Genomic DNA, 144179 nt, shown 5'->3' with positions numbered 1-144179 from the left:
ATGATTGATGGCAGGACAGATTCAGGGACAAACCAGTGAGCAAGATTGGTCAGGAGAGGAGAGGGCTGTGTCCTAGGAGGAGGGACTGAGCTCTCTGTCTCCTCTTCCCTACCCCTGCAGTAGTCTCTCTCTGCACAGAGCATGACTGCTTGACAGCTGTTGGGTGGGTGGTCTAAACCCCTGTCCTCTTTCCACCCAGCGTTGGAGAGGACAAGTTGGGCACTGAACACTCTGCTTCCTAGCCTGCACCATCTCCCGGGACCTCACCTCTCTTCTCCCTCCCAGGAGAGGGCCACATCCTGTAGCCAGGAGGAGGGGCTTTCCATACAGACACTACCCCATGAGACAGGAAACGCCAGGCACTTTCCCTCTCCCTACAGACCTTGTGTGAGCTCATTCTGGTAAAAGTTTAATGCCTAAAAGTCAATTACACTTAAGAATGCTCTCATGAGCCCAACAGCAGCCTTTTCTCAGAGCCACTGGGGCCTGAAGCTACCTTCCTGCTCCCTCCCCTCAGTGCTGAGAAAACCTCCCTGCCTTCCTCACAGTCCCTGCTTTCCCACCAACTTGCTATGTGACCCTCCCCAAGACCCATCCCCTCTCTAGGCCCGATTTTGATATTAATAAAACGGAAGGGCTGACTCAAATGCTCTCTGAGGTGTGTGCTCTGCTTGTTCATCCTCAAGAGCCCTTACCTCTGGGTGAGCAGAGCAAGAAGAGGGGACACGCACCGGGTTGGAGGTCTGTAAAGGAATGGCCAAGGGCAGAAATGCCAAAAACCAGAGGTGTTGGAAAAGACAGAGAAATACTTGACGGGTTTATGCTCATTTAGACAGTAAACATGTTACAATCAATGTGCAAATAATTATGCAAAAGTACAGGACAAGTTATAGTGACCTGGCCTCCTTTCCTTTATGGCATCCAACTCCACCTGCCATCACAGACTTTTCATCAGCCGGCCCAGATGTGCCACGGCTGGCCTCGGGCATAGGATAAATGGCTCAGGCAGCCCCCAGGGAGAGAAAGAATGAGGCCACTTGTGTCTTCTTTTGCAGGCCATGATGGACATTTTCCCTCTAATCCACCGAACTCATTACTTCCCATTCAGGCTCTGCCAGTCCCCAGGCTGTTCTTTGCATAATCCCTGTGTTTCCTGCCTCCACATCCTCCTCACAACAATCCCCTCCACTGGAATGTCCTCTGCTTCTCGTTTCCTTCTCATTGAATCCCAGTGCAGCTCTGGACTCAATCTGGGGAAGCTTCTCTGCCTAACTTCATTCCAAGCTAAGTACCACTCCTGTCATCCCTCAAGTTCTCCATAGCCTTTTGCTATGCAGAGAACAGCTTTCAGACAAAGGTGTGGGGCACGTTCTGTCTGGGAACATGGGCTTAGTGTGCTGATCTGTCCCCTGCCCCCCACCCCACCACTGGAACCCAACAAAGCATGCCAAACCACAGATTAAATGCTGGTGGTGCTGAGAGATTTGTTCCGAATCCAAAATGGCAGCTCTTTTTTAGCCAGGGGAACCCTTCCCCGTGGGATATAGAGCCTGTTTCTGCGCTGGTTCAGGCTGCTTTAGTGTGTGAAACATGGGTTCTCCCTATTTCAAGACCGAACTCCCTCATTTGACTCTCATTGGGCCATCCTTCTCTGCTTTAGTTAAAATTATTTCCTTTGCTCTCTGTTTTAGCCAGAGGTGATATTTAAAAATATTTAATCTCTGGTGAGGCTTGGGCACTGACCAAACAGAATGGAATGTCACTGAGTGCTGGAGAGGGTCCTTGGAGATTGGCCAAAAGGAAGGCAGTGGATGGCTGGATTAGAGATGTAGCTGGGTGTCGCCCTTTAGAGGTTGGATCCCAGGACATTTTGGGGGTGAGGGTATAGGGAACAGTTAGGGGTGCTGGTTAGAATCCATTTACCCACACTCCCACCTCAGATCCATTATCTGTTTTTCTCTTCCTTGACCTGTATCCAGAGAGACAGATCCTTTCAGGCTGCATCAGCTGGACTTCCTTGCTGACTGACTTCCAGTTGGGTTAAGTCAATGGGAGGCACCAGCAAGAGATAGAAGGGAAGGAAGAGAAGCAGTCAGGGTTTTTCTTCCCTGCTTCCTCCCTGCTCCAGGCTGTGTTTCTAGCAGTGGCTATATTCCTCCAGTGCTACAAATCCTGTCCTGCACTCCTTTTCCATTGTTCCAGCTTTCCTGGGCTCTAGCAAGGCTATCTTCCTTTTCCCCTTCCAGTCTAAGGATGGAAATGGTTTCCTGCTATTGCTAGTCTCTGAGTGCCTAACATCCTTAACTCCTGGATAGCCAGCCTTTGGGATGGCCCCTGCTGGTCTTTGCCTCCTGCTATTTATCCCTTTGAATAGTCTCTCCCACATCATCCCTGGTTTGTTTTGTATGCCTTGGTTTGAGGCAGACAGCAGTAGTAATGGGGGTGTCAGACTGAGACTTCTGTCTTGACTGCCCTCTGGCTTGCTTTCTCTTGGATCATTCACTCTGGGGAAGGCAGGCCACCAGGTTGCGAGTAGCCCTATGGAGAGGCCCCCATGGCAAAAAAAAAAAAAAAAAAAAAAAAAAATGAAGCCTAACTAATAGCCAGCAAGGAACTGCAATTTGTTAACAATTCCGAGCTTGGAAACAGCTCCTGCAGCCCCCGGGCAAGTCTTGAGATGAAGAGATGACTGTAGCCCCTGCAGACAGCTTGACGACAACCTTGTGAGGGAGACCCTGTGCCAGAACCACCCAGCTAAGTCACTCTCAAATTCTCACTTCTTGGAAACTGTGAGAGATAATAAATATTTGTTGCTTTAAGCTGCAATGTATTGGGGTGATTTGTTACATAGCATAGATAATTAATGTAACTCCATCTATACTTCTGGAAATAGTCACTTTACTAAAGTTTCTTGAACCATCTGAGACAGATTCTGCTTTCTGATTAACACTGAGGCTCACTGTGGCTGCCACTTAACCAGTGCTATGGAAAAAGTTCTATATTTTAACAATGCTGTGGTTGCACTGGTATGTTCCCTCTGAATATCTTCTGACCCATCACTTGGAGATCAGGGAAGTCCAGGGTGGAGCCCCCAAGCTCAATGAGATCTTGGATGGGGCAGAGCCCAGGGATTGAGGAGGGAATAGGAAAAAAGGATTACAGGAGAAAAGGAAGAAGGGAAGTACAAGGGAGGCAGATAGGGAGCTAGATGGCAGAATAAAAGATTCGGGCCTGAGTTAGTCCACAAGAAATTAGGAGAGGTATCTTCCAGAACTCCACCTGCTCTGCAATAAACCCTACCCAACTTGTCCAGTGGGATGGAGATGAGAGCTAGAGAGAGTCCAATACAGGTAATAGTCCTTAGACTGATAGTTCTGTGTGGGTAATTTAGCATTATTTCTAGATGAGTTTTCCTTGAGGCATCAAATCCTGACTCTCCTCGGCTCTCAGCCTCACGTGTTGTTCATCTCTACAAGCCAGCATGCCAGCAGTCCCTGGGGCCCCACTGAGAAGCCCCTGCCTAGAGGAGATGGACAGCATCCTCCATCGTGGGCAGGACACTTTCCTCTCTGCAGTTGGCCGGGGCCAGCAGCCAGGCATTACTGCGCAGGGGGCCCCTTTGTATGGCTGTGCGGCCTCAGAGTGCCCTCTGTGAGTCATTTCCTGTTATTCTCATGGAAGAAGTCCTGCCATTCTTTAGAGCAAAATTTGACACTTTTACAGGACTTACTTCTGCGGCCTTTTGGTCAAGAGAAAAAGGCAGGGATCCTTTCATTTATATTTACAAAGCCATTAATTGGCTTCTTTATAAAATTAGACTCCATTATAAGCTCAATTGGAGTGGGAGCATAGCTTTATTTAGTCCAAAACATCAAACAGTTTTAAAGGATTCTTTTTTAACAACCAAGTGTTCAATGGCAAGTCGACTGGAGAAGTAAGCTCCACTTCCTTCTGCTGCTGAAAATGCAGGTTTTATATATATATATATATATTTTTAAATTATACTTCAAGTTCTAGGGTACATATGCACAACGTGCAGGTTTGTTACATATGTATACATATGCCATGTTGGTGTGCTGCACCCATTAACTCGTCATTTACATCAGGTATATCTCCTAATGCTATCCCTCCCCCTCCCCCCACCCCACGACAGGCCCTGGTGTGTGATGTTCCCCTTCCTGTGTCCAAGTGTTCTCATTGTTCAATTCCCACCTATGAGTGAGAACATGTGGTGTTTGGTTTTTTTGTCCTTGCAATAGTTTGCTGAGAATGATGGTTTCCAGCTTCATCCATGTCCCTACAAAGGACATGAAATCATCCTTTTTTATGGCTGCATAGTATTCCATGGTGTATATGTGCCGCGTTTTCTTAATCCAGTCTATCATTGATGGACATTTGGGTTGGTTCCAAGTCTTCGCTACTGTGAATAGTGCCGCAATAAACATACGTGTGCATGTGTTTTTATAGCAGCATGATTTATAATCCTTTGGGTATATACCCAGCAATAGGATGGCTGGGTCAAATGGTATTTCTAGTTCTAGATCCTTGAGGAATTGCCACACTGTCTTCCACAATGGTTGAACTAGTTTACAGTCCCACCAATGGTGTAAAAGTGTTCCTATTTCTCCACATCCTCTCCAGCACCTGTTGTTTCCTGACTTTTTAATGATCGCCATTCTAACTGGTATGAGATGATATCTCATTATGGTTTTGATTTGCATTTCTCTGATGGCCAGTGATGATGAGTATTTTTTCTTGTGTCTATTGGCTGAAAAATGCAGGTGATATTGACTCTGGTGTGTCCACTGCTCATGGATGAACCTCAGGTGTGCCCACCCACCCTGGAGAGAGAGAAGGGAAGATGGAAGGCACGATCGAGAGCCATCCCCAGGGCCCTGCCTGCAGCTCCTGCTTCTGTCTAAAGGTACCCATCTAGCTCCAGAAAAGTGCCAGAGGAGGAATCTCCCAAGCCTGATCCCCACTCCAGACCAAGCCCAGGCATGGACAGTACCAGCGGTGTGGCTCACCACACTCGCTGCTCCCTGACCCTGTGGTCGGCCAGGCACTGAGCCTTCACAGAGAGTTTATCTCCACTCAACCTATGTCATGAAGCTGCAAGAATCAGTCATTTCCCATCACCCACATCATAGTCTGGGAACTTGGAACCAGTCGCCTAACTTACTTTGATTTCTGTCACTCCAGGGCACACAGAGCACTGAAGGCAGGATTTTTCACGTTTTAATATATAGATGCATCACCAGGGAGCCTGCAAAAATGCAGACTCTTACTCAGTCACTCTGGGGTGGGGCCTGAGTGCATTTCTAACAAGGTGATGCTGATGCTGCTGGTCCAACACCATAATTTATGGAGCAGGACTCTAAGTCAGACCCCTCATGTTACAGGTGGGAAGACTGAGCCGAGAGCAGGAGAATGGCTTTCTCGTGATACTTAAATCAGGCTGGAGGAAGTGTTTCAGGTAGTCTCACCTACCTTCTGTCACCTCCCTCATGATACAGACCCCCAGCTCTTTAGGGAAGTGCTTCTCAAACTTTAATGTGCACACGAATTACCCAGGATCTTGTGAAAACACAGATCTGATTCAGTAGATCTGTGGTGAGCCCAGAATCTTAATTTTGTCACAGCTCTCAGGTGGTGCCAGTGCTGTTGGTACATGGATCTCATTTGAGTAATAAGGTCCCGGACAATGGCAGTGCTATGGTTTGAATGTTTGTCCCCTCCAAAGCTTGTGTTGAAATTTAGTTGCTATTGTAACCGTTTTAAAAGGCATACTTTTGAGAGGTGGTTAGGCCCTGAGGGCTCTGCCCTCATAGGTGGGATTAATGCCCTTACAAAAGGGTGAATTCAGCCCCCTTTTGCCTTTCTCTGTCTTTGCCTTCTCACCATGTGATGATACAGAAAGAAAGCCCTCACCAGATGACAACATTTTAATCTTGGATTTCCCAGCCTCCAGAGCTGTGGTGAAATAAATTTGTTCTTTATAAAGTACTCACTCTTGGGTATTCTGTTATAGCAGCACAAAACAAAGATAGGCAGTAAGAGCATTGACTTGGTGACATCAGGAAGCATCAGTAGTTTATGACTGGCTGTTACATGCATTCACTTCCCTGAGGCTCACAGCTGCCATGGGGCACAGCCAAGCCAAAGGTGTTGATTTCCCCCATACCTAGTTGGTTTCCTAACTGAGGTCAGCCCAGAGAGGAGCTGTGCTCTTAAGGCTGCTGTTGAAAAGAGAAAAAAGTTTAGAATAGTGACAGACTTCAAGATTTCTGATAGTGGAAGTCACGTACAGCTTAGTTTCTGTGGAAATGCTTTCCAGGGTTGTCTTTAGCTACAGAGACCAAAGCTAGAGCAAGGCAAAGTAAAGCTGTGGCAAAGATGGGGGTGAGTGTGCTTAATATACATTCCCCCCTTTTTCTTATTAAAAGAAATCTGAGTTTACTGGAGGCATCAAAGTACCCAGCTTTTAAAAACTGCCATTTCTATTCTCCCTTGAAGCTAAGAATAGACTTTCACTAAGTTCTGGCCAATTAATTATAAGTGGACATTGCTGGATGAGGCTTCCAGAAAAGATCCTCAAAAGAGGAAGAAAAATCACTTGGTATATGCCTTTTTATCCTTCACCATCTCTTCCTTCTTGCTGCCTGGAATGCAGATATGAAGGTGGGGCTCCAATAGCCATCTTGTGTCTATGAGGCACTCTGAAGAACAGAAGCTATATCTTAAAGATGGCAGAGTCAAAAGATGGAAACAACATGAGTACAGATGGAATCATGGATCTGCTGCATTAACCCTGAACCACCTACTTCTGCATATCACATTATGTTACAGTAAAAGAGACCCACATATTCTTTAAGCCACTCTTCTGTGAGTCTCTGTTTCAAGCAGTTGTGGGGAACTTCTAATTGATTCTGTCATTCATCCTGAAAAGTGATGCAACAATACATTTATGTATTCCATTCCTAGAATGAAATAATGGAATTGAAATTGGATTTAAAATGACCAAAAGTGGACAAATTTGTGTGGAATGAGCTAGAGAGAGTGCCACTGTATCTATGAGTGGGTGTGTGCAGCCTGCTTCCAGGCCTACAACATCCTCATTGCAAGGACTCTTTATTGCCCCCTTTGTGTGTAAACTATGGCAAACAGAGGCAGCTTGGGTCTCACATCCATTCTACCAAATAGCAGCAGGGTGACCATGGACCCAGTTGTCAATCCCTCTTAGGCTCTAGTTATCTAAAAAAATGGAGAGGCTAGGTGCGGTGGCTCACACCTGTAATCCCAGCACTTTGGGAAGCTGAGGCAGACAGATCACAAGGTCAGGAGATTGAGATCATCCTAGCCAACATGGTGAAACCCCGTCTCTACTAAAAATACAAAAAATTAGCAGGACATGATGGCGGGCATCTGTAATCCCAGATACTAGGGAGGCTGAGGCAGGAGAATTGCTTGAACCTAGGAGGTGGAGGTTGCAGTGAGCTGAGATCGTGCCACTGCACTCTGGCCTGGTGACAGAGCAAGACTCCATCTCAAAAAAAAAAAAAAAGAAAGAAAGAAAGAAAGAAAAGAAAAAGAAAAAGAAAAGGAGACTGTAATGAAAATGCTTATTTCTTAGGGTTGCTGTGATCCTTAAATGAGACACAGCTCAATTAGCATTGATTACTATTACTATTTATTAAATATTTATTGTACGTATATTTACTAAATTTTGAAGAGCCGAGATGGGGACACAAAGATGACAAAAGAGTGGCCCTATTCCCTCAAGGACCTCCCAATTTCATTCCTTGAAGAGAGTTCTTCCATGCCTTTGTCAGGAAGACATTTAGATGCTGCCAAAGAAACAACCCGGAAGGTGAGGCTCTATCCTAGGACTCAGCCTCTGCAAGCCTGTAGGTGGACATTCTACCAGGAGTAAGTTCTAAATGGATTTCTCCAGGACACCCAACAGTGTGCAGAGAACTGGCTGCCTCAGCATCTTGCTTGATCTTTCTCTTGAAAAGTGTGTCTCTAACGCAATTTTCTCAGCATTAAAATATGAAAGAAAAAGCCACTTATCTCCCAGGGCTTCAGGGAGAACTCAGTGAGGGCTTGCAGGTCAAGGGGCTAGGTGTGCTGCCAGCCGTTGAGTCCATGACTGTCCCTCCCTCATGGGGTTCACCTGCTGGTCCCGTCCTCATTCAGATCCCTTCTCTACACTGCTATGCTGAGGGGTCCAGCTGCCAGACCCATGCGCTGCTTTGCAGAGGACTGCTCATGTGGGACGGGAGTATCCTTCTTGGTGCTGGGTGTGGAGTTGTGGGAGGAGGAGGAGTCCCATGGGTAATTACAGCAAACCTCCACTTATCCAAATAAATGAGTCAGGACTCTGCAAGGCAGGGAGGGCAGCAGCTCCCTCCGAGGTCTTCCTGTATGAGGCCTGTCTGTGCTCAGCCCAGGACTTGCCTCAGAGAAAGAACTGGAGGAAGTGAGCCTTTCTTTCCCTCTCTCTTTTGAGAGCTGACTGGTCTGCCCTCAATTCCTGGTAGCTGCCCCTCTGCCACCAGCCTGGATCAGAAAGGTGGGGAGGGGAGAATGTGGCTTAGGGGCCAGAGTCAGGCAGGAAAGGGGTCCTGACAACAGACTCCTTCTCACTCTCCTTCTCCTCTCACTTCAGAGCTGTGGCCCACAGGACACAGGCATACTTGCTTTTTACCAGACGACTGGCTCCCAGCTGATGGGGTAAGTGTTCATGGATAAGTTCAGGGGAAGGCCTGGAACTCATTTAGAAAATTTTGTCAGAGGAACCTGGGAGCCACCATTGCCCCTCCCTACCACTGAGCCACCCATTGATCTTTGGGTGAACACTGTCAATCCCAGCCCCCCACATGCCATACATTGAGCCCCTCCTCTGCACCCCCAGCCCAGCCATCCTCATTCTGGGAATTAATAAGATAATCCCGTAAGGCTCTTTATGAATGACAAGAACCAGTGTCAGCTGGTATCATTCGTAGCATTAGTGTGATTCTCCCTGGCTCTCATCATCCTTTGTGGCCTCACCCTTCCTCCATAGCCCAGAACGGCTTACTGCAGAAGGCCATTGCTGATGAAGGAACTCAGCGCCACATCCAGATGCCCTGCCCGCTCTTCCTGTGCTGCGGCATGCCCGGGTCAGGATGCACAGCTCCTGTGTCTCAGAGAAATGCACTAAGTGCCTTTCCTAATGGTTCATGGACTCTCCCCAGAGCATAGTAGGTTTACTGCTGCTGACGTAGTCTCTGGATCTTCTCCCTCCACTCTGTGGTCTGCCAGCATTCCCTCTGTGGACACCCATTACCATTCCAAGCTTGGTGGGAGAATGCTTAGGCTGGGAGGTGAGAAAGCTGCTTCCCCAAGATGCATGCCAGAGCTCCAAGTTGTGTTTTTTTTCCTCTATGTCCTGGAAGAATATGCCTCACAATGTTAGCAGCAGTTACCTTGGAGTGGTTTTGGTAGTGGTGTGTGTGTGTGTGTGTGTGTGTGTGTGTGTGTGTTTTCCTAGGGTTTCTAGATGTTCCAGATGTAATGTTAGTTTTCTGATATCTGATAATTTTTAAGGTTAACGAAACCAAATAAATTACAAGATTTGGTTAAAGCAGAGGAACCAGACCACGCCAGATGAGAATGAGAGGAGCAGCGCCAGAATGGGAGACCTGGGTCTCAGAATCCATTCCTACCCTGGCGTGGACTTACTGTGTGACCTTAGGCAAGTCCTTTCCCCTTTCTGACCCTCTGATTCTTGTCTGTGAAACAAGAAAGCCAATGAGATGAGCTCTGTGGTCTCTCCCAGTGCTGACATTCTTTGATCTACTCACCCTGTGGAGACACTCTAGATCTCTTTTGGCCTTGTTACTTTGCAGATGGTTAAGAAATATGCCCACTAGCTCTTTCCTGCCTTCCAGGGCTGAGTGATGCCACATACCACACACTGAATCCCTAAGACCAAAACACTGCAAGGAATTTGGTGAGGGTAAACCATTAAATTCCACAGGGCAGTGGTCCGAAACTTCAGTAGGCATCAAAACACCCAGCTTTAGTACTCTGTTCTTCCCCAAGCCCATCCCCAGGGAGGGACAATATTGCTCCATCACAGGCCTACTGGACACAGACTGTGTGGATACTACCAGAGCAGGAAGGTGTGGAGTTGGACTCTCTTGGACCAAGGATGAAGTGGACATTGCCTGGAAGAAGAGAGGGGACCTTCTTGATTGGCAGAGACCTCAATATTTTGTGCATCCTGTTAAATCTGGCTGGGGAGAAATGCTGAGTTAGGCATAGTGGGAAAGTTTAAGGAAAATTGCAGAACCAGAGGAACATGGCCTCTTGATATAAAAGGGAAGCTGGGTTGCAGGCCCCAGGTGTCCCAGCCAGAAAAAAAAAAGATGTCTTGCCAAGCAGAGTGCCAAGCAGTAACCTACTGCCTTCAAGAAACCATGCAGGCTTGGACAATGGGCATGTCCACTGTGACTGGGATACCAGAGCACCTTCCCCAAGTGTTTCAGAACTAGTAAGGCAGACCTGGAAAGCTTTGTTTGCTTCTGAGAGGAGGTGGAGAGAGGAAGAGCTCCAGGGATGACTGAGATGTTCTCATCCCCTGGAGGAATGAGGGCTCAGAGAGACATTTAGTTTAATTTTATAAAAATAAAGTAACGTAGCATTTCTAGCACCAGAGCATTGTGGTGAAGTAAAATCCCTACTTTCTACACACAGATCTTCAGATGATCTGAGGCAGGCTGGCAGCATGGTATCCAGTCATCTCCTTGCACAAGATCCTTCACCAGGGTTTTGGTCCCCGTCACTGAACATCCCCTACCACCCTCAGCCAGGTGTGCAGGTCCCACTCTCCTAAAGGAGTGGTACCACTAAGGACTGAATTGTGTCCTGCCAAAATTCATAGATGGAAGCCTAAACCCCAGTGTAACAGGACTTGGAAATGAGGCCTTCAGGAGGTAGTTAAGGTTAAATGAGGCCTTAAGGTTGAGGCCCTAATCTGATAGGATTGGTTATCTTAGAAGAGGAAGAGAGATCTCTCTTCTATGCAGTCTGTGGTATTTTGTTTGGGCAGTACACAAGCTGCAATGCTTGACCCTCTATATCAGAATTACCCAGAGTACTTGTAAAAAATGTAGAATCTTGGAATCAACTTCAAACTTTCCAAAAAAGCAAAAAGGAAAAAAAAAAACAATAAGATCTTAGGAATGGGACTCCGGAATATGCATTTTAGGATCACCCCAGGCAATTTCTGAAGTTTGACAGGCACTCATTTCTAGGTCTCCCTATCTCCCCTCCCCACCCTCCATACCCCAAGGAGTCCAGACAAAACTCTGCCCCTTCCAGGAAAGTTCCAGCCCACCCTGGTCCCCTCCAGGAAGATCCCTGGATGGATGTTCTGCTCTGAGTGCCAGGAAGTGCACCTAGGGAGAGCAGAGATGTTTGCTGTGTGCAGTCATCTCTGACAGTGACAGGGGTTGTGGGCAGGTGCACACTTCCATGCCACCACAGTGGTTTCTCAAAAGACACCTTTCCCACATAGCTGCCATCTCCCCTCCAGCACTCTGTCCTTTATTGGCCACAGTCACAGACAGATTGTTCTGGACTTACAGGTGTCAAGTGCATGAGCCTTCCTAGCCAAACTATGAGCTCTTTGAGGGGGAGGCCATCTGACTGCCCTCTCCCGGAATGCCAGCTCCACATATAACTTCTATTACTGAGAAACACAGTCCCAGCCAGTTCACTGCCCTAGCCTTATGGCCAGCACCTGCCTTCATCTCTCAAGTGGTTGATTCATGAGTCAGGAGAGTACCATCTCTGGCCTGGGGGAACAGGCACCTCAGGGCTCCCCTCAGAAAACTCTCCTCCAAGAGAACAGACTCCTAACCAGTCCCCCCACCCAGTTTTTCATCTTATTTTACTTATCAAAGTAATGTCTTCCACTGTAGAAAACCTGGAAAGTACAGGAAATTAACTGCATTATTAAAAGTACATTTTTGAAACTCTCCTCTGCCAATTTCAACTTCATTTGTTCATTCATTCAATCATTCATCCAGCAAATATTTGAGCTAACAGTTCTCTACCCAAATAAGCATTAGAGAGGGAGAAAATACAGGTCGCAGAGCAATTTTCACCGTGTGTGGAAATGCTAACATCATTTTTGATTTAAGATATGTAGTTCATTTCAATTAAATATATATTATATTGAAATGCTCCTCGGACTCGTATTTCATCTTGAATTGAAATATCCATTAACATCCATTCCGTATTTCCTCTGTCCATTTAGATTAATTCCAAGCTCCTGATTCTCTTGGGCATGGCATAGCTCTTAGAACACACCCCACTTCTTTCAGCCCATCTGTCAGTTTTTCCTCCAGCTGAGGGCTAAGAGGTTAGAGATCTCAAATGTTTTCTCTTCTTCTAAAAACCTTTCTGTCCAGCTTGTGCTGATCCACATCAGGCAAGACATTTTACTTTGAACATCTCTCTGTAAAATGAAATGCTATTGTCTAAGAATGGTGCCTACAGATTTCACTGCCATTGCTGATTTAAGCGTCTTTTCTTCTACCTATTTTTTTCTTACTTTGAAATTACGAAAACAGATATCAATTATGACTGTAAAACAATTGTCATTTTAATGAATGTGAATCCATTTGGAAGATAATGTGAGCAACACTGCATCTCTCACAGCAGCACAACCCCCATCCAATCCTATTAGAACTAGGAGCCTTTGGTACAAAACAAAATAAAATCACAACTCTTTTAGTATTCAGATCAGTATGACTTCAAGCTCTGTTCTGTTCATTGTGAGGGTGTCCCTCTTCTCCAGAGCTACCTGCTCTACAGAGTTCACGAATCTTGATGATTCACTGAACTTGGTCCATCCATGTGATGGTAATTTGGAACCCCAGGGGTCAAGGTATCAATTTGCTGTGTTATTACTCTGTTAAACCCTTTCCTCCCAAATGACTTCATGACCCCTATACAGAGTGTCCCTCTTTCATTCCAGAAACCTTCCTGTCTCAGGGGTTTGGGGTGGGAGGTGGTTCAATGAATCTCATGCCTACAGAACCCCAGGCCTTCCAAACAAATATCATATTATACTTTCTTCCAGAACAATGGTTGTTCAAGATCCTGAAGGGTCTCAGGACCCTTTGCAACTGTGCCTCCAATGAGTGCCCCTTTGCAACTATGCCTCTTCCCCCTTAAATCAGACCTCTGACAGCATCCGTGGAGACCTTTCTAAATCATGAATCCAGCCCCACTGCTGCCTTCCCTGCATAGAATGACCCCCTCTTTCCCTATGGATACAACCCCAGCTTCACAATTTCCACAGTTTGGATCTCCTGCCCATCCCCCAGCCATGCTTCCCCCTTCCTCCCTTTTTACTTCACCTCATACTCTGTGACTTCACAGAGGATGTTCTTTCCTCCAGTGTTTGCAGGAGCCCCTTCCTCTGCGTGCAGTGAAGCTCCCTCCTATTCTGAAACTTCCCCAGAGTTGATGGATCCCTCCTCTTGTTTCTTGCTCTGAGTTCCACTGTTGCCAGGCCATACTGTGTTGTAATTTTCAGCTCTATGGCCTGTCTTTCTCGCCTCTCCCTAAGGATGGTGACTGCACTTCAGCCATCTTGGTGTCTCTAGGCTCTGGCACAGAGGGAATGCTCCAGTCATGAAACAGAAAGCCCCATAGTCCCAAGTTCTCAAATCGACCTTTGGTTGGGGCGGGGAAGGTTTGAGAGGCTAGTGCACCCAAAACTCAGTCTTTCTTCCAAAGGCCCTGAGCCCAGGAGGAGCTACCAGAACTACGGAGCAGTTTTAATTCGGGTATCTGACCACAGGCAGCATGTGCCCACAGCCGTCCCCATGGGAACCGTGTCAGGCGAAGCTCCGACTCCGAGTGAGCAGCCTGCCTCAGCCCTGCACTCCCTCCTGCCTACTGCAGTCCCAGGGCCCAGCAGGACACCCACAGCCCCCACCTCAGGGGCCCACAGGGGCTGCAGCTGCAGGGATCTGGGTGGGCAGGTTGCCATGGAAACCAAGCTGCTCATCTCTCCCTGGTGTCTGGAGTTCTGACAGGAAGGCCAGGCTCCACCAACGCATCCTCACTCCTGGGCTCCTTCTCGACCTCTCAGCCCGTGTCCAGGGCACATCATGAACACAGAGATGGATTAAGAGTCTGAGAGGTGCAGGGAAAGCAGAGGAACCAAGAAACTGGCCATGATTCTCTCCCTGCCACCTCATCAGGCCACTGCCACAGTTCCCGGTGCAGGTTACCACCTGAAAGGAGTTGACTTACCCAACGGGTAGTAACCAAAGAAGGCCAGAGTCACATTTGGGAAATTTTGGTATCAGGAGCCTTGGACCAGGAGATCTTATTCTGACCTCATTCTGATATTTCATAGCCTGACGTCAACGGTGAAGCCTCTCAACCTCTCTAAGCCCAGTTTCTCCACGTATAAAGTAAGGACCGTTTTATCCACCAGATTTTCACTGGGTTTTATTACTCAAAGATAAATTGCAAGCTACAAAGACTGTGTGTGTATAAGGGATTGTTATTATCCAGGTTAAAACATAACCTGTATTCAAAAGAATTCGATCAATGCACATGTGACAAAAGCTGATGAATTATTAAAAGGAGCAATTCCTGGATTCCTCTCCTAAGTCTTAGCTCAGAACCTCTCTACCTAGCTAGGCCTGGTGCTAAGGGCTGGAGATCTAGAAACAAGGCATGGGCCCTGCTCTGGAGGAACTCCTGGCCTCACAGAATTGTTGTTTGTTGACCTACTGTGTGCCTAGCACTGTGAAGCATGCCAGAATAGACATGGTCACACTTTTCTTAAGGAGCCCAAATAAAACTTTTCAGAGAGAGGAACACAAGACATACACCTATGAAACAGAGAAGGAAGATTGTAACTTATCTGGGAAGAAGGCTCTAATGCATGTCTCCAGTAGGTACAGGAAGATTCCTGTACTATAGCATGGAAAGAGGAGATTGAGTCAAAGGGGCGAACACTAGTCGGCATTATAAAAGTCTCTGGTTGGCTAGAGAAGAAAAAATTTTTGCAAAATGTGTTGCCTTCTGAGGAATAATTATTGTCTTTTAATATGCATTTGTTAATTCATCTAATTGCATATTTTGTCTCTCCCTCCCTTCAGAATGTAAGCTCCATGAGTGCAGAACTTCATCTTTTCAGTTTCATATCTTCAGCCATGAGCATAGATTTTCATTAAGCAGATTTTCATTAAGCACTGCCTAAATAATTACATAGTAGGGACAATAGGCATTCAAAAAGCTGCTTGAAGAAGTACTTTCTATCCACAGTGACATAAGTACTTCTTCTTTTATTTTTCCCCCAAAACTCCTATTGCAGTTGGTAGCACAGTAAAATCCTGCCATGATGCCCTATGTGGGGCCCAAAAAGTTCATTTGCGGAGAGTATGTGTTGCATTGTCATGAGGTCCATGAAGTGACTAGGCTGTGCCAACCACCAAGGATGAGAGCCAATTACCAACTGCTATCTGTGTGAGTTTGTGTTATTCTAGGAAATGTCACTGCAAGAGGCATTAACGTGGTCATTTTCAGAATTAGTTGTTCAGTCTTTGTTTCCCTACTAGACTGTGAGCTCCTCACACATGGGCTGTGCTCAATAAATAAGTATTGAGTGAATGAATAAATGAATTCATAGGAGAGTAGAACATGAGTATTCCACCTTGGTTTGGAGGGTCAGGGAATGTTTAGTTTGAGGAGAGAAGGATGACTCAAAATTGGTAAGTGAAGGGAAGGGAATAAATGGGATGTGAGAAAACAAGCAAGAACATTTACAAAGACTCTGAATTGGAAGAGTGTGGTGTGTTCAAGCATCTGAGAGCAGCCCAATATCACTGGGGTGTGAAAGAATGGGTAAGGTGGGGCATTGTTAAAGAGAGATCATGGAGAACTCATAAACTACTTCTGGGATTGGGGACTTCATTGTAACAGCAGTGGGCAGGCACTTGAAGGTTCTCAGTAGAGGTGTCTTCTGACAAGATGTTCATTTTCATAAAGAGCATGTCTGGAGAATGTGCTGCAGAGTAGTGAAATGATAGAGGGAAACCTGCTAGGCGCTCACCAATGTCATCTAGGAGAGAAGATAGTGATGTATCGTGTTGGTGGCCAGGGAGGTAGAATCAGGGAGTTTCTAGGAGTTCAAGTTAAAGGACTTGGTAGGGAATGGAGGTAGGGGTGAGGAATAGGAGGGACTCATGCATAACCTCTAGACTTCTGGCTTGAGTGTCCAGGTAGATGGTGACTGAGGAGGAGCTCTGAAGGAGAATCATTTTGGAGTGGGGCATGAGAACAGAAATATCTAGCTCAGTTTTAAACATACTCAACCGGAGATGCCTATGAGATACCCATAAATGGAGATTTGAGACTCTGCTACATTCACGGATATATGAGTCCAGAATGTAGGGGAGAGATTTGTATTGGAGATAAGGGCTTAGATGCCATTTAGGTATGAGGTAATTGAAGCTATAGGAGAGAATGAAATCACCAAAAAGAGGGCCTAGGACAATACCTTAAGCAATGTCATGATTCAATAGTCAGATGATGGAGAACCAGCTATGGAGGCTGAAGAGGATCCTCTGCCAATAAAAGCCAAGGGAAGGGCTTGCTTCTGCAAGGTGAATGTGGCCAATTATGCTGAACACCAATGATAAGGGTCAACTGAGAAGATTCATGAGTCTACAGGGAAAAAATGGAAATCCCTCAGGATTATGGGGGGGGGGTCTTATCTTGGTCCCCCATGAAAACTTCTTCCTTCCTTGGATATACCCATTCCTCTCCCTCTTCCAGCTTGCTCCCTCTGGATAGGAATTCAAGAGTCAGACTATTTCCCCCTTTAACTGGAGTTTGGAGGGGGTGAGAGGAGTAAGTAGCTGGTGTCACTACAAGGTCCCTTGAAATAATTTTCATCATGATACATTATCACTGCTATAGACACTTCCTGTTGTTTCCTAAAACAGGAAGCTGGGCCCTTCAGAAATGGGCCTCCTTCCACCTCTGACAGGCTCACTAAAGTGGACCAAATACCCCCCAGCCTAGATATCATCAGAATGTTAAACACCCACCTCCTTTGCTCTTTTGTACCTTAAACGAACCGCTTCTGGATAGCTTAAAGAGATTCATCATTTAAGATTTGGCCTCCTATCCAGCAGTAGGTCATTGGGAAAGAAGGTTTAATTAGGGCTGCCTATGACATTTTACATACACAGCCTTGGAACCTACGACAGAACACTAGGTATCACCATGAATAACTGGCACTAAAGGAATTAGGCCACTTGCATGGGTGCTCGATGAATCCAGAGCTTCCCTACCCTCCCTGTATGCCACCACTCTTCCATCTGCTATCATGCTTACTTTAATATCTTTAAAAATATATAACATTTTAGGCTGGGGACTGTGGCTCACGCCTATAATCCCAGTACTTTGGGAGGCCGAGGCAAGCGGGTCACCTGAGGTCAGGAATTCGAGACCAGCCTGGCCAACATGGCAAAACCCCATTTCTACTAAAAATAAAAAAATTAGCCGGGCATGGTGGTGCGTGCCTGTAATCCCGGCTACTCAGGAGGCTGAGGCACAAGAATCACTTGAACCCTGAAGGCAGATGTTGCAGTGAGCCGAGATCGCACCACTGCACTCCAGCCTAGGCGACAGAGTGATACTCCATCTCTAAATAAATAAATATAAAAAATATATAACATTTCATTTTGAAATAGTTTGAAAGGCTTTTGAAAGACTCTCAAAATGTTGCAAAAATAGTATTGTTTCCATGTACTGTTTACCCACCTTTCCCCAATTATAATATCTTCTATAATCATAGCACGTTGTATAAACCAGTATACAATGATATGTATACTGCCATAAATTGATATGGCTACATATTTTTTAACTCAATATTTTTAACTCAGGTATAAGCTTTATTTAGAGTGCACCAGCTTTACATGTACTTTCTTTTTATTAGTCTTATTCTTATTTTGGAGGGTCTAGAGTTCCGTGTAATTTTAATACAGTTTTTTTTTTGTAATTAAGATGTAAGTCCCACACCACAAAATTTATCATTTTAAGGTGTACAGTTCAGTGGTTTTTAATATATTCACAAAGTAGTGCAACCATCACCACTATCTAATTCCAGACATTTTTATCGCTGTAAAAAGAAACCCCATACCCCTTAGCACTCACTTCTTTTCCTCCCCTTCCTTGGCAACCACTAGTCTATTTTCTGTCTATGAAAGGACATTTCATATAAATGGAATCATAAAATATGAGGCCTTTTGTGTTTGACTTCTTTTACTTAATGTACTATTTTTAAAATTTTATTTATTTATTTTATTATGCTTTAAGTTCTAGGGTACATGTGCACAATGTGCAGGTTTGCTACATATGTATACATGTGCCATACTTAACATACTATTTTTAAGCTTTGTCCAGGTTGTAGCACTTATCAGTACTTTCTCTCTCTTTTTTTTTTTTAGACAAAGTCTTGCTCTGTCACCCAGGTTGAAGTGCAATGGCCCAATCTTGGCTCACTGCAACCTCCACCTCCCGGGTTCAAGCAATTCTCTTGGCTTAGCCTCCCGAGTAGCTGGGACTACAGGGGCACGGCACCATGCCCAGCTAATTTTTTGTATTTTAGTAGAAAGCGGGTTTCACCGTGTTGCCTAGGCTGATCTCGAACTCCTGACCTCAGGAAATCCGCCCGCCTTGGCCTCGCAAATTGCTAGGATTACAGGCATGAGCCACGGCCCCTGGCCAGTAGTTTATTTCTTTTTATGGCTGAACAATATTCTAGCAATGTATTTTTGAATGAGTATCCAGTGCAGAGCTGAGAGAGTTTCTTCCAGTGAGACATCTAAAGTTCCCTGGAATGGCTCTTTTTACTCTGTCAGATGCACCCCCCCCGACTCTAATCAGCATCCATAAGTGGTCCAAGAATAAGGAGGGGAGTTGTGGGGGTTGAAATGAAGTTCCAGTAGGTGACTTTCCCCATGTGCCTTCCCTCTCTGTGCCCTCAGCTTCCACTCTGCCTCAGATGGTGAAGGCATTTGGCACAGATCTTGCACACCAAAGAGCAAAAGTATTTCCATCCAAAGGGAACCACCATAAAAACAGCCATATTGCAGTGGCTCACACTTGTAATTCCAACACTTTGGGAGACAGGTGAGACGACTGCTTGAAGCCAGGATTTCAAGTCCAGCCTGGGCAACAAATCGAGACCTCCATCTCTACAAAAAAAAAAAAAACTTAAGAAATTAGCTGGGCATGGTGGTGCACGCCTATAGTCCCAGCTGCTTAGGAGACTGAGGAGGGGTATCACTTAAGCCCAAGGATTCGAGACTTCAGTGAGCTATGATAATGCCACTGCCCTCCAGCCTGGGAGACAGAGCAAAACCCCAACAACAACAACAACAACAAAAACACCAACAACAATATTGGCAGCTTCTCCTGAACCATCAATCTGCAAGTATATTGAGATGAACCCTGAATGTGGTAATTAGTTGCAGGAGGGAAAAGATCACATCATACCAATAGTGTGGTAAGACTTCTGAACATCCGCAAGGAAAGAGATGGTTAATGATTTTTATGACATTTCTAAGTTCAAACCCAACTACAAAACCAGAAGGCAGCTAAGAGGTCTCCTTGAACAATGTGTTTATTCGCAGGTGGAGAAAATGAGATCCAGAGAAATTAAGACACAAAACTTACCAGTGGCAGCACTGACCCTCCATGACAAACTCCACAGCTGTTTCCCCTAACAATGCCCCGTCTGAGAACTCTGAAGTCCTAGTTCTAGGATGGGAGGAAGAGAGATAGCAAGTGGAAAGGGTGGTTCCAAAAACCAGAGAGAAGCCCTTTTCTAGCTGTGCAGATTCATTTGAGGGAAGATGACAGGGCTTAATGTATGTCCAGGGGCACTCAGGGGATACCCTCTGAAGGAAGGATTCCCTTCTCCCAGTCAACACTCCCAGCAATTGCTCCTTCTTACTCGCCAGACCAAGGGGGGCAGAAATCCTGACAGAGCCCTCACCATGCTCTTTAAATTTTCTGAAATTGCCAAGTTTAATATGGAGAGAAGTTTAAAAAAAAGGGAGAAGAAAAAAAAATTAAAATTGCCCATAATTCTACTACACACATACAAACACTCAAACTTTGAGTGTCTTTCCTTCCAGACAGTATTCTCTGCATGTAGGTAGAATTTTGTTTTCGTAAAGTTAGAATCAACAAACTGTCACAATTCAGTTTTCATGTAACAGCCCAGTGTTAATGCCTTTGCATGAGCATCACAATTTAAAAACACTTTGTTACAGAAATTTTCAAGAATATACCGAAGTAGAAAAAAATATAATAAATTATTACCTACTCCAATTCTACAATTATCTACTCAGAGCCAATAAATCATTTTGGAGCAAATTCCAGACCTCAAGTCATTCCACCCATAAATATTTCAGAACCATCATCTTTCGAGGCAGTTCAGTTTTCATTGTGTGGATAGACCGACAGCAGAAGCACCTTAAAAAGCTTGCCTGGGTTGGGGAAGCATCCTCCTCCTCCTCCTCTCTACCTTCCATGGAGCTCTCTCCCATACCCTCTGACCTCTACCCTTTCTGCTGAGCTGTGCCTTGGAGCAGGGATGTGGCTGTCCTTGGCTTGTCCCCTCACAAATTGCAGTCCCTTCAGGAAAAGGCCAAGGCTTCACAAGAATGGAACCCTGACCCAGAGAAGCTGTTTTTTGCTTGACTTGAGAGGTTTTGAGTAAACAGAGTTGTAATGTAATAAAGCACCAAGCCAGTTTCCTCCTCTATTAACTGGCATTGAGAGACAAGATGAATCAAGCAGCTGCAGGGGAGCTGGCTTGGCCTGGGACCCCTTGCAGCACCTCCTCCACCTACCCCTCCCTTTTGGTCCTATGGCCCTGTGGACAGGTTATTTTCTCCTGCTCTTTGTTTTGTTTAATCTCATCGGAGGTTTCAGATCTCTTTTTTTTTTTGTAATTTCATTTCAAACTATTATTTTATAAGACCTGGCCTATTACTGAGTATGCAGGCAGAATATGAAAATTACTCCAAAACTTTTTTAAATGAAATTTTCAAGATGCAAAAAGTGAAACTTTAAAATTTCAGTGGAAGAAGGGGAACAAAAACATTTTAATAAATGAGAGTGTTTATTCCAGAATGGCAATATAGAGACAAGGAAGGTACCATGTGAATGGGTGTACCTCGCTCTCTTGGGTCAATGATAGGAAACAGCCTGTCCCACAGTCAAGGCAGCCTTGCCCAGGCTATGAGTCTATTGTGGATGCTGGAGCATTGTTATCTAAGTGCAGCCTCTTTGCTTCCTCAGGTTTCAACATTTCCCATGAGATCATTTAAAATCACATTTGCTATTTTACCATCTAATCACACATAAGCCTCTCCCCACACTCCTCCCGCCCTGTTTCCATCCAAGGAGTGCACTTTCTGGAGCACCAGCAACCAGGGTGGAACTCGTGACGGGAAATGGGAATGGCACCCAAGAAAACATGATTTCCGTAGTTTCGTGAATGACAGCAAGGCTCCCATCAGACAAGCTGAGCCACTGTCACTGAGGAGGACAAACGAGTGCAAGTCTTTGCAAAGCTTGGCATCTCAGACTTGCTTTTCCTTCCTTGCTTCACACACTAGCCTCTTGGCTAGAGAACAGACATCAGATGGAGTTTCTTCTGGCTATGCCTGAATGTTAAGCTGAACGTATGTTCCAGGAGCTCATGGTCTCCAGTAGAGGCAATCTGGGATAGAAGAGAAGATATTTCTTACGTAGAAGACAAGCAAGATTGAGCAGCAAAGGTTTGGCTGTGCGACTTTGTTAGTCTGTGGCTAACAGTGTAAAGATATGTGCTTGGGTATTTTGAGGGGGATTACAGATTTTATTCATAAACCAAAAACAAAGCATGTTTTGTGGGATGTTTTAATATATGACCTTCCTCAAACACCCATAGTTCTTGGAAAAATACTATTAATCTATATGCATAGAAGACTCCCACTGCATCTCTTCCTCTGAAGGATAAGGGTGAAAATATAGCTAAATCCAAAAGCTATCAATTTCTACATGCTACATCAACGTCAAGTTTATACTCTTCAAAGAGTTGTGTTGATATAAAAAGATGTTTTATTAGCAGATGTGATTTCAGACATTTAACAAAAACTGTGATAACAGAGGTCAAATGTCCTGGTAGTATTGATGAAGTTGTTAAAACTAAACAAAAAGGGGCACAGAAAGCAAAGAATGCATGGTCTCCGGGTCAGTGGTGATACACAGCTTCAGCAAGATGTTTTGTCCTAAACTCAAGGCAACAAGTTATCTTGTTAGAGAAGTAAGGATCAGGATCAGAGCAGTGGTTTTCATTCTTAGTCACACATCAGAATAAAGTGGAGAACTTTTTAGAAACACGGACTCTTGGACCCCACTCCAGGCCTATTGACTCTGAATGTCAAGGGGGTGAGAGTCAGAAATCTGTATTTTTCCAATGCTCTCCAGAAAATTCAGATGGACAACAAGGTTGAGAAACTTTTGTTTTCAGATATTGTGATGAAAAAAGACAAGCCCAGGTATCCAAGGGTATTATTCAACCTTCAGTGTAGCATTTATACACGTTCGGAGAGGTGACAACAGGCAAGACCAAAGCCACCTAATCTTTGTTTTTAACCCCAAATCTGTAATCCAGAATGCCTCATTCAGAAATTTCTGTGGTTCTGGCTTTGTTTGGCTTTTTTCCCCCATAGCTCTAGCACACTTAGTGTAAATTTGATTCTTGATCATGATTTTGATCTTTGAGATTACCTGATTAGATTTGTGCCGGGAGATTTGTACAGGGAGAAGCAACCACGTGTATATATTTTAAGTAACAGAAGCCAAAGTTTGGGCTTTCTAGCCACATGTTGTGGAAGGAAGTTTGACACAGATAAATGAATTGCTTTTAAACTGGTGGAAATTTTTGGTTTGAAATGGCATAAAGTTGGTTTGAAATGTTAGGAAGGTTTTAGAGTGGCCTTAAAAAGTAATTTCCTAGTTCCCTGTCCAATTAGTCAAATAATGGTAGTGATAATAGTAATAATAAACGAGCATATAAATTGAAACATCAGCATGTTTTTGCCCCAAGCATATGAAAGAGCACATACCTACAAGGATGATTTTTGAGATAACAATCATCAGAAGGAAATGAAAAAGAAACCTGAGAATGGTCTGTAGTGGTAAATGGTAGTAAAGGGTCTTTCACAAATAAATATTGCCAAGAAAATGTTAATCCAGGAGGAGAAACCCACTAATTACTGACTCTGGGCATGTGCAGTCATGTATTCCCTTCTGTCAGCACCCAATCAAGTCAAGAAGGCTCTTAAGACCTTCAGCTTTTTTTGTGAGTGTCAGCCCCAAGATTCCCCTTAGCTCCCCCTCTCTCAGAATACAGACCAGCCCTATGGTCCCCAGATACAAAGTGATACTGTGAGCTTAGTGTCCCCAACTCCTGAGCCCATGAGTGAAACACTGTCCCTGCCCCCTCTTAAATTGCTGTATTCTTTCTCATTCAGTTTGCATCCACCAGGCTCTCCCTTTCTGCACAATCACTTTCTGCCCAAATCTTACCTGCCTTTCCAACTCCTGGATAGATCTCATTCTCTCACAAGGCATAGTGCCTTCCCTCTCTTCCTCTGCTCCCACCTCACTTCTTAATTTGTGTTTATTTACATGGTGCATGTCTCATTTTAGAGTGCTGCTTGTATGTGTCTCTCTCCCCACCACAGTGTGAGTTTATGAGGGTCTCCCTCTCCTTGACTTCTATACCCCATCAAAACTTTGCACATATTAGCAGCCCAGTAAGTGCTTACTGAATAAAAATCATGGCTTGGTGTCATGGATCATATGGGAATAAGATTCGAATGTGACAGCACTTTCTCTCACCCTTCTCACTAAGCAAATACGTTCTGTCCCTTGCCTGCCAGCATTAATTCTGAGAGGCTTAGAACTATTAATATTTGTCCTTAGAATGTCACTTTGGTCCGTCTTGCTCATTAGATCCCATGGTCACTCTTCTTACCTTGGTATTTATATATTGTGCTTTTCTCTGTTCTCCAAAGATATCTAGAGCCATGTTTTATGAACTAGTTCATGAGGGTAGGAAGGAGTCAGAGTGGCCATGGCCAGTTATAGAGTACAGTATAGAGTATAGAGTACAGCATAGGCCTTGTGAACTCAGCTGGACCTTGGTTAGGGTCCGTTTCATCAATTGTGACATGGCCGTAATAATACCTATGTCACAAGACGACTGTAAATATTAAACAGAGGATGCACAAAAAGGTTAGCCTAGTCTATTATCTCCTATTCCTATTATCATTTAGTCTGATACACTCATTTTATATATAAAGAAACTGAGACGCGGAGTTTCAGTTTTAGTGATTTATTCAAGGCCATGTAGCTGGTTACTGGCACAAGGAACAGGAACCCCACTCCCCTGCCCACAATGTGAGGTGACAAGAGGGAGTCCTATTGGAGACACTTTGTTCATACCCTGTAGGGAGGAGCCGAGGTACTCAAAGCCTAGCATGAATTCATCAGCAGGTGTGAGCTTGACTTGCATTAGGCACAATCCTTTGGGAGATAAGGTGGAATAGTAATTATTATTACGATTATTTTAAGGTGCTCACAGAGCTGACCAGCAGCAAAAATCAGAGGATGCTTCAGAAAAATGGGAATTGAGGGAGGTTGTGAATAACAGGTAGACTTATTTATTTATTTATTTATTTATTTGAGACAGGGTCTCACTCCAACACCCAGGCTGGAGTGCAGTGGCACAATCTCAGCTCACTGCGGCCTTGACCTCCAGGGCTCAGGTGATCCTCCTACCTCAGCTCCTGAGTAGCTGGGATTACAGGTGGCCTCCACCACACTTGGAAAATTTTTGTGGTTTTCGTAGAGACAGGGTCTCACCATGTTGCCCAGGCTGGTCTCGAACTCCTTGGCTCAAGTGGTCCTCCTACTGCAGCCTCCCAAAATGATGGGATTACAGGTGTGAGCTACCATACCCAGCCATGGGTAGACTTTAGATAGATGGAAGAGAGGGGAGGTTTCTGTGCCCAGAGTGCAGTGACAGGAAGAGAATCAGAAACATCTAGCAAGTGCTGACTCTGACAACAGAAAACGAACAGTAGTTCCCTCCAGGCAGGAGAGGGGTAGCCACTGGGAAGGGGCATGGGAGAGTCTTCTCGTTTTCTACATCTTTGTCTTGGGGGTAGTTACACAGGTGTTTGCATATGTTTTTTAAAAAGCATCAAACTGTAAACTTAAGATGAATGAACTTGGTGTACTTTGTGTATGTATATTCCTCAATTAAAAAAAAATCACCAGTACTACCACTCCCCAAGAATGATGTATTAATATTTTTATTCATTACCTACTGAGCAGAAGAGATAAGAACATTGCCTTAGGTCTCCAATAGGCTATGACCTTCACTAAGTTAGCCTCAAGGCTTTAGTGGCTTCTCTGCAGAAATGGGTTAATTATAGGATATGCTCCTATGATTGTGTGAGGATAAAATGACAGTGTTCATAAAATACTTAGCACTATGCCCAAAATATAGAAAGCAAGCAAGAAGATACTTTTATTAGTAAGACAATCATCTTTTTTGTTCCATTTTTAAACACATAAAGCTGTGATCACATTTTTTAAAAGCACTGGCTGCCTTGGTGGATGGTCATAGGCCAAGCATGGGACAGCAGCACTCAGGCTGCCAGCTGCCCTGGAGCTTATTGGCAGTCACCATGGATCAAGGTGCTCAGGAAGTATTGATTGGTTGCCTGGCTCATTGCCCCACCATAAACCAAGTGAGCGGCAGGGGGCTCAGGACATCCTGGTTGGCCCGCTGGTTCAGTGGCTGGCCAGGGACTGGTCAGACACCTCACTGTTTCCCCTGCTCCAGTATATTCCAGTTCTAGCTTTGTGGGAAATCAGTATGAGAGGAGGAAAAGGGAATCCTGGGGAAATTGATAGCCTTGGCCCTGGACAGTAGAAAGTCCTGGAAAATCTGGGTTGTTGTCCAGCTCTGCCTCTTATTAGCTGGAGTCCCAGGCAAGATCCATTACCTAGTCTCAGATTCTGCAACTGTTGGTTGGAAGAGTTGCACATTAGGAAGACTGTATGTTTTGATGCGAAATCAGACAAAGCGGGTAGCATTTCTGAGTCAACTACTTAATTATATTACTTTGGGAGATAATAGTATTAATAGCAAGATTAATTTATTGCTTCCTTTGTTCTTGAGCACTATATATCTTTTTTACACTCATTTAATTTAATTTTCATGACTACTTCATAGTTCTATTTTTTTTTTTTTTGAGATGGAGTCTCACTCTGTAGCCCAGGCTGGAGTGCAGTGGTACAATATCGGCTCACTGCAACCTCCACCTTCCAGGTTCAAGCAATTCTCCTGCCTCAGCCTCCTGAGTAGCTGGGATTACAGGTTCAAGCCACCATGCCTGGCTAATTTTTGTATCTTTATTAGAAATGGGGTTTCATCATGTTGGCTAGGCTGGTCTTGAACTTCTGACCTCAAGTGAGCCAGCTGCCTTGGCCTCCCAAAGTGCTGGGATTACAGGTGTGAGCCACTGTGCCTGGACCGTAGTTCTATTATTACAATTATTTTGTAGATGAGAAAACTAAGGCACACAGAAGTTAAGTAATCTTCTAATAGTCCCACAACTGGTAATTTGTAGAGTGGGGATTTAAGCATGGAAAGTATGGCTCCAGTATCCAAGATTATAATCACTACCCTATCCTCTTGAAACATAAGTTTCTTAACCAATGGAAAATATTTTGCTCTGTTGGAGAAAAGATGTGATAAGTGTAAAAATGTGTAGAAAAAAAATTGAGAGGACTCAAACTTTAGATGCAATCAAATGCATTTTGAAAAATCTGAAACAGTAAGCATATGCTACAATGTTTGCAAAATGCGACTATTTCACTGAGATCTCATTTTTACCTAATGAGACTATTTCACGAAAACATTCAACAAACCTGCTTGGGGTATGTGCTATGTGCTGTTTGCTGCCAGGCACCAGGGGCACAGAGCTATAGACAGAATGATTTTCATGTCTGCCCTCATAGAACTTATAGAACTTACAGTCTAGTGGGGCAGACAGATATTAAACAAATACACAAATAAATATAATTTTAAACTGTGATAAGTGCCAGGAAAGAAATAAACTAGATTCTTTGGGAGATCTCGGGGCCACCTAATTTAGACAGACAAGACCAAGAAAGGCCTCCCCGATGAAGTGACATTTAAGCTTTAGCCTAAAAGGAGATACACTATTTTTGTCCAAATTTGCCATTTAGAAGCAGAATTTGAGGACCAAATCAGAATGTGACTTGTGAACAAAAGACAGATTCCTTCAGTGTCAGAACTGCATAGCAACACTGAATTTCCTGCGTATCCTTTGCTTCCCTGGAATAAACTGAAGGGCTGCGTTATACTGGTTGGCATTTACATAATGTTCACAGTGCTCTTGCTTAGAACCTTGCCCAAAACCCATTTCTACCTGTCAATTTTTATTATAATTTGCATATTTTTTCTTTAGAAACTTAGAGAAAAAGGTGGATTATTGTTCATGATAAACACTTTGGCTCTGAAATAATTAATGTTTAAGAAGATTAACAACCATACAGTTGCTTTATGAGCAGGGGCTCATGCTTTTGGTAGGCGTTCAACCAAGTGCCCAGTGGGGGCCTTCAGTCTGGGCATGTATTTGTGTATTTTTCAGTGTCCCAAAGCCCAGAGTGCAATGTGTATGTGGCATTCATATTGTGACAAACACAGTCATAAAAACACTCTACCTACAGCTTCCTAGGAAGCCTTCACTAGCTTCTGTAATCTAGATTGATCCATCCCTTCTTTAATACCTTGAGTCACTTATCTTTATTACTTAAAATTCCATGGTCGGAACCATATAATATAGCCCTTATTTATTTTTCTTATGATTTCCTTGTTACTAGGGCTTCTTTTCTCCCTGAGTAGACTCAGAGGCCTCGAAAATAAGGAACACGGCTTCTTGTCAAGATAGAAGGGCCTCATTATACACCTAGACCAATCCTCTCATTGTACAAATGAGAAAACTAAGATCCAGAGGAGAAGATGCCCAAAGACTGAACATGGGGTTTATTACAGACCTGTGTCTGGGACTCAAGTCTACTAACCGCTAACCCATTGCTTTTCCCACTACACCACATCATCTTCCACAGCACCTAATTGTGATAAATACACAGTAGGCTATTGGCAACTACTGATAATGAAAGCGTTTTAAAATATTCAACAGAATGAGAAAGAGCTGTCTTGCCATCTAACCCCATAACCTCCTGCAGCTCAGCTGGCACTTTCAGGCTATGACAGTTTCAAGAGAGAAGCCCCTGAATCTTAAAAACTCAAGGCCATGTGCACATTTGATTGAAGTCAAGAACACACAGATCTGTTGTTTCTCATTTTCTAGGAAGTCAAGAACAAAGTGTCTATGAAGAGTAGTCTTCTAATTCCTCCAAAAGTTGCATTCAGAAAGCAACTAAACAGACCAATCACATTTGGGAGAAATACTTCTGCCAGGTGTGTGATCCAACCCAGTCCTGATGTTTGCTACTGCAAAGTCAGCCTGTCTGCATGGAACCTGCCTGGCCTCTAATATGACAAAGTCTTAGTTTCCTCACAAGATCATAATCAGAATGAATCAGAGCCATAACATTATTTCCAGGTTCATAAAGCACCAGAGTTTGCAGAGGTCACCTCAGAGCACTTCTTCATCTTCCTGTGTAGTAACTGCCTCTCAAAGACAAAAACAACAACAACAAAAACACGTCCAACATCAGAAAGCAAGTTGGCAGAACATCCAGGGCTACCTAACCCCAGAACCCCTCATTTACAAATCATAGTTCTTTTCACAGCATTCCAATGACTCCTTCTTAATAAATGTCACTGAGTTTCCCTTCAGTCATTGCCCCATTTTAGTTTTCTTGCCTTAATATTTCAGCATCAAGCTCCTCTTTCTTCACAAGAGAAGGCCAGTCATGCTCAGCGTCTTTGGGGCATGGGAACAATCTCTTTAATTCTAAGGTCAAACTAGGCACACTGACAGCAGAAATTCTAAACTTATCAGTCACAGTGCACATTCATGATAATTCTCTAAAGTAGTCTGTCTCTGAGAAAGCCATCATCATTCATTCATTTGTTCTTTCACTCCACAAATATTTATCAAACACTTACATGTGTCGCATTGTTTTAGATGCTGAGGATACAGCAGAGGAAGATATGAACATGGTCTGTGGCTCAGGAAGCTTACTTTTTAACATAGGAACAGAGACATTGAACAGATAATTATCAAAATGAATGGCCTCCAGGAAATACTGGCTGCTATGCAAATGAATAACACAGAAAACATGTCTAGTTCAGACAGTCAGGAATGGTTGTTCTGAAAAACTGACACTTAACTAAACTGAAAGAAGAAAGAAGTCACCCAGGGGAAAGGAGGACAAAAGCATTGCTGAGAGAGAGGGAAAAGCATGTGTGAAAAGACCAAAGCAGAAAGCAAGCTGGTGGGTTTTAGTAAGTGAAAGAAGACCAGGGTAACTACCAGGGGGGAAACAAGGAAAAGGGTGATGTACAAGGAGGTGATGGGCAGGGACCAGATCATGCCAGGACTTATGTGCCATGTGAATGAATTCAGACGTTCACACGGGGTGAATGTGAATGTCTAAACCCAAAGAGGTTGAGAAGCCTTTGAAAGGTATCATCAGAGAAGTGATATGATCAGATTTGCAGTTTTAAAAGATTATGTTGGTTGCTATGAAAGTAGGAAAAAAGAATATGGGGAGAGACCAGTTAATAAGCAAGTCTTTGGTAAGAGACCAGATAAAAAATGGTTGTGACTTGGTGGTTGGCACACATGTGAAGAGGTGGGGAGAGGGAGAGTCTACATGTTTATGATGTGAGCAGCTGGGTGCTTGATGGTGCTGTTTAACTAAATAGGGAATATAAAAGAACCAACCAATTTATAGGGGAGAGATACCCAAAAAGAACAGGTGGATAGTCAGGTCTGGGACAGAAAAGAGGTTTGACTGGGAGTTAAAACCATGAGAGGAGATTATACTCTGATGCAAGGGGATATAAAAGAGGACTAGGACAGAATCCCAAGAAGCTCTGATATTTAATGACCTCCAGTATGTAGAAGCCTTCAGTGAAGCCTCATATGGAACAGAGAGAGGATTTCAAGAAAAATAGAGCGGCCAGTCATGTCAAATCCTGCTGGGACGTCAAGTCAGTAGAAGTATAAAAGTTTATCTGGAATTGTCAGCCTGGAGGTCATTTGCATCTTAGCAAAAGCTTTGGTAAAGAAAACTGGGAGAGACATATTACAGTGCTTTGAAGTGCAAAAACATGCATTGATGTATTTTTCATGTATGACCTTTGTGATATTACATCACCTAATTAAACCTGTGACCTCAGCATCCCTAGAAAACCTTACTCAGTTATTAGGTTGATTACCCAAATTCTACTGTCCACCAAAACTTTATAAATGGCAAATAATTATCTACATTAGCGACTTTAGTATTCTTCCTGAATCAAAACTATACTTCATCCTTAAAAATATTTGGCTTACTTAAATATAACTGGTAATATTAAGCCACAGCTTTAAAAACTGTAAGAACTCACACTGTTTTCCAGGCCTCTTCCTCCAAGAATTCGAAAGGAATCCTATGATATCTGTTAAGGATATAATAGGATGAAAATTTTGGGTAAAGGGGAAATTCGAAATAGGAGAAAGGAACACAGCTTCTTGTCAAGATAGAAGGGATTATACACCCAGACCAATCCCCTCATTGTACAAATGAGAAAACTTTTATTTGGGGCAGCTGAACCATATTCAAAAGTATTTACAAACTAAATAAAGTGGAACATTGTAAATTCTTTATATTTAATTTAATTGCAAATGATCTCACATGTTTGTTTTGTTTATACACTGAGAGCTAGTGGTGTGGAATGGAAATAGGCTAAGTGGCTATTGGCTATTAAATCACATATGTAATGGAAATATTAAGGTCTATGTTATGCATTTGTCTATAATTTACCTTACACAATGCTTCCATATATATTATTTGATTTTCCTACAGTGTCAGATAAGTAGGGCCGAGGTAATCATCTCCAGTTTACAAATTACAGAAATGAGGGTCAAAGAATTCAAAAGACCCAGATAGCATCAGAACTCATGCTTCCTGTCTTCGAGTCCAGTGGCTATTTCAACAAAACCACACTATCTCTCTGGTTTTTTTAAATTATTATAACTCAAGGTTTCTATAGCTGACTCAATCCACCATCCTGAGTTTTTTGGTTCACAACACTTTCAGATCATGTGATAAGGAACTTCTTTTCTTCCTTTGACACAAAAATTTATTCCTTCTTTCTGATCCCATTCTCAATGGGTTGGAAGAGATGATACAGAGGTAAAGACTCATGAGAAGTTAAGATTTATCCTCCTCAACTTCGTTTGGATCTCCATTCTGGTGGGCAGAGCTGTTTTAAGTGCCTTATTAGGCACTTTCTTCTCCAAACTCCAGCTTTCTTTCTTGAATTACGCTCTTCTTCCCTTTTAGCACCAATATAAATGCACCTATTCTCAGCATTTCAGCCTGACACACTCATTCAGCACTACAAACAGATCAATCATTCACCAAGCCCCACAGAAAGCCAGTCCCATTCAGCTCTCACCCATTCCTTCCTCTCTTGTTCAGTACCACGGTCAGCTCAAATCCAGACTAGGCGCTCAGTAGCTATTTCAGAACCATGGATAGCGCACGCACTTTCCTCCGTCCTGTAAATTACTTTGGTCCTGCTCCAACAACAGATTACCTAGCTATTATCTCTGAGATCATTCATAGGTGATTCAGTTAAGCAAGGATTTCCCTAACCCCATTGTTTGGTATCAGAGGCAACTCAGGATTATTCAACTTCAAAGGTAGCTAAGTGCTATTTTTCCAGTGTCACAGATTGCTGAGACTAGGTCTCGAACGACTGGGCAGGATCATGTAGAGTGAAGTCTGGTCTCACTTTCGTCACCACAAACAGCTTATCACACTTTCTCAGTGGCTTATCTATTTCAAATGCTATCTCTTTCCTAGACAGCTTACTCATATGTCCGGTGTCCTGTTGCTCCCATCAGATGTCTAAAGATTAAAATTTTTGAGGCAATGGACTGCTTAGCTTGACACATATCAGTATCACTGGCTGTATGAAACGCTTACATCTTGGAGACAATCTTCTTAAAGTCTTGACCAGTCTGGTCACATCTGCAAAACCAGGGACATTTAATCTCATGCTCACGTTGCCATGGAGAGCCCAGCAATATCTTCAGTGCTAAAGCTAGCTTGGTTATTTGTTCCATGTATTAGAGAACCTAATCACACTCTCAGCACCATGCATAACACAATTTCACTCAGACATAACAATAGTTCAGTTAGTATTTCTCAGCACCAGCTCAGTCACACTTTCACCCAGTGCTATGAAAGGTCCCACTACATTCTCAGTCCTAGTAACATCCTTACAACATGCTCCTTATTCCACCAAGCAGCTAAGTCATACCAGGCAGATAATGAACCTGAAACAGTTCATTATCATGGCCTGTTCTTTTGGTATCTCTTATAATTAGCTTAGTCATGTTTGCAGTCACACCAATATCCCAAACACCCTCTTCCAGCAATTGAGAAATCTAGTCACATCCTCTCCACTCCACGGTACTTATTCACACTCCCTCTGAGTCTACATGACTAAAATCATTCCCACAACTAGAACAAGACTCAGCAGTTCTTGAAACTTTTCTTTCTGCTGTTTCTATGACACTGACATATCCTTTTTCTTCTCCTTCATTTTTGGCTACTGCATCTTTGTAATATTCAGTGCCATTCCACCCCCACAACCCTCCTGGTTTCAGCCTTTATTGTTCCCCTCTCACTTTGGAGAACGACTTTTATCCAGATCTTGGTGGATTTTAGTAAGTTGTTATTGAACATAAGGCACTTGTCTTTTCAGTAACCTGGATTATGGTCAGTTTCTATCCACCCCGGACTCACAATTCAGCTACATGTGCTTCCTCTTCCCTGTGTTCCCTAAACTCAATTTCGGTGTCAGGTGAAAAGCTCTTTTTATAAATATCTGATACATACCCATCCAGATTTCTTGAATATTTATTTATTCAACAAATATCTGTTGATTACCTAAAATGTACTAAACATTATTCTCAGTGTTTGGGGTTCAACAGCTAAGCAAATAGACAAAATCTATGCTTTCATGGGGAAAACATTCTAGCTGAAGGAGATAAATAATGAACAAAAATGTAAACTATTAGGTCGTAAAACTGTTATGAAGAAAAATGAAGAGAGAGTTAAAGGAGTACAAAGTGGCCAGGGGCTGCTGTTTGGGAAAGGATGGTCGGGGAGTCTTCTTTAGCAAGGTAATAGTTGAATGAGCTATGTAATTATAAACATGAAGAGAATATGAGCAGAGAAAAGAACAAGTTGAAAAACAGAGGCAATATTGTGCTTGGTGTGTTCAAGAAACAGCCAGGGAAGTCTGTGAGACTCGGTTCCAATGAACAAGCAAGAGAATTATATGAAGTGAGTTCAGAGATGAAGTTATGGGAACACACTACAGGGTATATTTCAAAAGTGCCATTCTGGTTGCTACAGAAACTATAGGCTTCAAGTGGTTGAGAGAATGCTAGCAGTGAGATAAGTTAAGAAGATATAATAGCAGTCCAATCAAGAGCTGATGGTGGATTGGACTGTGGCAGCAGCAATGCAAGTGGGTGATAGTGGCTTGGGCTACATGGTTAGCAGTGGCTGTGATGAGAATTAGACAGCTATACTTCAGAATCAGAGTTTTCTGAGAGACTGGATGTGAGATTTGAGGGAGAGAAGTAATGGGTAATTTAAAAGGTTTTGTTTTTTTTATATACTTTAAGTTCTAGGGTACATGCGCACAATGTGCAGGTTTGTTACATATGTATACATGCGTCATGTTGGTGGGCTGCACCTATTAACTCGTCATTTACATTAGGTATATCTCCTAATGCTATCCCTCCCCCCTCCCCCCACCTCGCGACAGGCCCAGTGTGTGATGTTCCCCTTCCTGTGTCCATGTGTTCTCATTGTTCAATTCCCACCTATGAGTGAGAACATGTGGTGTTTGGTTTTTTGTCCTTGCGATAGTTTGCTGAGAATGATGGTTTCCAGCTTCATCCATGTCCCTACAAAGGACATGAAATCATCCTTTTTTATGGCTGCATAGTATTCCGTGGTGTATATGTGCCACATTTTCTTAATCCAGTCTATCATTGTTGAACATTTGGGTTGGTTCCAAGTCTTTGCTATTGTGAACAGTGCTGCAATAAACATATGTGTGCATGTGTCTTTATAGCAGCATGATTTATAATCCTTTGGGTATATACCCAGTAATGGGATGGCTGGGTCAAATGGTATTTCTAGTTTTAGATTCTTGAGGAATTGCCACACTGTCTTCCACAATGGTTGAACTAGTTTACAGTCCCACCAACAGTGTAAAATTTTTCCTATTTCTCCACATCCTCTCCAGCACCTGTTGTTTCCTGACTTTTTAATGATTGGCATTCTAACTGGTATGAGATGATATCTCATTGTGGTTTTGATTTGCATTTCTCTGATGGCCAGTGATGATGAGCATTTTTTCATGTGCCTGTTGGCTGCATAAATGTCTTCTTTTGAGAAGTGTCTGTTCATAGCCTTTGCCCACTTTTTGATGGGGTTGTTTGTTTTTTTCTTGTAAATTTGTTGGAGTTCTTTGTAGATTCTGGATATTAGCCCTTTGTCAGATGAGTAGATTGCAAAAACTTTCTCCCATTCTGTAGGTTGCCTGTTCACTCTGATGGTAGTTTCTTTTGTTGTGCAGAAGCTCTTTAGTTTAATTAGATCCCATTTGTCAATTTTGGCTTTTGTTGCCATTGCTTTTGGTGTTTTAGACATGAAGTCCTTGCCCATGCCTATGTCCTGAATGGTATTGCCTAGGTTCTCTTCTAGGGTTTTTATGGTTTTAGGTCTAAAATTTAAGTATTTAATCCATCTAGAATTAATTTTTGTATAAGGTGTAAGGAAGGGATCCAGTTTCAGCTTTCTACACATGGCTAGCCAGTTTTCCCAGCAACATTTATTAAATAGAGACTCCTTTCAGTAATGGGTAATTAAAAAGTGTTAAGGCTTGGGACCTAAGTTACTAGAATAATGAAGTTACAATGTGTTAAAATGGGAGAAGGCTAAGGAAACAGTATATTGGGAGTTAAATATTATAATTTCACTTTATACTTCTGTCAGACATCTGGGTGGAAGATGATGAATAGACGGCTGAATACAAGAATTTGGAATGCAAGTGAAAGACTTGGGCTAGGGATATAAATTTAATGTTTAAAATGTGGCCACAGACTACTTAGGTTGTCTTCATAACTTCAGCCCTTTTCTCCTCTGAAAAGTAAGGGTCTGGGAAGCTGGCCAGATTAGTTGACTGAGGCCCAGAGCTACATTTAAGCTCCCAAAGGTTATGGACCTATAGTTCGTGTACTGCTATATCCCCAGAGTGTAAAAAAGTGTCTGGCACAAGGGAGAAAGATTTGAGGAAGCATAAAAGAAGACTCCTAAGTTTCTATCTTGGAAAAATGGCTATGAAGTTTGTAGAGATAGGGAACACAGAGGGGAGAGAAGCTTGATTTTGGTGGAGGAAGATGATGAGATCATGGAAGACAATGATTTTGAGGTGTTTATGGAGAATTAAAGGGGATATGTCCAAAGACAGTGGGTTAGCATGACTAGAACTCAGAAGAAAGGTCTAGATTTTGGAGTCACCTACATGAAAATGCTAACCGTAGTTGTATATAAGTAGATAAGAGCAACCACGGGAAGTATGAGAAGGTACAATCCTACACAGGTAAAATCTTACACTTTTGCTTACTAATTAAGTTCTGGAAAAACTATAATTACCTGTTTATCCACATCATATCTACTATACAGAGTCAAATGCTACATTAGTAGGGAAAGACCTCTATTGGGTTCTTAAGACCTCAGTGAGTTACAGGACAAAAAGGCTGTTCTCAGAGGCCCCTTGAAATCTCACCAAATCTGAACACATTCAGATCAGTTGCTGCCTCTCTCAAGTCCCAGAACTCTCCAATGGTGCCCCAATCAGTAGCATTCCAGACCTGCTGTAGTCAGCCAGACCTGCCCCAGAGATTGTAAAGCTCTGAATCTGGAATCAAAAGACTCAGAGATAAGCTTGTTCAGTCCAATTAACATCTTTATATCACAGTAAGCACAGAGCTTCATTGGTTCTTAGTTTTCTCTTATTTAAGAGAATACCTTTGACCTACTGTACAGGATTTCTGTAGAGACAAAAAGGGATAATTATGCAGAAGCACTTTGTAAACTCACTGTACATAATGAGGTGCTGTTGTTACTGTTGTGAATCGAGGATTTGAGTAATTCACCTCATGAGGCTTAGTCATTTCTGTGATCAGACTCAATTAGCACACACTCAGGAGATAGGGAGTTTATGATTGTTGTGTAATCAGAGAAACATCCTGCTAAGATCTACAAAATCTGGTCGGAAGAACCCTCTGTCTTGCCTTGCCCACTGTAATCTCAGGGAGACCCTCACTGTCACCCTTATTCGCACCAGCCTCTACCAAGCAGCTCTGAGTCAGCTGGTTCTCCCAGACCATAGGTCTTAATCAAAGACCAACCATAGCTATTTCCATCACTATCGAAATGGCAAATGTGAAACACCTGTTATCTGTTCAATCACATTTAGTCTTCTTCTTAGAAACTGCTCACTCATCAGATCTCAGAAATTCAAGTCAAGGTGCTACTACAGCCTATGAAGAAGAGACCCAGTGGGTCCTCTTGTAGCCCAGAAATCTCAAAAACAGGGTAAATATCTACAGAAACTTGATCCTCAGAAATAACCAAATTCCACTCTGTTCTCATTCCCTGGGTGTAAGCTTCCTGAAGTTCCTGGCCAGGAGTTGCCCTGATTCTGACAACAGAAGGCAGGAAGTCCTAAGGACTGCCTCAACAAAACCTCTGGGGAGTCAGAGTTTCCTAGAACGAATAAGAATATCTGCCACTTGGTGCCAGGGCTCTTTTTCCAAAACTCCCTAATACTGGCTTCTGACCTCCAAAATCCAGAAAGATTTTCATCCAGGCCCTAAGACTGTGGGAGTAGATCATGGCTTCACCAGATTCTATAACCTTGTCCTGTTTCACCTCACAGTTGCAGAGAATTTCAGTGCTTCTCAAAGGGACAACACCTTTGGAAGCTTCAGTTATGAGGCTGTTAAAAATGGGGCTCCCTGGGCCTCACCTCAGACCTACTGACTGAGAATCTTTTCAGGTGGAGTCCAGGAATCTGCATCTTAGTCCACTTCCCCCCTGTGATGGTGACACAGCTAGCTCAGCACCAGACTGTGGACTGGCATGTGAAGTTCACTGTACTAGAGAAGCTGGAAGAGCTGTTATCCACAAAGCCAGTGGTTACTGCAGAGAACTAAGAACGTCAATGTCTGTTGTAGGAGATTTGATTCTAGCTTCTCTAAAGCAAGCAGAAAAAAATCCACATAGATACTGCTTTACCCATCTATGATGGCAAACCATCCTGTTTACCTCCAGAATAGCCCTAGGGCTGACAAGCTTTCTGAGAATATTGTAACCCATAAAGAACTTAGAAAGTCAATGGACTGCCTTTTAGGGGTTGCCTGGACCATGATGGACCAGGGATCCCAGAGACCCTTTCTGGAAGCGTTAGAGAACATATCTTAGGACAAGATTTTGCAAGCTTACAGGACCAGCGAACAATTTTAAAATCATCATGCACTGTTAAGTCATCAGTTGGCCCTCAGGAGATGCAAGACACACTTGAAGTAAAGTAACACAGCAAACATGGTTCCATGAATAAATCACCTGAAAAAATTATCAAAACCTTAATCATATGATTTTTTTAAAGAAAAACTTTATATGAGAAGCAAAATTAACCAATTAGGGAAATTAAATAATTTGTTTTATTAAGAATAAAAACTGCAATTATGCTGCCAAACTGTAGAGCATCAGGCAGAAGCACGTTCTCAATTAGCAAGTACAGCCATGTATTCAAGGAGCTGGGCCTTCTCCTCTATCTCCCTGCCACGTTCAAGATTGGCTGTCACTTCTTAAAAGCATACCATTACATAATAAAAAGAACAATAAAACACGTTAGTGTCTTCTATACTTTTCAACAAATGCATTACAAAGGGGAAAATTTTACCTACATTGTTTTTCCCAGAGGACACTTGTTTACAAATTCTGCAGAACACATTGGGGAAAATGCAAGGTTAGACAGTCCTCTCTGAAGGCTCTGAGCCAATACCCCTATAACTGATCAGTCAATGTGAGTGATGGGGGACTGCCTGTGAGAGGAATTTCTGTAGGCCTGGGTCTGGCCCTCAGGATCTGGGGCCAGAGAGGGTCACCACTGCATAAAGGAAAGCATCGGCCCTATAGCTAATCTGTTCTGCCACCACTCAGGTTAGTATTCAGAGATCCTACAGGTTCTGGGAGACCTGGGATCTTTAGAGAAGAACAACAGAGAAAGAACCTCTCCCACCTGATATTAAGAAGGCAAAAGGGGCTGGGCACAGTGGCTCATGCCAGAATCCTAGCACTTTGGGAGGCTGAGGTGGGAAGATTGCTTGAGCCCAGGAGTTTGAGACCAGCCTGGGGAACATGGAAAAACCCTGTCAAAAATACAAAAATTAGCCAGGCGTGGTGGCACATACCTGTAGTTCCACTACTTGGGAGGCTGAGGTGGGAGGATCACTTGAACATGGGAGGTCAAGGCTGCAATGAGCTGTGATTGTGCCACTGCACTCCAGCCTGGACAACAGAGTGAGAACTTGTCTCAAAAAAAAAAAAAAAAAAAAAAAGGAGGCAAGGGGAACCAAATATCACTGTTGGTTCATCTTGGGAGGGCTGAATGCCCACCGAATAGAGAGGCTTGCTTAGCAGGAACAGCTATTAAACTTAAGGGAATATACCTGCAAAAACTCATGCAGACTGTTTGAAAGCCAGGGCCGAGCTTGGAGCTAAACTAGAATAGATATTTCTTGGATTGTCTCCTCCTCAGCCATTAATCCAAGAAGTGAGTATCAGGCCCAGACTAATCCTATAACACATACATTTGATATGGCTACCTCACAAAGGATGTGCTTTCCCCACTACATTCAACTAGACTCTAAAATAGGGATTCCCAATTAAGGTTGCAAGGACTATAGCCGTCACTATCTGCACCTTGCTCATTCCCCAGGGATCTAGACCAGAGGTCACCAGCAGACACTTCCTACATGTGACTTCCTGCCTCTGTCTGCCCAGGGCTTTCTCTGGCCACTGAAGTAAATTCTGTAGAGTTAAGATCCCAGGACAACCGTCAACCAATAAGGGACAGGACTGGTAGATAAAACCCTAGTATCCTTACCCCTCAGTGAAACAATTCTGAGCCCAGTTTGCCCATAAGAGTAAATGGCTCATAAAAATACTGCTTTCTTCTTCTTATATTACTTTTCCTCTCTTCTATGACATTCCTAGAAATAGCTCTCAGATAAACTACTTGCACCCCAATAGTTTTCTCAGAATGTCATGTAAAGACACTGGGTAATAGATGGGAATATAGAGAACCACTTCAATCAAGGGATCCCAAGTCCAGAGCTATCACTTCTGATGGGAAAGTCTTAAAAGAAGGACTGGTCCCTGATACCTACATCACATCACTACAAATTCCCACCCCAATGTTGAAAACAATTTTGTCCTTAGCCAGAGGGATTTATGGTAGCCCAGAATAATTATGGTCATTTGGCATGAAGTCAGTCTCATAGCTGAGTCTGCTTCGACCTCAAGCTCCAGCTCCAGGACCTGGAATTCTGGCTTAGTCCTATTCTCAATCCTCAACATTGCATTCCAGTGTCACTGAGAGAATTCTTGCACTGTTACTAAACAACTGAGTCCTGGGATTCAAATTTGGTTCCAAACTATAAGTATCCCTTCTCCCCTAGACAAGGAAGAGAAAGTTAACTTAATCTTTGTTTCTCAGAAGGGAAGAATTAAAGACACTGAAGTCAACAGTGTTTGAATGGTCATTGCATAAATACACCATGTTAATCAGAATTTGGGCACACAACACATAGAACTTCTAAGTTAGAAGAAAATAGAAGACAGATGTTCAATTATGTAATGTAGGTTGACTTTGAAAAGTTCCATAAGAAACAGATCAACTACAAATAGGCAGGAGGAGAGGAAGATGGTGAGGGAAAGCTCTCAGAAGAAAGTAATGGAGGACATTAAGGAAGAGGAATGGTGTCAGAGCAGTGAGAGCTCCTCCCAGGACTTCAATGCATGGAAGGACTGGTGACAACCAGCGGAGCCTCCTACATATGGGTATTGGGTACCAGAGCTGCCTCTAGGGCTGGTGACAATAAGCAGTGTCTATATCACAGAAGTATTGGATTCAAGAAATACCTCTAGGTATGGTGGGAGCAAGCAGGATCTCCATCATAGGGGTATTTGATTTAAGCACTGCCTCTGCCACCATCTGCTTGACTTTGGGGTGTGTGAGCTTTAAAATGTCAATAGACTCAATAATCTCTTTGGTTCCTTATATTCCTATTATTGGATCTGTGATTTTTGCTGCATTTTTCTGAACAAAATGTTCTTTAGTTTTTCAGCTATTAAGTTTCGCCGTTACCTCTATTCATGCAACAACTATCTATTCTGTATCTAGTTAGTGCCAGGCACTGTACTAGGTTCTGGAAAATCAATGCTGAACAAAATAGATGTGAGTCCAGCTCTCACTGAGCTTACAATTTGGTAGAAACAATAGAAAGGCAAACAGAAATTACAAATCAGATGTTTATAGAGAAAGTGCAGAGAGTTATGGAAGCATGAAACAGGAATCCTAACATAGACTTCATATAGGTCAGAAATGGAAGAAATTGTCTCAAAGCCAAGAGTACAAGAATAAGAGAGGATTAGCCAGACAAAATAAAGTGGAAAGATAATTTTAGGCAAAGGAAGTGGAATATGGGAAAGCCTTAACATAAAAAAGAATGGGTCAAATTCAAGGATAAACTTATAAAAGTAGTGTGGCTGGGGACTACCATGCTGGAGAGGTCAGTGCACAGTTTGGGTTATCTTGAGTGCTATGGAGAGCTTTAGAATGATTTTAAATAAATATATCACATAACCAGATTTTCATTTTAGAAATATCATTTGGCCACTGTTGGAGAATAGGTTAGAAAGGACTAAAGGGGAATCAAAATGACACATACGAGGCCAGTGAGATGACAGTGATTGGACCAGCAGTATGATGGAGAGGTTAGAGAGATATGAAGAGAAGATATTAAGGAGGCAGAAGCAACAGCACTAGATGTTTGATTGTATGTGGAATGAAATAGAAAGAGCATAATTATGGTACCCAGGTTGTGGACAGACACAGAAACAGGCTATTTGGGGCTAATGGCAGTAAAAAGACATAGAAGAGAGGCAGGTATTAGAAAGAAGTGAGGAGATAATTATGAGTTTAGTTTGGGGCATGCTGAGTTTGAGGTGCTCATGAGACACTGAAGTGGAGAGATCAAATGAAGATCTGAGCCCCATGGACTTCTGAGGGCTACAGATAAAGACTCAGTTATCTGCATATAAATGAGAAGTGAAGATATGGGAATGATGAGATGTTCCCAAGAGATTGTGGCAAACATACCTGAGTTTAAGTGCCATTCTGCCACTCATTAGTAATGTGATCTTGGAAATTTTAACTTTGCTGCTCTGGTATCTTATTTATATATTAGAGATAATACTTCACAGGTACAGTGATAGTTAATGTAATAATGCATGAAAATTGCTTAATCCAGAGTCTGAAATACAGTGGAATCTCGGTAAATGCTAGCGCTGTTGAAGGTGTTACTATTGTTATTATTCTGAAAACAAAAGATAGAGTGCCAATATTCACAATCATGTATGGGAGAAGCTGAGAAAGGAGAGACTGAGAAGGAGAAGACAGAAAGTTAGGAAAACCAAGAGAGTGTCATGGTAGCCAAAATATACAGTATTTTAAGGAGGAAATTGTCAAAACAGCCAATAGGACCATCAAGATAAGAACTGAGATAGGCCTGGACAATATAGTGGTACACTGTCAACAAAAAAATTTTTTCAAAACTAGCCGAGTGTGGTGGCATGTGCCTATAGCCCAGCTATTCGGGAGGCTGAGGTGGGAGAATTGCTTGAGCCCAGGAGACAGAGGTTGCAGTGAGCAGAGATTGCACCACTGCACTCTAGTCTGGGTGACAGTGATACCCTGTCTCAAAAAAAAAAAAAAGAAAGAAAAAGAAAAAAACAAAAAAGACAAGAACTGAGAAGGGCCCCCTGACTTTAGCCACAAGGCAATCTCTTGTATCCCTGCAAGGAAGCATTTTAGTGAGATAGGAGGGCAAAATCCAAGCTTCAAAGACTGAAAAGTGACTGGAAACAGTGAGTAGAAGTAAGTCCTTTATTAAAAGCCAGCAGAGAACAGGAGGAGAGAGGAGGGAAGACCTGGATGGGCTCTGCATCAAGGGAGAGTTTTTAAAGTTGGAGGAAAGTTAAGCATCTTTAAATGCTGATAGGAAAGAGCTGGCAGACAAGGAGAGAGAGAAAAATGAGGTAGCTATGAGATAAGATCCTAAGCAGAGGGAAAGGAATGGTCCTTAGAATGTAGGATGATACCTCTCATGTTGTAAGAGAAGGGAAGGAGGAAAGAAGGCTGCAGACACAGGTGAGTTGGAGGTTTGATGGTATGAAGTTGGCAGAGTTCTGTTTTTCTCCATGAACTAGGAAATATGGTCATTGGCTTACTGCAAGGGAAGACAGGGAATAGTGAGAAAAGAGTGTATTTGAAACCTCAGACTAGAAGAAACTGCTGACTAGGGATACCGTGTGATTCCCAGGCAATACTGAGGTTCCCCATAACCCCTCAGCAGTTCAGGGGAACAGTTCTAGATTGACTTAGCCTTGGGATTTAGGATAAGGGTGAGGGAGTGGCTAAAATTGTGGACCACAAGTCTAATCTGGTTATGGAGAAAAGTGTTCAGCCACAGACTGAACCTGGAGGTCCCAGCGAAATTGGAGGTCCCAATGAAATTCTCCAATAATCTGGAGTTCTCCAGTAACTTGGAGGTCCGAATGAAATTCAAACAGGTGGAGAAATGTTGACAATGTCAATAAATAAAAGACTGTGATAAGAAAGTAGCATGAGACTTAAGATAAAGTAGACTATAAACCAAAGTCTTTGATGAATATGGGAGAGTGCCTGGAACTCAGTGGTCCTGGAAATGAGGAGAGAGGGCAGCATGGCTAAATCTGGTGGTGATGGTAGGATGGTACAAAGTGGTGAAGAAGCAATGACATAGAAGCACATGGGGAGCAAAGACATAACCCTGAGGCACCTGGAGGAGGGTGGAATAAACAGCCTCCCCTGAATGCCTTGCAGGGGAATGGGTTCCTGGGAGGAGCCAAGTGTGAGTTCAGGGAGGGGCCAGATACGAGGGTGGGAGAGGGGCTGTTTTGACTATCAAGATGGGACAGATGAGAGGGACAGGGCCAGTGGGCAAGCTGTCACCTCTCTGTGGTTATGTCCACTCTTATAAGAGTATAAATACTTCCTGAAGAAGAATGAGAAGATGGAATTCACCATTGGATCCCTCGAAACTAACAACTTCCGTCGCTTTACTCCGGAGTCACTGGTGGAGATAGAGAAGCAAATTGCTGCCAAGCAGGGAACAAAGAAAGCCAGAGAGAAGCATAGGGAGCAGAAGGACCAAGAAGAGAAGCCTCGGCCCCAGCTAGACTTGAAAGCCTGCAATCAGCTGCCCAAGTTCTATGGTGAGCTCCCAGCAGAACTGATCGGGGAGCCCCTGGAGGATCTAGACCCATTCTACAGCACACACCGGGTAAGAGCTACCAGTAGGAATGTCTGCTCTCAGCTCTTGGAGAGGAAGTCTAGGTCCCACCCAGCCCAGGAAGTCCTCCTTGGCCCTGGGTGATGTGGCAGTCTGCTAAAGATTCCGTTAACAACCAAAAAAAAAAAAAAATCTAACTTATTTGATGATCTCTTTGAATTTTTATGACATTTATGATAGAAACTAACTAAACCCTATGATAGAAACTAACTAAACCCACATCTTCAAAAGCAGATAACTGCTGCAGAGCTTTCAGGGAAAGTTGGCTGTTCCCTTGGATGAGCTCTGGCCTGGGGCCTCCAGAGGAGTTGGGTCTCTTTGCAGGTGGAGAGCAGACATCTTGAGGTTGGGGGAAGAGCATGGCGGTGAGGACAGAAAGCAGGATGATTTAAGCCAGTGGTCCTCAACTATGATCTTGGAACGCCTGGTGTCCCCAAAACTGTTTTAGTGGGTTTATAAAAGGAAAACTATTTTATAACAATACTTGGATGTAATTTGTCTTTTTCACACACTTTCTCTTATGATCATACATTGGTGAATATAGAGGCTATTGATGGGGGATGATATCATCACTCTAACAGCTACTGGAATGTGTGCCTGTATATTCCCGTGTTTTAAAATTTCCTGAGTTTTAAATTTCTAATATGAGATATATATACACACACATATGATGTATATATGTGTGTACACATCTTTACACTATATATATACATACAACTATGTATATACATACAACTAGACCATGTAGCTAGTTATGTATATATGTATATAAGCATATATATATATTAATTTCTAATATGATATACATATATATGGCATAAACAAAAAGGTATCAACATAAACAAAAGTTATTTGGGGTCCTCAATAAGGTTTGAGAGTAATAATCCCTGAAATCAAAAAGTTTGAGAATCAGTAGTTTAAACAAGAGCTTCTTCATGACAATTATCTCACCTGTGTTGTATTTTAGATGTTCTACAGAGCCAAAAAATGGTGAATGCATTTTCGGGAGTTAGGAGGACAGGAATCAGCCATCTCAAATATGGCTAGCAAAGTAAATAAAAAGACACTGAATATCTTTCTTCCTCCTCTCCCATGCCAAGAGTTCATATCCTCCTAAATGCTCAGAGGGAGAAAACAGGAGAGGGTTTAAGAGACAGAGACGTAGAAGGTGGAGACAGAAGAAACATTACAGAACAAGGATGGTTCTCTTGTCAGAAGAGAAATTAAATGCAACCATAACTTCACCATCCTGTTGCCAGAGTCCTCCCCTGGGCATAACACATCTTACCAGCCTGAGGATTGGCTGTCTGTCCATTAAAGTACCCTCAGTGGGCTCATCTTGGTGCACTGTCAGTCCCAGAGACGAGGATCTTGCTGAGAGGGTGAGGATATGGCTTTTAGTCCTTGATCCTCTCTACCTCTCTGTACCTGCATTTGACTCTCATTGACCTGTAGTTCCCAGAGCCCTTCTTGCTCATAAGCCTGAGATAATGCCTCTCATGTTTAAAAACATGGTTGTATAAGGAATCTTGTTTCTCATTGGAGGTCCACTTTCTGTTTTGTTTTGTTTTAGACATTTATGGTGCTGAACAAAGGGAGGACCATTTCCCGGTTTAGTGCCACTCGGGCCCTGTGGCTATTCAGTCCTTTCAACCTGATCAGAAGAACGGCCATCAAAGTGTCTGTCCACTCATATCCTTTGCACGATTGCCTCTTCCACGTGTTACAATTAGACCTTGCCCACTGTGTCCAGTACCTTCTTTAGAGGTTAGCAACAGAGCCCTTATCCAATTGAATCCCAAAAGTACGATGAGGTCATTAGATTGAAAAAATGGCTTGGGCCTTTAATGTGTCCCACACCCCAAAGCAGTCCCAAGACACAGAAGAAGTGTTTATGCAACACACAGGTGGTTTGGATTCACCTCAGACTAATCTAGACACACCTGTGGATGCACAACTTGAAAAACATCCTCTTTATGAGGGGAGGTTTGCTGATGCCCCCAGACACATTCTCACCACGGTGTGTGGTCCGCTTTCCCCACAACACAACAGGCAGTAAGAGGGCCCAAGCCTTCTTTGGGCAGATGAGATAGGCATGAGTTGTTGCTCTGTGCCATAGCCATGCTGAGAAGTGGCTGCTTACTGGGCAAAAGAGCAGCACCTCCCAGAGGGCAAGGAAAACAGACCATGATGGGAAGAGTACACATAGTCTCAATGGGACCTCATTGGTCATGGGGCACTGTTAACATCACAAATTACTCAAAAACTACTAGCAGGTTTAAAATGTCAATAATCTGATGTTCATGCCATACAAGACTGTAATGATTAGAGACACATTGGTCAAATGTCTACTATATGAATTGTTTTAGGTAATGTCAGAAGCTGCCTTCAGGGGATTTTGCAAGGCAAGCCAAACTAGTAGAAAAAAGATACTTTGGTTTGGTTTCCTAAGATCTTCCTGGGTGGTCCTAATGGAAAGATCCTAATGACCTAAGATCCTTGGTCATCGGAAGGATTGGAAGTTCTTTATGACAAATTTAGCCCTGGCTTGCAGGAGGTTGATGTACAAGAATACACCTGCCTCAGTTGCCTGACAAATGGTAACCAGCCTTTTCTTAGAAGGCTTCAGTAAAAAAGAGTTCTACCCTGCTCCCTAACTCTGAGGCAGATTGTTGGATTTCTGGACAGTTGTCATTGAGCTGGTAACCTTGGCACAGTCATCTATCTGCACACTCAACATGAAGCTGCACAGCTTGATGAAGTTGCATTACGTTTTCTCTTTTTACATTTTTTTCTTTCTGGCTAGCCAGCAAGAATTACGTTTTCTGAGCTGAATCTTGAATTTTCAGATTCTACAGAAGGATATTTAATGACAATACAGTCTCCCACTTGCTAAATACTTCCTAAGTGTCAATACCATCATCAGTTCAAAAGCCTCTGAAGTAGAGATTACCATCCCCATTTTACAGATAATGAAACTGACACACAGAGGCATTAAGTAAATTATCCAAGACCATGTAGCTAGTTAAGAAGTCCAGCCTGCATCCTGCGTAGAGCAGTAACTACAGTGAGGAAGTAGGGTGGAAAGTAATCAGGGTAATTATTCTCTCAATGTGTCGTCTCTGCTTGGGTAGTTGTTGCTTTTTCAAAATATATACAATTACATGGAAATTACAAATAAAGAGAAATCACAAACATACAAATTCCTCTTTATGGATTCTGGTTGAATTACATCTGGATAAGTAAGAAACAGCTAATTAGAAATAAAATCCCCTAAAAAGAACCAAGTGACCAGTGAATATTCTCTTCATCTTGAGATTTGATGAGTAAATAATTGCTTGGTAGAGTCACAGCTGGACAGAAAAGCTGTTGAGGGCATCTCTTCCTCACAAAAGTCTGCATTTAAATCTCATAAATTTGGTAACTCCAGCCCCAAAAGATGCTAGAATTCTCAGGGCCCTATTATTAATATTTCACCAAAAATATAATTCTAATCACATTTGCTATGAATGTTTTCATAACTAATATTATACATAAGATATATTACTTTTAAATATTTGTACAATTGGAGACACGATTTTAGTTTAATCCTTGGATTAACATTTCCCCCCATGTGAGCATATTTCTTAATTTAATTGTAACTCAGCAGGAAAATGCGGTTTAATTAATAGAATTTTCCTTTTCAAAATAGATGTGTTCCTAAGTAACTGTAAAACTAGACACATCAAGGCATTTACAGAAAACTAAAATACATTTAAATACTTCTGCTCAAATTGAAAAATGAGTGTTGTACTCTGTCTGTAGGTCAAGCTTATCTTCAAGCTTTGTTTTTCCTTAGGAAGCACTGTTAGGAGCCCAGCTATTCCTAAGAAAAATGTCCAAGTGGGAACAATTTACCTTTAGATTCTCCCCACCAACATTTCTTCCCTTCTATTTTCCCCTTCCACCCACCTTCCTTTCAATGTCTCCCTCCCCTTTTGATAATCCCTTTGCCCATAGTCTGCTGTCAATATTCTCCACTCTGGCTATTCAGAGTTCTCCACCCCAGCCTAATCCTACTTGGGGTTTTCTTCCTGAGCCAGTATTTCTCTTCCCTGTGCCTGCCTCCACCGTTCCTACCCAGAAGACCATTTCCTCGGTGGAACTGATCTCAACTAAGTTACGCAAACAATCTGATGAAAGTAATTCCCGTGAAAGTTTGTACCTCTTCACTTATCTCCAAGTTTCTAACTTTTCTTTGTCTTTTAGAGTAAAAAAGACATTTGCCAGATGAAATTTCAGGCCATTTTGTATACTGAAATGAAGGCTTCGGGGCAGAAGGAAGTTTTGGAAAAGGGAGCCTGTTTCCTTCTATCTTGCTCAGAGTTTGTTATCAGACAGATAAGAGTTCACATCTCTGCAGCATGGTTGACTAGCTGCATGACCTGAGAAAAGTTATTTAACTTTTATTTTTTGTCAGCCTGTTTCTCAGCTTCAAAATGTAGATATTTATACCCACCTGTAGATCAGTTGTATTAGAAGTAACATGGACAAAGTACTCAGCCTAGCCTAGGCACTCAGTAAAGGTTAGTGGTTATTATGTGACAAGATCATAAAGCTAATATTAGCTAAGATTTATGAATGTAATCATTCAGCATCAAGGTGATCCTAGATGACATCACAGAGACTTGTTGATCTCAGCTTTTCCTTAACACAGGCCTTTCAGGTGGTTCAGTTTATTTATTACGGTCACTATTTTGGTTAATTGTGTGTGCATGACCCGAACTGACCTTCCAGAGAAAATTGAGTGAGTAGATTTGCTATCATTATTGTACCATCTCTTTTTGCTTTCTTTTCTTCCTTCACTTGGCAGTCTTTGTCTTTTATTTATCCTGCCATGCCTCATGTGGGCAATGCTGAATCTCATTGTCTATGTGTCTTTGTAATAACCAGATCTCTCCTTCTGTGAGCTTTGTTTCATAAACATACATAATTTTCAGTTTCAAGGAGATACAGATTAGTGGTTCTCAACTTTGGCTGCATATTGCAATTTTTGGGGAGATTTTTTAAATGCCTGAGTCCCAGCCCCAGAAAGTCTAAGGTGGCCTGGGAAGATGAGTCTCCTCGCCCCCACCCCCCGCCACACACACACACACTCACTCACCTGCTAGATGCACACACAAATGTATGCCTTAGAGAAGGTATGCTTTTGAGAAGGCCTACTATGAAAGAGAGACAGGAGCAAAACTGAGACAGAACTAAGAACAAATGGCTCTGGAGTATATTTAGAAAATAATTCATAAATGAAGCTGTTTAAGTTATCATGCTTCATATGCCTCAAAGTAATCTTAGTATTCCTGAGGTTATTCTATTTCCCTAGGTTAGTGGGTGAAACCCCTATAGTTTCAGAATCTGGGAGTTTTCCAAAAACATTCCATATCCACACATCTGGGAGGGATGCTTCCACTCCAGCCTGAACCTAACATACTTTTGGGCATAATAACAGGTGCTTTGCAGAGCTTTCTTTTTTTTTTTTTTTTTTTTTTTGCTAATCATAACATTAACGCATGCCACAACAGAAAATATGTTATATTTTTATTAATAGATTAAAGGAAAAGAATCACATAGTCTTCTTAATTGATGCTAAAATCATTTGATAAAGTTTAATTTCCATTTATAACTTTAAATTCTTAGAAAAGTTGAAATAGAAGGGAATAAATGTGGCACATATACACCATGGAATGCTATGCAGTCATAAAAAAGGATGAGTTCATGTCCTTTGCAGGGACATGGATGAAGCTGGAAACCATCATTCTCAGCAAACTAACACAAGAACAGAAAACCAAACACCGCATGTTCTCACTCATAAGTGGGAGTTGAACAATGAGAACACATGGACACAGGGAGGGGAACACACTGGGGCCTGTTGAGGGGTGGGGGGCTAGGGGAGGGATAGCATTAGGAGAAATACCTAATGTAGATGACGGGTTGAAGGGTGCAGCAAACCACCATGGCACGTGTACACCTATGTAACAAACCTGCACGTTCTGCACATGTACCACAGAACTTAAAGTATAATAATTTAAAAAGGGGGATTGCATCACTCTGATAAAGGGTATTCATTGTTTTAAAGTATCAAGCGTCATACTCAATTGTGAACATGGAAAGCTTTGAGATCAAAAGAAAAAAAAACCAAAGATGTCTGTTCTTCTCAGTTCCACTTTGTAAAGGAGGTCTCAGCCAGCATAGTAAAGCAAAGAAAAAAAAAGTGCAAGAAGAAAAAAGTACCGAAGATGTAATTTACAGATAATAAGATTGTATACATAAAATATCCAACATAACCTAGAGATAAACAGTAAGAATTAATAAAAGAGTATAGTAAGGTAGCTGGGTACAAATTAACATACATAAATCAATTGTGTATATACACTAGCAACAAACAGAAAATAGTTTTTAAAAATACCATTTACACTGGCATTTTAAAATGTCAAGTATCTAGGAATAAGACTATCAAAGTATAAGTAAGGTCTCTATAAGGAAAATTATAATAAGTATTGTGTAAAATTTTTAAAGAAAACCAAATCAGTGGGGAGACATGTTCTCAGATTCAAAGTCTCAATATTGTAAAGACTCCCCAAAATGATTAATAAATTTAATATGATCCTCAAATCAATATTTCAACAGGCTTCTTTTGGTATTACTTGACAAACTTTAAACTTTAAATTTTCTTCCTCAAAAGTTTACATGAAATTTTAAAGAGCAAATTATAGCCAAGAAACTTTTGAGGAAGAAATACAAAGTGGGAGAACTCATTCTACTGGATGTCGAGATTTACTATAAAGCTCTAATTGAAGCAGTGTGCCATTGGTGTAAGATTGGTCAGAATAATGTAACAGCATAGACAGTCCATAAACAGACCAACACATATGTAAGCAGCTAATGTGAAAAGGTGGCACCCCAGAACAGTAGGGAAAAGGTGGTATTCAAAAAATGATGCTGAAGAATTAGGAATCCCACTGGAAAAACTACATTAAACATCCAACTTTGCACCACACACAAGAATCAATTCTAGGTGGATCAACACTTCACTTTCTTTGCGAAATGTAAATATATAAAGCCCTTTTTTAAATTTTACTTTAAGTTCTGGGGTACATGTGCAGAAAGTGCAGGTTTGTTACATAGGTATACACATGTCATGGTGGTTTGCTGCACCCATCAACCCATCATCTACATTAGGTGTTTCTCCTAATGCTATCCCTCCCCTAGCCCCCAACCCCTCAACAGGCCCTGGTGTGTGATGTCCCCCTCCCTGTATCCACGTGCTCTCATTGTTCGTCTCCCACCTATGAGTGAGAATATGCGGTGTTTGGTTTTCTGTTCTTATGTCAGTTTGCTGAGAATGATGGTTTCCAGCTTCATCCATGTCCCTGCAAAGAACATGAACTCACCCTTTTTTATGGTTGCATAGTATTCCATGGTGTATATGTGCCATATTTTCTTTATCCAGTCTATCACTGATGGGCGTTTGGGTTGGTTCCAAGTCTTTGCTATTGTGAATAGTGCCACAATAAACATATGCATGCTTGTATCTTTATAGTAGAATAATTTATAATCCTTTGGGTATATACTCAGTAATGGAATTGCTGGGTCAAATGGTATTTCTGGTTCTAGATCCTTGAGGAATCACCACACTGTCTTCCACAATGGTTGAACTAATTTACACTCCCACCAACAGTGTAAAAGCATTCCTATCTCTCCACATCCTCTCCAGCATCTGTTGTTTCCTGACTTTTTAATGATCTCCATTCTAACTGGTATGAGACGCCATCTCATTGTGGTTTTGACCGGCATTTCTCTAATGACCAGTGATGACGAGCTTTTTATCATATGTTTATTGGCTGCATAAATGTCTTCTTTTGAGAAGTGTCTGTTCATATCCTTTGCCCACTTTTTGATGGAGTTGTTTTTTCTTGTAAATTTGTTTAAGTTTTTTGTAGATTCTGGATATTAGCCCTTTGTCAAATTGATAGATTGCAAAAATTTTCTCCCATTCTGTAGGTTACCTATTCACTCTGATGATAGTTTCTTTTGCTGTGCAGAAGCTCTTTAGTTTAATTGGATTCCATTTGTCAATTTTGGCTTTTGTCGCCATTGCTTTTGGTGGGTTAGTCATAAAGCCTTTGCCCATGCCTATGTCCTGAAGGGTATTGCCTAGGTTTTCTTCTAGGGTTTTTATGGTTTTAGGTCTTATGTTTAAGTCTTTAATCTATCTTGAGTTAATTTTTGTGTAAGGTATAAGGAAGGGGTCTAGTTTCAATTTTCTGCATAAGGCTAGCCAGTTTTCCCCACACCAGTTATTAAATAGGGAATCCTTTCCCCATTGCTTGCCAAGTTTATCAAAGATCAGATGGTTGTAGATATGTGGTGTTATTTCTGAGGCCTCTGTTCTGTTCCATTGGTCTAGATATCTGTTTTGGTACCAGTACCACGCTGTTTTGGTTACTGTAGCTTTGTAGTATAGCTTGAAGTCGGGTAGCGTGATGCCTCCAACTTTCTTCTTTTTGCTTAGAATTGTCTTGGCTATGCGGGCTCTTTTTTGGTTCCACATGAAATTTAAAGTAGATTTTTCTAATTCTGTGAAGAAAGTCAGTGGTAGCTTGATGGGGATAACATTGAATCTATAAATTACTTTGGGCAGTATGGCCATTTTCACAATATTGATTTTTCCTATCCATGAGCATGGAATGTTTTTCCATTTATTTGTGTCCTCTCTTATTTCCTTGAGCAGTGATTTTTAGTTCTCCTTGAAGAGGTCCTTCACATCTCTTGTAAGTTGTATTTCTAGATATTTTATTCTCTTTGTAGCAATTGTGAATGGGAGTTCACTCATGATTTGGCTCTCGGTTTGTCTGTTATTGGTGTATAGGAATGCTTGTGATTTTTGCACATTGATTTTGTATCCTAAGACTTTGCTGAAGTTGCTTATAAGCTTAAGGAGATTTTGGGCTGAGATGATGGGGTTTTCTAAATATACAGTCATGTCATCTGCAAACAGAGACAATTTGACTTCCTCTTTTCCTATTTGAATACCCCTTATTTCTTTCTCTTGCCTGATTGCCCTGGCCAGAACTTCCAATACTATGTTGAATAAGAGTGGTGAGATAGGGCATTCTTGTCTTGTGCTGGTTTTCAAAGGAAATGCTTCCAGTTTTTGCCCATTCAGTATGATATTGGCTGGGGGCTTGTCATAAATAGTTCTTATTATTTTGAGATACATTCCATCAATACCTAGTTTATTGAGAGTTTTTAGCATGAATGGATGTTGAATTTTGTCGAAGACCTTTTCTGCATCTATTGAGATAATCACGTGGTTTTTGTCATTGGTTCTGTTTGTGTGATGGATTACGTTTATTGACTTGCGTATGTTGAACCAGCTTTGATCCCAGGTATGAAGCAGACTTGATCGTGGTGGATAAGCTTTTTGAAAGGAAAAAACAAAGAGGGATATCTTTATGACCTCAGACTAAGAAAAACTTTATTACATATGACACAAGAAGCACTAACTATACAGGAGAAAACTGATACATTTTAGTATACTATAATTAAGAATGTTCATCAGAAGACAACTTTAAGAGCATGAAAAAGCAAGTGCTTATATTCAGAGTAATGAACTCTACAAATCAATTAGAAAAATGTCAGAACAACCACTTGTAAAATAGCACAAAATTTGAATAGGCACTTTACAAAAGTGGAAATCCAAATGGCCATAAACATATGAAAGTATTCTTAACCTTTTTTTAAATCAAAGAGTTGCAAATTAAAATCACACTGAGATTTTATTACATGTTCATCATAGAAGGGAAATTTTTTAAAGTGTCACAATACCAAGTATTGGGAATGACATGGAGCAACAGAAACTCACACACTGCTGGTGGGAGTGTAAATTTGGACAACGTCTTTGGAAAGCAAGGGGTATTATCTAGTAAAGGTGTAAGCATACATATGCTGTATTCTTCTATTACACTCTTAGGTACCTATGTTTAACAGAAATATGTACTTGTGGACACCAGATTACAGCTACAAGAAAGTTTATGAATATTTGCCCATAAAAACCCCAAACCGGAAACCACTCAAATGTCCATAAACTTTGAGTACATTAACTATTTCTGTTATATTCTAAAATGAGAAAACGTACAGCAATAAAAATGAATAAACTTTAGTGCTGCACAACAATAAGGATGAGTCTTAAGAACGTAATGTTGAACAAAAAAAGCCAAATGCAAAGGATTACATAAACATGGTTCATTTATATAAAGTTTGAAATCAAGCAAAACTAAACTATTTTGTTTAGGAATGCATACTTATGAAGTAAAAAGCATCAATAAAGTAAGGCAAGAAAAAGTACCAAACATTAGGAGAATAGTGGCCTCCAGGGCAGAAGAGGGAGGATATAATCGGGAAGGAGCTGGTGAAGTGCTGGTCACGTTCCATTTTATGGCATGGGTAGCTGTCACACAAGCTGCTATGGAGTGAATTGTGTCCCCTCAAAATTCAAATGTTGAAACAAACCCCCCATGTTGCTATGTTGGAGATTGGGCCTTTAAGGAGGTGATTGGGTTAAATGAAGTCACAAGAGTAGAGCCCTTAAGTGGTAGAACTGGTGTCCTTATAAGAGTAAGAGACAGCTTTCTCCCCTTTGTGTGAGAACACAAGGACAAGGTAGACATCTATAAGCTAGAAAGAGAGTCTTTCCCAGACCCAACTATGCTGACATCCCAATCTCAGGCTTCAACCTCCAGATTTGTGAGAAAATAAATTTCTGTTGCATAAGCCACCCAGTCTATGGTATTTTGTTAAGGCAACAAAGGCTGACTAATACACAAACATTTGTTTTAAAACAATTAATTTATGTTTTATGTACATTTTTATTATGCATGTTACATATCATAATAAAAACCCAATAATTTTTTAAAATAAATGACCATTGCAAAAAATGCAGAACACTGAAAATATAAATCAGAAGATGGTTACTAAGTAGAGAAATCACAAAATCATGAAATTATATTTAATATTGTTGAGATCATATAGCATGTAAAATGTCTATGCTTCTTTTGGAGTTTTAATGTAAAACTTTTTTTGCAAAATGAGTTATTTGGGAGTTATTTGGAGATTGTGGTTAAATATGGAAGATAGAATGCATATGTTTTACCCCACCCTCTCAAAATGCCAATAGAATGACAGCACGGGGAAAAGAACAGTATAAATATACAAGAACAAAGAGAAAGAGAATGGAAAACACAGAGGACAAATGATGTCAAAACAATTGGAAGACCAAAAGTGGGTGGAGAAGTGGTAAATCACTTAGCAGATCAGGGTTTGTTAAACCACGGTGCCTCCAGAGGGGGATAAAAATGAGACTAAAGGCATTTTAACGCCCCCCCTGCCCAACAAGCCCCAGAGGCCCTGCAAGTGTTGACATGATACAAATAGCAAGAAATGGAAGCAGAAAGAGGAAAGAACATGGGAGCAGAGTATGTTCACTTACTGCTGCTTCTATAATAACAAGAAGTTAAAGAGTATTATTTAAAGTTGACAAATAAAGAAATGGACAAAATAATTACACTTGACAGTACAAAGGTAAGCACAAAAAGATATTATTAAATACAGTCAGATGATGGATAAAACAGAGAGGAAAGGAATCACCAAATGGAAATGACAGATTTTGATTAAAGAAATAATACACTAAGGACAATGTATTACATGGTTTTAATTATAATTATAAATTTATAATAAGTTTTTACTTATAAAGACAACCACTAGGATAAAGATACAAACTCTTTAGTAATCTATATATTTGTAACAAATAATATGACAAACTCTAAATACTGGAAGAATTGTACATCAAAAAATAAAAAGCAAATAAGACATGCCAAATAATGAAAAGGTGCAAAAGTAATTGGGGTTTCAGACCATAAATATTAAATCCTTATAACTAGGCTCAAACACATCTTTATTAAGTAGGAACCATTACAATCAACACATTTTTGCCAATGAGAAATGAGTTTGTTTATTCCTGTAGCATAAAAATCCATGCTTTGGGATTCAATGAACTCTTGGAAGGCATTTTCTGCATCCCGCTGGTTATGGAAGTGTTTCACCTGCAAAAAGTTGTTCAGATGCTTGAAGAAGTGGTAGTTGGTTGGTGAGAGGTAAGGTGAATATGGTGGATGAGGCAAAACTTCATAGCCCAATTCATTCAACTTTTGAAGTAACTGTTGGTTGTGTGACATGCAGTCGGTTGTTGTGGAGAAGAATTGGGCCCTTTCTGTTGACCAATGCCAGCTGCAGGCCTTGCAGTTTTCTGTGCATCTCATCAATTTGCTGAGCATACTTCTCAGATGTAATGGCTTTGCTGGGATTCAGAAAGCTGTAGTAGATCAGACCGGCAGCAGACCACCAAGCAGTGACCACGACTTTTTTTGGTGCAAGTTGGGTTTTGGGAAGTGCTTTGGAGCTTCTTCTCAGTCCAGCCACCAAGCTGGTCATTGCCAGTTGTCAAGTAAAATTCACTTTTTATCGCACATCACAATCTGATTAAGAAATAGTTCATTTTTGTTGCATAGAATAAGAGACGACAACACTTCAAAATGACGATTTTTTAAACATTTTTCCTTAGCTTATGAGGCACCCATTTATGGAGCTGTTTCACCTTTCCAATTTGCTTCAACTGCCGAATGACCGTAGAATGGTCAACGCTTGAGTTCTTCCGCAGCTTCTTGTGCAGTTGTAAGAGGATCAACTTCGATGATTGCTCTCAATTGGTCATTGTCAACTTCCAATGGCCAGCCACTACTCTCCTCATCTTCAAGGTTCTCATCTCCTTTGCAAAACTTCTTGAACCACCACTGCACTGTACCTTTGTTAGCAATCCCTGGGCCAAATGCGTTGTTGATGTTGAGTTGTCTCTGCTGCTTTACAACCCATTTTGAACTCAAATAAGAAAATCACTCGAATTTGCTTTTTGTATAACATAATTTCCATAGTCTAAAATAAATATAAAATAAACAGCAAGTAATAAGTCATTAGCAAAAAAAAGTGAGAAATGCACATTAAAATGATGTATAACATGGTCACATTTATTTAAGAATGTATTCCAATATCAAACGGCAAATTTCAACAATGCAAAAACCACAATTACTTTTGTACCAACCTAATATTTTAAAAACTAAATACGTCATATGAAATAATATAAACAAGCTAAGACTAAGCAAATCTGTCATGTCAATAAATATAAATGGATTTGACTCACCTATTTTTAAAAATGCCTATTACACTACAAAGCAATACCCAACTCTATGTTGAATAAAAAAAATACTCCTCACGGTGATACAGAAAAGCTAAAATTATAGAATTCAAAAGACATAAGCAAAGGCAAACAAAGAAAGCAGGATCCGTGATTTTAATATCAGAGAAAGTGGAATCTCGGTCAAAAAGCATGAAATAGGACAAAAATTGCGCAGACATATTAATATTAAAGACAATAGTAATCTATATCTTTGCAACAAATAAGATGGCAACAATATTTATAAATCAGAAATTATTAGAGTAGGAGGATAAATAAAAACATTGTAGGAATAGAAATTTTCAATTAATTTTAGCCAATAACAGATCAAATGTATTAAAAAGTATGCAAAGTTATAGATGACCTAGTAATATAATTAATATAATGTATCTGATTAATATATAGCAAACTACCTTCCCTAACAATAGAAAATGCACCTCCTTTTCAAAAAACCAAACATATCAAACCAAATATTAAGCCACGACCAAAACCTCAATAAGCTCCAGAAAGTGGAAATAATATAGAAAACATTCTCTGATCATAATAAAATAGAGTTAAAAAATAATAACCAAATTTAATAAAATGAGAGGACTTTCCACTTGATAATTTTTAAAAATCTCTCTTAAAGAACTCTTGGACGAAAGACAAACTATAAACTAAAATTATATAATTTCGAGGGAAGAAAAGATAAAAAACAGTTTAATCAGAACCTAGAGAGTGCAGTTAAAGACATACACATTCAGGGAATAAGTCACAGCATGGAAGCATAGAATATTTATACCAGTAAAAGCTGAAAAGAAATTATTTAAAGACCTAACAAAACTAGAAAAAGGATAACAAATGAAAGAAAGAAGTTAATAATTATAAAAAGCAATAAATTACAAAATAGAAAAACAGTAGATCTAATAAATCCAAATGCTGTTGTAAAAATATGCACAAGACCTTTATACTAAAAAATAATACAGCATTATTGAGAGAAATTTTAAAGTACCTAAATGAATTAAAGGATGTCTCATGTGACTGGATTAGAAGATTCATAATTGTTAGAATGTCAGTGCTGCCCAAATTAGTCTATAAATTCAATGACATCCCCAAAAAAATCCCAGCAGCAGCTGTTTTGTAGAAATTAGCTGAACAGATTTCATTTGCATGGATGAAGCGAAGTTTATTTAACTATTTTCCTATTGATAGACATTCACGTTTATCATAATTAACATAATCCTCATATTTTGCCACCACATATTAATTTTTTGGTGAGTATCCTTACACATGCATCTTTGTACACATAATATGAGTAAAATTAAGGGATGAATTTCTAGAAGTAGAATTGCCAGGTCAAAGGGGTGTACATTTTAATTTTTGAGATATTGCCAAATCGTCTTCCAAAGTTGGATCCTTTCCATTCCCAGTAATTATCAAATCCATTCTTTAGGAGATTTTGTATTAACTGAACTGTTGACATAATTCCCTTTATATGCACACTATGAAAAGTATAACATATACAAATCTACCTATATGGTCACAATCCTGGGAATTTATGTGGCAGGTATTGGATGATGTTCAGCATCCTTGGCCTCGTGGAAATAATCAGACTAGATTTTCTTTTTGAACGCAAATTGATAATAGCCATTCGTTGTTTCCCATGTTGCTGAGAACCCAGAGGAAGATAATAAATGTCCTTGGGATAGACTGGGGCTCCAAAGATCATGCTGTATACTTTTGAAAAAGCATTAAATTGTAGCCAGTGAGGAATCAGAAACCAACCTTATTGCCATGTTCTTAACACAATCTTTTTCCTTATCTTCCCTCCCTTCCATTATTCCTTGCTGAAACATTAGCTTTGCACAATTACCTGCTGATAATGGTAGCTCTATGTCTTTCTGTGTGCCTGCCTATCTGTCTGCTTGTGGAAAGATAAAGATAGATATTCCATTTTCTAATCCCCTCTTTTGCTTGGGAAGAAACTAGAGGTTCTTCCTCAGATTGGGCACCAGAAGGTAAAGAGAGCAGGGGGTCAAAAATTGTAAAGAAGGGCAAGACTAGAACTTTCCTACTGTCCCCATGCCCTGGTTTCAGAGAATCATTGAAGGGGCTCTTTGATGGCCCTAGGACACTCACCTCTAACCATAACAATATTCTGGAAAACCTTTGACAAATTATAGCAATTTGGTTGTAGAGAAGATAAATGTTTTCTCACCTGGCAAAGAACATGTGAAATGAAGCTGAATCTACTGCAAACGGGGTGGGTGTTTAACACTGCATGCATAAAGTATTGATTTGTATCTTTTCAAATTTATGGAACTGTTATCATTTTATATGTGTGCTTTATCTGATGTTTTAAAATTATGTTTTTGAGATTTGCCCAAATGGATACATGAAGACCTAATTCATTCATTTTTTATTGCCATATAGTATTCCATAAAGATATTATCCTGTGTTTTCTCCTCAAAGTTACAGTTTTCCTTTCTACATTTAGGTATTTCAATCTCCTAGAATTTATTTTTGTATGTGTGTGGTATGAGATAGGCTTCCAATATTTTTCCATATGGATTATTCCAACATTATTTTCAATACATCATTTCCCAAGTGGTTCCTACCACTCCTTCTGCCATGCACCAGATTCCCATGTCTACTGAATCTGTTTCTCCCAGTAATCTCATTGTCACATCCTGAGTCAACACCACGTGTATTTAAATGCTCTATAGTAAGACTTAACCTGGTCGATTCACATGCCCCTCCTTATTTGTCTTCTTGAAAATTATTTTGGTTCTTGTTTCTTTACTTTTCCATATCAGTTTAAGGGTCATATTTTCCAGCTGTTTTCTTACAACTCTGTGGAAACTTTGTTTGGTAATGCACTGAATTTATTTATCACCACAGGAAGAATCACAACATTTACAATACGAAGCCTTCCCACACATCAGTATGGCAGATCTCTTAATTTATACAGGTCTTCTTTAATATTTTTCTACAACATTTTATAATGTCTTTTTCCTAGGTACATTGCAATTTTGGTTGCCCTGTTGAATACTTATTATTGCTAAACTGTCTTAATATTATTAATTTCTATATAGTGATTTTGCATCCAGCAACCCTGCTGAGCTCCTTAAAGTTAAATTTTTCTGTAGATTCCCTTGGACGTCCTATTTAGACAATTATATTATCTGCAAATAATGACAAACTTGTTTCTTCCTTTATGATTCTTATACCACTTGTTTATTTTTCCTGTCTTATTGAATTGGCCGGGACCTTCAACATGATGGTAATTCAAAGCTATGACAGTGAGCATATTTATTTTGCTCTTGATTTTAAAGTGTGTGCTTCTAATGTTTCACTATTATGATGTTTATGAGAGTCTCATAATTACTTTTTATATCAATTTTTTCCATTTCTTGTTTGTTGAGACTTTCATCATGAATGGGTGTTGGCTTCTATCAGTATTTTTATATTTATCGAGGTTACCATATAGTCTTTCATCTGTTAATATAGTAAATCCGTAAACTAACAGGTTTGCTAGTCTATTTTTAATGGTTCCAGCTGATCATTTTGCTGGATTCAATTAGGTGTATTTCATTTTATCTATTTTGCTAAATGAGGCTGGCCTGTAATCTTCTTTCATAAACTGTCCCTTTGGGATGTTCCAACTCTCTCCTGAATAGTCCCTGGGAACTCCAACTTATTCTTACTTTGTTTAGCAGAGCAATTCATCTCTCTCCATCTCCTACAATGTTTCTCAACAAGTGATCTAAGGATCTCTCTGCACATATAATTTTAAAATCTAACATGTAAGATTAATTATTATATTCATAGAATTTCTAACTTTTTTTGTTTTCAAAAACAGTGTATGTGCTTCAAAAACTGATTTCATTCATAATGGTTAACATGGAGTTAATCATAGGCAGTTTATCTTGACTAATGTATTTTATTGTCACCTGACAGTTATTTACACTTGTCAGACTTGCATTTGCCATTATTACTGTCGCTTTGCATAATATCACAATTCAAAAAAAAGAGTCATCACTTCGAAAGCGGTTTTCTGAAGCATAACAATAATGATAAAAATAGAAATATAAATCCTACAATGTGAAATAAAGTCACAATGTAAGTAATGAATGGCCTCCATTGTAAAAATACAAAGCATGAATCTGTTTGTCATGAGACAAGTGGACAATGGATGTGGATAATCTCCCAAAAACAGACAAAAATATATAAGAAAATGGGAGCCATGACAATGAATAATGATAATTGAATTTTATTGGACCAATGATCCTTTTGTCCTGGTACCCAGTTTATTATCTGCTAACGTTTTTGTCAAGTAATGATATAAAGCTATCAAAACTTCCATATTATTTTCCAATAAAGCTTATCAACCCCACTTTTAAACCAATTGAATATCTCTACTACAAGCACAAAATAAGGCTTTCCCAGTATAAAATTGTGAAAATTTTATGTTAAATGTTGAGAAGACAACAAAACTATAGAGTCATCATTCATCCTCATATCAAAAATAAGCGCAATTGCACTCCTGCTGGTAAGATACAAAACCAGTTTCCAAATCAATTACAAATATTGTGGTTGGAGAAGAAACAAGAAAAACAATTGGTATAATTCCTTAATTAGAAGTATTGCATTCCTTATAATGTGACTGGCATTTAAAGTCAATGACTGTTAGGTATACGAGCAGACATTTTATTTTATAGTTAAACAAAACTATGAATAAGTAAGTTGTCAGCATATCTTCACTATATATATGGGAAAGACTCAGTGACTTTTTGTTCTATTTATCATGAAGCTAATTTTAAAAGAAGAGCTCTCTGGTTTAATTAAAAATTAGTTTGAACCTATGAAACAGACTTTAAAAGGTATGTTGGCTTATGCACTAATGTTTGTAGCAGCGTTATTCACAATAGCCAAATATGTCCATCAACAGATGAATGGATAAAAAATGTAGTATATATGTAAACAATTGAATATCATTCAGTTTTAAAAATGAAAGATTCTGATACATGCCACAACATTGACGAAGCATTGTGCTAAGTAAAATAACTTAAACGCAAAAGAACAAACGTTGCATGACTCCACCTTTAGTAGGTACCTAGAACAGGCAAATTCATGGAGACAGAAAGTAGAATGGAAGTTGCCAGAGATGGGGAATGGGGAGTTATTATTTAATGGGTACATTTCTGTTCGGGATTATAAAAAAGTTTGGAAACAGATAGTGGTGATAGTTCCACAACACTGAATGTACTTAATGCCACTAAATTGTGTACTTAAAAATGGTGAAAGTGGTAAATTTTATGTTATGTATATTATGCATATTTTACCAAAACTTTTTTTTAAAAGAGGAAAGGTGTTAAATTGCCATTGAAGAAACTCCAGCCACATGGTCAGCAAGGAAAGGTATCACTATCCAGATAGAAGATGCTACTCCCAGATCCCAATGCTAGTGAATACCTTATTCACGGAACGCAGCTGGGGGTCTGTAATATGCCTCCAGATTCCGATTTGCTGTTGAGGTACACAGTGGAAATTGTGAATACAAACTGATTGTGGTCACTTAGTGTACATGTGTTTGGCCTACTGGGCTGAAATGAAAAGTGAGTAAGAGAGGCTGCTCTCCCACACTGAATTGCTTTGGCTGGCAAATAGGAAAGGCTTACACAGAGTTTTAAAAATAAGGAATGAAATTTTTAAAATTACCATTTTTATGAGTACAAGTTGGATATCTCAGTGATCCATTCAGAATTTGAATATTATGAATCTTTGCTTTCAGAGCCTGAATATCGGGATTTGTAACAATCAGACATCAGTGGTGCAAGTGGCTCAACGGCTGAGAGCTTGACTTTTTCCCAATACCCAATGATTTTCTTCATTCACCAGAAAAAGCACTTAGGAAATAACACATTGGGCTTATTAAAAATTACATCTGAATGCTGCAACCGAACGTCAAGAAATACCTTGCAGAGCCAAATACCACCAAAGAGAGGATGCAACTCCATTAGCTGCTGTTGAGCTGGGGCACTTGCCTTCTGGTGAAGCACTGAAAATAGTCTTTAGAGAGCACTCTCTCCATAATTTCTGGGTCTGTGTTTGATTTGACAAACCAGAAATATCCATCAAAGCTTCCCAACAACCTATAATTCTGAGTTAAGATTTTCTAATTTAGAAAACATAAAGAGTGTGGGGGGAAAACCAACAAGATATGGAAGCTGACAGCTCAAGCATCTATGCAACCAGATATAGATTCCTTCATGATTTCAAACACAATTTCTCCTCTCACAGATGTGAAAAAAAATTATTCACTTTTTAACTTGACTTTTACTTTTATTTAAGACATATATGTTCATGATTTAAAAGGTCACAGAGTTTTATAAAGATTCTGACAAAAAAACAGCAATTTCATTTTTCTCATCTCTTCTTTCCAGAGGCCACCACTTTTAGCTTTTTTTACCTGTGTCTTCTGATACCTCCCTATCTCCAATAATATACTCATAATACTAATTTTTAATTTTTCAATTTCTGATGTTATTTATTGGCTTCCTATTATGAGAAAAAACTTAAGGCCACATCCACAAACTCATTTCCTCTCACCCTCGTCTTCCTGTTACAGTTATATTGTAATCTTCAGTTAGATCATCAGATAATATATCCATTGTATGACTACATATATAATTACATTACATTGCTAAGTAAACACTGTTTACAGCTGTGTCATGCAGTGTACTTTGACTATATTTCCTTTTTGCACAATGTTTTTGCTTTCCCTGGAGTTAATAAGGATTTTATTTTTTTGTTTGCTCAGTTTTCTGTTTATCCCTAATTTGTTCCCAAACTCTTCTCCAGATGTTTAATTGTTGCTTCAATTTATTTGCACACATCAGGTGCATGTGTATCATTTTTTTTCCTATGGAAATCACTGCTAGAGTACTTCATCTTCTGCCTCATTCTGACCTAGATGTTTTCTAGGCCTGATGCACAGCTGTTTTCTAGAGATTTTTTCTTCTTCGTCCTTTTTTTGGATTCCTTTTGCCTCTTCCCTGGATCGCATATATGTTTCTTGTTTGAATGGAGCATATCCTCTAGTAACATTTTTTTTAAGACAAAGTCTCTCTATGCTGCCCAGGCTGTTGGCCTCAAACTCCTGGGTTCAAGTGATCCTCCTGCCTCAACCTCCCAAGTAGTTAGGACTACAGGTACATACCACCATGCCCAGCTTCTAGTAACTTTATTAGAAGGGTAACTAAGAAGTACATTTCCCAAGACTTCATATATTCTACCTTCTTTGACAGTTTGGCTAGGGAAAGACTTCTGTATTAGAAATTATTTTCCTCTTAATTTTGAAGGCCTTGCTCATTGTCTTCTAATTTCTTTCTAGACCTCCTATTAGTCAAACAATATACCTCCTAGTCTGATTCTTTAATTTTCAAACTTTTTATCACTTCCTATCCATTTCTGCTTTTTTGTTCCACTTCCTGTGAGATTTCCAAAACTTTATTTACAAGTCTGCCTATTAGTGTTTTACTTTTGCTATCATATTTTTGTTTTCAAAATTCCATTTTGTCTTTGAAGGTACTTTTTACAGCCTTCTGCTCTTGTTCTATACGTAGAGCCTCTTCTCACCTCTTAACTCTCTAAAACTATTAGTACAGGTTTTTTTTTTTGTTTTTTTTTTTTTGTTGTTGTTGTTGTTGTTGCTGTTGTTGTTGTTGTTTTGGAGACGAAGTCTTGCTCTGTCACCCAGACTGGAGTGCAGTGACGCGATCTAGGCTCACTGCAAGCTCCGCCTCCCGGGTTCACGCCATTCTCCCGCCTCAGCCTCTGGAGTAGCTGGGACTACAGGTGCCCGCCACGGCGCCCGGCTAATTTTTTGTATTTTTAGTAGAGATAGGGTTTCACCGCGTTAGCCAGGATGGTCTCAATCTCCTGACCTCGTGCTCGAGGCCCGCCTCGGCCTCCCAAAGTGCTGCGATTACAGGCGTGAGCCACAGCGCCTGGCCAATACAGTTTTATTTCTCTAACTTTTCTTCTGCCCTCTTTATTGTCTCTTTTTCTTTTCTTTTCTTTTCTTTCAGTTGTTTGGTTGCTTTGGTTTCTGGTTTTAGAAGCATCCTTCAAATTCCTGATGCTCCTTGGCTGGCTGTTCATGTTAAAAGTGCAGCATCTTCATGGGCTCTAAACCAGATTATCTTCTGGAAACTTAACGAAGAGCAGAAGTGAATAGGGAGGGGAGTTGTTTGCCTTTCAGTAGGTAAACTTTTCTTTATATGCATTTTTCAGTATGCAACTCTTTCCCTCTTCTTCAACTCTTAAGAAAATGAGCATCCAATCCATTTCTGGAGCAGAAACAGTTTCTCATTGAATGGATGGCATAAAGCAGCATCTAGAAAGCTCAACTGGTTCTTGTAAAAAACTTTCAAACAATTCTTTCAGCCCTACTTATCACCCTCCCCCAAATCTTGCTTTCAAAGATACTTAGCATCTCTAAGTTCCAAGCAGTTCTGGGGCTCTGCAGCATAGCTTGGCTTGCTTCTGGGTATTCCCTGCTTCAGCCAGTTTTCAGCTTTCTTAGGTCTGCTCTGTCAGTTACCACTCATCAGTCTGCACTCCAGTTTCTAAAAACTGGGAGTTTTTAGATGAGCCTCCAGCTTCTTGCAGGATAGGGAGGCCCTGGCAGACATAAACAGGAGAATCCTTGCTCTTCACCCACTACTGCCCTCTGCCTAACCCCAGAACAGCAGAAGCTGCTGGCTGTCCAAGCCACACACATCCCTCCCCACTCCATCTATTTGTGCGGCCCTTCTTTTTCCCTCAGTCTGTGTCTTGTTTCCTCGCCTTACCTTCTTCCCCCTCATCACCTTGGTGATGTTCTTTGCATGTTTTTTCTTGGAGCAGTCAGAGCAGCTCATCCCTCCCTCCTGGAAGCAGAAGGAACCCCCTGAGTACTCTCCATGGCACAGTTGACACTCCTTTTCTACCCTCCTTCCCAGATATGTCTTCACTGTCATTTACACCTTTGAAGCCTTGATAAAGATACTGGCAAGAGGATTTTGTCTAAATGAGTTCACGTACCTGAGAGATCCTTGGAACTGGCTGGATTTTAGCGTCATTACCCTGGCGTGAGTATATCTCTATGCAGATCTGCATGTGTGATAGGAGAGGGGACAAAATGGTGGGTAGGAGACAGGGCTAACATGCAGGTCCCACTTGGACAGAGTGTGGAGACTCACACCATGAACGTTTGCTCCAAGAACCACTGCAGGAATATACCAGGAGAACTGAAAGAATTCATAGATCCTTTTAAATAAGTGGCACACTGCTGGAAATTCTGCAAGACAGGTGAAAAACTGTGAGCTCCCAAAGTATGAGGGGGGGAAACCTGCCTCCAAACATACATCCCGACTGGGTAATCTGAAAATCCAGATCACAGGAGAAGAATTTACCGTTACCTGGAATGTAAATACATTTAGGAAGCCACACAAAATATAAAAGTAGAAACAGCAAAGGGAAGTGCCTTGTAGGCACTCCCAGTCTCCAGCTTGAGACCAGGGAATCCATCCCTGACTATGTCTCACAGGGACCCTTGGGGAAGGCAGCCAGTGGAATCAGGGAGGGGTCACAGGGTGAAAGAAGTTTCAACTAAAATTAGTAATAATTTCAACTGGGCACAAATTTTCTTGAGCAGAATCCAGGGGGCAAATGGGAACTGCAAGCAGACAGTGAGGGATGCGGTCCAAAAGTTATGCTTTCTTTCTCAGTGGGGAAGCTCACAGCCTGGGGCAAGGTCTAAGTAGGGCACTGCAGGAGCAAGACCAGCCTCACCAACTACATGAGAGCTAGGTGAGGCCTCTCACTAGCAGCTATCCCCCACTTCCCTGGAGAACTCTATGGCACAGCAGAGGCCGCCAAAATTCCCTCTGGAACACAACCCCACTGGCCTGAGAACCAACCCCCATCCACCACAGTGGCCACAGCAATCCCTACCCAAGAAGGGTCTGAGTCCAGACTCACCTACCCCTGCCCCCACCTGATGGTATTTCCCTACCTGCCTTGGTAGCTGAACACAAAACACAGAAACTCTCGGAAGCTTTATGGCCCTGCTCATCACGTGAGAAACTAAAATATTTACCCTGGCCAACTTAGGGTGAGCTTAGATCCCCCTTCTACTAATGCGCTAGTGCTCTCTTGAAAGCATCACCTACCGGCTGGAGGTCAAACAGCTCAGGCCATTAAAGCAACTCATGACAGAATAACTTTGATCCCAGGAAGAAGAAAACAACAACCAATTGCACTGCCTGCAACATCCTGGCTAACCAGACGTCCTGAGTCTGTCCATATGACAACTTAACTGCTAACATAACTAGCATTCAAGAAAGCCAGCACACTAAATCTATCTACAGCCGAGGACTCTCACAGACTCTACTTCATTCCTCTGCCACCTTCCCCAGAACAGATGCTGATATCCATGGCTGGGAGACTTCAAGATCAATCACATCACAGGACTCTTGTAGGCATTTCCCAGTACTACCCCAGAGCCTGGTAGCCCCTCTGTGTGGCTAGGCCCAGAAGAACAATAACGATCACTGCAGTCCAGCTCTCAGGAAGCCCCATCCCCAGGGGATTGGGGAGAGCACCACATCAAGAGATCACCCATGAGACAAAAGAATCTGCACAACAGCCATTCAGTTCCAGATCTTTTCTCTGAAATAGTCTACTCAAATGAGAAGGAACCAGAAAAGCAATTCTAGTAATATGACAAAAGAGGGTTCAATAACACCCCTCAAAAGATCAAACTAGCTCCCCAACAATGGATCCAAACCAAGAAGAAATCTCTGAATTGCCAGATAAAGAATTCAGGGCTGGGCACAGTAGCTCACGCCTGTAATCTCAGCACTTTGGGAGGCCGAGGTGGGCAGATCACCTGAGGTCAGGAGTTCAAGACCAGCCTGAAGCCAACATGGAGAAACCCCGTCTCTACTAAAAAATACAAAATTAGCTAGATGTGGTGGTGCATGCCTGTAATCCCAGCTACTCAGGAGACTGAGGCAGGAGAATTGCTTGAACCTGGGAGGCAGAGGTTGCAGTGAGCTGAGATCACGCCATTGCACTCCAGCCTGGGCAACAAGAGTGAAAATCCATCTCAAAAAAAAAAAAAAAAAGAATTCATAAGGCTGATTATTAAGTGATTCAAGGAGACACCAGAGAAAGATAAAAACCAACTTAAAGAAATTTTTAAAACAACCAGATATGGATGGAAAATTCTCCAGAGAAACAGATATAAAGAAAAAACAATCACAACTTCTGGAAATGGAAGACACACTTAGAGAAATACAAAATGCAGTGGAAAGTTTCAACAATAGACTAGAACAAGTAGAAGAAAGAACTTCAGAGCTTGAAGACAAAGCTTTTAAATTGACCCAAACTAAGACACACAAAAAGAAAGAATTTTTTAAAAAATGACAAATCGGCCAAGAAATTTGGAATCATGTGAAACAACCAAACCTAAGAATAATGGGTGTTCCCAAGGAAGAATAGAAATCTAAAAGTTTGGAAAACTTATTTGAGGGAATAATTGAGGAAAACTTCCCTGGCCTTGTTAGAAATATAGACATCCAAATACAAGAAGCTCAAAGAATACCTCTGAAATGTGTCACAAAAAAGATCATCACCTAGGCAAATAGACATCAGGTTATCTGAAGTCAAGACAAAGAAAAGAATCTTAAGAGCTGTGAGACAAAAGCCTCAGATAACCTATAAAGGAAACGTTATCTGATTAACATAAGATTAACAGCAGATTTCTCAACCGAAACCTTGCAAGCCAGAAGGGATTAGGGTCCCATCTTCAGCCTCCTGAAACAAAATAATTGCCAGCCAAGAATATTGTATGAAGTGAAACTAAGCTTCATAAGTGAAGACAAGATAAAGTTTTTTTCAGGCAAACAAATGGTGAGAGAATTTGCCACTACCAAGCCAGCACTACAAGAAATGCTAAAAGGATTTCTAGATCTTGAAATAAAACCTTAAAATACACCAAAATAGAACCTCCTTAAAGCATAAATATCACAGGACCTATAAAACAATAACACAATAAAAAAAGGAATTAAGGCAATAACTAGCATAATGGATAGAAGAGTACCTCACATCTCAATACTAATGTTGAGTGTAAATGCCCTAAATGATCCACTTAAAATATACAGAAGGGCAGAAAGGAAAAAAAAAAAATCCGCCAGCCAAGTATCTGCTGTCTTCAAGAGACTCACCTAACACATAAGGAGCCACATAAACTTAAGGCAAAGAGATGGGAAAAGATATTCCATGCAAATGGAAACCAAAAGCAAGCAGGAGTAGCTATTCTTATATCAGAGAAAACAGACCTTAAAGCAACAACAGTTAAAAGAAGACAAAGAGGGACATATATAATGATAAAATAATTGGTCTAATGGAAAAATATCATAATCCTAAATACATATGCACCTAACACTGGAGCTCCCAAATTTATAAAACAATTACTACTAGACCTAAGAAATGAAATAGACAGCAATATAATAATAGTGGGGGATCAATACTCCACTGACAGCACTAGACAGGTCATCAAGACAGAAAGTCAACAAAGAAACAATGAACTTAAACTATAACCTAGAAAAAATGGACTTAACAGATATTTAAAAAACATTCTACCCAACAACTGCAGAATATACATTCTTTTAATCAGTACATGGAATATTCTCTAAGATAGACCACGTGATAGATAACATAACAAATCTCAATAAATTTAAGAAAATAGAAATTATGTCGGGTATCCTCTCAGAGCACAGTCGAATAAACCTCAGAGTTAACCCCAAAAGAAACCCTCAAAACTATACAAATACATGAAAACTAAACAATCTGCTCTTGAATGATCTTTGGGTCAACAATGAAATCAAGATGGAAGTTTAAAAATTTTTTGAACTGAATGATAATAGTCACACAACTTATCAAAACCTCTGGGATACAGCTAAAGCAGTGCTAAGAGGAAAGCTCATAGCATTAAATACCTACATCAAAAAGTATGAAAGAGGACAAATAGATAATCTAAGGTCACACCTCAAGGAATTAGAGAAACAAGAAAAAAACAGACCCAAACCAAGCAGAAGAAAAGGAATAACAAAGATCAGGGCAGTACTAAATGAAATTCAAACAAAAATAATAATAATACAAAAGATAAGTGAAACAACAAGCGGGTTCTTTAAAAAGATATACAAAATTGATTGACCATTGGCAAGATTAACCAAGAAAAGAAGAGAGAAGATCCAAATAAGCTCAATTAGAAATAAAATGGGAGATATTACAACTGATACCACAGAAATACAAAAAAAAAATCATTCAAGGCTACTATGAACACCTTTATTTGCACAAACTAGAAAATTTAGAGGAGATGAATAAATTCCTGGAAATATACAACTGTCTTAGATTAAATCAGAAAGTAATAGAAACTCTAAACAGACCAATAACAAGTAGCGAGATTGAAACAGTAATTCAAAAATTGCCAAGGAAAAAAAGTCCAAGAGCAGACCGGATTCACAGCTGAATTCTATCAGACATTCAAAGAAGAATTGGTACCAATTTTATTGAAACTATTCCAAAAGATGCAGAAAGAGGGAATCCTCCTAAATCATTTTATGAAGCCAGTATCACCCTAATACCAAAACCAGAAAAGGACATTTAAAAAAGAACTACAGACAGTATCCCTGATGAACATAGATGCAAAAATCCTCAACAAAATGCTAGCTAATTGAATCCAACACATATCCAAAAGATAATACACCATGATCAAGGGGGTTTCATACCAGGGAGGTAGGGATAATTTAACATACACAAGTCAGTAAATGCTGCACGTCACATAAACAGAATTAAAAACAAAAATCATATGATGATCTCAATAGGTGCAGTAGAAGCATTTGACAAAATCCAGCATCCCATTATGATTAAAACCCTCAACCAAATTGGCGTAGAAGGGACATACTCCAAGGTAATAAAAGCCATCTATGACAAATCCACAGCCAACATTATACCAAACAGGGAAAAGTTGAAAGCATTCCCCCTGAGAACTGAAACAAGACAAGGATGCCCACTTTCACCATTTCTATCCAACATAGTACTGGAAGTCCTAGCCAGAGCAATCAGACAAGAGAAATAAACAAAGGGAATCCAAATCAGTAAAGGGGAAGTCAAACTGTTGCTGTTCACCAATGATATGATCGTATGCCTAGGAAACCCTAAAGACTCATCCAAAAAGCTCCTAGATCTAATAAATGAATTCAGTAAAGTTTCAGGATACAAAAGCAATGTATACAAATCAGCAGCACTACTGTACACCACCAGCAACCAAGCTGAGGAACAAATCAAGAACTCAATCCCTTTTACAACAGCTGCAAAAAAAACCAAAAATAAAAACAAAAAAATCTTAGGAATATACCTAACCAAAAAGGTGAAAGATTTCTACAAGGAAAACTACAAAACACTGCTAAAATAAATCACAGATGACACGAACAAATGGGAACACATCCCATGCTCATGGATGGATAAAATCAATATTGTGAAAATGACCTTACTGCCGAAAGCAATATACAGATTCAATACAATTCCCATTGAAGTACCACATCATTCTTCACAGAAATAGAAATAACAACCCTAAAATTCATAGGGAACCAAAAAGGAATCCACATAGCCAAAGCAAGACTAAGCAAGAATAACAAATCTGGAGGCATCACCTTAGCTGATTTCAAACTATACTACAAGGCTATAGTATAGCCTGTACCAAACCAGCATGATACTGGTATAAAAATAAGCACAGAGACCAATGGAAAAGAATAGAGAACTCCGAAATAAAGCCAAATACTTACAGCCAATTGATCTTTGAAAAAGCAAACAAAAACATAAGTGGGGAAAGGACACCCTATTCAACAAATGGTGCTGGGATAATTAGCAAGCCACATGTGGAAGAAAGAAACTGAATCTTCATCTCTCACCTTATACAAAAATCAATTCAAGATGGATAAAAGGCTTAAATCTAAGACCTGAAATTATAAAAAATTCTAGAAGATAACATTGGAAAAACTCTTCTAGACATTGGCTTAGGCAAAACGTTCCTGACCAAGGACCCAAAGCAAATCCAACAAAAACAAAAATAAATAGATGGGATCTAATTAAACTAAAAAGCTGTTGCACAGCAAGAGAAATAATCATCCAAGTAAACAGACAACCCATAGGATGAGAGAAAAATCTTTGTTATCTATGCATCCAACAAAAGACTAATATCCAGCATCTATAAGAAACACAAATAAATCAGCAAGAAAACAAACAAATAATCCCATCCAAAAGTGGGCAAAGGACAAGAATACACAATTCTCAAAAGAAGATATATAAATGGCCAACGAAGAGGAAAAAAAAATGCTCAACATCATTAATTATCAGGGAAATGCAAATTAAAACCACAATGAGATACCACCTTACTCCTGCAAGAATGGCCATAACCAAAAAATAATAGATGTTGGCATGGATGTAATGAAAAGGAAACAATTTTACACTGCTGGTGGGAATGTAAACTAGTACAACCACTAAGGAAAACATTATGGAGATTCCTTAAAGAACTAAAAGTAGAACTACCATTTGGTCCAGCAATCCCACTACTGGGTATCTACCCAGAGGAAAATAAGCCATTATTAAAAAGACACTTGCATATGCATGTTTATAGCAGCACAGTTTACAACTGCAAAAATATGGAACCAGCCTAAATGCCCATCAACCAACAAGTGCATAAAGAAAATGTGGTGTATGCACACCATGGAATACTACTCAGTTGTAAAAAGGAATGAAATAATGGCATTGGCAGCAAGCTAGATGGAGTTGGAGACTATTATTCTAAATGAAGTAACTCAGGAATAGAAAGTCAAGCATCATGTGTTCTTAATTACAAGCAGGAGCTAAGCTATGAGGATGCAAAGGCATAACAATGACATAATGGACTTTGGGGACTTGGGAGGAAAGGTGAGACGAAGGTAAGGGATAAGAGACTACACACTGGGTACAGTGCACACTGCTCGGGTGATGGTGCACCAAAATCTCAGAAATCAGCGTTAAAGAATTTTTCTGTGCAACCCAACACCACCTGTTTCCCAAAACTATTGAAATACAAATAAAGAACTTATTCATGTAACCAAAAACCACCTGTTCCCTCAAAACTATTGAAATAAAATAAAATAAAAAGATTTGCATGGGTGTCCATGTGGGGCTTATGGGTGTATCCAGGCTCACACTCTGAAGAAGGTTCTTCATCTCAGTTCAGCTTCCTCATTTGGAATTGTATGGCCTGGGGTTCTTGCCACAGAGTACCGCTTCGGGGGTTGCTTTCCAAGATTAGTCCCATGCCCATGAGGAGATGTCAGAGACCTCAAATCTGAGATAACAGTTAGCCTGTCACAGTGGATCAGAAAAGGCCCAGCCTTGTACCCCCCTGACATGGAGGTCTCCTTCTGAGAAATCAGTGTCTGAGGAGACTGGTTGGTCAAACTCCTGTGTTTGAAGATCCATCCACATGCAGTGTTGCCTAGATCACAGTGCATCTTCTCAAAGGGTCCACTCTGAAAGATGTTGCAATAATGAAATCAGTGTCAGTGTCAGTCTATAGATGGCAGTGTCACTAGATTCTAAGCGTCCGTTCTGCATCCTTTCTAGGCTAATGATACCCCAGGTTATCCTTATTTATGCTGCATGCATCCCCAGGACCCTTGCTTGCAGAGATGCTGACTAACTTCTGGTCCTACAGATATGTTGGCACAGCAATAGATCTCCGTGGGATCTCAGGCCTGCGGACATTCAGAGTTCTTAGAGCATTAAAAACAGTTTCTGTGATCCCAGGTGAGCATTTATTCACAGAGCATATGTTGGTTTTCACAGCCTAACCCCCTTCTCTAATTTTCACAAGAACCCTGTAAGGTTCCAGGGCAAAGACTACTGTCCCCACTTACAAGACAAAGGAACTGAGGCCTGGAGTATAGGAAACATAAACCCAAGGCCTCTTCACTAGTAAGAGACAGTGTGACCTGGAAGTCTATTGTCCCAACTCCTAGGCCAGTGCTCTTCCCACATACCACATGGCCTCACAATCAATACATAACAGGAGGGGCATGTCTTCACTTTCTGTTCTGGTTGTGGGATTCAGGCAAGACCCCCCAGTTGAATTTTTATTTATACTTTAAACTAAAGGATTAAACTTGGAAATGGGGAGGAAGGGAGAAAGCAGTCCCAGTATCTTCACTGTTTCCATAGGTCTAAAATCCTGTCTTTAGACACCCAGAGGAAAAAAGAATTAGGCAATTCTTGATTACTGAGAATTCAGAAACAAAAGTAGTCCATCAAAGCTCATTGTGTGGGGCCTCTAAGATCTCCACTGTCACCAGTAGCCCAGCGACTACTCTTCAGCCCCCATGAGGTTGATGGTGAGGATGGAGAGGCCAGAGACAAGGCAAACTTTCTGAAATGGGACTTGACGCTTCCCCTTTGTGGCCTGATGGGTTCTCTCCTCTCACCCCAAGAATTCGTTCTCTTATCTGTAAACAGAAACACCCATTCTAGAGTGGAAGTCTTTTCTACCATTTCTTGTCTGGCTCTGCAGGGAAAGATAGGAAACTCTCTGCCAATTCCCACTGGACACACTTCTTGAAGAGAGCCCTGGTCCTGCCCCTTCGTATCTCTCTCACTTACTCTCAACTGGGAAGACCCTGAGTCTTATTTGCAAGACCTGGTCTGTCCATACTGTCTCTTCTGCCTCATCTCTCACCTCTCCTCACATCTCACCGTGCTCTGGAATCCACCTACGGTTCTGCAAATACTCCACATTATTGCTCACCTCCCAGCCTTCGACTGTGCTGCCCCTTCTTCTGGGATATCCTTCCTCCTCTCTTTACTCAACTCACACTCATTCCTCAGGGCTCTGCCAAGGTTTTACCTCCTCCCTGGTTTTCCCACCTTCCTCACACTCCACCCACCCCATTCCCACCTCTGGAACTTCAGTTAAGGGCTGCTCCCCTATGTGCCCATCTGCTCAGTAATGCTACGGACTTTCCCCTCAATTGTCAGACAACAGCACTCGACATGCTGCTGCCTTAGCCATCACTCAGCTCCCAGTCCAGGGACTGACACATGTAGTGCTCAGTGGATTATTTGCTGACCAAAATGACTAACCAAAAATAAATCCTAGATTGCTTCCCTGGTTAGAGCTCTTTCTGCTACCTGTGAAGCTGCTCTCCCAAAGAAGTTGATCTTACTTACCAGAGCAACAAATCATCCCTCCTTAAACAAGCAGGTGTATCCTTCTTTGCTGCCAGCTGTGCTTGGCACAAGTTCTATTTATGCCCCGGTGACTGTCTCAGTGTTTCTTATAGTCTCTTTCTATTGCTAAACTCACCTCTCTGTTTCTCTGTGTCTCTTTCTTTTTCTTTCTCTTGGTCTATTTTTGTTTCACTCTATCTCTCTTGCATCTCTCTCTCTCTCTCTCTCTCTCTCTCTCTCTCTCTCTCTCTCTCTCTCTCACACACACACACACACACACACATACACTCACACACAGTGAGGTTCATGTGTCCCAAGTCTCAAGCTGCCTCCCAGATGCATGCAGAAAGACAGATGCCAAATTACTGGGGTGAAGTTAGTAGCTTCATGCCTAGCACAGTGCCTGGAAAAAAGTAGGTACTCAGCATAAATTATTTAAATTGAATTGCTAGTGTCAGGAATTTTATTAGCCTCAAGATGATAAAAAATGCATTGCCTGGGTATCAGTTGCATCGTCTTTATAATGAGAATAGCCCCTGACCCTCTGCCTGCCTCTCAGAGTAAATGCAAGCTTCGGATGAGAAAGGTCTTGGAACTGCCCTGGAGTGTGTATATACTTCACTCCTGTATGTAGAGATGAGGGAGGATGGCTAAGATGAAGAAGTGTGCTCCGTGTGTGCTACCTCATCCATGTGGTCATACCACTGTCATCTTCCCGCAGGCCTGAAGGTCATTGTGGGGGCCCTGATTCACTCAGTGAAGAAACTGGCTGATGTGACCATCCTCACCATCTTCTGCCTAAGTGTTTTTGCCTTGGTGGGGCTGCAACTCTTCAAGGGTAACCTCAAAAATAAATGTGTCAAGAATGACATGGCTGTCAATGAGACAACCAACTACTCATCTCACAGAAAACGTGAGTGGAGTCTCTTCCATAGGGACCAAGGTCTGGTTGGACCCTTGGTATCATATAGGGACAGGGGATATGGAGCCCCTGTGTGTGTGGATAGACATATATTTTGACTCCCCTTTCCTGCCAAAATGGTTCTCTTGAGTTGTGTTTTACTTTTGGGTATTCTATTTCCTGTTGCTCAGCATCCCTCTTGCAAGGAAATGAGCCATAAATCTAGAGGCAAGTCATTTTACCTCTGCTGGGGAAGACTGAGAGCCGAAGTCACTGCTTAGCTCTACTCTTTTCAGATGTGACTTTACAACTTCCATGTGGCCCAGCATGCCCACTGAGTACATATAGCCAAAGGAGCTCACTTTGGAAGACTTGGGAATATTGCATTCACCACACAAGGCTTGGGTTGGAGGGTTCAGAACCATCTGTGAGGCTTTCTTTTCTTCCTTTCTTCAGCAGATATCTACATAAATAAGCGAGGCACTTCTGACCCCTTACTGTGTGGCAATGGATCTGACTCAGGGTGAGTTCCCAACTTATGACAAAGCACGAGTGCCCAACAATTCCTTCTCCATCTTGTCCTTGGCATATTATGGGCACAGATGGGGTTGCAGGTCCTGGGAAAGATGTATAAATAAATAAATTATGGCCTTTGCCAACCCAGAGCTCATGGGGAGGGAATGTATGAGTTAGCTTTCGCTGTGTAACAAATGACCCCAAAATTTTGTGAATTAAAACAACAATTTATTTAATTCATGACTCTGTGCATCAGCATTTTGGACTGGGATCAGATGGGCTTCGGGTGACATTGACTAGGCTCATTCATGCATATGCAGACAGCATATTAACTTGGAGATGGCTGGTCTAGGACGTCCTGTCTCTGCTCATGTGGCCTCTCACCCCCAAGCAGGTTAGCCTGGGCCTGTTCTCATGGCAGGGTTCCCAGAAAAACAGTGGAAATTTGCAAGGCTTCTTCAGGCCTAGGCTTAGAACCAACACAATGTACCTTTTGTACATTCTGATACATTCTTGACTAAAGCAAGTCCCAGTCCAGTAGAGATCCAAGAGACAGAGAAATAGATTTCATCACTCAATGGAAAGAGCTGAAAAGTCACATTGGAAAGGGTGTGGATACATAGGGACAAGAATTATAGCCATTTTAATAAATAATCTACCCCAGGAAGAAACCAATACTTATTTGTGTCAAATGCCCTACACTTAATCATCACAGCTAACTCCATTCTATAGCCATATTACCCTCACAAGTAGAGGAAAAAACACATGTATCAGACTTTGCAATTTCGAATTCTTACAGAGGCCAGATTCATAACAACAAATGAGTGGAGTGGGCCAGGAGGGAACCTAGGAGCTGAGAGTTCATGCCTCCTCTAAAGGGGACAGCCCCACTGCTCGGTCCAGCTTTTGGTTGCCATGTGGAAATGTGGGTTCACTGTTTCCAGCTCTTCCAACTTTTAAAATAGAGATAGGAAATTTAGATTTTTATATAAAATCTCCCAACTGTAAACATTGGCTACCTATTCCAAAAAATGTCTACATATTGTTGGGCCAAACAAAATATTTCTGTGGGCCAAATCCAGCCTATAAGCTGCTAGTTTGCAATTTCTCATTCATAGACATAAAGATGCTACCCTGTGGAAAACAAGTTCTTTACTAGAAGCTTCATAGGCTGGGCAAACACAGTGAGGTGGCGGTGTGAGGCAGGAGAGAAAGTAGGGAAGGCTTCCTGGAGGTGGTGTTTGAGGTGAGCTTTCAAGGGCAGGTAGGATGTCTCCAGGCTGGGTGAATACGAGATAGTTTGAGCGAAGACCATTCCAGGTGGCAGAACAGAATGTGAGACAAAGCTAAGGGATGAGGACCCCTCAGCTCTGCCTGCTGCTTTGGCCACTGGAGGAAGGCATGAGCAGAAAGACTTTAGGCAAAAGATCAAAAAGGCCCATCTCACCCACCTCCATGGCTGAGAGCTTGGAAAAGCAGAGCTCACAACACCCCCAGTGCCTGAGAGGCTGACGGCTCCATGCTGCCCAGGTCGACCTGTGTGGAGCCTGCATGAGGCTCCACCTTCATCAGCTCACTAGGAAAACTATCTCAGTTGGAGCTGAGGACTGGAAACAAGCAGGAGCATTTGGTCAGCATCAGGTTCCTTGGACTCTTCTTTCACAAATGCACTTGGCATTTGGTTCTTTGGCTCATGAGAGGGTTGTTCTGACATCAGTTTTCATTTGCCTTTGACTTAAATGTAAACCAAGAGCTCCTCAGCATCCTTCTGTCTAGATAATGGCATTTCTCAAGGCAATGGCTCCAGAGCAGCTCAAGTCCTTTTTGTGGTAAAGTTGTTGGGTCCACCTACACACCTCTACAGCTCAGCTCCCTGAGAGGCCAGGCCTGCTATTGGGCAGGTGCCAGCCAGGCAGTGGGGGAGTGGACCAGGCTGGGATGGCAGAGAGAGGCCAGCTCAGGATAACGGACAGAGTGAACCCTGCCGGGGCATGCCGTGAAAGCTAAACCTGGGTCCTCTGTGGGGCTGCAGAGAAGCCAGAGTCCTGAGGAAAGGCCTACATTGGCCAATGGCACTGTGGGAGGAAGGTCAGGGGTCTCAAGGCAGAAAATGGATACCAGAAAAGAGTTGATAATTTTCAGTGTTCTTCCACATATATTATTCCAGTTTATCCTTTCAGCAGCTTCCAAGGTTAAAAACAATAGGAATTTTCCTTTGCAGTTTATATACAATATTTACTATGCAGAAGTGCAAGACACCATACAGTGATCTCATTTAATCCTCAGAGCAGTGAACTGTTTATATGCAGTGGCTACAGTGGGTTTCTACAGAAGACATAGAAACAAGGCTGCCCTCAGAGTTAATTAAGAAACCTACAGGAAATGGGTTGCCTAGCCCCTTGGAAGAGCAAACCAAGAGCCTACCTTTAAATGTGGGTCTACAAAGCAAGGGAACTTGCAATCTTCAATCGAAGCGGAGATAGACTTGGAACTGATTAGAATTAAGTTGTCAGAGCTCTAATCCATGGTATGGGTTGTTCACATGGATGTCTGGGATAAGGAGAGCCCCAGAGGTTGGAGTTCATGGAGAAATCCTGGGAGTAAAAGAATTCCATGTATTCACAAGGAATGCAGGTAAATAAAAAAGGAGAAAAAGAAAAAAATTTAAAAAAATAATTCTGGACTTCAAACGAGGCATTGCTGTTTCATTGATCAGGCCATCTCCGCTAGGGTGGATGAGAGCACTTTACGCTCCCTGAGCTGACAGATGCTTCTTGACATCAACTCATCCTCCTATTATGAGAGAGAGGAAGGAGTTCAGCATTCCCACCTCAGTACTCACCAGGCAGTCATTTTTAATCTGGCCTTCCTTCACAGGCCATCTTCAGGAGGAGGCTAGGCTGACTCAAGTATTGGGCTACTTGACAGTTATATTTCTCCTTTTAATAAATATATTGACACCTGCGTAGTTTTAGGCAACTGACTTCTTTCTGACCGCCAGATTCCTTATCTGTAAAGAAAGAACATCGAGTGATTAAATTATAGTGTTTGTAAAGCACTTAAAGGGAGAGAGAAGAACACAGAAAGTGCTCAGTAAGTGGAAAGTGTTATTTCCACTGTTATATATAATTAATCAGTGAACTTGGCTAATGTGAGACCTCCCTTGATAGACAACTCTGCAGATGGTGCCAACAGGCTCAGGTTTTAAGTCTGCATTATTGCTACTGACTCTCCTTTCCCTGGTGTGAACTGGCAAAGAGCTTATAGTATCGTGTCTGGGCAGTCAGCTGCCTTCCCCAGGCCACTCCCCTGTGTTTGAAATTCTGACATGAAAGTATTAGCATCCCTGTTTTATGGATAACAGAAACCAAGACCTAAACAGACCAAGTGTCCAAGATCATCCTGCTAATAAGAGGAAGACTAGGTCTTGAACTCTGATCTCTGACATAAAACTCTGTGGTTGTCTCGCAGCCCTGGGCTACCTTGTCTGCAATAAGCAGGGGATGACCTTCTCTGTTCTTGCTGCAGCCACTGCCCTGATGGTTATATCTGCCTTAAAACTTCTGACAACCCGGATTTTAACTACACCAGCTTTGATTCCTTTGCTTGGGCTTTCCTCTCACTGTTCCGCCTCATGACACAGGATTCCTGGGAACGCCTCTACCAGCAGGTACTGAGCTGCATTCCCCCACGCAGACTTGGTTGGAGGCTGGTGGGTCAGCTGCATGGCTGTGCTTTTCCTGGAGGAGGCTGACTTAAATTCAGGGGTCCATGTGCTATGGGTACAGGTTTCTCTTCTTTCCCTTGAACCTGCAGACCCTGAGGGCTTCTGGGAAAATCTATATGATCTTTTTTGTGCTCGTAATCTTCCTGGGATCTTTCTACCTGGTCAACTTGATCTTGGCTGTAGTCACCATGGCATATGAGGAGCAGAACCAGGCAACCACTGATGAAATTGAAGCAAAGGAGAAGAAGTTCCAGGAGGCCCTCGAGATGCTCCGGAAAGAGCAGGAGGTTTGTGAGGAGTGGAAGCTTTGTGAAGAAGGTTGCAGACTGTCCTTTCTTGGATGCTGTTCTGGACTAGCCACTTCAATTAGGGCACCATTTAGGCAGCTATAGGAGGAATCATCTTGGCTCAGGGACCATATTAGATCAGGTTTTCTCAAAGAAGAAGCTAGGTAAGGATTCTGTGCAAGTGACCTATTGAGGGAGTGCTCTCAGGAGAAAGCGAATGAAGCAAAACAGAATGGGGCAGAGGGTGGAACTAAACAAGGAGTGTTCTCAGCTAGAGACCAGCTTCAGCTTGATCCCATGGGGAACTCTGGGGCATGACCTGTACCACAGTTAGTCCTACCTTGAGGCAAGGGGGCCAGCTTTTTTTTTTTTTACCCTCCCCATACCTATCCCAGAAGCAGGCAGCCAAAAGAGACTTTTTTGCAGAATGCTGCAAGTATGAGCCATCAGCTGCTGCCACGCAAGCAGCTCGGGATAGCTGTGCTGACCTGGTGAAAGAGATCTGGGTGGGGCACCAACAGAGTACCCCATGAATGAGTGGGGGTGACCAGAGGTGTCTGTTCCTGCCATGGCCTAATCCCACCACCACCCTGGTCCTAACCCTTGAGCTTCTCTGTTTCAGATCTCTCAACCCTGGCACCCTATGTCTGGGGGACACATTCATGCTAAGTCTAAGCAAATACTATTGGCTACACCTGCTGTTCTCTCTTCGCAGGTGCTAGCAGCACTAGGGATTGACACAACCTCTCTCCACTCCCACAATGGATCACCTTTAACCTCCAAAAATGCCAGTGAGAGAAGGCATAGAATAAAGCCAAGAGTGTCAGAGGGCTCCACAGAAGACAACAAATCACCCCTCTCTGATCCTTACAACCAGCGCAGGATGGTAAGAGGCTCAGGTTTGTGCTCTAAAGATTACCCACCATTGCAGCTGCCGTAGACAATGGGTTGGAGTGGGAAGAGGTGTGTGGCAGAGAAAGAGCTGGAGGCATAGAGCCTAAAAGGATCCAGACACCCCTCCAAAATGGTGTCTTAAACTAGGAAAGTGTAATTATAGATGGGGAAAAGGGGTGAATTATAAGGACACTTTAGGGAAGTGGATCAACAAGATTGGGATTGTGGACTGCGGAAAAAGGAAAGGGGAGTCCAATTTGACTCCCAGGTTTCAGGATTGGGCAATCAAATGGGTGGTGATTCCAAGATGAGGACACTGGAGGAAGAACCCCGGTTTGTAGGAAAGGTGGGAAGCCCATACTGAACATGCCAATCTTAAGGTGTCTGCCGACATCAAAGGTCAGCTTCCGTCTGAGGCTCTGGTCTGCAGTTCTAGAGTGCAAGGTTCCCTGTCCGTGGTGCTGAGATCCTTCATGCACCTTTTTTTTTTCTGATGCGTCGAGGTGGTTTTTATTTTTTTACTTAGTTTTTTTTTAATTGACACGTCATAATTTTATATAATTATTGGGTATAATTTCTGACCTCCTTCCTAAGGTCCTGCAATTCAAGCTGTCACCTGTTGTTATCAGAAAAGTTTCCAGCACCCATCTCTGTGACACAATCCAGCCTGGGAATGGCTTCAGCACCTCACCTCAGACCCTGTAGCAATTCTCTTCCCCCCATAATAACTTTCTGCCTCCCACTCTAAAATTTGCACTGCAACTTTCCTCACCACGCTTCCTCCCACCACCTTCCTGCCCCTTGAAAGTCCTTTTACCCCAAATATGCCCTTTCTATAGGTCTGACAGATAATATCGGCTGTGTGGGAGGGTGGCTCCACACTAACAGTGTGGAAAAGGGGATCAACATGGCTATTTTTTATGCTTTATACCTCTCACTTCCCTCTCAATCTCTTTTCCTGTGCTAAGCCAAAAGATGTTTTACTTTTTTGCAATACCATCTCTCCAACCCTCAGATTTATGTGTACATATACAAACACAGACACACTTGCATGCACACCGACCTCATGACACATCCACACTTCAGCATTTATCTGCATCTGTGCCCTCCTCTTTCTTGCTTTGCCTCTTTTGAGCAGCACCTGGCATACATGGGGCACAGTTCAGACAATCACAGAACAGGATGAATCACAGCTTCCATGGAAATGTCAATGACACTGAATTGGGCTTTAATTTCCCCCATTCTGTCAGCCCCACACAGATTAGCACTTGGATGTCCAATAATTGGTATGTGTGCTTGTCTCTCCAGTGATGCTTACTTTCAAAGGGAAAAAAGAGGAGCTGTAACTTGTTCATTCAACAATACTAGGTGCTTGGTATAAAGAGATGACTAGAACATGTGCTTTTCCCTAAGGATTTCCATTTGGGTGGAGGAGGCAGATATAAACACAGCTATGTGTTAAATAGTGTATTAGAGACACATACATGGTGTTTTGAGAATCAAGGAAGAAACATCCACTCTTATGGGGCTGGATAGGTATCAGAAAAGGCTTCCTGGAGGAAGGCATAATTGGGATCAACAATAAATAGCATGTAGGGATTCTTCTAGTAATTGAAGACTTGAGAGAGTTTGGGGAGGAGTATTTTCCTGGCAGAAAGAACAACATGTATGTGCAAAGACAGGGAGGCACCATTTGAGTACTTCTTTAATGCTAACTGATTGATTGGAGCCCACTCAGGAAGGCATCCTCTCCCTCTTTTCCCAGGTACATTCATCTGGTAAATAGACCTAATGCAGTTTTTATCTAAAGCCATTTTATAACCAATAGAAATTAAATAGAGGAATATATAGGAGAGACCCAGGAGGGTTTTTGTGGAAAATCACAGACCAGTTGGTCTCGTTAGAGGATGAATTTTAAAGCAATTCTAATGCTTATACTCAGAAGACATTGCCCACCATTTGTCAAAAAGCTTAATTCTAAAATAACTCGTGGCCAAGGAGACACTGCTGTCAAATATGCAACCAAAATTTTCTTCTCAGTTTCTTCATTGGTTTGCTTGGTGCTCAAGTGCAAATAATGTAGTATTCCCTTCCTTAATATGGATGTGTCAATTTTTCTCATTTGCTTCAAAAATTGGAAGGATTTTTGCATTTTATGAGTTCTATAGTCCTTGGGCATGTATTACAGGCAGAGAGTACTCTATTTATAATACTGAGCTTTTAATAATGGTTGCTAAACAGGATCAGGCTTCAAATTATCAAAAGAGGAAACTTCAGTTCTGTGAGATAAGGGGATTAGTAAGGAGAACCCCAATTGGCAAGATTCTCCACTTTAGTAGCTTAGTAATAAAAAGGAATTAAGGAAGGTGAGTGGAATAAATCAGTATGATCAGAGTTTGGTATGAAGTCAATGTTTAGATTTTGTACATACTATAGACCACCTGAGGACAGAAATGATGGTTTATTATGGTCAAGTTTCACTATGGTCATGGGAACTACCTAACCCAGCACACTAATTCTCTGAGGGCTCTGGGTTTATGAATTAGCTCTTTTCTCTGGCAACTTTAAGCCACACAGTTCCCTCAATGGAAGATTTTGATGGGAAATGTTTATTGATTTGGAGGAATGACATTATTCTTCCAGGAAATTAGGCTGCAACCCTTCCTTCAATCTCTCCATTGTTGACTGTTCAAGCCTCGAGGGATCCTAGAAACTCATTGCACTGTACAGCTCGTCTCCTCCTTTGCAACACAAACTCTCACATTCATACAGATGGGATCTAATGAATTGTACAACCTAATTTTCAGACAATGAAGTGCACTCATTCATTCAACAACCACTTACCAAGTACGTTCCAGTACTGGTGTGCATAGTAGCCTCCTTAGGTCACAACTTTGCATGTGGAAAAGGGAACTTAGGACAGCTTTGTCTAGCCCTGTGGCCAAAGGTTGGCAATCAACTGAACTATCCAGGTGACAAGGTTTCCTCTGACATGTTCCTGGCCATGATAACCTATTTGCTGAGCATCGGCACGCTGTAATCTCTCCTCTCTCCTGGTCTTTCCCGGAGTCTGTCTAGAGTCTCCTTTTTTCTTTTTCCCCACCATGCATACCTAGAATACCCCTTAGATTTGTGCCTTTACTTAGTGACTGAAAGGTCATAAAGATAGGGGCAGGGAAATGGGAGTAGGTAGAGGGAAGTGTTGGGCTCTAGATTTGCCAGAGGACCAGTTTCCAGCCTTCTTGCTCCTTTGGGGCAATGCCCAGTCTTTTCTAGGCCTCGCCTCTGGAAAACGCCGGGCTAGTCATGGCAGTGTGTTCCATTTTCGGTCCCCTGGCCGAGATATCTCACTCCCTGAGGGAGTCACAGATGATGGAGTCTTTCCTGGAGACCACGAAAGCCATCGGGGCTCTCTGTTGCTGGGTGGGGGTGCTGGCCAGCAAGGCCCCCTCCCTAGAAGCCCTCTTCCTCAACCCAGCAACCCTGACTTCAGGCATGGAGAAGGTGAACACCAACCGCCGCCCACTAGTGAGCTTGCCCCTGGAGCTGTCGATGTCTCGGTGAGTTTGTGAATGCTTCAGACTCCCTCAGGCTGTCTTCCACCTAGAAGCCTTGAGCCAAGAAGCCTGAGTATCACTAATGGAAGGGATCTTTAGCCATCATCCTGTCCAATGCCTCCCCATTCTACTCCTTTTTTACAGACATAGAAGATGAGACCCAGAGAGAGAGAGATTGAGTTGGCCTGAGGTCAAACAGGTTTTCTGGTTTATTCTGCAGTAGTGATGCAAATTATATTCCATTTGGCCCCGTATTTCTTATCAGTGCTTCTCTGTCCCCACTCAACATCACTGCCTCAGTGATAGGCCTGCTTTCTTGTTGGACAGGTATGAGAAAAACTGAAGGACTCTTCTCTTCCTGCTTATGGCTCTACACAAACTCTTCTAGGCTGGGCAAACGGAACCCAGAGAAATTCAGGAAGTTTCTTAGGACAGATCTGAATAGAAGCACAGTATTCCTTGCTTTACTCACAGAAGAAATAATTTGCCAAAATGAACAAATTAGGCAACAGTGACTAACTGGCCAGCACTCTTTAATAGAATAATCGCAGAGTGTAATGGCAAGTCAGGGATTCCTCATTGGATTGGGAGCTGTGAGTTAATGTGAGCTCTCCCCTCCAGTTTCAGCAATGATGTTTCTAGTGTTTTTCATTTGCCCTCTCTGGCTAGCCAGGGATACAGAGCAATTGCAGACAGAATTGTAAAGAGACCAATAAATGGTTCCACTGATACAGATAAGTCTTAGAGTTGCCTTAGCTCAGTCTCTGACTCAATGTCATGTGATTCAGGGTCCCAGCAAGAAACAGATGGACCACTCCAATGGGCTAATAGAGAGAGTTTAGTAAAGTATTTACAGAGGTGTGGGCTGGGCTTAGGGAATGAATAAGGGACAGTGAGGCACCTAGAAACTAGTAACAGGGGGAAGCTGTTACATGCCTAGGCTGAAGGGATGAAGGAAAGGACCAGAATCAGACTACAGCAGCAGCTGCCCTCATGTGTCAGAGAGGCTGCCTGGCAGAACTTGTGATCTTAGTAGAGGATCACAGCTCTGCTACTCAGCCATAGCACAGGAGAGAAGAAGCCAGGGGAAAATACCTGACTTGTCTCTCCTTCTATCCTTGAATGTCCTGCCTATGTCTCCCATTAACCAAACCTGGCCAGAACCAGAGGGTAAGGATAACGCATTTTGTACAGGTCTCCCTCCCCAGGAACAGAGACAGCGGAGAAGGTAGAGAGTAGGTCTCCAGGGCAAACGGAATCACCAAAACAGAGCCTTAAAGTCAAAGGCATCCTGCAGGGCTCACTGGGAGTGCATTAGCACTCTAGAAAATGCCTCACTGAAGGCATTTATGCCTCTCTTGTGATGGGCCCCCACCCTCCTTTCTCTGTTCCTGAGATTATCATGTGTCTAGATATTCTGACCTTGATTCATTCTAGTTAAATTACCAGGCTAGTGAAAGATTGGCTCTTTAGGCCCTTCTGTTTAGTATGGACCTATATTTTAGTCCCAACTGTGCCAGTTACCACCTGAGTCACATTTAGCAAGTCCTTTAAATTATCCAAGCCTCCTTGTCTCCCCTTGTGAAAAGGTTTCTAAATAGCTGGAGGGTTAAATGAAATAATAAAGTGTCTACATTTTTATACATGTCTGACAGATAACAATAAATAGTGACTACTAGTATCATTTGCTTAGTCCTCATGGTTGGAAGCTTTATAAACTTTCTTTATGTTTATTAACTGTTTATACTTACAGTATTCAGCAATAAGATGCTGTACAGATTTGTAGCCTAGGAGCAATAGGCCACACTATTTAGCCTAGATGTATAGAAGGCTATATAGCATTTGTTTGTGTAAATACAATGTAGGATATTCACAGAATGATGAAATCACCTAATGATGTATTTGTTAGAACATATCTCTATCGGTAAGTGACATATGACTATATATGAGATTGGCCAATAAGAGGCTGAATGATCCAACTTTGCCTTGAAGATGTCAGGTTAAAGGAGCGTCCTGACTCTGTTTGTGTCTCAACAGGCATTTGATGCAGGACAAAAGAAGACTTTCTTGTCAGCAGAATACTTAGATGAACCTTTCCGGGCCCAAAGGGCAATGAGTGTTGTCAGTATCATAACCTCCGTCCTTGAGGGTAAGTGCTGCTCACTGCATTGTTCATCCACTGTGTCATGATGAATTCCCATGTGAGCAGCAGAAGCAATGTCTCTAACTCGTGTCAAAGCGCCCATCTCTGTGTACTGGAATTCCTACTACTCCTCCTTCTTATGTCTTAGGCCCCACCATCTTTTATCAATGTGGTTTTTTATATGCATAATTTTTCAAAAACAAAATAATTTGATGAATAAAATATCCTAGCTCATCTCTTGTTCAAATTAGCATCTGCTTTGCATGCATCACAAAACTAGATTTTTAAAAGTGATCTGGCAGGCATCAGAGAATTTCAGGCCAGCTCTCCGGTGTATGAGAAATTTAACCATCTTTAATTTTCCAACATGGCAAAATTATCCTTTTCATGCTTTCATAATTATATTTTTCATGGTTGTAACTTACACAGTTGTACTTTAATTTCTTGTTCAAGCCCACATTATGCTGAATATTGGTAGACAATTTAAGTCCATTAATCAGTCAATTTAACTAAGTCCTTGTTAATTTAGAATTCTACCAATCAAGTGGGAATCCACTCAGTCTCCCCAGCAATGTATCTAAGTTCCAAGCCAACAGGTAGAGGAAGAGAGTGGCAATGGTCATGGCCACCTATCCACACACTTTGCCATAGAGCGTGATTGCATCCCTCTGACCTTGAGCAGGAGGTCTGTTCTAATCCAGCCTTTTTTTGCCTTAGGGTATGGAGAATGCAACCTTCGTCATTTCCAGTTATCTTACTCCCCTAGACAAATTAAACTGACCTAGGCTGGAGGAGTTGTAAGGGAGCTTGAGTGCTGGTGTGCTCCTGAGAAGGAGTCCTGTGTGTTTTCCTCCCAGCCCTAGGCTGAATCCTAATTTGAGGGGAAGAAGTGGTGAGCAATAGAAACCAAAAAAATGTTTGAGGGATTTCAAAACAGAGCCAATGTGTGCCCTACTTTCTAGGTAAAGCCAGAGGTGGCAAGCCTTAGAGAGAGATTCACATGCACAGAAACTGTAGAGTAGAACTAGCCAGTAATTTACCAGATATGCAGAGATGTATCTGTTTTGCTCACAGCTGGATCTCCATTACCTAGAAGAGCAGTGCATTAACAAAGGTGATATCTGGGGGGTGATGCTACTTTATAGTGGTGTAAACTGATAAAAAGGAAGAAAATAAGGAATAGTCAGGTATCTTTGGGTAGGATAGACTTCTGCTCAAGGAAGATACTGTGAGAGTAGAGTAAGAAAGGCAGGAGAAACAAAGACATTTTTAAGAAAATCTGGGGAAAGGCAACCTTAGCTTAGGTCAACCTTAGGTTAGAGAAGGCCTGAAGCAGCCTCAGAGAGAGCCCTGTGGCTCCAGAATGGCAGAGAGGAGCTGGGTGATGACTTAGCCCCCAGTGAAGGCTATGGAAAAAGATGAGTGAGACCCATAGAAGGAAACTAGAGAGAGAAGAGCCATCTTCATGGACTCTCCCATCAGGGACCAGATGGGAGCTACAATTCAGGCAAAATACGCTTAGCAATGACAAAGGACCAGCTCAACTCTCCACCAGGTTTGAGCCCTACAAAACTCAGACACAGACTCAGATATTGAAATAGTACCCAATATTGACTTTACAAGAGACAGTTCCCATGGTGAGGACTTGAAGCATAAATTGAATTCAACTAAGTTACATTTCTTGCATACCTGAGTTTGTGCTTTGAGAAATGTGTACTCATTTCTCAACAACAACGTGTACAGACTCTCTTCTATTATTTTTTCTCATTGATAATTATTTAATATCACTGTTCATTGTAATAGAGTCTGTACTTCTAACATTTTTCATGGCATAGAATTTGACCAAGCTGCTATTCCCACAATTTCTTTCTTGGCCAGATAGGTTTCTTGGTTTTTGTTTGTTTGTTTTGGTTTTTGTTTTGCTATTAGTCATCAAACAGCAAACATTGAATACAAACAGTTTGTTTTTTCATTTATTCTCGAAAACTGTTAAGCTTCCTCCTTCTCTCTTCTTTCATTTATTCTCTTATCAACAAGCATTTGTTGAGCCCCTGTTGTGTGTGTGGCATTGCTTCAGGTGCTGGGATTCAGTGGTGAACTTATATAAGCTTGTGCTCGTGGAATCTACATCCTAGCAGGGAAGGGGACATGAAAGATGAATAGATATTCAGATATAAGAAGTAGGAGAAAAAATAAAGTAGGAAAGGAGATGGAAAATTCTCTCCAAGAAGAACAGAAATTTGGATTAAATAAAGGAATCAGCTATGTAAGAAGCTGAGGAGAAAGTTTGCAGACACAAATAGCAAGTACAATGCATTCTGCAAGAATGAGATAGCAATAAGCAAAATGCGTGTCCCAAACACATCCCAGTGTAGGTAAGACAAAAGAAGGTCATGGGATGAATGAGAGGCAACAGAGGGTAGTAGTTAGAACACTGCTCTGGAACCCGGCTGCCTGGGTTTGCATCGTAGCTCTTCCACTTATGGTACACAGTGTGACCTTGGAGCTTCAGTAACTTTTCTGTGCCTCAGATTTTTAGCCTGTAAAGTAGTGAGAATATACTTATCTTGTAGAGTTTTGTGAGGATTAAATGAGTCAGGTCAAGCAAAATGCTTAGAACCATGACTGGCATGTAGTAAATACTCATCACATTTGGCTATTATGATTCACTAGGTTGTAAAATCTACGAGGGCGGAGATGTGTCTGTTTTGCTCACAGCCTGACCTCCATTACCCAGAAGACAAGTGCATGCACAAAGGTGATATTTGGGTGGCTGGCGGGGGGGAGTGATGCTAATTTATAACAGTGTGAACTGATAAAGAGGAAGAAAATAAGTAATAGTCAAATATGTTGGGGTAGGGTAGACTTCCCCTCAAGGAAGATGCTGTGACAGTAGAGTAAGAAAGGCCAGAGAAACAATGATGTTTTAAAGAAAATCTGAGGAGAGGAAACCTTAGGTTAAATAAAAGAGGTCAAAGTTTTCTGAGCATAGGGCACATCGTCTTCTCTGGTTGGATGTTATATTCATTACACACATGAGACACCTGAAGGATGCTTCATGCTGCCAGAGTCGTAATAGGATTTACAAAGGCCACCTCTTTAAGAGGGATTATGCTTAAGAAAGTTTGGCCCAAACCAACAGGAGTTTGACAATTCACTGAACTCAAAGCATGTGAACCATCTATGCTTGGCATGCAAGCTGATATTTCACTGTTGTCCAAGCCAGAATTCCAGAAGCTGGGTCACAGCAGTGAGCTTACTGGAGTGGTGAGTGCCTTAAAGAGGAAGTGCAGGATACTAAGTGAAATATGGTAAGATTTGCCTGGAGCCAGGGAATTATCCCAGGCTGAAAGGACTGCAAAGCAGAAGAGAGAATAACATTTGAAGGAATGAAAAAGCCTAATGTAGCTGTAACCTAGAGAACCAGGAGAACTCAAAATAAGGCTAGAGGGATGAGTTGGGGCCAGATCCCAAGAAACTCCTAGACTGCATTAAGGATATGGGACTTCATGCTAAGAGGAGTGAGGTGCCATTAAAGGATTGGAGGCAGGGAAGTTACATTTGCATTTTATAAAAGTTACTCTGGATACTTGTAGATATAAGAGGGGAAGTATGTTGTCAGGGAAACCAGTTAGGAGGAAACCAAGTACAAGATGGCAGTGCTTGAACTCTGGGGTAGTGACAGTGGGGCGGATGGGAAATGGAAGGATGTGAGAGCTATCTAAGGGGCATAAGATTCAGGACTTGATGATGCATATGGTTCTGGTATAAGCGCCTTAAGATATGCTGATACAATAACTCATAAAGGGAGCATTTTAGGGGAAGAAGGGGGCTTTACTGGGGAAAGATGAAAGAAGATTATGAGTTGAGTCTGGGATATATTGGGTTTCAGGTGCCCTTGGAGCATCTAGGTAGGGGTGTCCAGTAGGAAGGTGACTTTAGGATATATGGGTCTAGAACTTAGATGACAAAGATGGCCTAGATATATATATATATATATATATACACATACACACACATATATATGTATATGTATATGTATGTATATGTATGTGTATATATATATATATTTGAAAGCAGTTTGAATGTAAGTGGTAATTTTGAAAAGATGCAAGTGGATGAGTTAACACAGAAGGGTTGAAGTAAGAAGAGAAGAAGGCCTCAGACACAGTTCTAACAAACTAAATCTTTAATAGTTAAGCAGAAGAGATGGACCCAGCAGAGGAGACTGAAAAGGAAGGTACAGAAATAGGAAAAGATCTAGAAGAATACAATGCAGAACCAAGAGTAAAAATTTCTTCAGAAAGAATAGAAAGGCCAACAGAGGCAATGCTGTGGAAAGGTCAGGTAAAATGAAACATGAAAAGGTCCAGGGGCTTTAGTCACATGGATGTCTTTGGTGATCTAAGCAAAAGAGGATTAATGGAGTAAAAGGGTAGGCAGAGGTCATATTGAAGGGGCTTAAAGAGCGGGTGAGAGGTGAAGAAATGGAGATATGGTGTACAGACAATTTTTTCAAGAAGTTTGCCTGTGAGGGAAAGGAGATAGTGAGATGGCACTAGGGAGTAGGGAGAATTGAAAGCAGACTTTTTGGTTTTTGTGTTTGGGGGAGTTTTTGTTTGTTTGTTTGTTTTGAGCATATTTGCATGCTAATGGGAAGGATCTGGGAGAATAAGAGAGATTGAAGATTAAGGGAAGAAAGGGTATATTCAACAGACTCCTGCAGTGGCAGGAGAGAACGCACAGTGGAGACACTGGTGTTAACAGGAGCAGGGAGACCTCTTTAAGCGTAACAGGATGAAGGCAGGAAAGTTCTCTCTGTTATCAATTTTATATAGGAGATCCTTTTGAGGTGGGGTCATGGTCATGTTTTAAGCTGGCAAGTAGATACTTTTAGTCTCTGTGTCTCTGCAATCAATCAAGTTCAGCAATGTCAAGGCTGTTTACAAAGATGCCTCTCTTTTCCCATCATGCCTCACAGGTGGCTGCTTCCTGCCAAAATGGCACATCTAAAGTGTCCTCATTCATGACTACTTCCTGTGCTTCTTTTTAGTGCCAAAATAGGTCCAGGGAAGTTCTTGCTTTTGTTCCAAACAGGGATTGTTGATTTTGGTCCCAGGATGTGCCAACTTCTTTAGAGAACTATGCTTTGCCAGTTTTGACATCTGTAGTTTCTAAAATCCACAGTCAGTGATTAAAACAGCATGACAGTGAAAATAAATAGTCTGATCTGTGGAAGAGAAATGGACATGTGTATATGAAAACACATGAACATAAATGGTAATAACATGACAAAAATGACATTTCAAATCTTGGGAAAATGAAAAATTATTCAATAAGTAATGTTGATATAAATAATCAGAGACAGGAAAAAATAAACCACATCAGTATCTTACTCTTTACCCAAAATAAATTTCAAATGCACCAAAGTTTTAAGTGAAAAAAGTGAAACTACAAAAGAAAGAAAAAAACATGGAGAAGGTATTTTCCAAGCCTTGCAGTGAGAAAAGCTTCATATGTAAGGCATGTATGCATATGTGGCTAACCTGCACAATGTGCACATTTACCCTAAAACTTAAAGTATAATTTAAAAAAAGAAAAAAAATTTAAAATAAAATAATGAAGAAAATTGAAAAAAAAAGGAAACAAATAAAAATACTACTGATAAATCTTGACTACATACACATTTTTAAGTTATCAGGAAAAAACACTGTTAACAAAATTTGGGGGCACACAGTTATTTCTCTAAACTCATTTTTCAAGTGCATATAGTAAAAAAAACCTAAACACTGCAAATGTGTATGCAATGACAACTATGTCTCCTTCCCACTATAGACCCTTCCCGCTCCCCAGACTCCTGGTGCACCCCCTCCCACTCCAGTTTATCTTATATTCTTCAAGCCATGTTCTATGCATATATAAGCGCATGCATGCACATACACACATTACACATACATATTTTTCTACATCACCACAAATAAATCTGCCTCATTCTTTTTCACAATGTATTATGCTTTATCAGTTGTTGTTTTCCATTATTATTATAAACAATGGACATCATCTTTCTTTGCCCACATAGGCTGATATCTGTTCAAGATGCATGTCTTGCCAAGGAATTTATAGGTAAACCTAAAGCTAAGAAATTGCCCTCCATCGAGGTGAACACAGTTACACATCCACATGGAGATTTAATGGAGGCAGGTAGAGAGATAAGCCTAGTGTTCAGGAAGGGATCAGAAATTGGACACATAATTTGGTGGGAATTGGCATAGAGATGGTTTTTTAGGGCTATGAGATTCAAAAACACAGAGAAGCTAAGGTGAGAATGCTTGAGTTATTCAACATTTACAAGCAGGAAAGGAAAAGGGAGACAAAAACAGAAAGTGAAAAGAAGTGGAGAAATATGGGAGAAAAAGCAAGAGATGATGCAGTCCCCAGAGCCAAATGAACACTGGTTTCAAAGAGAACAATATAAATTCTGCCAAATGTTATAAGGGTAAGATGAGAACTGGAAATCAATTATTTGAATTTGGAAGCAGTTAAAGTCAGATTCCAGGGGCTGCAGAGAAAAAAAGAGGTAAGGAGCTGTAGAAGGTTAAGTGTAGAAAACTCTTGCAAGGAATTTTACTGTTAAAGAAGCAGTAATGAAAGAGAGCATGGGGTCCAGACAGACTTTTTCAAAGCTGCAAGATAATTAAAGCATGTTTACCTGCTCATGGCAATGGTCTGGAAGGGAGACAGGTCTGGATGATGCAGGCCTTGAATAGGTGGGAGAGGAAAGAGCCCGGCACAAGTGGGAGGGGTAGAGCCACCCACGCACTGTGTGGGGCACGAAGACAGAATACCAGGTGGACTTGCAGATATGCCAGAGATTTAGTGGTAGGAAGAAGGGGAAGTTCTTTTGTGAACTAGTCTATATTCTGAGTGAAATAAAAGCGAGCTCATCAACAGAGAGTAAGTAGAAAGAAGAGGCGGAGGTTAGAGGGGGGAAGAGGAAGTGAGAAACAGTCATCTGGAAGACTGAAGGAGTGGAATATAATATAGAAACACAGCCAGATTTCTGGGCAGGGCAAGGCTGGGGCTCACAGATCTCTAGGAGGGTCGGTAAGCATAGTTGTGTATTTTTTCCAGCCAGGTCTAGCTGGTTGGGTGCAAGTACAGAGTAGTCTACAAATTGGGTCTATTCACAGTTCAGGTTTTGCCAGGCAAGTACAATGAAGGAGGAGAGGGGCAAAGGAATTGAGGGTACCTACAAGGGAGTAGTTAGAGAGATGGATGTGAAATCTAAGCTGGGTAAATTGAGAAGTAAGGACATGATATAGGTGATGGGCAGTAAAAATATGTAATGTCAGCAGTTTAAAGGACTGGATGGGGCAGACATTAATTGGAGTTGCAGGACTAAAGGAGTTCAAAATATAGGAAATGAACACCAGAGACAGAGAGAGGGCTGAAGTCAAAATGTTGGAGGTGGTACTTATTATTAACAACAAGGTCTAGAGGATGACCGCAGAATTGGGGTCTAAGGTGACACATGGCTGACAGCTGTCATTGACCACACTGTAATGCAGAACTCGAGGAGTCTGAACAGAAGTGCCCACCCTGCTTGACCAGCTTGGCTCAGAAGTATCTGATCTGGGATTGCTGCCCCATGTGGGTGAAGCTCAAGACAATTCTCTTTGGGCTTGTGACGGATCCCTTTGCAGAGCTCACCATCACCTTGTGCATCGTGGTGAACACCATCTTCATGGCCATGGAGCACCATGGCATGAGCCCTACCTTTGAAGCCATGCTCCAGATAGGCAACATTGTGAGTGCTCTGGCTGGTACTGCCCTCACTGGCGTGGTCGGGGTGGGGTGGGGATGATGGCAGGGTGCGGTTCGGGTGGGGTGGGGCATGCCCTTATTGGTTAGTGTGTTGAGCCAGTTAGCTGAGAGCAGAGCAGCAGTGCAGGAGACATGTGGACACTGGGTTCAGGAGGTCAAGTGTGGGAGGACCTAGGCTGAGCTGGTGGGAATGGCTTTGGGATGAACAAGCACAGGAAAGTGAACCAAGAGAGCCTGGAGCCAGAGGCAGCTAGTTGCCCTTTGCAAAACATAGGACAACCACTTGAATTTTCTGGATCTCAGTTGCCTCTACCTTGAAATGAGGATAAATGTCACTTTTTTATCTAAAGACAATCTTTGGACTTGTCCGTTTCCTTCCAATGTAATTACTTTTATGACTGCAATTAACAGTAGCCACGATTTTCAATGTTGTCACTTAAGGAGAAAAAGAGTTGGGGAGGGAAGGGGAAGACAGTGGAAGGGAGGAAACATGGAAACAAGGTTGCTGTTGTAACAAAAGCATCAGGAAGTCGGAACTTTTCTTTGGCGTCTAGTTTAGACATGATGCTGCTTTAAATTTTCCTCCATCACTTGTTAGTATTATTTACTCTTAACAAGATACAGTCCATACTGGATTTCACTATATACTGAATAAAGTATCTGACTCAGAGGGACAACAACTGCTCCAACCTTGCCCCACCCACAGGAATAGTAATAATACTCAGATGCTTCTCATGGATTATCTCATTTTATTTTCACAACAACCCTATATGGTAGGCACTCTTGTTATTCCCTTTCCCAGATGGAAAAATGGAGATGCAAAAGGTTAAATAATCTTCCTAAGATCATAGAGTTGAGTTTAGGGGCCACATCAGAATTTGAACCCAGACAGACCGGCTCCCAAGCCCACTTTTCTTAACCCCTGAATTAAGCCACCTCACAAGACCTGCGTGTGTGTGTGTGTGTGTGTGTGTGTGTGTGTGTGTTCAAACACATGCACACATGATAGGCAGAAGCTAGAAAGGGTCAGCATCCGCAGCAGGGTCCACCAAGCTGGAGGTGACCTACTGGATTCACCAGAACTGTCTGGCTTTGAGGTCCAGCTTCTTATAGGCTGCAGACTTAGGTGGAGGGGGAAGGCCCAGAGGAAATGTGACTACTTGTCCCTAGAAACCACTCCCTCCGCCAAAATCCAGGGCTGTGAAAGGGGCTGCAGTAGGTTCTGGAACATGGTGGAATCAGAATGCCTCATGTTTTGGCAGCACCTAGGCTGAGGTCCCATCCTAAAGTTGATATGAAAAGGAAAAATGGAAAGAGAAGAGAATGCTTATTCCCAAGAAGTCAGCCTAAGACCACAGAGGGCCTTATGGAATAGACATTTGAGCCCACACCCTCATTCTACAGTTAGAAAAGTGGAAGCAAGAGAGAGAAAAGGCCTTTCCCACAGTGTCAGAGGAAAGCGCCACTTTTTTAAAGCAAGAAAGTCATGTGCTTGGTGCCTGCAATGAGTCAGGTGCTTTATGAATGTTATTCCAGTGTCACAACAACATTATGAGGTTATCATCACCCTCACATGACAAAAGAGAGCACTAAGACTCAGAGAGGTTAAGTATCCTGCCCAAAATTGTATAGCTGGTGAGGGTGGAACCAGGGTGGACCCAGGTCTCTGGAAGACACAAGACCTCAACCCTACCCCCCACCACACCACACTGACTTGCCTACAAGGGGCACTCCATAGATACTCTTTGAATCAGTCTTGTGGCATGAGAAAGTCACTTAAACTCTCAGCCTGTTTTCTTCTCCATAAGAAGGATGCATTGTCTGTTTCTCAGGCTGGTGAGGGGCTCAGATAAAAAGATATGAAGGAAAAGCACCTGACCCTGGTCGTTGCTTTCCTCCTTCTCTGTCTCCTTTCCCTGCTGGTTGTTGTGTTACCCGTGCCTGGTTCTGACCTCTCTCAGTGTCAGAATTCTGTCCTATTTAAGACAATTAGAGATACACAGAGCCTAAAAGAATCTTAGAGACAATGAATCATTGTTCTTACTAGTCACTGTTACTTATGAATGAATTACTGTCTGCCAGGCCCTTTGTTAAGAACTGCACATGCATTGGCTCATTTTATGCCCATTATACAGATGAGGAAATTGAGGTACAGGAAGGATGCATTATTTGTCCAAGCTTACATAAGCTAGGAAATGTCTGAGCTGGGATTTTAATCCAGGTCTGTGATGTCCCACAACCCACGCGTTTTAACTACTGAACCAGACTGACTCTTCACTGACAAAATGATATTATAATAATGATCTTAAAGACTATCCACTTATTCCACTCCCACCACCATTCATGTGAAAAAACTGCAGCATGCACAGCCCCTGAGAATGGTGCAGAAATGTCTCCATTCTGTCACGTTGACTGTTACCCTGGCCAATCCTCAGGAGCCCACAGATAACATAGCAACTGAACAAAAGAGGATTTTCTATTTTGTAAATAAGACATTTTCTTGCTGCCATTTTTATCATTGCCTCCGACCCCACAGATCCCACTGTGATGAAAACTTGTTTCCACTCCTAGGTCTTTACCATATTTTTTACTGCTGAAATGGTCTTCAAAATCATTGCCTTCGACCCATACTATTATTTCCAGAAGAAGTGGAATATCTTTGACTGCATCATCGTCACTGTGAGTCTGCTAGAGCTGGGCTTGGCCAAGAAGGGAAGCCTGTCTGTGCTGCGGAGCTTCCGCTTGGTAATGTTTTTCTCTTGATGGCTTGGGGAAACTCCCACCCAGATTCAGGGAAGACACTGTGCTCTGGGGACTGCACCAGCCAGCTCCCCCTTCCTCTCTTGTCCTTGTGGGAGGGAGCAGGGTCTGACTCCTGGGCGACTGGAGACTCGGGTCTGTGGCCCCAGCTTTTCGCTGACTCAGAGTGGGGACATGCCTTCTCCTTTCTGGGCCTTGGCTCCCTTATCTGCACCAAGAGGGGACTTCCAAGCACTGTCCTCGTCTCTTATCAAATAACAATAACAGCAATAATCATAGCAGCTAATACTTACTGAGCACTTACAATGTGTCAGGCATAGCACTGGACACTTGAAAAAATGTACCTCATTTTATGCTCACAACAACCCTGAGAGATAGTCGTTTTTAAGATCCTCATGGGTGGGTGAGGAAAAAGAATGGTTCCATGATGACCCGAAAGTCTCCCATCTGCCAAGCAAGCGAATAAGCCACAGACCTGGATCTCAAATCCAGGTTGTCTGACTCCAGAGCTCCAGCTCCTTCCAGCCTCAAGGAAGTCATTCTCTGATTCCCTTGTGCCCGAAATCACAGCCCCAATGTCTCAAGCACCTTCAACCTGCCTCCTATTAGTCTCACTCACATGCAATGATGGCTCTTCTCTAAACTCAGCTCCAGGACGCCCTCTACAGGAGAAGTGCCACAGGCCACCCACTTTTATCAGAGCCACAGGTTTGTCAGCCAAACCTGTCAGATTCCCAGGAGTGTCGGGTCACTAGGTCTCCAGGCCATCTGGAGGAAGCTTGGCATCTCACTGACTCTTGGGAATAGGAAAGAGGCCTGAAGAAATGTCATGGCTTGTTAGCGCAGGCCGCCTGCTCTCAGGAATCTCTCAGTATTAACTGGGAGCCCCGCATCTAGCCTTGGAGAGAGGTGACAAAACAAAGGGGAGTATCCAGCAATCTTCCCAAGGTCCTGACAAGTGTTGGCATCCAGAGGTTGAAGGGGGTGCATGGTTCAGGAGGCAACGAGACTCTAAGACAGATCTGCTTGGGACTCTATCACAGGGGCCAGTGAGACAGTGCTGAGCCCCTGAACTTGGTGTACCTGGATTAGGGGTGGCAAACTCAAATGCCCATGTGCAGTGACATAGAGCCAGCCATGGAAGAGATTTGGGCACTGGATATTTGCCTCAGGTAGACAGGCAAAGATGACTCCATTTCACCTAGGCAGACCCAAAGCAGTGCACAACTCCAGGGAGGGATGTTTACATAGAAATCAATGTGACCATCTCAGGCCAGGTGCAGTAGCTCACACCTGTAATCCTAGTACTTTGGGAGGCCAAGGCAGGCAGGTCACTTGAGCCCAGGAGTTCAAGGGCAACATGGTGAAACCCCGTCTCTACAAAAAATGAAAAAATTAGACAGGCATGGTGGTGCACATCTGTTGTCCCAGCTACTCAGAAGACTGAGGTGGGAGGATCACCTGAGACCAGGGAGGTGGAGGCTGCAGTGCACCATGATCATGCCACTGCACTCCAGCCTGGGAGACAGAGTAAGAACCTGTCTCAAAAAAGAAAGGAGACACAGAGAGAGAGAAATAAAGATAGAAAAAGCGAGAGAAAGACAGATGAAAGAAAAAGAGAGAGCAAGAGGGAGAGAGAAAGAGAAAGAAAGAAAGAAAGAAAGAAAGAAAGAAAGAAAGAAAGAAAGAAAGAAAGAGAAAAGAAAGAAGAAAGAGAGGAAGGAAGGGAGGGAGGGAGAGAGAGAGGGAGGGAGGGAGGGAGAGAGAGAGGGAGGGAGGAAGGGAGGGACGAGCTATGGCCTGTCCATTATTGTCAGAGTTACTAATTTTCCATAAAAAGTCAGAAATCCAGATTTTTGTGCAAATGTCTTTAATATTGGCTACTAATCCAATTTTTTAAAACACTCTAAAGACCAAATAAAGCATGTCCTGAGACACAGCTGTGCCATGAAATGCAGGTTGATGGCATCTGCCTAAGCTGATGGTGCTGTCACCATCCCAGGGAGGAGAAGGGTAGAGTAGGCCTGGTAGGACTCTTTATCCATAACTTGAAAATCTTACAAGGTCAGAATTAAATCACATTTTTAGAAGGACAGATTTCTCTAGGTATCTAGAAATTGATGTCAAGAGGCAGGCCCCTAAGCTAATGGTCAATATAAGGTGCCTATGCACAATCGTCAAGAGAGCAAGATATCACACCCCCATACCCTGGCAGGCCCACAATTAGTTTTCTAATAAAATACGAACATTTCTGCTACACTTGGGGAAGCAGAAGCTTAGTGTTTTAAGGTCTATGTGCTACTTTTGTTCTGATCCCACAGTCTAAAGTCCCAAACAACCAAAAATAGGCAAGTTTACTTCACAATCTGCCCCTACAGGATCCTGCAGGGGAATGCTGCCCTGTCCCCACCTCACTGATTTAACATGCTGATCAGTGCTCAATTCCCTAACCACACCCACCAACTACACACTTTCTTGGGATCTATTCCACTTCCCTCATGACCTGGCTTAGATTTCACAGCTCACCAATATTATTATGCCCTTGAAAACAAACTCAATCACCTTTTCCCTCTGCCTCTTTGCATTTTTGTGTTTGGCAAAACCTCACCGGAAAGTCTAAGTCAAATATTTCTCTCCACCTTGTCTGCACCTGAGCTGTGAGAAATGCTGGAGAAAAATCACCACCAGCTGGTCAGTTTCCTGGTTTTAATTAATAGACTTTATTTTCAGGACAGTTTTCAGTTTTCAGAAAACTGGAGCAGATTGAACAGAAAGCTTTCATATACCATCAATCCCACAAAACACACACACACACACACACACACACACACACACACACAGAGTTTCCCTATTACCAACATCTTATGTTAGTACCTACATTTGTTACAAATAATTTCACTGGTTTCCCATTGCTCTGAGAATAAAATCCAGACTCCTCATGATGGTGTACAAAGTTCTGCATAATCAGGACCTGCCAGTTCACCAGTCTCCGTCTTGCCCACTTTGCTCCAGCCAGAAAGGCCTACTCTCTCTTCTTCACACATAACAGAGAACTTCTTGGCTTTGGGCCTTTGAAGTTTTTTTCACTGTGCCTGGAATACTTTTCCTTTAGTCTTCACTTAGCTCACTTATTCTCAACCTCTGTGTTCAATGCACTTGTCACCTCCTTAGAGGGGACCTCCCCAACCACACTCTCTAAAGTTGGATTCCTTCATCGAATTAACCTGGCATTTACAATTGTCCTGCTATCCCATGAGGCAAAAACCAGAGTTTCTTGTCTACCATTTATCCCAAGGGCCTAGCACAAGGCCCAGCACGTACATAGGAACTCAGTAAACACCTGTTGATTGATTGAAGGAAGGAAAGAAAGAGAGGAAGGAGGAGGGAAAAAGGAAGAAATAAAAAGTCTGTCTTCCTTCTCTCCCAAAATAGCATTGCTTCTCCTCCCGTCACTTAAAGCCTTGCTCCATTTGCTCCGTTAGTCCATTGGTCTATCCTGGCACCAATATCAGTCTTAATTATGGCAGCTTTAAATATATCTGTGTCTGTAAATCAAGTAATCCACCTAATTTACTTCAAGAATATCTTGGCCTGCACACTTTCATATTCACTTTAGAATTATCTTGCCAAGTTACATACTCACATACACACAAAACTGCTATTGTTTTTCCCATTAGGGACTGCTGTAATTGATAGGTCAATTTGGGAAGACTTATAATTTTACACAATTCAGTCTTCTGATCTATGAAGATAGTATACTCTGTATACCAGTCTTTCAATAAAGTTTAAAAATGTTTCCATGAGGTTTTTATAATTTTCTCCATAGGATCTTGCATATCTTCTTAAATGTTCTTTTCTGGGATTTTTGGCTAACATTTTGATATTTAACATTTTTGTAGCTAGAAATGTCTCTTATTAATTCTAATAATTTATCTATACAATGTTTTAAATTTTCTAACATAATCACATCATGTGAAAATAATGAGTTTAATTTCTTCTTTTCTTTTATTTTTTTATTTTTATTTTTTTTTTTTGAGACGGAGTCTCACTCTGTCACCTAGGCTAGAGTGCAGTGGCGTGATCTCGGCTCACTGCAAGCTCTGCAGTGGCGTGATCTCGGCTCACTGTCAGCTCCACCTCCTGGGTTCACGCCATTCTCCTGCCTCAGCCTCTTGAGTAGCTGGGACCACAGGCGCCCACCACCATGCCTGGCTAATTTTTTGTATTTTTAGTAGAGACAGGGTTTCACCGTGTTAGCGAGGATGGTCTCGATCTCCTGACCTCATGATCTGCCTGCCTTGGCCTCCTAAAGTGCTGGGATTACAGGCATGAGCCACCCACGCCCAGCCTAATTTCTTCTTTTCTAATCCTTATGCCATTAGGTTCTTTTTACTAGATCACTGTGCTAGTTAGGACATCCAGTACACTGTTGAAAAGAAGTGTTAATAACAGGTATCTTTATCAATTTTCTGATCCCAAAAAGAATCCTTTCAATATTTCACCACCTCTAACAATTGTGGCAGGCTTTTTTTAAAGATAAGAAGCCTTTATCAGTTTAGGAAGTTCTCTTTTATCAAGAATATTTATCATGAATGGATGTTTAATTTTATCAGACAATTATTCTACATGTATTGAGATAATCATGTATTTTCTCCTTTAATCCGTTAAAGTGGTGAATTATATTAATTGATTTTCTAATGTTAAATCAACTTTACATTCCCAGCTCAAACCTAGCTTGATCGTGATGCATTTTTTAATACACTGGAAGATTTAGTTTGCTAAAAATTTGCTTAAGATTTTTTTATCCATATCAATGAGTAATATTTGATCTATAATTTTCCTGACTTTCATTGTCCTTGCCAGGTTTTGGTATCAAGGTTCCAAGATTATGCCATTTTTTTTTTTAAAGCCAAGGGGGCCAGGTGGGGTGGCTCACGCCTGTAATCCCAGAATTTTGGGAGGCCAAGGTGGGAGGATTGCTTGAGGACAGGAGTTGGAGACCAGCCTGGCCAACAGGAGGAAACCCCATCTCTACTAAAAATATATAAATTAGCTGGGTGTGGTAGCGCACACCTGTAATCCCAGCTACTCAGGAGGGTGAGGCATGAGAATTGCTTGAATCCCAGAGACAGAGGTTGCAGTGAGCTGAGATCATGCCACTGCACTCCAGCCTGGGCAACAGAGTGAGACTCCGTCTCATTGAAAACAATAAAAAGAAGGCCAGGGGCAGTGGCTAATGCCTGTAATCCCAGCACTGTTGGAGGCGCAGGCAGGCGGATCTCCTGAGGTCGGGAGTTCGAGACCAGCCTGACCAACATGGAGAAGACCCATCTCTACCAAAAATACAAAATTAGCCAGGTGTGATGGTGCATACTTTTAATCCCAGCTACTTGGGAGGCTGAGGCAGGAGAATTGCTTGAACCCGGGAGGCGGAGGTTGCGGTAAGCTGAGATTGCGCCATTGCACTCCAGCCTGGGCAACAAGGGCAAAACTCCATCTCAAAAATAAATAAATTAATTAATTAAATTTAAATTTAAAAAAGAAAAGAAAAGAAATTAGCTGGGCATGATGGCACGTGCCTGTAGTCTCAGCTATTTGGGAGGCTGAGGTGGGAGGATGACTTGAGCCCAGGAGGTCGTGGCTGCAGAAATTACAGCATAAATTAACTCTCCATTAGTTAACTTAATCAAAGCCAAAAGTTAGCTAAAATCTTTAACCTTCCTCCAAGACAATTTTTCATTCCAGATATCCTTTCCCAATTTATTATAATGATAAGTATTTTAATTTTATCTTGTTTATAAAAATTTTATTAATCAATGAAAAATAAAGCTACCTATTATACAGACAATCCCTAAAACTGAGTAACTGACCCCAATAAAGGTTTATTTCTCACTCACATCATAGCCTAATGCAAGCCAGACAGCTCTAGGTGGGACTCCAAGAAGTGACTTTGCCATGCCGGAAGGAGGCCAATATAACTTCAAAGTTTGCCTCCTGCTTGTGGGAAAATGGAAAGCCAAGGTTTGTTTTAAAGTTTAAACAGTGAAAGCCTTTTTCAGTCAGGGATTATGGTTTATTTCACAATACAATTACTTCAAAAACTTAGATGGCTTCAGACCTCTCATTGCCACACAAAGTGCTTTCTTTGACAAAGTTCTCAATTGTTCTTTATTTCTTTGCTTTCCTTTCCCCATGCCTTTCTCTTGCACAAGAAACAGTGGCTACACCATTACTACAAGCTTTGCTAAGAGTTGTTTCATTTAATTGGAAAATTTAACTAGTCTTCAACATTTGAAGACTTAATCCCATTGCTCACTGCCTGGAATCTAGAATCAGTACAGTTCCCTAAATCGTCAAGGCTCTAAACTTCTGGATTATATTTTCTTTTATTCTTATAAACCAGCTAAATCTTTCCTGAGCTAATCTCTTTCTTGTACTGTCTTGACCAACATAGCCAATTACAACTGACCCACAATACTAAGGTTTAATAAACCCTTCCCCTAGGGTTGCTGGTTCATGAGGCTCGTGCTCTGCCTCAAAATTTTTGCCAGCAATATTTTTGTCACTGAATAACATAGATTGACATTCCAAGCCTTCTCCTATCAGCTTCCTTGTTGCCCACCACATGATCATTAAGCCAGTGCCACATAGTTGATGCTTTTGAAAAGGCAATACCTTTTTTCAATGAAGCAATTTCTCCATTACTCAAGATAAGTACAACTAGCTGCAGTGATACCCTCTAAATCTGTGAGTTAACATAATAGAGATGTATGTCTCACAGCACATTCAGTGCTTGTTGGGAAGCTCTCCTGGGAGTGTCTACTTCAAGTAGCGACTCAAGGATCTAGGATTATCCCATATCGTGATGTCACCATCTTCAATTAGTGACCTTTATGGTGAACATGAAAGGGAAAGAAAAAGTGCAGGGGGTTTAAGGCTATGCCTAAAAGTCATGTATATTACTTCTGTCTCCATCTCCATTCCACCAGACAGAACCCACTAACATGACCCCAACTATTTGCAAGCAAAACTGGAAGTCTTCCGTTGTGTCTGGGAGGAGAAAAGTGAATGGAGACCATATGACCAGTCTCTTCCACATCTCACAAGACATTGTTATTGTGTCCACTCAATGTTTATTTAGATTCACTCTCATGCTTAGCACTTTCTTGCTCTTTATACGTTTGTTATAGAGCCAGTGGGGGCTCACTGCCCAATGCTCTAGAAGCCAATACTATGACTTTGGAAGTCAAGATGATGACACCAGGTTTTTGAGAAAAGAAAAGCTTAATATTGCAAGCTGGCTGGCAAGAAGACAGGAGACAGGAGGTCAATCTCAGATCTGTCTCCCTGTGCTGTCTTCAAGGCAGTATTTTTATTAGAAAATGCTTAGTGGGTGGGTACAGGGATTTGCAGGTGATTGGTGGAAGGAAAGGGGAGGTTTGGAGAGTCCATGGGCCTGCACAGTTATCTCTTCATGCTTACTCATGAGTTGCATATGCAAATCTGGGGGAAGTTAGTATGCAATATGAAGTGGAAATTCAGTCCATGATGTCAGCAAGCTCATTCTGCACAAACTCCAGTCGGCCATCCTGGTTCCAGTTGATTTCAGCCTGTTTTTTCATCATCACACAAGGGGAGGGAGTTTCAGTGTCTCAGCAAGTTGTTTCTTTACCTATCTGCTGTCCTAAAAACTCAAGAATTTTTGTAAGTTACTGATTTCTTACTCTTTGGAACACAGTTTGAGTTTCAGATTTTCAGTGAGTTGTTTCTTATCTGGTATCCTGTAAGCCTAAAAAATTTAGTTATTGATTTCTTTAACCCTTTGGAGCACAGTTTCACATTCTTGTATATTACACATTACACATTACTTCTGGGATCACTTTCTATCTACCTGAAGTACCTCCTTTAGAATTTCTTTTAGTAAGTGCCTTCTGGCCATAACCTCTTTGTTTATGTGAAATTTGCTCTTCAGTTTGCCCGTGTCTTTGAGAGACATTTCTTATGAATGTAAAATTCTAGTTGATACTTTATCTTCCTTCAGTGAAGATAGTATTCCAACAATTAGCCTCCATTGTTGCTAATGAGCAGTCAGCTTTCAATTTAACTGTTATTCCTTCCTTTCTGGATGCTTTTTAAATCTTCTATCCGTCTTTGGTGTTCTGCAGTTTCACTGTAATATGTCTAGGTGTGGACTTCTTTTCATTTATAATGCTTAAGATATATTGACTTCTTGAATCTTTAGATTTGTAATTTTCTTCAATTCTGGAAAGTTCCCAGACATTATGTGGACAATCATAGCCTCCACGCCATTCTATTTTTTCTCCTTCTGGACTTTGGTTAGATAGATGTTAAACTCTCTCATTCTATCCTCTATGTCTCTTACACTATTTTGATATTTTTCATCTTATGTCTCTCTGGGTTACATTCTGAATAATTTATTCTGATATATCCTCAGTTCACTAATTCTCTCCCAAACTGTGTCAAATCTGATGTAAACCTTCTTCATAATATTTTTAATTTTAAGTATTATATTTTTCATTTCTGAGTGTATTTTTCACAACTTGTTATTGTTATCTATAGTTTTTTTATTCTCTGCACATAGTTTCAAGTTATTATTTTATTTCTTTAACATATTATACCTAATTATACTGTTATCTCTGACTAATAATTCTATCATCTGAAGAAATGGAATGACTATTTCCACATCTGTGGTTTCTTCAAGATCTCATTCACTCCTGATGACTCATTCCTTCTGTTTTTGTTTGTTTTTTTACTGCAACTCTTAAACAATTTTTGAGGGAATACTTTGAAACCTGAGATAAAGGCAGGTTCCTCCAGAAGTATTCGCATTTAATTCTGCAGAGCACTTTGTAGAATTGCTCTAAATTAAATTCTCAACTTAAAATACCTAGGTAGTGTGAATTCCAGATAAAATCCTATATGAGAACCACTTTGTTGTTTCAAATGCTCAGCGTCAATTTTCCTCCTGTAGCTGGTACCTAACACCAGCCATTCAATTTTCCTTGCATTCTCCTGGGATTGTTTGTGGTTCATCCTTACATGAAGGGTATAGCTCTTTGGGATCTAGTCTTAAAGCGGGGAGAAATTCCTGCTAGGCTTACAACCTTTGGCAGGCCATGGACTATGTTTCCTGCTCCCCATACTAGTTACTAATGCTCAGTTTTTATTTGTGTTTATCAGCTGCCTCTGTGACCAGTCCACGGAGTTGTTGTTTTAAGCTCTGCTTCCCATACGAGGAGAGTAATTTCCAGATTGGGTGTAAGGTGAACGTGGACCCGCTCTCCCCCATCATATAAAGAGGTGTATACAGTACTTACTGTATAACAGGATTAAACCTCCTCCCATGGGATTTACTCACGGATATGGGTGATAAAATTGTAGCTACACTGTTGTGTTCAGCATTGCATCCTAGCACCTAAGCCACAGCCTGGCTCTTAGTAGGTGCTCCATAAACACACCTTGACTGACAGACTGACAGTTGAGCTCAGATTTTTTTTCCTGACAAATTAGAGAACCATACAAATATATTTTAAAACATTTATACATTTTTATGCTTGATGCTTTTGCTGTCTTGTGGGACTTAGCATATTTGAGTTTACAATGAAGACTTTTGAGACTTCATCTTTTCTCAGTAACTAAACCATTGGTTCCATGAGAGCAAAAGCCCACACTCCTCTCTTCATACACCTCATAGGCTAGCACACTGCCATGCACCTGCACGGCTGGTGTTCTGGGGGGTAGGTTGGCTGGTCAATTAAATCAACATATGAATGCTGAGTCCATGAAATCATGGACATGTGCAGTTTCAAAGCTGGTGGGAGCAACAGATGTTGTCCACTGCCTCAAGATGAGAAACGCCCTAAGAGATGTTTTGCCAATACCTATCGAATGCAGTGGGTCATCCCCTACCCGAAGGAGGCTGGTCTCTCTTCAGGTCATAAATAAGCTTGTTCTCACTTATTTGTGAGCCCCATCACACCCACCCTACCTCCACAGAAGAGGCCCATATTCAGGAAGGATCAGGCCTGTGCCTATAGAACAGAGTACAGATTGCAAGCCCACCACCCCAGTACAAGACCCTGACTCAGCCACAGTCAATGAAGCACATTGATACTTAGGAACCATAGAAGGCTGATCATATTTTTGAGTAATTTATAGCATAGGAAGAAAGGTCTCCAAAAGCAGCGTCCAGAAAACGCCCTGGTTTAATGGGATGAGAGGCCTTGTGTTTTTCCCAGATCTTTGGTTTCCAGGCAAAACTTTAGATGAAAGGTAATGAGCACAGCTACCAAAACCTGACGGTCTCTGTTTCTCTGCAGCTGCGCGTATTCAAGCTGGCCAAATCCTGGCCCACCTTAAACACACTCATCAAGATCATCGGAAACTCAGTGGGGGCACTGGGGAACCTCACCATCATCCTGGCCATCATTGTCTTTGTCTTTGCTCTGGTTGGCAAGCAGCTCCTAGGGGAAAACTACCGTAACAACCGAAAAAATATCTCCGCGCCCCATGAAGACTGGCCCCGCTGGCACATGCACGACTTCTTCCACTCTTTCCTCATTGTCTTCCGTATCCTCTGTGGAGAGTGGATTGAGAACATGTGGGCCTGCATGGAAGTCGGCCAAAAATCCATATGCCTCATCCTTTTCTTGACGGTGATGGTGCTAGGGAACCTGGTGGTGAGTGGTGAACCTTGCTGGTGGCACTGTCTCCTGGGGAAAGGAGAAGGCTTCTGGGTTATCTGAAAAAGCTTTGATCTGCATTTTTATGCCCAGATTGTACTTCTCTGGTTGAAAAGTCTTCAAACTTTTCAAATTCATGTGGGATTCATTACAAGAAGTGTGCGTTGGGAGGCAGCCTGACTTGCAGGAATGAGAACATATGATTAAAAAAGAAAGACCTGGTGTAGAATCTCTGCTCCACCATTTACTAGGTGGGTGACCCCAGGCAAGAGACTTAATCTCCTCAAGATCTAATTTCCTTAAAATCAAGAAAATAATGCTTACTCATGGGTTTACTGGGAGAATTAAATGACAGGAGATGACATATGCAAATTGCCTAATGCAATGTCTGGGCTGAGGCAGGAACTCAATAAATGGTGTCTATTAGCTGTTAAAGGAAAAATGTCCTTCCCCAATCTGAGGGGGCTCAGAAAACATTTTTATTCAGGGAAGTAAGAGCTGACTGATTTCTCCAAGCTGCACAGGTCCTAGCTGGGAGCAGGGGGAGAGGCTGCAGGGAGTGGGTACAATGGGTCACAGACAACATCCAAGGCCACAGAGATAATAACAAAATCTACTCCATGTTTGGAGGAAGCCCCTCTGGAGACTTGCTTGCCAATAAGCCCCAATACCCCTTCTCTGCTCCAGCCTGGCCCCCTGCCCTCAGCTTGTCTCCAGCCACTCTGGTCATGGGGGGGTCCTTGCCCTCCTGGGACTGACTGGTTGTGTGGGAGGATGCAGTCTTCCAGAAGCCCCTTTCTTATTGCCCTGGACATCAACCAACTTGGGTTCTTTCCTCATGAGTTTTATAGACAGAAGAAAGCTAAACCAAGAAAAGGGAAGCAACAACAAATCCAGACTCTTTAGTCTTTTCCACCCTGGTGCCTGAGCCAGGGATGCCTCTGCCTGCATCCCAGAAACTCTGTTCTTCCAGGCTGAGCCCACCATCCCTGCAGAGCCACAGATGCCCCTCACCCTCAGACAGGAAGTTTACCCCTCTGAGCACTTTTACATTTCTCGTATCATTTTGTCTTCACAACCGCTCTTCATCTGCTCTCAAGTGAAGAACTGGAAGCAGCAAGATGTGCCCAGGATTCCAGAGTCAGGAACAGAGCCCAGGGCTTTGGCACATGAGGGTTGTTGCAGGAAGGGCTGGTGCCTTCTCTCTGTTGTCCCTAAATGTCCCTCTGCTCAGCAGGGGGCTCCTCCTTTATGGTGGAAAATATGCTTCCAAGCCTCGTCCACTGAGGCGGGTCACTCCAGGACATCCCCAAACTTTCCCTCAACTGCTCTCAGAAAGTCCATTCCCCCAAAAGGGACAGCATCCCAGGTGGGCAGGAAGAGGCCCAGGCCATGGCTGTCCTGCCAGCCAGCTGCTAACCCGGTAGGCCAATGTGGGGCTCAGCTTAGAGATTGATCAATCTTCCCTTCCATTCCTTCTCTTCAGGTGCTTAACCTGTTCATCGCCCTGCTATTGAACTCTTTCAGTGCTGACAACCTCACAGCCCCGGAGGACGATGGGGAGGTGAACAACCTGCAGGTGGCCCTGGCACGGATCCAGGTCTTTGGCCATCGTACCAAGCAGGCTCTTTGCACCTTCTTCAGCAGGCCCTGCCCATTCCCCCAGCCCAAGGCAGAGCCTGAGCTGGTGGTGAAACTCCCACTCTCCAGCTCCAAGGCTGAGAACCACGTTGCTGCCAACACTGCCAGGGGGAGCTCTGGAGGGCTCCAAGCTCCCAGAGGCCCCAGGGATGAGCACAGTGACTTCATCGCTAATCCGACTGTGTGGGTCTCTGTGCCCATTGCTGAGGGTGAATCTGATCTTGATGACTTGGAGGATGATGGTGGGGAAGATGCTCAGAGCTTCCAGCAGGAAGTGATCCCCAAAGGACAGGTAAGAGTTATCCCCAAGGGACAGCCACAGGCAGTGGGGAGGGGCTTCAGGGCTTGAGTGACAAAGGGCAAAAGGGAAATGCAGAGGAGACCTTGACATAAAGAAGTTTAAACCATGCCAAGCTTTCCAGAGGAGTTGGCATTTGAGCAGGGCCTGGAAGAAAAAGTCAGAATTCCCCAGGCAGACAAACAGGGAGTGGGGGGCAGCAGGTGAGCAAAAGGCCACCTTGAGGTGCTTGGGGATTGTCTTTCACACAGCTGTCCCATGCGCTCTGCCCAACCCAGGCTCTGTGCATGAGATGCTAATGAGATTTCTCTAAGAACAGGATGTTGTCCAAAAGCAAGGCTCATCTAATCTTTACCAGCATCCTAAGAAGTCCTGATTCTTATGTGACTCATTTAGCCAGCTTTTCCCCACAAGTGATATCACAGGGAAATGACACACTCCTTTTGGCACCAACTAATTTAAAGCACATTTGAGCCATTTGATAATATATATTTTTAAATACTTGGCACTATTCCTTACTACCTTAAGCTGGTATATCAACCCTCGCTAACCTCTTCTCAGTAACTCAGGGCATTCACCTCTGCCCAACGTGGGAAGGCAGGGATCCCTGTGGGGCCTCAGGAACATGCAGGGCTGCTGGCCAGTTACTAAGTGGTCCAGAAAAGCTGTGCTTTGAGTCTGTAGCTCTCCCATAGCCTTCTTCCCTGCAGTCATCACTTGTGTTCCAGCAGCTGCTGTTATCAGCTGCCATATTTTACATGCCTTTGTCTAGGTGACAGCAGAGAGCATGAACTCTGTGACAGCTGTCTGCCACTGAGAAGCATTTTCAGTTACTTTGGGGCTCTTAGGGAGCTCCAGGTGGCCAAGTTCCCTACAATTTTGACCTCTGGACAAATAACAATGGTCATGGCTAACATCTATTGAGCCAAGCACTTCATGCAAAGTGTTTTATAAGCACTAACATATTTAGTCATCAAAACAGCTGAATGATGCAGATCCAGCCTTTTCAATTTTGAAGATGGGAAAAATGAAGATTAGAGAGGTTAAACAACTTGCCTAAGGTCACACATCTTATAATTAATGGAGCCCAAGGATAAAACACAGGTTTATCTAGCTATAGTCTTCATGCTTACTTCACACACGTGTATGTATATATGTATGTACATGAGTTGCATATATGAAACTCTTGGCTCTGGCAGCCTGTGATGTGCAAGATCCCTTCAGATTTAGAACTGGTCATCTAAGGGTGGGGCCAGGCACCCAGTTGGGACCCTCTCTCACTAGCAGGAGCAGCTGCAGCAAGTCGAGGGGTGTGGGGACCACCTGACACCCAGGAGCCCAGGCACTGGAACATCTTCTGAGGACCTGGCTCCATCCCTGGGTGAGACGCGGAAAGATGAGTCTGTTCCTCAGGCCCCTGCCGAGGTAGGTATGTGAGCTTCCTGGAGAGGTTGGACAGCCAGCCAGACACTGAGCAGTGGGCTGGTAGAGGCTGGAGGGTGGGGGTGAAGGTGGGGTATTCCAGACTGCACTCAACCACATAACCTCATTTCTTATCCTGGGAATTTTTAAAGTCCCTCCCAACCTCCGGCTAATCCGCACAATTTCAACTTTCACCATGTACCATTGCCGCAATCTCACTCCAGGGTGGTTCTAAGTATAGAAAGAAAGAGTGAGACTCCACAAGCTGTGGGACCTAAGATCAGTTCCTAAACCTCTCTGAGCCACCATTTATTCATCTATGAAACTGAATGGTAATGCCTACTTGGTAGGATTATTTTGAAGCTTAAATGAGATGCTGCTTGTCAAATGTTTAGGTCGTGCCTGAGACAAAGTAAGTGCCCAGGAAATGACAGCCAAGAAAAAAGGAAATGAAAGACAATGCACAAAGAAAGTCAAATATCTTTCAGAGCCAGCAAATAAGAGTTGGAGGTGCTCACAGATGAGGAAGTTTTCCCTTGTGATTCTCCCCCACTTTCTTTTGTCCACGTCATTTTCTCTAGGCAAAAGTAGCCTGGGGCTAGGGAGAGGCTCTCTATAGGTGAGTAGTGAAGTGACAGCCTCACAGAGACTGAGCTGGAAGATTTGAGGTTTAGGATTGTCTTATACAAGGTAAAAATAAATGTGGTTTCACTTACAAATCTTGAAGGAAACAAGCTATAGGGAAAGAGGCGTCTATAAAAGTTTAGCATCTTTAATAACACCGCCTTCAATTCAAGAATTTAATTTGACACCTAGCCGCTGAGTGCTGACTATGTGACAGGCACTGGGCTCAACAGAGATAAGGAAGTCATAATTCATCCCCAAAGTTATCAAGCCCTTCAGCTTGAAGAATGTCAGCTACTGGCTGTGTGCCCTAGGCAAGGCTGACCACAGCAGGGTAAGATAAGAGGGAGGGCTGGGACGGGATTTGGAGGCTATGGGTGAACAGAAGCCTCTTGGTTCCCACTGGGTGAGGGCTGTCACATTCTGCACGTGGATGTCATGCTTCTTCCCAAATGTTCCAAGGACTCCCCTGGCTAGTTGTCCCTACTCAATGTTTTCAGTACACAACTTCTGGGTGTTGGTTTTTTGTTTTTGTTTTCTTGTCCATGACCCCGGCTAGGCAGGAGGGGCCTGACAGCGACAAATGGGGACCCGCCCCACCATTTGGGTCCATTAGCAAAGCTATCAGGTTTACTAATATGAGAGCAGCTTCAACCCCTAATTGAATTCATCTGGAGACATTATAGGGCTGGAGCTGCCAGGAGGGCAGCAGGCCCCTGCAGCATTACTCCATGATTAAATATTCAAGCCCAGTGAATGCTGAGAGTCGTTATGGGTGTAATTACGGTGTCTCGGGCCATTGCCAGCACTCCATCAGGGGCCCCGAAGGTTTACAGTCTCACACAGCTAAGCCTCTGGGGCTCCAGGGAGAACAGCAGTGTTCCAGGCCTCAGCTGGCGAGGCACCAAACATGGGTGCAGTTGAACCTGCAGTGACCGTGTGCAATTCCCCGGGCCCCGCGGAGAGACAAGTTCACTGCCCTGGGCTTCTCCCCTGCAGGGAGTGGACGACACAAGCTCCTCTGAGGGCAGCACGGTGGACTGCCCAGATCCTGAGGAGATCCTGAGGAAGATCCCTGAGCTGGCAGATGACCTGGAAGAACCAGATGACTGCTTCACAGAAGGTGAAGGGACAGCCACAGGCCCCCTCACACTGATGTTAATTAGGGCCAGAATCCAGTTGAGCGAACACTCACCTGGTATCCACAGAAGACAAACAAGCTGTGCCCACTTGCTGCCTCACTCCCAGGCTTGAGGGCGCCAGTATCAGACACACATGCCCCAGCTGGCAGCAGCCTGGCCGTGGTATCTGCATCCCATGCCCTATCAGACACTACGGAGAGACGTGTGCCTTCCTCTTTACCCTCAAAAACCCCTCCGTGAGTTCTAAACCAGCCCTCTTGAGTTGAAAGGGGGAAAGGTAGTCACCACCATAAACACCACTGAAAACTCTTGATTTGGACCATGAAGGACCTAGAGGAAGGCCATGATGTATCTGCTTCCCTCAATCTTTTGTTTAGCTCTCAAAAGTAGAACCTGTGTCTTAGTCATCTTTCCTCTCAGTGTTTAGAACAGTGAGGCACATTACATTCTCAATAAATATTTGTGCAATGAATGAATCAAGAGTCCATTCTATAAAGGGAATTGTGGCCTCAATGCTTTCTAAAAATACATAGAAAAATTTTTTAAACACTTGAGTTTTTATTAATAGTTTTATTTGACCCTGGGCTGGGCTGAGCTGGGCTGGACCCAATCCCCATCCCAGCCACGTCATGGCCCTCAGTTCAGCTTGGGCTTGGAGCATATCCCCCTCAGGCACCCCCAGGCTCATACGCCGTAGCTTGTCTCTTTTCCAGGTATAGGTGGGCAGAAGGACAGGGACCACTGGTGTCATCTGTAAGAAGGATATGGCTAGGAAAAACATCAGAGTGGGCCAGACTGATGATGGAGAGGAACATCTGCTGGTCTGGATTGAGGGACTCCCTGAAAGGGACCCCTCTTCACCCATATTCCAGGAAAGAATTTTTTTCCAAGGGCATGACAAGTGGGTTTCCTAGCAGAATGGTTTCTCTGCAGCAGGAGCAGAAATTATCCCCTTTGCCCACTGGCCATCACCCACCATCAGTCACCTCTCCCCACAGGATGCATTCGCCACTGTCCCTGCTGCAAAGTGGATACCACCAAGAGTCCATGGGATGTGGGCTGGCAGGTGCGTAAGACTTGCTACCGTATCGTGGAGCACAGCTGGTTTGAGAGCTTCATCATCTTCATGATCCTGCTCAGCAGTGGATCTCTGGTAAGGGGAGGCACAGTCCCTGCCCCCAAATCCTCCAGATAGGAATCTCCTACAATCCAAAGGCCCTGGAGCTGCATCGGTGGGTTCTCCTGACTACTAAGTTGAAAGTCCCCAACCTTGTCACTAGAAGGAGAGCTGCAGCCCAGGGCGAGGGCCCCTCTTAGCAGCAGAGCATGGGAGGTGTTCAAGGTGCCCGTGCTATGGCCTGCCAAACCTGGCTGCAAGCATTTGAGTGAGTGAGTGTATGCGTCCCACTATATAGATGGGGAAACTGACACTCAAAATGTTTAAAAGGCTTGTCCAAGGTCACCCAACTTGTCAGTAGCAAAACCCAGCTTTGCCCTTATTTAATCCCAAAGCCCCTGGCTTCCCACCCTCTGACCTCCCCAACAAACGGCCTTCTCTGAAGGCCTACAATACAAAAAGGACTATCTTTCCTTATCAAACCACTTCCAAATGCTACTAATTACTCCTTTAAAGCTCACAGAAAATCATTACAATAGCACTTCTCAAAATTTAATCTCCCAGGAGCTTGTTCAAATGCAGATTCTCATTCCATAAATCTGTGGCAGGGCCTGAGAATTTGCATTTCCAACAAGCTCCCAGGTGATGCTTGCACTGCCCTCAGTGACCCACACTTTGAATAACAAGGCCTTATGGGAATAGAGATTCAGAGTTGGGAGACATCTCTAAGGCCCTGGCTGAATACTGGGCTTTGTAGAGCAAAGAAGGAAGGTTCTCTCTGTACTGTGGCTTAAGCTCCTTACACAATCTCAACTATTCCGCCAATAGACCAAGGTAGACATAGACACAGGAAGGGACTTAACATCCTCAGTTGTTTGCATTTTCTAAATGAGGAAGTCAAAGCCCAAAGGCATGAGGGGCTTCAGGTAATTAGTTGAAGGGCTGGGAATAGAGAGTTCAGGGTGGCAGCTAATTAGTTGAAGGGCTAGGACTACAGTCCCGCTCTTCTGATTCACGGTTGCAGTGTTTTCACTCATCTTGCGCCTCATGTGTCATTTACTCTCTAAAAACAACCTACTAAATATCTAGGCCTCCATCTAAATGCCAGATTGTCCAGGAAGGGTGACAAAACTGCTCGGTGCATGGCCTCAGCTTTAGGGAGGAGCACAGGTGCGGGACGAGGCAGGATCTGAGAGGTGGGAGGAAAACTAGGGTGGCAATGACGCAAAGCCAAGGGAGAAGAGAGTTTCGGGGCAGGGACTGGTCTGCCATCTTGGGTGGAGGGGGAACTGTGTGACAGCGGCTGCAGGTGCCCAGTGCCCTGGCACAGGGCAGTGATTGTCCACACGGACCTCAGCACAGTGTAGAGGCCAAATTGCTGGGGCAAGAGGGGGCTGGGCAGTGCTTTCTCCACACCTATGCTCTTCTCCTTCCAGTCCTCCTGGATTAAAGTAATAACCACATGTGCTGTTGGCCAGGTGCTCTCCTCACTACGTCATTGGCTTGTGGGCCTTCTCTCCTCATTTTGCTTCTCTGCTCTCCCTTGCTCCCTCCCTTCTCTCTCTAACCGCCTTCTCCTCACACCCCGGTCCACCCCCCACATTCCCAGGAGGAAGCTCAGACCTGCAGCACTGCGCCAGTCCAGCCCGCCCCATGCACCTCTCCCTTCCCTCCCATCTCCTTCCCCTGGGACTGAACAGGCTGGCACCAAATTTAGCCTTCTTTAGGCTTTCACTTTGAGTATCTTTTAAAAATAACATGCATTTTCATCTGACAAAGTAAAGTACCAAAAAAATACTTGGAAATTATAGAAAAAGGTAAAAAAAGAATCATCCATTTCCCTATCACTCAAAGAGAAACTCACTTTGAAAACATGCTGGTATACCTCTTTCTCATCTTGCTTATGCATAAAATATACACATATTACAAAAATAAAACCACATTTATGCATTCTATAACCTCAGTACATTTTCTCAGTAAATAGTCTCATATTATCTCATTTAATGGCTATAACATATTCCTTTATAATTTATTCAACCAATCTCTATGTTTACTTCTAATACACATTGAATATTCCCTGTGTGTACTCCCTTAGAGACGTTGGATAATCTCCCATCTTAGTCCTCATCCTAGACACAGAATCGGAAGCTGAGAAAAGATGTGGGTTCAGTTGAAATCCGGCTTCAGCTGATCCCATGGAAAGCCCTGAAGCACAAAGGACACCAAAGAGCTGTCCCACCTTGAGGCAAAGAAGACAGCCTTGTAAATCCCCCTGTCACTGTCCCTGGCTGAGGGCTGCCCCAGCGGGGAGGATGAGCATTTCCCAAGGTGGACAGTTTCCTCCAGCCCAGCGAAGCCATCAGGAGGGGGGTGTCTGCATCCATGAACTATTAGCAGCCGACACTCCCAGCAGATGAAGGATAGGGGCACTGGCCCCTTAAAGAGGACCTGAGTGGGCACCAACAGCCTCCAGTGTCCTTAGGATTAGTGCTTGAAGGAGGAATTGCTAGGTTCCTGAAACCTCTGAGTCACATTGCCAATTTGGCTTCACACAGGACTGGCCAGGTTTTCACTCCTGCCAGTCACTTGTAAGACTGGCAGCTCCCCACAGCCACAGCATCCTAGGGTTTCCCCTATTCTTTTCCATCTCCACCAGTCTGATAAAAGAAAAACAGCATCTTCTTTTAATTTGAATTTCCTTGATTACCAGTGAGATAGAACATTCTTTTTCAGAGGTGTGTTGGCGATTCTTACTTTCATTTTTGTAAACTGCCTGTGAACATCCGTTGATGCTTTTATTTTTAAACAAAGTCACTGTTAGCATCCCTTTGGTTCACTTCCAAAATCCAATTTGAGAAGGTTTTCTTTCTCCCTTGCATTCAGCATCCCTGCAAGTATCAGCAGGGCTGTGTGTCCCCATTGGCCCTGAAGAAGTCATGCTTTGTATCTCACAGTACCTCCTCCACTATCCCACTTTACCTCCCCACAGCAAACAAAATGCTACTGGCAAGCTGACTACAAAATCCCCTTCCAGGGACTGTGGTCAAGGCTGGCTGGGTCCTTCCCTATCAGTCTGGGCCCCAGTGCTGTGGGTCCAGGCAGCCTGCCATTCTGCATCCTTTCTTCCTTCCAGGCCTTTGAAGACTACTACCTGGACCAGAAGCCCACGGTGAAAGCTTTGCTGGAGTACACTGACAGGGTCTTCACCTTTATCTTTGTGTTCGAGATGCTGCTTAAGTGGGTGGCCTATGGCTTCAGAAAGTACTTCACCAATGCCTGGTGCTGGCTGGACTTCCTCATTGTGAATGTGAGTGGCTCAGTGGGAACACGTGGGGTTTGGAGTCCTCCCCTCTGACTCCTGGCTACAGCTAGGGCAAAGGAAGCTCAGAGACCTGGCCCTCAAGGGCTACTCCAAAGAAAAGTTTTGAGCATTTAGTGAGGAGTCTCAGAATAGCCCTGACACCCATGAGTGGTAAAGTCCAGGCAGTATGTGACTGCGACACAATAGTGGCTGTTGGGTGAGTTATTAGGTCTCCATTCAGAAAGATCCCTGCAATCCTCTGCATTTTTACATCCAAAGTGAGATGACACATGCAGCTCTCAGAGGTCTTATGGCCCTGCATCCATAGATGGGTCTTCTGGACCTCGGGGAGCCATGAACTGTGAGCACAGAGAATCTTCCCACCTGCGGTTCTGTGGTCCTCACACCTGGCTGCACTTGAGAATCACCTGGGGAGCTATGAAATATGCAGCGACCGACCACCACTACCCCAGAGAGTCTGATCTTATTGGTCTTGGGTGGTGCCCAGGCACCTGTATTTTATAAATGCTCCCAGGCATTTCCAAGGTGCAGCCATGGCTTAGAACCACTGAGCTTATACTGCTGCCTCCTCCCCAGTGGCATTGAAAAGAACAGAGGGCGCATTTGGAGAGGTAATGAGCTGGAGTTCATGTATTCACACTCATGGTAACCTGTGGCCACTAACCCCTGCATTAGAGAATTGACTGTGTGCTTCTCACACATCAGACATGTGATTCCTCAGTCATCTCTTCCTCATCTTAACCACCACATTGCACTATCACTGTCTAGGCCACTATCTTCTTTGCTTTGCAGCATGGTTAACTGAGTTATCTGTTCACTGCCGCATAGCTGAGGGTTTCTGCAAGCAGGGTGAGGCATGTGCTGTGTTGGTCTCTGCCTGCCCCACTCCAGCAGCCGCCAGCAGCAAGGTCTGCCCAGCAGAGGTGTCAGGAAATGTGTCTGTATTTGGTGCTTGCCTCCTGAAGCTGGATGAGGTCCAGCACAGAACATTCTGTCCAGCCTCCTGTGCTGGCAGGTCCTCCACAGCAGGCCTGTGCATTCAATTCTCTTCTTCCCTGATGCCAATGCACTAGCAGCTTCAGGCCACTGTACCACAAGGATTAGCTGTGAGGCCTGAAATCTGAGTCATGGGTGATAATTCTGTGCATATAAAATAATTATTCATAAATGAAAGGAAAATTATTTATTCTGGTGTCCCACCCCTTTGGGGGCACAGTCACTCCTGCTTATGTTGATCTCACCAGTCTCAGTCCTAATCACCTTAAACGGTCATGCACTCATTTCATCCATCTTCCTAATGATTCTTCCTTCCAACCATCCATCCTTCCTTCCATACATTTCACCTTTTGTATCCAACCATTCAGTCTTCCTTTTTCCTTCCTCCCAAACATCCATCCATCTTTATTTCTTCCAGCTGTACATCTTCATCAGTCCTCCCGTTCCATCCATCCATTCCCATTCTTCTTTCCCTCTTCTCTTCTGCCCAATCTTTTATTCTAAACTTCCTTCCATCTATTCATCATCCTTAACCCTTATATCTTTCTATCTTTTGATTCATTCTTCTATCCAACTGTCCAATCATCTAACATTCTCTTCACTCATTCACGCATCTTCCATCCAAGCATCCTTCTACTCACTCATCCTTCTATCCACTCATTTTTCTATCTTTCCATTCTTGCTTCAACCTATCCATCTATTCTTCCTTTCTTCCACTTATCTGTTCATTCATCCCTTTCCCTTCCATTCATCATCCATTCATCCATCCTATCAACCTTCCAGTCATTCACTAATTTATTCCATTCATCTATTCTGTCCAGCTCCCCATCTTTCCATTCATGCATCAGTCATTTTACCCAGCCACCCATCCTTCTCTTATCCACCTATCTCATCTATCCATTCACTATTCCCTGCTTTCATACTTTTCCTTTCTTTTTTGTTTCTTCCATCCTTCCATTCAACTATCTATCCTATCCATCTTTTTGTGTCTGATATCTTTTAAAATTTTTAAAAATACATTTTATTGTATATATTTGTATTAGTCTACTTTCATGCTGCTGATAAAGACATACCTAAGACTGGGCAATTTATAAAAGAAAGAGGTTTAATTGGACTTACAGCTTCACATGGCTGGGGAAGCCTTACAATCATGGCGGAAGGAAAGGAGGTGCGAGTCACGTCTTATGTGGATGGCAGCAGGCAAACAGTGAGGTTGGGCAGGGAAACTACCCCTTATAATACCGTAACATCTCATGAAACTTATTCGCTATCATGAGAACAGCATGAGAAAGACCTGCTCCCATGATTCACTTACCTCCCACTGGGTCCCTCCCCTCCCACAACACATGGGAATTCAAGATAAGATTTGGGTGGGGACACAGCCAAACCATATCAATATTTAAGGGATACAAAATGATGTTATAAGATATATATATATATATATATATAAATGATTACTATACTGGAACATATTAACATATCCATCATCTCACATAGTTACCCATTTCTCCTCCTGTGGCAAGAGCAGCTATAATTACTCAGCGAGCAAAAATACTGAAAACAATATGCTATTATTAACTATAGTATTCATGTTATACATTAAATCTATCCTATTTATCGTTGTATCCTTTAATTCATCCCTCTATGCAATCACCCTTCAACTTTTCATCCAGCTGTACTTCTTTCTTTCTTTCCTTCTAGCCATCCCAATGATCCTATTTTTCTTCCATTTGTCAAACATCTAACTATTGAATACAGGATTGTCTTATGAAGTGCTCTGCAAGAAACAGAAGCACAGAATAAATACTCACTATCTCCAGGATCTTACACTTTAGTCTTTCAGCAGACAAGACACACACGGAAATAAATGTATTATAAGGGTGAATGTGTTGAGCACTGCTGGGGGCAATTAGTATCTTGGAGACACTGAGACATGAGCCTTCTTCCACTCTTGGGGTGGGGTGGTTGAGAAGTCTTCCTATGGGAAGTGGCATTAGATGTGGGGCATAGAAATGAGCAGGAGCAAGGAGCTGCGAGAGGACTGGGGAAGGCCCGTCTTAGCTAAAGGCTGACCCTGAACAAAGGCACAGACACAAGTATGCTCAGGGAACAATTTGATTTGGGTAGAATGTGTGGGTGAAATATGACTGGAAAAGTAGGTTGTGACAATATGACACAGGCTACAGAGTATGGAGCTTATCCTGAGGGTGATAAAGTACCAGTGATGTTTGGGAGTAAGAGAAAGACATGATCATAATCAGATTTGCAGTGGAGAATAGATGCACGGTGCAGTACTAGAGCCTGGAGACTACTTGGGAGGCTAGTGGGCTGAGCAGTGGGAATGGAGGTGGGCTTGGGTGGACAGACTTTGCTGGAGAGGCACAGCACCTGTCTCCCCCAGCTGCAGATTATCCATGTGAGGCAGACTTCCCAGGGGGCTGAGCAAAAGACTGAATAGGGTTCAGCATGGAACTGGCCCCAAACCTCCCTACCCTCATGCACCCAGGCAGCTGGGTCTCACCTGCTGATGTCTGGAGCCTTGCATGAATGAAGGAAGAGGGTCCCTTCCATTCCAGTTCTTTGTCCTGGTGGAATAAGCCACTCATCCAAAGAATGGACTTGCTTGGGGCTCTGCCACTCAAGTATAAAGCCCTTCTTTTCTGAAGCTCCTGTGTGCATCCCACCTAACTGCCAGGATAAGCTGAGCCTGAATTCAGCCCACCATCTGTGGTGTGGCTAAGATCTCACAGGACAGGGTCATAGCCTGGATCTATGACATCTCCCTGGCACCTTCAAAGTTCCTAGCAGGGGAACTTTTTTCATGTAAGTTTCTGTCCTTTGCAGTCTTTGGACCACCACTTAAAGAAAACTGACAGACCAAAAGGGGCTCACAAGTCAGTCATTATATCTCAGATATCTATTGAAGCTAGATCTCATGGACCCATACCAGAAACTTTTTGAAGAACTGCAGAGCTATCAGAACTTTGGAATTCTCTTAGTCTGACTTTTTCATTTTACAAAGGGTGAAAGTACCCTGGACTAGCCAGGCACTAACCCAAGCTCACAAAAAATCAGGGTTCAAATGGGAATTAGACCCCACCCAAACCACTATTCTTTCCACCCCACTTCTCTGAGCAAATATAATTCAGATTACTGTATTCCTCAGAATAGACTCTCAGCATAGCCCCTAGGAGGGAACATCATGTCTCCAAGTCTCTGAAAATCAGTTTCAAGGTTGTTGAGGCCTGACTGCTGCCCCTAGAGGGAAAAGGAAGAGTTGATTTAATACACTGGAAGCTTGGCCACCTACGTACCAGAGGTTGGTGATGTTAGAGACTGAGTTTTTCTTGCCCAGATTGTTTAAGAGAGTGGTGAATAAAATTTTTAATAAAAGGGAAGAGACAAAACTCTTTCTAGACCTCTCATTGGAGTTCCGAATAAGATGGGAGCTAGGATGATGGCTTAGACGTGTAGGAATGGGAGGCTGGGCAGGGAGTTCCTGTCTCCTTCCACGAGGACTGCCTTTCTGGAAACCTAGAGTGATGTTTCTGCCCTCTCCTGCACTCAGATCTCACTGATAAGTCTCACAGCGAAGATTCTGGAATATTCTGAAGTGGCTCCCATCAAAGCCCTTCGAACCCTTCGCGCTCTGCGGCCACTGCGGGCTCTGTCTCGATTTGAAGGCATGCGGGTAAGTCTGATCTCAAAACTTCTCTCATCTGGCCAGGCACGGTGGTTCATGCCTGTAATCCCAGCACTTTGGGAGGCTGAGGCGGGCGGATCACCTGAGGTTAGGAGTTCAAAACCACCCTGGCCAACATGCCAAAACCCTGTCTCTGCTAAAAGTACAAAAATCATTACCACCACCAGGTGTGGTGGTAGTGAGCCAAGATTGTGCCATTATACTCCAGCCTGGGTGACAGAGCGAGACTCTGTCTCAAAAAACAAACAAAAAACTTCTCTGGTCTGCAGGTTTTGGTAACCCTTCCCCCTTTATGCCCTCCATCCCACCAACCCTGAGCTCCAGGGCCCCACCTCCAAAGGTAGGCTCTGAGTCTTCACTTCCTGCTCTGACTTTGTGGTGCTGCATGTCCTAACTCTCTTAGTTCTCTTTCAAGTCTTGTTGTGGGCCCGTCTTCCCTTGTCACCCATAAATATTACAGCCACCAGGACCCAGACCTCACCCCCTTTGCTCTTAGTGAAGTAATCCTGAATCATCGCTCCACAAGCATCTATTATCTCAATCACCCAACTCTGCCTCTTATTGCCAACATCTCCAGAACATCCCAAGTTCTCTGTCTTTCCATGACAAATGAGTCTTTCCTCTAATACTCCATTTAAAAGTAGTGACATCATCAGTTCATTACCTCAGCTGCCACCCACTGGAATGCTTCTTCTCTCCTACCTAATGCAATCATCAGGTCCTGTGAATTTTTCCCTTCCATCCACCCCTTTCCTTATCCACCACTGTCAGCCTCCACCTTGCCCTAACTGCCTCCATCAGGACAGAATGCTCACAGCCAGAGCCTTGTCTTAGAGATTGCTGATTGACACCCACCTCTTCCTCATAATTACAAATGGCTCCCCAGCAGAAAGTAAGGTTTTGCTTTGCTCCACTATCATTGGCTGGAAGTAGTCATCATAGCTTCAAAAACAAAAGTGGGCTTTTGAAATTAACTTGTACCTTTACAAACACTAGGACCCGAAGATTGAAATAGTTTGAAATTTATTGTATTTTGTATCTAATAGATTCTCATTTGCTTATTTACAAATGAGCTATTTTGTGAATATGGATTTAGGTTTTCACTAGTTCTTGACCAAGGCATACTTTAAATTGTATTTAAATTGTGTTTGTGTTTTTTGTATGGTATTTAAGGAGAATAAGTCGAGGTTCTAGAAGTCTGTATGTGCAAGTACAATACACACACTCACACTTCTAAATGAGTGCAGTATGCTTGCAAACTCATCCATCTTCTCACTGCAACCCACCCTGAATGAGGTTAAGGGAAGAAGGCCTAAATCCATCTTCAGCTGCCCAGTGTCTCTCAGTCTTCTGAGTCTGAATTATTGCACTAATTAACCCACTTCTCTTGCTGCTTCCAAAGGCCACTGGCTCATGAAGCAGCCTGAATGAGTATAGAAAGAGATAGAATCCAGCAGAGGGGGTGGGGCATTGGGAGGTTCCAGGTCTTTCTCTATCTCCCACCAGGTGGTGGTGGATGCCCTGGTGGGTGCCATCCCATCCATCATGAATGTCCTCCTCGTCTGCCTCATCTTCTGGCTCATCTTCAGCATCATGGGCGTGAACCTCTTCGCAGGGAAGTTTTGGAGGTGCATCAACTATACCGATGGAGAGTTTTCCCTTGTACCTTTGTCGATTGTGAATAACAAGTCTGACTGCAAGATTCAAAACTCCACCGGCAGCTTCTTCTGGGTCAATGTGAAAGTCAACTTTGATAATGTTGCAATGGGTTACCTTGCACTTCTGCAGGTGGTGAGTCAACCATGAGATCAACCATATCTCTTGCTTTGGCTGCTCAATAAAATGGAGAGTCTAGGTTCCCAGAAGATGCTATGTGGGGACTTTGCAAGGAGTAGCACTCAGTGTGAACTGAGGTCATTCTCTATTCCTACAGACTATACCATGAGGCTAGAGGGCCTTCCTAGTGAATATGATATCACAGTGGTGCAATTACACAAGTGTGGGCTAGTAGAATAGCATAAAGGGATGGGCCTGCCATGGGATTGTTATCAGGTGGTGAGTTAAAACACAGAACCTGTACAAAATAGACACGGCATAGCCACATGTTCAGTCTTCAACTTCACATCATTTCCTAAATGGTAATAAATTATGTCTCATTAGGTCTATTGTAATGATATATAATGTTGGTGATAATGACAGTCAAACACATTCACCCTGTCTTTCTTTCTTTCACCATCCATTCAATCGCTCATTTCTTGCCTTCATCTACCTGTTCATTCAGTCCTCTGTTCATTCAAGTGTTAATACAATTACTTATACATTTGTCATGCAGTTACTCTTGAGTGTCTACATTCCACCATTGGTTCTTGCATTTATTCAACAAATAATCTCTGAGTAGCTCTGGTATGCCAGGCATGGTACTACTCAGCCCTGGGAGATACAGTCAAAACTGGGCTTGGACACTGATGCTGTATGAGAAACAGACTAATATGTGAATTAAAACAGCTCATCAAGTGCTGTAACAGGCCTAGGAGTGTAAGACCTAAGATGTCTTGCATGCTCTGAACATGCTGGAAGGCACACCCAGTTTCTAGACCTCAAGAATGCTAAAGCTGAAGGCAGGAACATAGAGGTCTTCTATTCTCAACTTCTCCATCTGGAAGATATACCATTCTTACATCATGTGCATAAGGTGGGAAAGTGGCTGAGAAAATGGCAGCCCTGAGAGGGGAAACCTTAGGCAAGTGCACAGAGCAGCCTTGTAGCAGTTGGCACTAGAACCAGATACCTAGACACTCAGTCCTCAGTCCATACTACATTCTGAAAGGCTCTGTGTCTTTACTGCTACTCTATTCTTAAACAGCCACGTGTGGGATTACTTTAAATCATCATATGAGATTAGTCAAGTAACCCAAGGGAACTTTCCCTTTCATTCTTTCTGCACAAGCCCTTTCCAACACAGGACTCTCTCCTCTCTCACTGGGCCACGATGGCTTGGGAAGGGTCCAGTATAGATGGATGGGCAGACACTGAGTGGCCTCTGCTCCTTGTCTCCAGGCAACCTTTAAAGGCTGGATGGACATTATGTATGCAGCTGTTGATTCCCGGGAGGTGAGTCTCAGCCCACTGTCCCTACAGCCTTCCCCTCTGTGCATTCTACCCATATCAGTCTGCATTTGAAATGAAGTGATGATGACCCTGGTACTGGAAGAGGCGATCACCCAGCAACCTCACACTGTCCCTCCTTGCAGCAGTGTCCAGCTGGCTCTCTGTTGAGTGTTTCAGCCACTGAGGCTTTCCCCCTTTCATCTACACTCCCCAGGCTTCTCGAGGTTTTCCTCTGTTCACCGTTGAGGAAAGCATCAGATAACCTCTAAGAGACAGTTCATGTGAGCCACTCCCTGGACAAGGGTGGGAGCAAAGCAAGGGTAGTAGCTAAATCAAGGTGCATAGGGAGGAATGAGGTAGAATCTCAGGAACTATCATAAAACCCAGGATGGGCCAGGCGCAGTGTATCATGCCTGTAATCCTAGCACTTTGGGAGGCCGAGGTGGGCAGATTGCCTGAGCTCAGGAGACCAGCCTGGGCAACACGGTGAAACCCCATCTCTACTAAAATATGAAAGAAATTAGCAGGACATGGCGGCTTGTGCCTGTAGTCCCAGCTGCTCGGGAGGCTGAGATAGGAGAATCTCTTGAACCCGGGAGGCAGAAGTTGCAGTGAGCTGAGATTGTGTCACTGCACTCCAGCTTGGGCGAGAGAGCGAGACTCAATCTCAAAAAAAAAGAAAAGAAAAGAAAAAGCCAGGCTGAGGAGACACTATTGGGGAATGACCACTTCCTGCTGTGGCAGGCACTGTCAATTCCCTGCCACCTCTTCCCTTAGCCCACTTCTGATTTCACCTGCAGGCTGCACTTCTGATTCTCTGTGTAAAGACTCCAAGGCTTAGGAGCTTGTGTAGCAACTTCTCCCCCAAGGACCAGGGATTTAATGTCCCTAGGGGCAACCCTTACCAATAAGTTTTGGGAGTCTGAGGATAAATACTCCACTTTCCCTGTCCCTTGGTGATACAATCCTGCATGTGCTCTACACAGTTACTCAGAGGACCCCAGTAGGATTGCGCTCCAGTTGCCCAAAATGATGCCCTGCTTAACAACATCCTCTTCACAGGCTCTTCTCCCATTCCCGCTTATTCTTCCCCACTCCCTCATTCCTGCTTCCTTGGATCACCTCCCAGATAAATCACCTGCACCCAGGTCCATGTCTTAGGCTTGGCTTTCAGAGTGAACCTGAACTAAGACACCCACCCTCCTTCCCACTCTCCCTTGTCTGGTCACAGGTCAACATGCAACCCAAGTGGGAGGACAACGTGTACATGTATCTGTACTTTGTCATCTTCATCATTTTTGGAGGCTTCTTCACACTGAATCTCTTTGTTGGGGTCATAATTGACAACTTCAATCAACAGAAAAAAAAGATAAGTGGGGCTCAGGGGTTTCTGGTTTCTGCCGTAGTGGTAAGCCTTATATTTGCTGTTCCCTGCCCAGCTCTGGCCTCCTGACAAAAGCCAACACTACTCACAGCCCATCACTTTAATATCAGTGCTAACCCTTGCCCTGTGATTGCTGTTGCAGGAAGAGTTGCATTTCTCTCTGTCAGCAATGCCCCACTAACATCCTCACTCAGGGTTCACATCTCAAAGGGATCTTGGTCTTCCCAACTGGAACCAGGTGTGTTAGATGTGTTCCAAGTGAGCCCTGGGAGAATACAAGCAGGGAAAGAAAGGGATCTAGAACTTGCTGACCTGTTGGGGGATATGATCCCCACAAAGGACTGAGTCAGGGCACCTCAGGAAAGGCCATGGCCCAGCACTGGCAGAATCCCAACCCTCCTTGGGATGGGGAGGAAGGCTTGTGCCTCCAAGGGTGCCGACTCTGATTAATAGGAATCGAATCCCAGATAACCTCTCATGTTTATAAGAAAATGTCAGGGCAATAAAGGTATAAAGTATTTTCCTATTATCCTTTCATTTAATGCCTTCCATACCCCTGAGGTAGATAGGCGCTGTTCTAGATTTGCGTAACTGAGATCCCGAGAGAAAAGGGGCTACATGGATAAGTCACAGAGTACATGCAAACCTGGGTTTGCATTCCTGACTCAACTACTTGTGGATGGCTCATGCTGGCAATATTTTAAACCTCTCTGAGTCTCAGTTTTCTCATTCATTCAATGGGGCTAATAATACCTACTCTCTGGATTGTGGTGAGGGGTAAACAAAACCCTGAACAAAGATCACTGAACATAAGACAACTTGGTGGTGCAGTTGCTAGCACTGTAACAGCAGAGGGGAGTGTGACTGGCAGCACCTCAAGAGCACCAGATGCTGTTGCTATTAACAATTTAAAATATATACCTACTAGGGCAGGCATTCCACTTACAGGAAATCCTTGCCCAGGGTTCTGAGCATAAGAAGAGGACAGCATAGGTCTGGGACAAGACAGTGCTATTTAGTACCCTGGGGAGGTTTGAGATTATTGAAGCAATCATTTCTCTCATTTTACAGATGAGAAAACTGAGGTCAAGAAACAGATTACAGAGGGAGATATTAGGTAACGGAAGGAGATGAGCTAGTGACCAGGCTGGGGTCACTGAGAAACTGCATCTACTGAATCCTTGGTCAGAGTTCTCAGCATGACCTCACCTGGAGCTCACCTACCCACTGCCCTTGCCCTTTCCTTCTCTCCCCCCATAAAGATGGTCCTCCCAGAAAGCCCTTTGTGTCCACAAATCTTCTCAGATCTCCTCAGATCTCCTTTCAAATTCCACAGATCTCAGCCCACTTTCCCAGCATTTGCAGGGACTAACTTACATAAACATGTTATTAAAATAGGTGGCTTTCAAATTATGTCAGGAAGCTAAAGGTGAGAGCTTGAATGAAGAAAATCCAAAGGGCCCCTAAAGAAAAACTAATACCCAATCCTAAGGGAGGAAAACATCTTTGTTGGTGCAGTTTCTGGCACTGTAACAGCAGAGGGCAGTGTGACTGGCAGGGCCTCAAGAGAACCAGAGGTCCCTCTGAGACCAAGGACCCAAGGATAAGGCAGTAATTGTCCTCATCTCCTCCTCTCCAGAAAAGATTTGAGGGCTTCTGTTCCAGAGTCTTTGCTTCAAGGTCCTCAGGAAATCTCTTGACCCCTGGGAGGGACTGTGACTCTAGAAGCCCAAAGAATTTTACTGGAATGAACAGGCTAGATCCAAGGCTCAGATTTGAACCAACATGTACCTTCTCCTTGAGTCCTGTTTCCCAACCCTCCCCACCCTTTATCCAGCATCTCTGGATCCCTGGAGAACAGAAACTGGCTTTGCTTTAGAGACCCAGGCAGGGAGTCAGCAATGGAACTCAGTCCCACCGTTCTGACACTGGTTGTGGCAAGACACTCCTCGATGCTGGGCTTGGTGTGTCTATCTGCAGAGGAGGGGAGAAGGTTGATATGATCCTTTCTCTCCTGCCTGTTCTGATTTTGGTATCCGTAGGGGGTTCCTCTTGCTTTAGTAACAGTGTGGCCCTCTCTGCACTTAGGGGGCCAGGACATCTTCATGACAGAGGAGCAGAAGAAGTACTACAATGCCATGAAGAAGTTGGGCTCCAAGAAGCCCCAGAAGCCCATCCCACGGCCCCTGGTGAGCCCCAGAGGTTTCCTCTAGCACAGCCTGTCTGTGAATCCAACATGACAGTCTATGCCTGTGTCAGGCAGGGGCCTGAGGGAGTGCTGTTTATGGAAGAGAAGATCTGGGTTGACGTTGGGATGAGGGTGATGAGGGTTCCTAGGCCCAAGGAATGAGAAGTTCAAAAGAAGCAACTCTGGTCCTCTGGAGTAAACATACCTTTTACAGCTATTTGAAATGAATCTGTTGGGGGAAGCACTGAGTTTCTCCAACAATTTTAGAGTTCAAGTACAGGATTGGAGGCAGGTTAAGCTAAGTGACAGTAAGGGTAGTTAGAACCCAGGGATTAAACTTGTGTGGTTATGTATCATGGTCTAGGTCGCAGTGGATCTCCAGTATCACCCTATATTCTACCCCACACCTACAGATATAGAGAGGAAATGACAACAACCCAACTCCCCTGTCGGGATCCAAGATGCAGTCATGGTAGTGGTCAAGTGGCCCAGTAGGAACCAAAAGTTATCCCAATCGAGTTTAAAGATTAGGCAAAAATTAGGGCCAGACTCTAGTTTCACTCCTTTTTTCATAAAGATCTCAAGAGACATGGCTTTGCGTTCCTCCATTAAATGTACTACCCATACCACACATGATATCACCTAAGTTCTTCTCAGTCCTCTGCCAGAAGATAGAAAACATCAAGCCTCTGAGAGGCCCCAAGATAGCACTTTTTTGGGAATGGATGAACAGGTTTGGGGGTGAAGATGCTGATGTGTCAGAAATTATTGTTGATCCTCTTCAAAGATCTTCCAAGCCATCCACTCCAGTGAATGGAATTGGCCCTGTGTCCTTCTACATAAACTTTCTGTGGCTAAGATGCAGCATTAGTGAAGAAAATCAAAGGTATTGCTGATGGCACAATTTCATTAGCCCTTCTCCACACAAGGGAAAAGTCCAAAGGACATTTAACAAAGGAACAAGCCTTTCCCTAAATGAATTATGGAGACATGCATTCTGTTAGCCAAGGTATTAGATTTTTTTAAATCAAGGTATAGGATTTGCATAATTTACTTCAAACTTTGTCAGAACAAAGTGAAAAACATTTACAAGAGAAAAAAGTGATGACTTTTGACACTTTATTTTGAAATAGTGGTCATGAATTTATTACTAGTCTAGATTCTGATAAGAAGTATTACAATGGGGAGTGGGGAGTGATAGGAGGTTCAGACCTCTGTAGGGGCAGAGCTTTCTTCCTAAATCACCCATACAATCAAGATAACTGGATTTGAGTGAACCTGAGCAAAAGTCCTTAGGCTCATTGAGTATCCCTCCATCAACAAGTTCAATGGAGAGGAGCAGGCTCAAAATTAAAATTAGGTGAAAGGCTGAGTCCCAACCACATTCAAGTCATGGGTAATGAGAGGAGGACCCTAAGACTTACTGAGAAGCAAGCAGCTGAGTCCACACTGGCCTTTACTTGTGGCTGGAGTAAGGTTGAATCCACATTTGAACCAGATGCCAAGGAGGTGTGTGCTAGGGACAACCCTTGGCAAAATCGTGAAAGTTTTTGGCACCTTCCCCCACATACTACTCAATCTCTCTTTGACATCCCAGTTTCTTCCCTCTCATCACCCAACCCCATAGGCTGCCAAAGAAAGCTTCCTCCCCTCAAGGAAGACAACATTCTTAGGACAAGATAAATCATATTTCAAAAAGGGACCCTGGAGAGGGCATCTACCTACAAAGGCATGACCCTAATGTTGAAATTCCAGGCAGTAAATAGGAGTGGGAGACGGAGTTGATGGTCAGGCAGGAAGACCTGCAACAAAATCACCATTTCTCCTAATTAAGCTGCAACTAAGATCCTCCGAGGATGGCACAGGGGGAGACCCCCACATGTGGAGGGGAAGTGAAACCTCATAACCAATTCTGTTCCTGAGATTCTCCATCCTTTGAATGGAAGAAGAGTGGATTAGTAATTCACTCTCAACCTTTTGCTAGCCTTAGTGGAGGAACGTGGCTCTCCCCTTAATATTCTGGCCCAAGCAAGGTAAACACTCTTTCCTTTGTTCCCTAATTTCACATAGCTGAGGCAAGGCTAGAACATTTAAACAAAACTTTGAAGTGGCAGGGATGCCAACAGAGAAATCAGCACAAAGCAGAGACCAAGCAGCACCTGCAGATGGCTGCACTCCAGGACCCATAGGTCTTGGACCATCCTAGCTCCTGACCAGCATCCAAATGGCAGGCAACATCTTTGACACCCACATGCCCAGTGGCACAAGCCTGATCATCTTCCCTCTTCAAAGTCTAGAACCAAGAAAGAAATCCAAGGAAAAAGGAAATTCCCACTCCCAACTAAGACCCTTCTTCCTAGGCCCAGCTTGCTTTTGGCCAGATTATTGGCCCTGGAATGTCCACCTTCTCCCCTTAGGAGCCCCAAAGTTCAAGCTGGTCATACCAGCAAAGCACTGACACAGGATTTCTGCCCCATCAGTTCATGGGTGCCATTTCATGACAGAGCTTACCTGGGACCACATAGGAGCCTCACACACCTCCTCTCACCTCTGATGATGCTCAGGCTCTAAATCTTGTTTCTTCCATAGGAAAAGCTAAGGATTCCACAAGACTGGGAAATTTTATTCTTTAACATTCCCTGCTACAGAAATCAATAAAAGCAGCTCTCACATACTCCACTTTATAGAAATATAATAGGCTCTAGAGAATATCACATCATCAATCACCCACTTCATCGTCTCTGAGAGCACCAAGGGTTGCAAAGGTATGATCCCTGACCGTGGGCTAATCCAAGAGCAGCTAGCAAGCTACTCCATTCCCTAAAGTCAGAATATCCAGGGCAAACTTCACACCCAGCCACTTAACGATGATGTTGCCTGCTCTGTTTAATTAGAAGTCATGTGACCATGAATGGGCCTGTATTTTTTCACCATTTTCAGTGATGAAATGGAAGGGATTAGTGGCTCAGCAATCCCCCTCCTGCCCCAGGAAAGATGTGAGCCAGCAGTTCTGCCATGAGCAAAGGCCAGTTGGGTCTGATTCTTTGCTCTAACCCAACAGGATAGCAACCCATCCCCACCATGAAGCAGAAGGCAAGGATCAGCCTCATCACAGCACTTCCCCCTCTGCTTGCTCTGCAGCTCCCGTGGGCTCCCTGGAAGGGATCAGACAGGTTCTTCTCTTCCTCCCTCATAGCCACTCATGCAGAGGCTTGCACATCCCATACATTCAGTATGTACCCTTGGTATAGAATTGAATTTAGTCAAATAAAGGGTGACTTTAAATTTTCATTTGAGCTATGGTTAACTCAGAGCTGCCCATTCTGTCTTCCGTTCATTTACAAATTTGCAGAGCATCTGTTGCAGCCAGGCACTATGCAGACACCAGGGTTAGAGCAGTGAGCAAGGACAGACAAAGTTCCTACTCTTACAGTTTACAGTCCAGTGGCAGAGGCAAACAGTTGGCCAAAAGTTGCACATATATGTTAATTCCTGGCTGGATAAATTGTCAAGGGAGAAAAAATGGGGTGAAGAGCAAAGGATGCTCAAGACTGAGCCTCGAAGAACTCCGATGTCTAAAAGTTGGGTAAAGGAGACTATAAAAGAGCATCACAAATGGCAAGAAAAGAAGCAGAAATGTAAGGCATGGTGGAAACCAAGAAAGCAACATTTCAAGGTAGAAAGGTACTAGGCAATATCAGACAAGTGTCCTTGGATCTAATATTATGGGAAGTCATTCATGATCTTAGTGAGAACAATCTCTGTTAGGATAGAGGCAAAAGCTCTGTTGATGTGGGCTGAGGAGTGAATGAGGGACACTGATTGTGCACAACTCTTTCAAGAAATTTTGCTTTGAAGGTGGGAAGAGATCTAAGATGGTAGCTGGAGGGAGAAGTAAGTTTCTGAAAGATTCTGCTTTAAGTTAGGAGAAACTAGGTCATTAGAGATTTGTGCAATAAACCAAGAGACAAAGAGTAATGCACGTGGACATTAATGTTGCCTAGAATAATAGCCAAGAGTGGGCAAATATGGCCAAGAGCCTCACCCATCATTACTGAGGTGGAGGGACCAAGAGTTTGGCAAGCGGCAGTAATGAAGAAGTGACAAAACTAGGTGGCAAAGCTTCAAAGCAAGAAGGGGTTTTACAAGACACAGGAAGAGCAGTGGTGTGGAAGGGTCAGTGGTGAACAAGGAGAACGCCAGGCCTAACCCCTGAGGTACATGGGGTAGGGGAGACTGGCAGCCTTTGAATAGGGGGAGATATGTGCAGATCAAGGCAGGTGAGCTCCACAGACGTCAGGAGAAGTTTTGGGAGAAGGTCAAAGCATGGGGAATGGGGTTGGGATCAAGGACTCACAGAGCAGTAAGATGTTCACAGCACTAAAAGAAGAGAAGATCACACTAGGAGCTTTTTAAAGACACCATAAAAATAATCAGATGTAAATGATCTCTTGGTTATCCAGGCCACTCTGCCTCCTTCCAAGATGCAAACAACCAAGACTTGACCCTACGCCCTATACCTGCATTTGCTTAGGCATTTGCACAGCACCAGGAACAGAGGGAACATTTCCAAGAATAAGTTTCCCCTTTGCACTTGACTTTACTCTCAGCAAAGTAGCTCAAATTAATATTTCAAGCTGCTCTTGAACTCTTGCAATGTGCAGGGCACTGCAGGGAAACAAAGTTAAGGAAGGTATAGCCCTTGTCCTCAAACAGCTCATTGTCTAGTAGAGAAGACGCATATACAAAATGCTAGAACTCGAGGCTGACTGAAAAGTGGGATCCCCAAAGGGACAGGGTAGTGTGGTGTCACGTGACTAAGGGACACTCCATGCAGTAAGTGGAGCTTAAAAGAGATGGATTACTCAAGACTGTTGGAATTTAGACAGCCAAGAGAGGAGACAGGAGGGCACTGTGAATAGAGGCAAGGGCACAGACCAGGACAAAGGAAGGGCCTGGTGACATCAAAGGGCCAGGAGAGGTATTAAGGACTTGAACTGGGGCAATGAGGTACAGTCAACTAAAAGTGAAATTTTGGAAGAGGTAAGGATAGTATTTGGCTTCTGTTCAGATGTGGAGTGTGATGGAGACAAAACTCATCTATGGATAACACAGATGCCTGGTTTGTGCTGGCCCAAAGGCCCTGATGCCACTATCTCTTGTTTTCTCAGAACAAGTTCCAGGGTTTTGTCTTTGATATCGTGACCAGACAAGCTTTTGACATCACCATTATGGTCCTCATCTGCCTCAACATGATCACCATGATGGTGGAGACTGATGACCAAAGTGAAGAAAAGACGAAAATTCTGGGCAAAATCAACCAGTTCTTTGTGGCCGTCTTCACAGGCGAATGTGTCATGAAGATGTTCGCTTTGAGGCAGTACTACTTCACCAATGGCTGGAATGTGTTTGACTTCATTGTGGTGGTTCTCTCCATTGCGAGTAAGTGGGCAGCCACGTGGTGGGGAAGCCCCACCTCTGCTTGGGGGTCTTTGGGATGCTCTTCTAAAACCAAGGATATAACCAAGCAACTTTTTGAAATACGTGTTTATGTCAGAACCCTGTATTTGCAGCTTTCCAAGAGTAGCAAGTTTTAAATGCCTTGGGCTGCTCTCTCAGTGAAATGAAGAGATTCTCTTGGCCTTCTCCATGCTCACACGAAGTGTTTTCAGGCACCTACTGTGTGCACAGCCCATGACTAGAACCTCAGGGGCTGACAGGGAATAATCACTCCTCCTGAGAACCTCAGACCGTAAGATGATGGAGTCTCCAGCAGACCTTACTTTTACGGTCTTGAAAGCAGGGGGCAGGTGGTGTAATGTGAGGTGAGTCTTAAAATCTGTTCTGGAAAAGGAGATGGATTGCCATCAAAGTGAGGAAAGACTGGGAGGAGATTGTTCAAAGGAGATTCTCAAGTCTAGGGCCTGGAATTAAATCTCTACACAACTGTTCTATTAGGGAACATGAGTGATAGAAAAGTCAAGATATCAATGCCAAGAAATTAATACTGTTAAGGCCCAGTCTGGGTGTTGTTGAATGACAGGCCCAGTATTTTGGGCCCAGTGGTGTTCAGAGAAAATTACTAGAGTTAGAGGCTAACATGGGGAAATGGAGCTGCCTTGACTGAATACTTCCTAAGTTCTGAGCACTGAGCTGGGCTCCATGAATGTTCGCAGCAGCCCTGTCAAGCAGGTGTTATTATCCTCATTTTATACATTTAAAATTGAGACTCAGAGATCAAGAATATTATGCAGGGTCACAGAGTTTCCAAGGGTTGAAGCTGAATTTAGAACAGGCTCCAATCTTCTAATGAACTTGCTGCCTGTCACCAACAGCCAAGAGACTGTCCCTGGGCTTATGGGTTAGCTGAAGTTTGACCCTATAAAGACCAAATCACGCTCACCAGCTTCACCTGGCATTATAAATGTATCTTGATTGGTTATATCCTGACCTGCTTACTTTTCATGTCGGGGTGTAGCTGTAGATTTAATTTGCCACTGATTTAGTAACAAGAGCTGAGAGTATCTAAATACAACTTAGCAGCATTTCATCAACCTCCCCACCTTGGTGCTGAAACACAGCCTTGGGTTGCGTGTATTTCCGGGGATTTCAGTTTGTTTTTGTTCTTGTTTTATTTTGATATTGCTGCTCTGTTTTTTAACACTTTATTGAGGTATGATCCACATGTAAAAAGCTATACGTGTTTAATGTACACAACTTTATGAGTTTGGAGATAAGTATACACCCATGAAACCATCACCACCATCAATGCCAGAAACATGTCCATAACCTCCAAATATTTCCTCTTGCCTATTTATTTATTTATTGGGTGCTAGGAACACTTAAGATTTATTCTCTTGGCAAATTTTTAAGTAGACAACACGGTATTGCTAACTATAGGCACTATGCTATAAGTAGAGCTCTAGGATTTATTCATGTCACATAACTGGAAGTTTGTACACTTTGACAAGTACCTCCCCAATTTCCCCTCCTCCCAGCTCCTGGAAACCACCATTCTATTCTCTGCTCCCATGAGTTTGACTATTTTAGATTCCTTATATAAAGGCAATCATGTCGTTTTTGTCCTTCTGTGTCTGGCTTATCTCACTTAGCATAATAGGAGTTTTTGTTGGTTGGTTGGTTAGTTGTTTTCATTTTTGTTTTGTTTTGTTTGTCTTCCAAAATGAAAGATTCCAAAGGCTATTTTGATTTTATATTAAAGAAGGGAGCTTGTTTGTGTATCAGTAATATAGAAATAAAACATAGCCAAGTACTTAGTTCTATGATGGGGATATCTTAACTACCAGTTCCTGTGGCTTACAGGGTAGCACCATCCGCTGGGGCAGGAATCCCTTATAGAGCTGGAAAATAAGCAGAAAAACCCACATATCAATCTTTCTGCCCTCTCTCCTTACCTCCCTTTCTTCTTTCCCACCAACAAGAGGTGATTGAGTATCTAATTGTTACAAGTACAAGGACCCATTCTCCCTTAAAATAAGATCCTGGAGCAAATTAAAATGTGCTGTAGACCAGTTGTCTGGCAGAAAATTTTACCAGAGTATGTAGACAAATAATGTACCCTACACGATGGGAACATGTCCTAGTTAAACTGGAATTTCACAGAAGGTCTTCCACAAAGATTTTATAATCCAAAATTATAATTATTTCCCAAGTCCCCTTCTACTTTCTTCCTCTTTCCAACACAATATTGTGACCCATGTGCATAACAACAAAGGGCAAGGAGGGGAGAGGGCCCAGGGAACCTGGCAAGGAGCGAGAGCTTGCTGCTACATCCCTCACCATTTTTCCTGTGAGATGTTGAACCCTCTCTTACCTAAAGGCCTTGCCTCATCTTTGGTGGAGGCCTTTGGTACAAATAGGGCTCCCCAGGTCCCCACGACCAAAAATCAAACATCTTCAAGTTAGACATCATATAGACGGACATATACATTCTTTATATTTCCAACTTTGTTCATAGTTGGAGTTGGGGGCAGTAACTGACTCCCCCAAAAAAACCTATCTCCAGGCCCTAACATAAAGTTCAAAAACAGCTGGAACCGAAAAAAAAAAAAACAAATTAAGGCATTGTGCAGACAGCTGGTCATTCAAATCCCTTATGCTTTAGCTGTCAGCCAGTTGCCCGAATCCTCAGGCCCCCTTGTAATTAACACCAGGGTCCGTACAATTAGCCACAGGACTGGGTGCCAGAAACAGAGTCAATCTTCACAGTAGGAGGTAGGGAGAGGAATCATAAGGGGTCCTGGCCTTCACAGAGCACAGGACCAGGGTGGAGGAAAGGGCATGACCCAAAGGCTGCAGTATCAGGGAGGAGCAGGGTCTGTGTCATAGGCAAAAACAGGCCAAAGACTGTGAGCCTGTGGAATAAACTGCAGTCACTTACAGCTGAACTTGGCTGCAGAAGATAAGTTTTTGACTGTGGAGGTTGACCAAGAGGATATTCTAGGTGGAGGCAAAGATAACATGGTAGGAAGGGTAAGACTGATGAGGAAGAGAGGACTTATGCAATGGGCATTTACTGAGCCCCTACTTTGTGCTACCTACCATGCCAGGCTCTGAGGGCCCAGAGTCCTCAAATGTGGATGCCCAAGTGGCAGTCTATACCAAGCAAAGCAGAGTGCCATCACAGCCAACTTTGTCAGGTCTCATGGCTGGAGATACTAATTAGATAATTTCTCCCTTCTTTTAAAGGCCTGATCTTTTCTGCAATTCTTAAGTCACTTCAAAGTTACTTCTCCCCGACGCTCTTCAGAGTCATCCGCCTGGCCCGAATTGGCCGCATCCTCAGACTGATCCGAGCGGCCAAGGGGATCCGCACACTGCTGTTTGCCCTCATGATGTCCCTGCCTGCCCTCTTCAACATCGGGCTGTTGCTCTTCCTTGTCATGTTCATCTACTCCATCTTCGGTATGTCCAGCTTTCCCCATGTGAGGTGGGAGGCTGGCATCGACGACATGTTCAACTTCCAGACCTTCGCCAACAGCATGCTGTGCCTCTTCCAGATCACCACGTCGGCCGGCTGGGATGGCCTCCTCAGCCCCATCCTCAACACAGGGCCCCCCTACTGTGACCCCAATCTGCCCAACAGCAATGGCACCAGAGGGGACTGTGGGAGCCCAGCCGTAGGCATCATCTTCTTCACCACCTACATCATCATCTCCTTCCTCATCGTGGTCAACATGTACATTGCAGTGATTCTGGAGAACTTCAATGTGGCCACGGAGGAGAGCACCGAGCCCCTGAGTGAGGACGACTTTGACATGTTCTATGAGACCTGGGAGAAGTTTGACCCAGAGGCCACTCAGTTTATTACCTTTTCTGCTCTCTCGGACTTTGCAGACACTCTCTCTGGTCCCCTGAGAATCCCAAAACCCAATCGAAATACACTGATCCAGATGGACCTGCCTTTGGTCCCTGGAGATAAGATCCACTGCTTGGACATCCTTTTTGCTTTCACCAAGAATGTCCTAGGAGAATCTGGGGAGTTGGATTCTCTGAAGGCAAATATGGAGGAGAAGTTTATGGCAACTAATCTTTCAAAATCATCCTATGAACCAATAGCAACCACTCTCCGATGGAAGCAAGAAGACATTTCAGCCACTGTCATTCAAAAGGCCTATCGGAGCTATGTGCTGCACCGCTCCATGGCACTCTCTAACACCCCATGTGTGCCCAGAGCTGAGGAGGAGGCTGCATCACTCCCAGATGAAGGTTTTGTTGCATTCACAGCAAATGAAAATTGTGTACTCCCAGACAAATCTGAAACTGCATCTGCCACATCATTCCCACCGTCCTATGAGAGTGTCACTAGAGGCCTTAGTGATAGAGTCAACATGAGGACATCTAGCTCAATACAAAATGAAGATGAAGCCACCAGTATGGAGGTGATTGCCCCTGGGCCCTAGTGAGAACACTCCAGCCTGGATATGTTCAGTTATGATGCGTCCTTCTGCTCTGTGTTAACTCTTTCCCATTGCAGATCACACCCAGCTACAGCCTCACCAATGCATGCCACTGGTCACAATGTCAGAACTGGGCAGGGAATGCAGCTGGTAACCACCTTTGAAAAAGCCATCATACACAAAAAGGAGTCAGAAGCTAAGAGCACTTCCACTGTGATTTCCCTTCTGAATTTCAATATCAGATCATGGGTTCTCTTACTCTTCAGAAAATATCCCTTGTCCTTTTATTTTTATTGTAATCAGATTATATTTACTGAGACAAACTTCTCAGGACCAGAACTTCCAAAGATATAGAACAAGAACATTACTGAAGGTCCAAGGTAGTCCTCTGTGAAGCACCATATAGAGATTGGCAATGTTATTTAGGATTTTGCATGACTGCATGTGAGAGCTGTCGGACAACTGCTCTGACCCAGGGTAACACCTGTGGCCTATGTCATGAAAAGCCTTTGAGATATCCATTAAAATTAATATTTTTAAATGTATGTCCACACCAGCGTTATATCATAAAGCATCATTTTATTTTTCTCTTATTTCTGTAATGCTGACCTGTATCATGAGTCACTTACCCCTCACTTTCTGGGATCCTGATATTTTTCACTTTGAGATTGAGGCTGGGTGGAGCAGGAAAGAGCACTGTCCTGGGATCTGGAAATGCCAGTTGGAATCCTAACTTTTCCACCAATTGTCTGGATGACCAGGGCTAAAGTCTTTCCCCTCTTAACTTCAATTTCCTCACTTGTAAAATTGGTGGGAAGGGAAGAAAATGAATGCTTTCTATAGACTTCGCATCTCGTGTTGTAGAACTCAATGGTGCCTGCCCCATTTATATGGGAAAAACACTCTTTTCTGAGGCTGAAATGGCTGGACCTTTCTGTTGTGTAGCTAAAGAGGCAGCTTTTGAATACATTCCCGAGTCTGTTCACATCTCATAATCAGACATTAAGGAGGAGAGTTTTTACAGTACCTGGTGTCCAGAACTCCATAGTTAATATAATCAAAAGAAAAAGTATAATCATGAGAATGATGATCCAGTAGATAAAAGGTATGGCCAGTAGTTTCTTTCATTCATCCTGCAAATGTTATTAATTACGTACTATATGATGGGCACTGCTCCAAGAACAAGAGATAAAATAGGAGTTAAGCCCCCAAAAGATTAATTGTATGAACTGAATGGAGTAAGAATTGTCAGAGGAGTTTATTTAGGCCAAAGGCATGTTGCAGATTTTGAGATGGACAGCAAAGACTCCCTATGACAACATAGGACATAGGGATTGTAATGACAATCATGATCTTCCATTAACTCTTGGCCCATTCCCAGCCACAATCACAAAGATTCAAATATATAGCCAATTCATTGTCTATATATTTGATCATTTCATAAGATTTTCCATTTGTATAATTACAAAGCAGTGGCTGATACATCTCACATGCCTCAAGAATACAGATTTGCCAAGGCCTTGCTCTCGCTTTTCTGTCACTATTAGCCCATCAGAAGTCAAAGAGGCTTTCAAGATGCTTACTGGGAGTTGGCAGCATCCACAGATGCAGGTTAATAAGATGATGATGGGATAGCAGAGGTACCAAGCCATCTCAAATCAGTTATTCTCTGAATGCCTGATTTATTCTAAAAGATGAGTTCAACCAAATAACTCTTCCTCTCTCATACCACTGAACCCGGGAGCACAGATACTGACTGTGCAGCTTCTTCAACGTCTAAATCCCATGTGGATGACGAAAAAGCCATCTGAGATACTAGCCCAAGTGTTTATAAGACAGCTAAGTGGACAGAGAGTTTGGGCACAGGTTTATTTTTACAATGATATGTGAAAGAATTAAGTGTGCCAAACCATCAGACTGGTTCTATTAAAGTAGATGATACTATTCTCAAAAGTATTTTTACTTTGAGTTGAATTATGCTCCCTAAACATAGGAACATAATTCAACTTTATGTTGAATTATGCTTTGGGTTGAATAATGTTCCCTAAAAGGGTATGTTGAAGTTCTAACCAATAGTACCTGTGATTGTGACCTTATTTGACATTAGAGTTTTTGCAGATGTAAACAAATTCAGATGAAGGTGAGCCCTAATCCAATGACTGGTGTTGTTAAAATATGAGGGGAATTTGAACAGAGACACACAGAGAGGAGAATACCATGGGAAGATGCAGAAAAAAATACACACAGAGAAAAGACAGCTGTATGGAGACACAGGAAGAAATCGGAGAGATACATGTGCAGGCCAAGGAATGGCAAGGATTGCTGAAGTTAGGAGGAGGCATGGAAGGCAACGGTTCTCACCTGCGGGCTTCAGAGGGAACATGGCTCTGCCAATACCTTGATTTTAGACATCTAGCCTCAGAAGTGTAAGAGAATAAATTTCTATTATTGTGATCTACCTAGTTTCTGGTAATTTGTTACAGCATCCCAGGGAAACTTATCCATTTCTCATTTTTTCTACACAAATGCATTTCCTAAATTGTAATGGGAAACATTGGAAAAGGGATGCAATATACACATCTTGCATGACACGGAGTTTTTGGAAATGTATCCAAATGCAAGATTATCTTTTGAAAATTTCACTAGAGCCAGTTTCCAAGTTCACCTGGTGGTACAATTACAAGGTAGAAACTAGATTTCCATGGGAGCCAACCTGAAAGCCAGAGCTACCTTCTCAACCCCACCCACAAGAGATAAAACTAGAATGTCTCTGGCCCAGAATGTGAGGATACCTTAGCACTGAAAGGAGATAAGAGACAGGATAATGATGCTGACTGTACAAATATCTGGAACCTGCAAGTTCTCAAAAATATGCCTCCACCATAAACACCACCCTAACTTTTTATACCGTTAAACTGCATAACACATAGACACAGATGGCAAATAACATTCAGAACATCCACTTAACACACAATAGTAGGTATCAGCAGAGCCCTGGTGTGCTGGAGCATTTGCTTAAGACAAAAGTGAAGTCACTTTCCTAAGTGTTAGGGACGCAAAATAAGACAGATCTTCAGTCTGGAGCTGAACACAGGCTGAAGGTTTACAAATAAATTAAAAAGACAATTCCTTTTTTTTCTTTTTTTAAAATTATACTTTAAATTCTAGGGTACACGTGCACAATGTACATGTTTGTTACATAGGTATACATGTGCCATGTTGGTTTGCTGCACCCATCAACCCATCATCCACATTAGGTATTTCTCCTAATGCTAAAAAGTAAAAAAAAGTAAAGGTTTTTATCATCATTAGACTGTGTAACTTAAGAATGAATGACTTAATTATTAGGGTTGCCAGTAACAAATCAGAAATAGAGTATATCATTTCCAAAGTAGGACAAGGAGGAACTATGTTAAGAAACAATTAGCCAATCAAAAAAGTAAGGTTAAAAAAAAAACAGGATTAGGATTGACTTGGCAATGCGGGCTCTTTTTTGGTTCCGTATGAACTTTAAAGTAGTTTCTTCCAATTCTGAGAAGAAAGTCATTGGTAGCTTGATGGGGATGGCATTGAATCTATAAATTACCTTGGGCAGTATGGCCGTTTTCAAGATATTGATTCTTCCTACCCATGAGCATGGAGTATTCTTCCATTTGTTTGTATCCTCTTTTATTTCATCGAGCAGTGGTTTGTAGTTCTCCTTGAAGAGGTCCTTCGCATCCCTTGTAAGTTGCATTCCTAGGTATTTTATTCTCTTTGAAGCAATTGTGAATGTGAGTTCACTCATGATTTGGCTCTCTGTTTGTCTGTTATTGGTGTATAACAAAGCTGGAGGCATCACGCTACCTGACTTCAAACTATATTACAAGGCTACAGTAACCAAAACAGCATGCTACTGGTACCAAAACAGAGATATAGACCAATGGAACAGAACAGAGCCCTCAGAAATAATGCCGCATATCTACAACTATCTGATCTTTGACAAACCAGACAAAAACAAGAAATGGGGAAAGAATTCCCTATTTAATAAATGGTGCTGGGAAAACTGGCTAGCCATATGTAGAATGCTGAAACTGGATCCCTTCCTTACACCTTATACAAAAATTAATTCAAGATGGATTAAAGACTTACATGTTAGACCTAAAACCATAAAAACCCTAGAAGAAAACCTAGGCAATACCATTCAGGACATAGGCATGGGCAAGGACTTCATGTCTAAAAC

At 42.6% G+C, this 144179-nt stretch overlaps 1 protein-coding gene across 3 annotated transcripts; it reads left to right on the top strand.

The window, feature by feature from the left end:
* The first annotated feature begins 43874 nt into the window (after positions 1-43874).
* On the top strand, positions 43875-139960 carry SCN10A (sodium voltage-gated channel alpha subunit 10). Of its 3 annotated transcripts, none has more exons than XM_019023081.4 (27): positions 43875-44144; positions 45727-45854; positions 48859-48939; positions 66462-66590; positions 74276-74367; positions 76502-76693; positions 77138-77204; positions 80726-80867; positions 81014-81211; positions 81927-82097; positions 85372-85665; positions 87700-87811; positions 95374-95612; positions 98201-98374; positions 108730-109089; positions 110579-111025; positions 112319-112456; positions 114077-114200; positions 115218-115372; positions 118470-118643; positions 123223-123345; positions 124864-125148; positions 126415-126468; positions 127697-127834; positions 129934-130038; positions 135209-135479; positions 138747-139960. In XM_019023081.4, the coding sequence occupies exons 1-27, from the start codon at positions 43875-43877 to the stop codon at positions 139958-139960; spliced, it is 5877 nt and encodes a 1958-aa protein (XP_018878626.4). The 3 variants fall into 3 exon arrangements, with proteins under 3 accessions (XP_018878626.4, XP_004033917.4, XP_018878627.4); XM_004033869.4 differs by having other exon boundaries at positions 112316-112456; XM_019023082.4 differs by lacking the exon at positions 85372-85665 and having other exon boundaries at positions 112316-112456.
* Positions 139961-144179: the final 4219 nt, after the last annotated feature.

This window comes from Gorilla gorilla, chromosome 2 (assembly GCF_029281585.2).
Source record: "Gorilla gorilla gorilla isolate KB3781 chromosome 2, NHGRI_mGorGor1-v2.1_pri, whole genome shotgun sequence".
Lineage (NCBI taxonomy): Eukaryota > Metazoa > Chordata > Mammalia > Primates > Hominidae > Gorilla > Gorilla gorilla.
Note: the sequence above shows the minus strand (reverse complement) of the source record. Positions and strands in the feature narration are given on the sequence as shown.

Bases quoted from the DNA above. Each gene is read 5' to 3' on its own strand.
- SCN10A (XM_004033869.4), top strand. From the start codon at position 43,875: ATGGAATTCACCATTGGATCCCTCGAAACTAACAACTTCCGTCGCTTT. The intron at 115,373-118,469 runs GTAAGGGGAGGC...TCTTCCTTCCAG, and splicing joins TGCTCAGCAGTGGATCTCTG to GCCTTTGAAGACTACTACCT. The intron at 123,346-124,863 runs GTAAGTCTGATC...ATCTCCCACCAG, and splicing joins CTCGATTTGAAGGCATGCGG to GTGGTGGTGGATGCCCTGGT.